The following is a 138,148-nucleotide window of genomic DNA, read 5'->3' as shown; positions in this document are numbered from 1 at the left end:
ACATACCTGCAAACATGTTTCTTTTATGGAAAATGAATTCACCCACCTTGCCTTCTCCAAACTCTTCTCTCTCACAAAACTGTCTGATCATCCTTTTCAAGTCCTAAAGTTGAGCAACTTTGCACATTCATTTATTCAGCTGATGAGATAATGGCATAATGTATTTGCAATCATCAGCTCATGGGCACAGAAATTTGCCAGGCTACGAGGTTTATTTAAAAGTATAAATGTATTTCATGTTATCCAAATGAGCCAAAGAAATAGCTTGCTTCCCAGCCAGCAGCAATGCTCCTGGGTGTACACAAGGCCAGCCAGCTTCAGCAAGACAGTGACACCTAAAACCTTTTTTATAACAAAACCTGTGAGTGTATCAGCCCCTTTGCACATGCTGCACCTTGGGGCCTGTGTTTGTTTTTGACCAAGGTCATCAAATGAATTATATCCTCATTGGAGGGTTTTGTAGAAAGGTCTTTGAAAGCAGATGGGATTGTGAAACACCCTTTTACTACACCTAATGCATTGCAAATAACAGTGGAAAAAAAACTGAAAGCAGGCTGGAATGCCAAGAAATTTGCTTTGATAAACTAAAGTGTTTATTTTAAACTTCAGTGTTATTGATTTTAACCCATGTCGGGAAGCTGAAGCAAGAAGCATTCTTTCTAGAGTAAATGAGTTCTGCTTCAAGTCTCTGTAAAATTGAAAAAACAACACAGGGAGCAAGAATTAACCAGTGAAAAATTATAGATGTGCGAGCCATCTCAGAAGAAAATAAACATAGGCTGGGAATCCCTTAAAACTTGCTCTGGTTTTATTATTTCCTTTCACTGAGGAATATGAGCACCCTAGCCAGCACCATGTGCCCCTGCTTGGGAAGGAGTTGGATGGACGATGCAGACAGTGCAAGTCCAGGGCAGCACTGTCCTTTGGGCAGGGGACAACTCATGTAACGCCTGTGCCAGGCAGCACCGAAGGGTCATCACCTGTGCTGGGGCCACGCTGGGACCATTTCAGGCAATGTGTTTTAGAAGACATCTCCTTTAATTTCCATTACAAATCTACCTGTGTGTCTTTGGTTCCATGGTTCAGTCTCTGGAACTGAGCTGACACAAGCAGGCAAAGGCAGTGGAGAAGTGGGGGAATCTGTGATCACATCAAATTAAAGTTGTGAAACAAGAAATCAGCACTTGCTGGAGCAATCCCCACAGAGAGCTGCTAAGACTCTGACGCCCATCTCATCCCAAGCTTGGGGACATGAGGGTTGTTTTTGCACCACTACAGATGGGGAGGAACAACTGTGACTATCTCCTACGGACAAATGTCCCCAGAGCCATCAAAATACAGAGAATCACAGAATATCTTGAGTTGGAAGGGAACCATAAGGATCATCAATTCCAACTCTGAGGTTGGGAGGGCTACTTAACACTAAACCGTATGGATAAGAGCATCACCCAGATGCTCCTTGAGCTTTGACAGCCTTGATACTGTGTCAATTTACCTGGGGAGCCTGTTTCAGAGATCAGTAGTAGAACCCAAGGGAATAGCAGGAAGATGTGCCAGGGGAGGTTTAGGTTGGATATTAGGAAAAAGTTCTTCACCCAGAGGGTGCTGGACACTGAACAGGCTCCCCAGGGAGGTGTCACAGCCCCAAGCCTGACAGTGTTCAAGAATAGACTGGACAACACCCTCAGACACATGGTGTGAACTGTGGGGTTATCCCATGCAGGGACAGGAGTTGGACTCGATGATCCTTGTGGGTCCCTTCCAACTCAGAACATTCTATGATTTTATGATTCTTGAGTGAAGAACCTTTTCCTCTTGTCCAGTCTGAACTTCCCCTGACGCAGCTTCATCCCAGTCCCTTGTGTCCCATCTCTTGCATGTCTCCTGTCCATGGAGACAAGGGAGTGTTTGCAGCCCAGGGAACCAGGCACTGCTGTCCCACACCTCCTCCAGCAGAGATGTCTGCTCCAGAGAAGATGCAGCACACAGGGCAGCTGCTCCATGGATACACAACCGATGGATGTGCAGTGCTGGCATGCACCAGGATGGCTGGAGGCTCAGGCCCATTGCAGACCAGTCCTGCCAAGAAGGCTGGAGGGGCAGCCAGCCCCATCCCTGGGCACTGGAACATCTCCTGTGCCAGCTGCCTGTGTCCTTTGGGTCATCGCTCCTGCCCCAGAGGCTGGCACTGATGGAAGCTGCCAGGGCTTCTCCAGATGTTGCTGTTTCTTATCGAAGCAGCTGGTCACTTGCCTTCAGAGGTGAGAGCCGAACATATTACTCTCTCCCAGGAGCTTTTCTGCTTCTCCCCCTTCCTCTGATCCCAAACCTCCTTTCTGGCTGTGCAGGTCTCATTTCTGCTCAGGGATTGTGTTGGGTCCACCCATCTCTATTTGATGCTAGTCCAAGCAGAAGACAAACCTTTAAACAGCCAAAGAAACTGTTGCCAGCCCAGAAGAGCTGGGAAGTGCTACCTCCTGCTCAGGCCATGTCACAGACCCAGACTGGGACTGGGGTCTCTGAACTGACCCTAGATTTGACGCTTTAATGCCCCATCCTGCCTCATGTCCAAATCTTCTTGCACAGGACCTGTGCTGAGCGGAGGACCAGATTTGTAAAGGCAGATTTGTAAAGGCTGCTTGTTTGCTACTTTTCCTGGAAATCTCCCAGCCAGCTGCTGCCGTGGCCTCGTCTTGTTTGGCTCATGAGGTCTGATAGGATCATAGCCCAAGATAGTACAACCGCAGGCCAAAATGACTGTTGTCATCTGCTGCTCACTTGTAGGAATGAGCCCACAAGGACCCGACGGTGACAGTTTGATAGGGTCCCTCTTTGGGGTCTTCCTGTCTGCATCACCCTTCTCTGCAGAGAGGATGTTGCTGATGCATCTTGTAGGTCCCTCCCTTTAATAAAGCACAAAATTACTCTGCATTTATCTCCAAGCTTTGATAGATATTGTTATGTAAAGCAGCTGCTTAACCCCTGAGGGCTTTGTGCTCTTACTCTGGCTCAGAATCTCAGGACGTGTAAGTAAGATAAAAACAAAATCTCCTGATGAAACATCTCTGCTGGACTCATGGACTGGGCACCCATGACAGCAGTGCAGGTCCCCCAGCTCCAGCTTCACCTTGCCATGGGCAGCACGGTGCTGTCGTCCCTTTCTGTGGCTTGATCTGTCTCTGCCATAACCCACACCACTTTCCTACAGCAGCCAAGGCTTTGATGCTTTGGTTTTTGCACATACCCACACAACCCCTCAGGATATTAAGTCCTACCTCAGGTCCAAGTCTTTAAAAATATATCTCAATATGCACCATTTCTGAAAGTCTATTGGAACTGGCAAAGTCCCTGGTGTTGGATTACAGAGATATTTGAGGGGATGATAATAACGATGATGATGATGACGACGATGATAATTTCAAATGAACCTGTTTAGGGTGATGACTGTTCCTTGGGTGGTCACTGCAGGCAGGGCCCCACATGAAAACATTCCCCCATCCCTCTCCATCCCAGTGTGTACTGGTGGCTGTGGGACTACCTACATTTGGAACCAAGGAGCCAATTGTGGGCCAAAAATGGCAGAGCACAGCATAAAAAAGAGGGTGTGATTTCACCCTGCAGATGTATTTTTAGACTTTCTATTTCAGACTACTCATCTCTAGCATAACATCTGCTGGATCATTTTATAGCTGTGATTGTTTACTGGTGACCGGCTGACACTGACACTGCAGGGATTTGGTAATAGTATTTTTTTCTGTGTATCTGTAGATACATGTCACTGAAAGGCAGTGGGGACAGGTAAAAGAGCTGTATTTAAATGTCACAGCAAAGGGAATATATTTTAAAATCAATCATTTTCTTGCTACTTGTAGGATCATCTAGTCTGCAAAAGACAAAAGAAGCAAGCTCTAGGCTAATGTTTGTTATTCAGAGATTGCCTTGAATTTAAGTCTTCTGCTCAATTTACTCTGTAGAAGCTGCTGAAATGGCCATGTCCAAATGCCACACAGTCAATTAATCCAGGCTTTGCAGTTGCAACTCTGTCCAGGGACTCCATGGTTGCTGCACTGTCAGTTCCTCTGAGAGCCCCATTTGCAGGGCACATCAGACAAAGAAGAGAGAGGGGTTTTTAAATGATAAAATTGTGGTTTATTCCAAAAAAAAGCAGGCAGAGGGAGGGAGAGAGGCAGAGAGAATGGGAGGTTTCCATGAGAGGAGAATCAATCCGGGCAGAATTTCCAGCAAGGCACATTTAATTGCAGTGCGTAATGGAGATTACGTTGATTTTCCTCCATTTACTGTAAGGTAACTGCGAGTGAAACTGTAACAGGAAACTTAGAAATGCTCTTCACAGAAGCTATATTTAGGCAGACACACTGACATGATACCACTGAATAAAATAAACATGCAGCAGACAACCAGTCCTGAGAGACTTCCAGCTCCATCCGCATGACATGCAGCAAGGGGAGCATGTTATTCCCAAGCCATCTATGTGACCTTTGCATTGGAAACATATAGAAATCCAGCAGGCTGCTGGGCAACAGCCTGGGTAAACAGGGGGCATCTCACTTAAATGCAAGGGTTTTGCCCTTCCCTGCTAAAACCAAATGCTTGCTAGCTGGCCAGAGCACAGCTTCTTTGGCTGCTGTTCCCTTTTATATAACAGGGTAATTTATGGCTTGTTGTCAACAGAAAGAGCAACAATTTGTTTGCTGCACAGACTGGAAGAGATGAGTTCTCTCAGAAGTTCGGGTGTTTTCTGGAATTAGGGGGCAGCTGCTTCTTTAAAGCCTCTGGTATCATCTCCCGTGTGAAATTAAGCTGTGTAACAGGTCCAGCCACCCAGTCTTGGTGATGCCACCTCAGTGTACACAAGGGCCTGATCTTCCACGGGACACCCAAAGGTTTATCCAGTTGCCTGTGCTGAATTCCCTCTTCCTCCTTTCACACTGGTAAGGGACACTTTTCCCCAAAAGGATGGCTTCCAGTGTCCCAGTGAAAGAGAGCAACCCCATGCCCTGAGGCTCTGCTGGGTTTTAGGTCCTGCTAGGGTCTTTCCAGAGCAGCCACGGACAAGTCACTTAACTCCCCTGTAAGTGGGAGCGATGATGCTTTCCCTCCTCACAGCCTGCACGTGACACAGGCTATGTAAATATTTAGTATTTGAGCCAACTAATGCTTGCTGGAGCAGCACAAGTGAATATCAGATCTGCAAACATTACGTCCAGGAATGCAGCAGAGAACACTGTTTATTTTTATGAGCTAAGTGCACACCTTCTCCCCTTGGCTGCTAAGGCTGCTCTGTGATGGGAGGGGAAAGTGTAAATGTCTGAACACTGTCCCAAAACTCAGCATATTTCTCCTTGCACAGCATCCACATTGAAGTTAATCTTGCAGGCATTGAGGAGGAGATGTGAAATGACCTTCTTACTAAGCTGAAAGACCTCAGAGTGCCACCACCATTCCCTGATAGCTGTGGAAGACAGGGAGTTTGGGCAGGTAGCAGAGAAACCATATGCCCAGGCAGAAATGGGCAATGAGGCCAAATAAATACCCTCTGAGATGAGAAATCAAAATCAGAGGATGGTGTGGGGCTGGCAGGGTCTGCAAAGGAGGAATGGGGAGCTATGCCAGCTGGTCTTTGCCATGATCCATGCTTGAGGATCCCTCCTGAGCAGCTGGGAAATAAAGATAATCCACACAGGCAAAGGGTATATTTCAGCCCAAGAAGGTGACCATGTAATCTACTCTTTGTTATCAAGCAAACCCATTGTTTCCAATCTCCTAGTTTATACCAAGTGCCAAAATGATGGATTCATTTGTGAGAATCAGCCTCGTGAAATCAAGCCCTTGTTTTTGCATACCTGAGTTTAAGTCACTTCTCTGTGCACTAAAGCGGGTTTTATCTATCTGCGTAGCAGAAAATAAATTCACGACTCTTGACCCAGACCGATTGCCAGACTGAGGGGGTTGCACCAGCAATGACTTGTTCCATTTCATGCACACGCTTAACGTTTGGTTACATTAATCACACAAACCCCATCACTAGGCCATTTCTTCTGCCAGGCAGAGGCAAAACCCCCTTGCTCCATGGTTACAGACTGCAGAACACACTCAGTGCTGAAACCATAAGCTAAGATAAATGTGTTGAGTGTATATTTCAAACACTTGTAATGGCTCAAAATCCAACTGGTTCCAGGACAAGTTACTGTACAAACTTCGCTTGTTAGAGACAAGTGTCTGTAAGGTGTCATTAAAGCTTTTAGCCTGTGCACACTCCAACTTTTAGACGACTATTGTGGTAAATCGGCACGAGACATCTACTGCAAAAATCTGCCGCATGACAATGAGATGTGTTTGTCGGTGCCACTCATTCTTGTTATATTTAGCAACACAAGCGCCAGGTGGGCCAGCGAGCACTGACCCACTGCAAGGAGAGTGCAGATGATCTCACTCCCCTACATCCCAATGGTGCGGGAGGGGATGAGGAGGCATCAGCAGAGGCCAAGGTGAGCAAAGAATATATGTAATTTTTCAGTTAGTTGGCCGTCTTTTTTATGGTTTGGTGCAGGTCACAGGAAGGCCACTGGCCAAGGCAGAGACATCTCTGTCACTTCCCCGGGGAACGTTTCTGTGCAGCATCAGTAGCTTGATCCAAGTGGTACCTGTTCATTAGGAACCCACATCCACTGGCAGCAGCTGGATATCTTTAAACAGGAGAAAGAGCATCTTCCAGTAGTTGCACCCCAAAGAGACGATATGATGGGGCACAGTGTTGGGGGGAGGGAATGGAAGTCCAGAGAGGGTGAAACGTACGCAAGGAGTTGTGGACACAACACAAGCCGTCGAGTGCCATCTGCTGCTATCTGGAGATCATGTTAGCTCTGCGAAGGGCACGACACTTAGGGGTCTGCCTAATATGGAAGGAAAAGCAGGAATGAGCTCAGTGGTGCTGCATCTGCTCTCCCAGGATAAGGACGAGCAAGGAAGGGGTCTGGAAATTGTATAGATCCACCAGCTGGCTCAGCACAGTCCCGATGCAGAGCACAGCCGTGCCCCCGCGCTGGGGAGCAAAATCTTTCCCGGTGATGTTTTTCTTGCCACCAAATGTTAATAACATGGTGTGAGGTCCTCGCAGATAGGTAAGCGCCACCCTTTCACCTCCTGCTGCAGAGCTCTCCGAGGTGTTTTTTTTGCTGCTGCAGGGACGGCTGGTTTGCATGGCCCGTGCTGATGTTGTGCAGGGGCCTCTGGCAGTGGATGGGGCACAGCAAGGCTGGCAAACTGCTCACAGGAGCTCAGGAGCAGCTGTAGCTCCCAAAATAGTTGGGTTGTGCTGTTTTGGTCTCAGTGGGCCAAAACCAGCATCCATGTAGAGCAATTGGGAAGCTGTTTGGGCAGCATTCGATGCTTGCGCAACCCTTCCTTGTATTCTCTGGATGGGTGGAGTTGCTGCACCAGGATGCGACCTGTGGGCCACCAAGGGAGCTTCACTGCAAAGAGGGTGTGTGACACTCGGTCGCCTGCCCTCCTCTCCCACAGCACCCCAAATCATGCCTTAATCATGGCAGGGCTTTGCCAGAAGACAGTGGATACACCCTGCAGCAACACCGCAGCCTAAATCCTCTTGCCCATGCCTGACTCGAGGAAATGCAACCCCTTCCCTTGACATCCCCCATGACCTCTCCCTATATGTAAAGTGAGGTCCAGTTCTGGTGTCCATGCCTTGTCTCAGGGCACAGTGAGCTGTACACGCAGCCCTGGGCTGCCCAACGACTTCAGTCTCAAGCAATGCAAGAGCTGCAATTTTCAAACAAGTGCTCTGGTGATTATTTCATTTCAGCATGGTGTGAGCTTGGGCCCTCCTGTCATTCCCTTAAGCCTGACTTGGTTAGGAGGGCAGGTTCATTTGTCAGTGGTGTAACAGCTGCAGTTAAATCCAGTTCTCATTCCCACCAGGCAGCTGACCAACTTGTTCACAGGCCTACCCTGATCGCCTGGCCACAATACCATAACCTGCTCCATGCACTACTCAGCACTGTAAACAGTGATTTCTTTAGAAATATAGATGTATCACAGAAATTATGAGATGGTTTCACAGTTGAAAACGCTTTGTTTTCTGATGCCAGCCTTCCCTTGTGCACTGCAAAACCCTTTGTTCCTCACCAAGAGGCAAAGCAAACAGTAACATTCCCTTTTTTTTTCTTTTCACCTAACTGGGTCTTTGGATGTTGTGAGCTACTTCATGGCATCATTTCTGTGACCCTACTAGCAGCAGGACAGGTCTGGGCAGGTGTCCGTGATGTGGGGGACAGGGTATTCGGGGGGCAGCGCAGGGGCTCAGCACCGGGGCAGGGGTGGAGGAACCGGCACGCGCTGTCTGTGCCAGCTGCACCTGCTCGCGTGTGAGTCAACTGCGGAGCGGCAGGCTCTCGAGAGAACGCAAGGAGGAAAGCAGATATTTAAGAAATTAGTCACAAACATAATGGCTTAATCAAGAGCCTGTTGAAGGCAGTTGGTTTCACCAGAGGCTGCTCCGGCCACCTGGGCTGAGACGTGGGGGTGAGGGGTCTCCTTAAAGAGCATGGTTGGCTCTCGCCATCCCTGCAGCTCCCCCCACCTTGTCCCTCACCAGTGCTAGAGAAAACTTCTCACCACATACCCACCCATGCGGCATCTCCATGAGCCAGCCCAGGACACTGATCTAGCTGGAAAATAACATAGGGAAAGAGAAAAAAAAGGAGATCATGTTTTCCCTACAGCCAAACCTGATCTCTGCCGCTGTCCTCACCAGACCCTGGTATCCTCCCACAGGCATGGCTGAGAGGATGAAGCAGGCAGGAGCAAGTGGCTGGGAGAAAGGGGTGTGAAGGGTTGGTTTGGCTGAAACTCAGCAGAGCTGGAGTTAATGAGCCTGGAGATGGGTCACTGGCCTGGACTGGTGTATCTGGATGGGGTGCCACACCACCCCGTACAGCGTTGATACCTGGACTGCCATGCTGGCATCACCTTCAGGCCTTCAAAGTCTCTGAAACAGACAACTCAGTGACGGCCTCCCCTCCCTCACACTGCCTGATTGTCCTTTATCTGTTGCTGTTTATTAAAACAGCGGGTCATATATGTATTTATAATGACAGCCTGGGTATTACAGTGCAAACCCAGAGAACAGAGGGGTGAGATGCTGCAGTGTTTGCATGTTTATGTTCCTGACACTTGGCAACCGATGATGAGATCTTCAAATGGACATTGAAGGTAAACCAACTGCAACTCCCAAATGGGAAAATAAGGATTAGTGCATGCACAAAGGAAATTCAGGCTGAATCATCTGAACCTAAGAATTCAGAGGCTGAAAATACTTTGTATTAATAACTGTTTATTTGATTTCAAGTACTGACTAGCATATATCCTACTAGTAGATAGAAACAGAGGCCACACTGCTATTAGTTAATGTAGTTGAAACATTTCTGATTAAATACTTTTGTGAGCAGAAACTAATTTTCACATACAAAAGCCTTTATCTATTCCATAAAAGAAATCCAAGTTTTCCTTAGGAAAGCCAAAATGCTTCATTGCAACTAAAACTCCATTTTGTCAAAAGATATCTCAGTTGGAAATGGGGAAGAAGAGATAAGGAGAGGATTTTCCTTGTCCATCCTAGCTGTTAGCCACTTTGTTGCTTGATATCCTGGTTTCATGACCTCTAATAAAAAGTTAAGCTACAATACAGGGAAGAGTCCCTGCTCGATGAAGTTATTTTCACTATCGCTACAAAAATGCTTCAATAAATGTTTGGCACAATGCAAGAAGCTCTGATAAGAGATATTGCCAATAAATTCCCAGCTGCATGAGGATGTAAACATAAAAGAGAAGCATTATCCCCCCCTCAAAAAAATGTAACAATTTCTGTTAAGTGCATTCAGAATGGAAAAGGCAGTTGGTATAAACAAAGCAAGAGGTTTGAATTAGATCTTTCTTTTGGTTAGCCCACCTACTTCAATCTGGCTCAGGAACTGAAAGCAGAATCTGGCTTTTTCAGTGTATATCTCTCATTTGCATATCAAGTCTATGAAAATGTGCTATCAAACTTAGACTTTTACTTCTCATATGTTCCCTAAAGGCGAATCCTTTGCACAAAGAATTAAGACTATGTGGCCACATTTTCCTTACAGTAAAACAAATGAGAGCAAGGAGGGAATAAAAGCCACCAGCAAAACCCACTCCTTCTGTTTAAAATTATAGATGTAAGCAAAGAGCCCAGGGAGCAGCCCATATTAGGCAAAGTGCACTCTTTTCTTGTAAAAAGTTTGAAGAATTGAAGGTCTGCTGTCCCCACTTACAATCATCAGCGCGCTTGTGTACTGCAAATGAAAACACGAGAAGATGCGAGGCGACCAGAGCAAAAGGAGGGACTTGAAACTCCTTGCTGTAGGGACTAAGGGGTGGAGGGGGTGACAAGTTGTGCATCATGGGGTCACCCCCATTTCGGCTTGATCCCTTCAGCCAAGCCAGGGTTGTCATCTTGGCTGCTGTACCCACTCTGCAACCCAGAGGGGACTTTTTGGCCGGGGACCCCAGGAGAAGAGGTATCCCCAGGGAGAGCCACATCCCAGGGATTTGTTTGGGGTGCCCACCTCCATGCTGCAGGTAGCAGTGATGGGCCACATTTCAATTTTCAGCCCAGCAAACAGTGCCCCATGCTCCCGAAGTGCCATCAGACAGACCGTGCGCACCCGAGACACAATGCTCTGCCTGTAATGACAATATCAAAATCCATTTTAGCTCCGACAACCTCACCATACGTGACAGCACTGGGTAACCTAGCGAGGACATCGCGAGTAATCAAACCTGTTCGAGGCATGATGTAACGCTATACCTGGGTCGGGATGCCAGGTATGATTTCTGCCAGCTCTGCAGCTGAAAATGTGCTTTCTGGTATCTGGTCTCTCTCAAGCTTCAGGGATCAGACTGGTTTATGAACCTGCTTATATTAAGAGCAAACAATTTATCACTGCAGATTTTCCGTGGAGTCGCCTCGCTGTTGTTCCTCTGGTTTTACAGCTACCTGCCCCTGAGAGCTCAAATCTCGATCCATGGCTTTTGGGAGCAGCGCAGCCTGTGGTAACGCCATGGGCACCTCTCCCTCCAAGGCAGACCCCAAATCTGGCATTTTTAACCTTTATTTTTGCTTTTCCTGTAATTATTCCTGCGAGGTGGCTTCGATCACAGACATTGCATAAAGGGCGCTGGTGCATAACCTGAGCAGTGATGGTACACTCTCTATCCTTTACACACAGATTTCTTCTTTACGTGCCATGGTTTTTGGGTTGGTTACACTACGATCAATACATGTGTTTTTTTCCAGATATTCTCCACATACCGTACAGTATGTTTAAAATTGCTGCATCAACAAATCAAAGTAAACAACCTTCTCTCCTCTGTGAGATGATGAAAAACATAAATTATGTAGTCTTTAAACAAATGGTAAAGAGTTTCCTTATTAGGCTTCAGGGTCCTGTATGTGTATATGCCCCTTGTAAAATCTTTGTCATTCCTGGGTCTGTAGGTCTGTATAATGTTCTTTGCAGATTCAATTGAGTGGTCAGCATACCATGCCTGGGCTGGGGGATTTGACACACACACACACGCATATATGCAGATATATGTATCTATAAACCGCAGTGAAAATGTTAAAATCTCTCCTGATTCTTTTGCAGAAATTGTCTTGAGAGTGAAAACGTACCTTGCTTTGGGAAGATTTCCTCTTCCATTTCCCTTCTGTAGTGTTTTCACCATTTCTTGGTTTACATAGAAATGTCTCCTATGTTTAGCATCTGGCTTTACTAGGTAAAAATGATGTGGGCTGGGGTCATGACCTTGTCCTTCCCAGCCATGTATGCTCTACTCCACCTCCATATATCCCAAATGATTGACCCAGTCACATCCTCACCCACTGCCCTTCCCTGCCCATCACCTTCTCCTGGGCCACAGCCACTAAGGCACCTGAAAACCAGGAAAGACCTTGGATGAAAACTGAAAAAAAGACACCAAAAACATTGACAAAAAATGTATCAGCAGCTTTGCTCCATGGCAAGTTGGGCTATTGAAGACATCTGGGTGAACTTCATGGGAGCAGTGGGTGGGAAAAGCAGTGAGGAGCTATGCTTACTGTTCCACAGGCAGGGGACCAGGACAGCTCATCACAGTCCTACAGACACTGGCTCCTTAAAAACAGGACATCATTGTGACCATCAGCTACCTGAGAGCACCTGCAGGTATGGAGTCATAGTGCCAGCCTTCCCAACACAAATAATTTTGCTTAAACAAATAGCTTCTAGTTCATTGTACCCATTATGAGAAATATCTTGAATAAGGCAAATACTGAGGTTATCAGAGAGATACGTCTTATCTAAGGCAAATGGCAATTTTTAGAAGGGTCATCACTGTTGACTGATTAAACACGATCCTAATGGGATGTCTGGCATGTACTTATCCATAGAAATGCCTCACTTCTTCTGGGTAGCCTTTGAGAGAAAAACCTTGTTCTGGTCTCTTGCCCACTTTCTATTTCCCATGCAATTACCTGTTATCTCAAATCAAATGTGCAATGAAGGAGGAGAACCAACACGAACTTTGCAAAATGGGGTGCTGAATCACAGCTAGGCCTCCAAGGATTACAGCAACACAAATAAGAAGTGCACTAAACCAGACAAACTCAATATCTCACCATCCCAGGAGTGCTCCATCTCCTTTCTATGCCAGCTTTTCAGCCCACCGTGTTGCTGTGTCTAATTTGAGGTGTAACTCACATTGAAGCTACCAAATCCTTCAAGTTACTTTAACTGAGTAATTGAACATCCATCCTATGATCAAGCCATGAAACTGCAATCTCTGAGAGTGATCTTTTTGTTTTCTTTTATTTACTATGGACAGGTAAGGAACTGCTCATCTTTGGGAGTATAAATAGGTCTGGAAAACCAGCTACTGTACAGATAAAAGAGCAGGCTTAAGGATGTATTTAACTACATCATCACCTCAATTTTCTTGCCCCATTGCTAACAACTGCTCTTTGCAGTAGCTGAGATTTTGCTGGCATTGAGGAGTCCACCAGCATGACCTTCTGAGAGGCCTAGCGGCATTACCTCCTTTTGAAAGCTGGAAAAAGGAAAAACTAGGAGATTAAGGTTAAGATTGCCAACTTCCCAATTACTAGGAGAGCTCATCTTGAGATTTTTCTGAATGTTCCATGTTTTAGAGCATCAAGCAGACTTTGTCATTTGAACATAAAGACTCTGCACCAGCTGTGAACACTGAGACATCCGGAAATCTGAAGTCAATTATTAATCCAGTCCTTGTGCCCTTACATCTCTCCTGAAGCACAGCCAAATCAATAGATATCTTCCACCTGTCCCCTCTCCTCCCTCTTCCAGTGCATGTGTACAGACACCCTCAACAGACCCATGGAGGGACAGGAGTGTCACGAGCAGAGAACAAATAACACAAAGATCGTTGATATCCTGGGACACCTTGGCTCTCCACTTCACGTGGTAGACACTCAGGTGCTATACAGAGTGGTGGCAATGTAACTTGGTAAAATACATGAGTGTCCCATGCTGGGCACCTAGAAAATGAGGAATACACTAAAAAAACCAATGCATGCAAGTAATTTGCCATGGGAAAATCACATCTGCCATTGCCACCAGGCAGGGTTTGCCCCTCATGCCCTGCCCAGTTGTCCAGCCCCAGGCTGTGGGGGAAATCAGGGAGCACAAGGGACATGGACATCAGGTTGTCCACCATGGCATAGGGATACTGGTTGTGTGGGAGATATTCCAGCTGCATAACAAATAAAGCCTTTGGTCAGATGGCACAAGATCTTGAATGAGACCAGTCTCTGAGTTTAGTTAAGGAGGGTGTTTTCAATTAAATGGACATTTTCTAAGGCGATGAGTAATTTGAAGGTGATTTTTGGCTTTGATATCTTAGCATGTACTGCAGCTGGCTTTTTTAAATCACTGCTTTTTAAAACCTCCAAGGTAAGACCATCCACAGTTTCTTTTCCACTTTCAGTACTATCAGTCGTTCATAGTGACACATTATTTTTATCTGATTACTCCTAATTTTACTTGTCCTGCCTGGTGAGAATCCCTTGCAGTAACAGCCCTTGCATCCTCACCCATGGCTTTGAGGCAGAAAGGTTCAAGATCTGGAAAAGCAGGTAAAGATTTACTGGGACAGAAAAAAAAAAAAAAAACACAACAAAAACAGCACAGGGAAAGAAAGCTAGAGATACGCATTTAAAAATCTTAAATACCTATCATTTTACCTTAATTGAGATTTTCTGCCATGGGCAGTTCAACACAGCTTAACATAACATTAGGGACCTGACTCCCATTTCATTTACCTCACTGAAAAAACAGAATAAATCCATTCTATTCAGAGGAACTATAATAAAGCATTTTAAAAGGGATTGGAGGTCACCAGTAGGCGTATGAAATCTAGGCAAATTTACATGATGTAGGAGTCCCCAGCTTTTCAGCCACAGTGTAGCTATTAAGTGAACGATCAGCGGTTCATTATATTAGTGTTGGCACGCAGCACAAGGTAGCAGATGACTGAGTAACACATTTCAAACAATTTCTGTGAATCAGATTTAGCTCAAGCTCTCACTGAGGCCTGCTCACCACTTATCTCCTGTGAAGATCTTTCCAGGCATCAGCTTTGGCTGAGCGTGCACCAAAATGCTCTCTCCCTATAGACTGATAGATGTAGAGAGAGATGGAGAAGGAGATCGATGATCTGCACACCTACGTGGACCAGCAGAGCTTCAAAGCCCCATCACAGCATCTCCTACCTGGGGTGGAAACCACTGCCCATCCCTGCACTTCCAAGACAGTTCATACTGGAGCAGGACCAATAAATCAATGCTGTTTACATCTACACTTCCTCACTCTAAACATCAGGAGGGTTATGAGGTATATTTTGCTTCTGTGCACAGTGTTCGTGAGGTGCAATCCACGTTTCCTGCTCTCGGTTTTGCCCATGCACGCACTGATTGTGTGGATGCTGCCTTATCTTTATCCCAGCTAAGCTTTTTTATCTGGACTCTGCTGTTGAGTGCTTAATACATCCCCATATAGTCATTTGGCAGCTGAACACATGCCTTGTGAAGAGAAGGAAAGAGGTGGAAGGGCACTTGCAGTAGATTTAGAGACTTATTACAGTAACCAGCAGTTTGTGCCAGACACTATAAATCCAAAGCATAGAACAGGATTTCAAAACCTACAAAAATCCAGAGATTTTAGGCTGATTTTTCTGTTATATTTCTATCATCCTTTACTGGCTCAAAATAGCACTTTTCAGTGTACAGACCCATACCAGTACTACTTTTCCACATGGGTAAAAGGAAGACCAGAGCACGAGCACACAGGTCTCCAGCAGGGATAATAATTTGCAGCTCTGTGCCTCCAAACATCTCCCCAGCGGTGCCGGTGGTTGGACAAAGCTCCCTCCTGAGCGCCCAGGGAGGAGGAGCAGCGCCCATGACCCAGCAGTCTGCCACGGAGAAGAACCACTAATGGCATTTCATATCTCTTGGCAAAAGCTGCTGGTGATCACATTTTCCATTTCCACCTCCCATTAGACCAATTTGGCTCCTGTAGCAAAGTAGAAGAAGAAAATACTTGTGGTACTGGGACATGCGCTCATCTCAGTGGCCAGCAAAGTCAGCCATGAAATGCAACTTATTTAGAAAGTCATTGCCATGATTTGGAGACTTTCTGGTGTTTTCTTTGCCCTTCCCCCATTCCTCCTTCTTCATGCTTCTGTTTTTTGCCACCAGGATTGCTGTCTTCATATCTGGCTCCCACCACAGGCAGAGATACCCACAGTGACCTGCTCTGCCTGGTGTGTTGCTCAGCCCAAGCCAAAGTCCATGCAGCTCCTGGAGCAACAATGTGCCTCATCTGGGACTGATGGTCAGGTCACAGTGCTTCCTTCACATCCATGGGAGTACTTGGAAACAGCATAAATGTTGCTGCATCCAATATCCAAGTCCACGAATGGGGCTTACCTCCCCAAAGCAGGCACCTGACATCTCCAAACTGCTTTCTGACCCATCCCAGTTTGCAGACCCTTCCTTCCCAGGAAGTGCCGTGGAGGGAAACGGAGGCCTACTGCAACAGGGTTGCATTGCTTATGCTACAGACCCACATCTGTGGTGTTTGGAGGTGCAGCCAGTTGTTCTTAATGGATGGACAGGATGGTGAGAGTGTGGGAGCATCAGGGAAGCCTCTGGGGTCATGAGGACCCTTTATGGTGACACTATTGTCACCTCCACTGCACTGGACAAGCCCCAGCTGTGGATGCAGCCACACACAGTGTTTTCTTTACTCCTCACAATCTGAGCACAAGAGGTGTCTCTCCTCAGGCCACCGCACTGCTCCTTGCTTTCCTTCTCCCAGAGGGAGAGCAGGCAGCCAAGGATCAGGCCCCTGAGGTGAGCCAGGCTGGAGCTTGGAGCCCCTCAAAGAGCAGTGGTGTTTGGATGTAGGAGCTTCATTCAGTCTCCAGCAAAGACAGAACCTGTTCGCAAATCTGGATTTCAGCAGGGATCAAAAATCCCAAAGTAAAGACACCTTGTGATTTAAATAGGGCATGTCTCAGTTAAATGTTCATGCAAGAAAGAGTTTAGCTCTTAAACCTTCCTTCTAGAGCCAGAAGGGAAGGATCAGTCCCCTCAGTTTTCCTCCTATTGTATAGCACCCTCTGAAAGATTATTAGACCCTTCCTGAAGTTTAGATATAATGGTGATGGGCACATTTGCTTTGACTGTTGTAAGTTAATTGGGGATTTATTTTCTTTAAAGCCCAAAGCCCATCTCTTCAGTGTCTGGGCCAGTTTGAATAGGACTCAGAGGTCTAACATTCAACCTGGGCTTTGAATAGGATCCCACAAAGCATTTGCTTCGTTCAGACCCTGAATGAGATGGCGAGTGCCCAATAAGTGAGTCAGTGAGGTTCTGTGAATCTGTTTATCAGACAGCAACAATCATTCGTGGAAATGTCTTTTGTAGCAACAGAAGAGCCTATTTGGTGGTAGCACTGACTAATGTAAATGAGGATTAATTAATGTTTTCCTGCAGTGATGTTGGCACTGATAGCGCCTTATTCATGTAATTTAATTTCTATTGACAGGCTGCTAATAGAAATGGATAGCAATGGGCGTCTCTTCCATCAGGCATGCTCTACCACAAAAATAATTCTCTGAACTGGCAGTTGGACTCATTCGTTGCTGGAAACGTGAGGCAGCAAAAGAGGACAAGTCAGAAATGGGAAACAAAAGGATTTATTGTCTGATTCATAGCAGCCATCTCCCAGGTATTTGAACCAGGGTAAATTTGGGGGTTCAGGTTCAACTTCCCCTGAAGCCCAGTTTTGAATCAGCCCCAAATCCTGGATGTGCAGCTTCACAGTGGGAAGGAGCGTATTTAAAATGAGCAGAAGGATGTGCAGGCAGTCCCATGGCTCAGGACTTGAGACCCCCACATCACCCGCAGCCCAGTTCTGTGGCTGGGGAGAAGGGCATAGCAGGGTTCATGTGCACCGAGTCAGGTCCTGCCATCCCCACAGGCAAATCCTGCATGTACAGATGCACAGAAGTCCCTACTTTGAATAGGTCTCCAGGAAAGCCACCGGTGTCACCAGAAAAAAACTGCTGGTGTTCAGTGATGGTTTGAGCTCAGCAAAAGACATTGGGACCTCCTTATTAACTGAGAAAAATGGGCCGGTTTTCTTCTTGTGTTCAGCTCCACACTGTCCACAACTGCTCTCCTTAAAGTTTTGGAGTGCAGTTGAGGAACTACAACTTACCAGAAATCATGGAAGTAGGAAAGCAGAAAGAAATAATCTGGTAAAAAAAAAAAAATCCCTCTTACCCAGCTAATTCATGTACAAAATCCACACACAAATATTTTTTTTTTTCTTTTTATGTAATTAATTCTTTATATTGCTTACTTCTTGAGCAAAGATAACACTTTCTAAGTGTCCATGGGAACTCATGGTGAATTTCAAAGGGACCATGATTTTATCCTGTAGTGAGGAAGTCCCACATAAGGCTGATAGAAAGGTCCTTGGGGTGAGGGGGCAATTTACAATTTACCAGCCCATCAGAGCCTGACACATGCCACTGCCTCTCTCCTTGCAGAACTGAATGGCAGGAAACCATCTTTCAACACCTCTGTATCTTCAAGCACCACCAAATGTCTGACTCTGAAGAAATTTTAGCTGTTTAAGGTGTTTCATATGGTCACCCTGAAATAGTCAAGGTGACATTTTAGGTCATACTGTCACTCATATGACAGCCAGTAGAAAAATACTTGGAAATGTGAAATGTGCCTAGTCATAGCAAGTGGTAAGGCTGGAACAAGAGCAACACAACCAACAAGGCACGGCAGGACCTCTCTGAGAGGCAGGAGCAGCCCAAGCAAGAGCCCTGCGACCAGTAGCTGCCCCACAACTCTGCTTGTCCCCACACGTACCAGCCTGCAGCTCTCCCTCTAATCTGACCACCCATTTACGAGCTCCCCATTAGCATTTGCTTAATCCTCATACCTTCACTGAACTCCATCCTTGTCCTTTCAAAGGAAAAGCAATAAACTCTCCCCTCCGGGTGTGCTGCTGTCTCCATTCTCTAACCAAACTGGAGGCTCTAATTCCACACTTCTGCTGTGCTCTGCCCTGAGTGCAGCAACAAGGAGAGTCCAGCACCTTGGAAAATGAAATATTTGCCATCTAAATACAGCCAAGCACCCAGAACTGGAAGATACTGAAGTCATGAGAGGCTGTGATGTCCAAGTGAAGCACAATGCTACCCCCACATCAAGGTGTGGGTCTAGGTGACATCAGCCATGCTCAGAGCTGTGCCTTGGGTGGTGGCAGCCAAGCCGTGGTGACCCAGCCTGCATAAGCCCTCCCCAGATCCCACCAGCTGAAACCACTGCTGCTGCAGTGATTTATTCCCTATTGCCTTCTGGGTATCTCCTTGCTGCTGTGAGCAGGGAGGACCCCAGCTGTGGGGACCAGACCCTCTGGTTCCCACCACGGGCCCATTCAGATGAGGAGCCAAACCTACTGGATGTCCCCCAGGAGGGCACCCACACCTGGCTGGGATACAGAGACATTCTCCATCCCTCCTCCTACTGACACTGAATCAAAAATAACCAAGGCTTTCATTAATCAGGAGATGAGGAGCAGAAACAGCTCCCCAGCCTCATGCTCAGGGCACTCCTAAGGAAAGCACTCTGCATTTAAAATTAAATAGATGCTGAAAGAGTTGGGAGAAGAGGGACAAGAGCACAGGACTTTCCTCTCCCTGCTTTTATGCAAGACCAGGGTTGTATGGAGATATAATATCCCTCATCAGACAAGCTCACATGGTTGGAGAAAGTAATAGGCAGATTTTCAGGTCTAAAAGACCTTCTTTGGGTTTGAAAGAGAAGCAGCAGTTCCAGTCTAGAGATATTTGAGCATAATTTCTTGAGTTTCATTTTGTTAATTCCTTAAGGTAAGTGAAAAGGGTTAGCACCTGCATAGAAGACTCTTAGCAAAGTGATAAGGTTAGAAAAAAAGAAGCAAAGAGCAAGAATTACTGCCTCAGGGAGGGAGAGAGGTTAATTCAAGGTAAGATCTGAGGTTAAGTGTTAATAAAAGCCTGTGGAGTCCTTGGGGATTTTTTGAGTCAGCAGAGCTATGGAGTCTGGTTTCCAGGCTCACTTTTGCCCCAGAGTTATTTCCCTCCTTCGCCCTCTTTTCCTACAAGTACCTGTCTGCAGGAAGTCCTAAGCATCTCATCTGTGACCAGACAGCTATAGTGCTCCCCTAAAAGGTGAAGGGAGTGGGGCTGAACCTGTCCCCTTTTACAGAAGTGCTCTGATTAGGTGATGGTAGGAAAAGTGACCCCAGCCCACCTCCCTTCCCCTCCCTGTCCAGGGTAGGGAGCTAAGCACCAGCCCTGTCGCCTTTCAACAGGGATGCCAGATGTGGGTTATGCAGAACGGCTTCTCTTTCCTTTTTCAGTCTCTTACAGCCAAGTGTTGTTTCTGCTGCCTGGATTGTGCCTCTCATTGCCTACAATATCCAAAACCTCAGTGGGGCTCAGGCAGCAGGTAGGCAGAGGAGAGCAGGAATTCCCACCCAGATTGCACACTTGTAGGTGATGTGTGGGAGTGGGCAACACATTTGGGCGCTGAACAGAAAGTGCAGTTGTGTGCCATGAAGTGCTTGATGCTCAATGCTTGATGAGTGTCCAGAGGATGGCCACGGAATTGGTGAAGAGTTTGGAGGGGAAGCCATATGAGGAGCAGCTAAAGTCACTTGGTTTGTTCTACTTGGAGAAGAGGAGACTAAGAGGAGACCTCGTTGTGGTTACAGCTTCCTCACAAGGAGAGGAGGAAGGGCAGGCATGAAATTCTTCTCTTTAGTGACCAACAATAGAACCTGAGGGAATGGCCAGAAGATGCATCAGAGGAGGTTTAGGTTGGACATGAGGAAAAGGTTCTTCACCCAGAGGGTGCTGGTGTACTGGAACAGGCTCCTCAGGGAGGTGTCACAGCCCCAAGCCAGGCAGTGTTCAAGACACGATTGGACAACACCCTCAGACACATGGTGTGAATTTAGGAGTTGTCCCATGCCAGGACAGAAGTTTGACTCAATGATCTTTGTGGTCCCTTCAAATTCAGGACATTCTATGATTCTACGGTTTTCCCAGTTCGTGCTCTGGCCATACCTGCACATGGTCCTTCTCCAGGGACTTGGCTGCTCTGGGGAACTCAATAGTTGATTTTACAGGGCTGCCCCAGGGCTTTGCTGCCAGGGTGCATGCATGGGCAGTTTGCACCCAGTACACAGCACCCACTGGACACCACAGCTCAAAGTTCTTGTGCCAAGGCTTGGCACTGACTCACTCCCACCCAGGCAGTTGTGGGTGTCCAGCAGCACCCCTGTGCTGGCCTTGAAAGCCATCACCCAATGGAGGTACCACTAAGGAGGTTGGGCAGCTCTGGAGTGGGCAGAAGAGATTTCTGCATCACAAATTCAGCCTTGAGTGCTTCCTCATACATCCTATGTTTCTCACCTCTATCCTTTGCTGAATGTATCTTACAGCAGCTCTGCCCCAGGTGATGGCCCATTGGAAGCATGGGGTTGCATGGAGGCTGGCAGATGCCACATTGCTGGAACTGAAACAGCTGCACAGATGCTGGTAGGTGTTTTGTGAAAAATCGCTTTTGCAGTGTTATGCTATCTTATATTTTGGGCGTTTACAAACATCTTAAAAATTACTTCCTTACATTTGATCCCTGAGAAGCTGAGTGGTGAGCTTCTATCTGCAAACTTGCTTATTTTCTGCTAGGGTACCAATAATTTTTCTTCTTTTTTTTTTCTTTTCTTTTTTTTTTTTTTTTTCTCTCAGGCATTTGCTGCTTGCTAAGCCCGTGAACTGATCTCCATGAACACGGTCACTTAAATCATCTGTCGAGGAGATGTGACCAGCAGGATTCACTTTCTGCTGGATCCATCAAGTCTACCAAGCAGCATCTGACAAGCATGTTTGCTGATCTTGTGATAATAATAGCGTGTCACCCTACATCTTCAACACTCCTACCCCACGCAGGCTTTCTGTATCTGTTTCCTTTACAGAACACAGTAATTATCTGTTTTACACATGAAGCTACTAGCGGCAGCCCAGCATTGTTCGGCTGACGGTGTTTCACCGCAGGTTGTAGTTTACTCTCACAGCCCGAGAGGTAAACAAACAGCCTATTTAATAAGTACCAAATCCTGTCAATGCTGGTAGTTGCCATGGTGAGAATTCCCAGTGCGGCACTGCAGCTCCTGGTCACTCCGGGCAGACAAACGTGGGCGTTTCGGATCACAACACCCTGTTTACCGAGGTAGGTCTGAAACGCATCAGAGGGCAGGGGCAGAGGTTGCTCAAATGGGAGCCTGCTAAGGAAACCATCAGTAACAAACACTCACAGATGGGAAGATTTAGGAATAATCAGAAAAGCAGCTCAGGTCGGCAGCACCAAATTCGGCACTGGCTGAGAGCTGTTCAGTTTCTGTTCCATTGGTATTCTTCAGAGCAACCCGGAGCACAAAGTGATCCAGAGCACAAAATCCCCTGGCACAGCAGCCAGCAAAGGCACCAACGAGCAGCTGCAGATGGAGAAATATCTGCTCTTTCAGCCCTCAGGAAAGGCTGTGCAGGAGAGATGAGAAGGCTGATAGCACATTTCTTGATCTGCCTGCTGCGTCCCCGCTGCGCAAGGAAGATTGCAGGCTCCAGGGCTGTCAAACCGTCAAGTTTCACTTGGTTTGACAACAAACTCACTTCACATATACCGTTACATTTAAAGAAAATAAGAGGAAGAAAAAAAGAAAGCTGTTGGAGCAAGTTATGTCCACAGATGCTTCCTAGAAGTAGAATGTTATTTTGCGATCTGGCACCAACATTTTAGCAGCCTATAAAAGGTAAAGTTGGTACTACAGCCAGCCATTTGTACTGTACAAATAAGAGCTGTGAATATATTCTGGAAGTAATGTCAAAGAGGACCAGATGGGAAATGAGCAGCATTCATTCTAATTTAACAAAGACAGCTAACTCAGAATATGCATTAACATGTAGCATTTTTCATCTGCCTCCATTCAGAACAGATTCTCGGTATCATTTCCAAGCAAAGGAAATTGAAGGAATACTTACTCCTTGGTGAATTACTGTTCTCTCATAATTGGAAAAGTTTGGCATCCGAAGCTAGGTGTAATATGTTTTGCCTGGAAATGTATGCAAGGACACAATACACCCACAAAACCCTGCGCTCGGGCGTGCAGCCAGCTCCGTGTGTTTTGGTCCATGCTGGATGGATCCGGGGTTTCAGAGGCCCTGGGCAAGTTACTGGGCTGTGGAAGGAGGTTTCACAGGGCACGGTATTGAGGGGAGGCTGTGCCAGACATACAGTGGTTCTGACACAGGAGCTGGGGAGTCCATCTCCAGACTGGGGTCAGTTTGCACATTAAAGCAACAGCAGGTCTGATTCCCTGTTTCCTTGCATACATACATCACGGCTTGCGTGCGATATACGCTTTGGACACACACTTTGAAGGCTAAAACCAAATTCAGAGGCTACCAGATCCCAGATGTACATTGTCAAAATGCAAACTCATGTTTGGCTCTTCCAGGACTGCACCACGCAGGGTGAGCCTGTTCGAGGTGAGTGATCCCAGCGTCCAACAAACTGTGGGGTTTCTTCATGTGTTTAGTAGAACCTCTGATGCTATTTTTAAACAAAGCAACATCTCCATTCCTTCTCTTCTTCTTTTTTTTCCCTTGAGTATTTAGAAGGGATTAACTATAAAAAACAAGACATATCCTGAACATTTTCTTTTGCATCACGAATTCAATGTTTTAATTCAAAATTGTTCATTACTGTTCATTACTCTCTCAACTTCCAAGCTCCTTTGTGTAACATTTATTTTTTTGGAGTCCTGAGCTGCTGCAGTTCCCCCAGAGCCCGTATCCCACCACACTACAAAGCTGAAGATTCATAACATTCTGCTTAGTGGAGCTCTGCATTTAAAGTGTACCATTAATTTACAATAGCAGTGCAACTTCTACACACAGTTAAGGAACAGGTATCAGCTCCACTCCAGAGCAGTATTTCTTTGGGATAAATGCACAGACACAACCTGTGGCATGTCTCAGAGCTTTTTCTCTGCTGCTCACAGGTGTTTTCTCAGTTTGTTACACAGCCCCTGGGGCCAAATCCTGCCCAGCGAGTGGCCCTTCCTGAACCGAACGTGGGGAGCTCTGCTGCAGAACCTCTCCGTTAATAACAGCAAATGGAGCAAAAGTCTGAAAGCCAGTTGAGGTCAGACCAGGTCACCACGAAGTTTCTGTCTGACCTTGAAAGGCCTGATCAAAATGCACAGCTCTGACTGTGAGTTGACACTGTACACAAAATGCTTTTTGTACAACTGAAGCATCTGGTTTAATGGATCCCTTTGGTCCCTCAGCTTTTTCCATGCAGAATCACATTTGGACTGGCGACATGTAACTCCTGGCCAGCGATCTGTGTCTGCAGGGCATAAATCCTCTTTCTATCTCTCTCAATAATTCCTACAATTCACCCAGCTGGTATGTGAAGGAGCTACTTTCGGAAGCAGAATGGGATCTCCAGGTTTCCAGGCGAGGGCTCTGCCCTCGATCCAAAGGGACGGCTGTGCTGGCCCGGAAGAACCAGGGGTTGACCAAATCCGGCAGCAGACGCTGGCTAAGGTCTATAGCCAGCACCAGGTCAACCCAGCAGACTCACCCAAATCCCCACTCCTCCCAGCTCTGGGATTCTGCCCCATATGTCCCTGAGCTCCTTCCTACGGGGTCACTGCACTAACATCTATTTGCTGTGTAATTCGCCGTGAACAAGATACGGTGGAGCCTGTTGAAAGCGGTGGCAGCCTGTTTCACTACCTGCTTCATCGCTGCTGAGCGCTTAGGTACAAAACTGGTTGTTGGTGAGTGAAACGAGGCACAGGTTTGAGTCTTGCTTATTCATGGCTTTGGGGGTTTATAATGCAATACTGAACAACGCGAAGCTGCTGCTGTGTGAATACGCTGGGGATCATCATCATCATCAGGAACGTAAACACAGGCTGGAAAAAGTCTTAACCTGCAATTATGTGCAGTATAGTGCACAAAATCCTCTACGCCCCACAATCTTTTTAAATTTTCTTTTCCATGTTTTCAGCCTCCGCAAAGCTACAGTGCAGGTTGTGTCCTATTCATTAGGGCTAGAGGAATGACTTACAATGGCTCCTGAAGTTGCTACCCTTGCTGGCTAGGGCAAAGAAAACAGCATGAATCTTTATAGGCAAGAAAGACTAATAATGTGTCTCCCTTCTCCCTTCCTCTAAAATCCTCCCTCACCCCTCCTCTCCTGGAACAAACACACTTTTAAAAAGGCTTTTAAATAATCTCATGTTCCTTAACAAAATTACAGCAGCAGTTTCCTCCTTTAATAGCACTCTTCTTCTTAGTAATCTTGTTTTAGCTACAGTTTTTGATGGAGAATGCTGGCAGATTAATCATCTGTTGCCCCTCTTGGTTATTTTGCCTGGCTCCAGGAAGAAGGAATTCTGTTTTGGAGCAAGTTCTCTTGTTCAGAAGAGGAAGCTCTCACTCATGCCTGCTTTTAACTAGGAGTGATAAAAATTTTATTTGAATGGTTAATCAGGGCATAAACAGATGAATTGTGAATGTGACTCTGCTCCTGCACAATGGATGGCTTGGTCCTGGCCCTGACTCGCTTATCTCAAATGAATTGAGCTGTCTTCTGCAAGCTAGAGCTCTGCTCCTGCACGTCACCTTCTTACGGAAAGTGCTGGAAGGCACCAGTTGAAAGAAAAGTCAAACACTGACCGAGATCCGAGTGTTAATGGAGACAGGGGCACAAGTATTACAGTTCAAGAGCTCTGATGTGAATGATCACTTTTCTGATAACTTCAGCTACACAGAAGCTCAAAGAGAGAATTTTTTAGAAAGAGATTTGATTTTATTTATCAAAATGCAAGGGGCTGGAGGTGCCAGTGATGGAGAAGGAAGATTGCATGAACATGCACATCAGATCAAATTATGCAGCAAGTAGCAATTCAAATAAATGCATTAGTAACTGGAAAAAATATATAGGAATGTCGTAATTATTGGCCATCTTAAAAAACAAAACCAGATGTCACTGTACAAACGCACTATTGGACCTTTTTGCTGGAAGACCTTCTCTTGTGCATCTCTGGTGCTGAGGCTGGGCTGGCACGAAGCTCACACTGGGACATCACCAGTGTTCAGTAGTGCCATTTCCTTAGGCCTGACCGCTTTACATCCAAGCACCTTGTGTAACAGTGGTCCCTACATTACAGAGGGCTCTAATAAAAAGCAATCCCCCCTCCTTCAGCATTGGGTAGGTTTTCCAGGTGATCAGAAATACTGGACAGTATCAACTGAGGATACTTCTGTGCAAGAGCCTGATATCAGTGAGGAATGCATGAACCCTACTCCACTGATGGTGAGTAGGATGCTTTCAGACAAAAAAAGATGGAATAATAGCTTTAAATATCTCATATTTTTTCATTGTCATCTACCATACTCTCCACCATACTCACATTTAAATTCAACAAGCTGTGAGCTGGTCAAGGCCAATCACATGGCTAATGTAAAAAGAATTTCTTTGTATGAAGAGAAACGTGCCATTATATCTATATACATATATCTGATATCTCAATATGTTGCACCTTAACAATTCATAGCATAGATAGATGTCTGCTTTCCTCCCTACCCATTGAATATGTCCTTTTTACAGACATGAATATTTTATTGCATTTTCCTGAGTTCTGCTGCCTCCTCTTAGCAGGACAACAGCACCTCCTGGTCAACAATAGCTCCTGCTCTGCCGAGTGGTCCAGACACAGGAGCAGGACATCGGCCTCCCTCTTCTGACAGCAGATTATCCAAGATGTCAATGGCTTAGTCTGAATCTAGACTGGGTTTCAATTAGATAAACTTCCAACTGCATTTTGGATAATTTCTCTATGAATGCTAGAATCAACATATCCAGAGCAGGTTTCCTTAGCATTGACCAGAACAGTTCATACATGAAAGGAGGAAGGGAAAATTCCTTCCAGGAATAAAGCACTAGCTATTTTGGTCATGAGTGGCATCAGCTGCTTATAACTCTTTTCCTGGAAATGAATGCATGGCTGTGCAGGTGGCATCACCAGGAAGGTTTTGACTTGCTTGAGCCTGGATGGATGTTCCAAGAAAAAGAACTGGTGATCAAAATTAGCATTCAACTCACAAGGCAGAAAGAGCATCTCTGTGCCCTGATCTGCTGAATTAATGCAACTGGGATCTGCAAGGATTAGTTTCAAAAGTGAACAGGTAAATAAAAGCATCAAGTACTGGGGCAGAGGTGTTATAAACTAGGGGAAATACCGTTACTCATAAGAAAATAATTGAAGGGGTGCTGAAGAGGATAATGGATCACCCAATTAAATAATGCAAACAGCATAGGGAATAAATAAGAGATTAAAACCTTGATACACAATCAAAATGAGAACCAAATTTGACTCTAACCAAAGAGAAGGAATCGCTTATAACATGCAAGAGGAATGCAGCTTGGGTGAGAATGACCATGAACAACACAGTTCACGAGTCATAGGAAAGGAAGGAAGGAGAACAGCAAAATAAATACAATGGACTTCCAGAAACCGTATTTCAAAAACCTCATAGAACTGATAATCATGAGAAACAAGTCTCAGAGAAAAAAGAATTCAGGAAAAGTTTACAGCACCTTAAAAAAACAATGGTAGGGGCATCAGTTCAAATAATGCCAGCGGAGAAGGGAAAGCAACTATTGTAAAAGACAGATGATCTGCTTAAATCATGAGCAGTTCATTGACCTCTAATGCAAGAAATGATGCATTCAGAAAACAGAAGTTAGATTCACTTGCATGTGAATGTAAATGCATAAGCTGAAAATGTAGAGACCAAACCAGAAAAGTCAAGATGCAAAAACAAATGCAACCAATAGGACCAACAGCACATCAAGAAAACATAAATACATCATACATGATAGCCATGAAAGAACTACCAGACATGCAAGGAAAGCCAGCAATGCATGATGTGAAGACAGTGGAAGTATTTAGCTTTTTCACTTCAGCTTTCAGTAAAAAGACCACTCACACCAAAAGTTAACATGATTAGTGCCATAGGTGACAGAGAAAGGCCTCAGTTTAGAAAGAAAAAAGAATAAGAGAAGAATACTTACCTAGATTAAATATTATATGCTTAGACTGCTTGTTGAGCAATCTTACAGCTGTTAACAGCTTTCTAGGACCCCACAGAAAACCAGCAAGTTGTCCAAAGACTGGAGAAGGGACATAACAGCGTTTTGGAAAAGGGAGGAGCTGAAGAATAAAGCAAAAGGCAACCTTATTTGGATTCCCAGAGAGAATTGGAACAATTATAGAAACACCTGGAAAACAACAAGGAAGCAAGTAATGGCTAACACGGATTTGTTAAATCACCCAGATGTTTTTCCTATCACTGGGGCAGCAGGGTATGCAAGAACTAGTAGATTCAATAAACCCTATCCTTTATTAGGGATTTGGACACTTGCATGGCATTTTCATAACTAGAAAACATGTTCTAAAGCTCCAAGGCTAAAAAGCTGTTCAGTGGACGGCAAACCAACAACATCATACTGTTGCAAGAACAAAACAGAAGGGAATAGGGAGGGGGAATAATATTAAAGCAAGCATCAGGCTTGTACACATAACCAGAAGTGACTTCCGCCTGGTCTGTGATGCATTCCTCTCGCATCATCCAGTGCTGCTAAGATCTCACTGGAATTCTGTGTGCAATTTGGGGCATTGGATTTTAAGAAAATTAAGGACCAAGGGCAGAGAGACTATAGTAGGATCCCAGGAATGATCAAGGGTCTATGAAATATGGGCTATGACCATACAATACCTGATTTTCCAGCCCCCCCTCCCCTGTAAGAGGAGACATCAGAAGGAGGCACAACAGTATTCTTCAAATACATAAAGGGTAGGAGCAGAGAGGAAGGGAATGTGCTGTGCTCCACATCCATTACAAACAGGTCAAAAAGCAGGATCAGAGTGCAGCAATGCAGTAGCATACATCCTCTGAAGGTTAACCACTAGAATAGGTTATCACAGCTAAGAAATTTCTATTTGGGGATGCTTTTAAGAAGAGGTTGGATACCCATCTGTTATGCAAGAAGCATGCACTGTCCTTCCTCGTGGAATGCAATAAACTAGATCATCTATGGATATCCTTTCTGATCTTATTTTCTGTGATTCATGTACAAGGAAAGTAATAGGTAGAGGTGTCTTTGAGGATGACTGCAACAAACCTGAAGAGGAAAAGCCAGTTGTGGATAACAAATACAGGATGGTTCAGTCTGTTTTGAGATGGGTTGTCTTCTGAAAATCCAGCAAGAAGATAAGCCACTAGGAGAGCATGAACTTCACTCTTTAGGGTCTCAGATCCAGTCTCGGAAATCAGATCAGCTGAGCTGGTTTTCTAATTTTTTTCCCCCACAAGTGACCAGTTAACACCTCCACCCTCATCCCAGGTGCCAACATTTTAGGCAGGGCTTTGATACATAGGAGGTAATAGCTGGGAAGAACTCTCAAAGTCTGTCTTCAGTAGGTCTCCTTCATCTTGTTCATGTTGCTGGCCTTTAGTACCAAGCTGAGACCAACTGACTTCTCAGGCCAGACTCAGCACATGCTTCTGCTGGCAGAAGACCAGACCCCAAAAGCAGAAAGCAGTAAAGTTGAAACAATAGGAAACCACCATCTTTCTGCTCTAAAGCCCGCAGAGGCCAGCACCAACTCAGAGCTGGGCAACCACTGAAATAGCAAAGGGTGGTGCCAAGATCTCATCTCCTTTCCTGGCACGACTTCCATCAAGTGCAACTTCACTTTCACCATAGTAGTCAGGAAGGAAGACGGATATAAGCACTACCTTATGCCTTCTCCACCTGGTCTTCTCTTGGGCTGTATTAGCAGCTCAATCCTGAACTAAGAGAAACCACTCCCAGGCCTTTTACTGGAAGATATTTTAAAACAACATCCTTGCAGTTCAAGTCTGCTTTGCTTCCATGAAGAGCATGTGTATGCATGTATACACTCGTTAAAGACATTACATGAGCCATACAAATCCAACAGGGCTCTTCAGTCAAAGTCAAGGGAGAAGACATGTCTTTACCCTGCCAAGCCCACAGCAAAGCTCAAAATACCTTACTCCAGCCAAGTTCCACAAAAAAAAGAAAGAGAAAAAAATTCCTTCTCCTCTGGTTACCCTCTAGCTCTCTTCCTGAGCAGTCTTCTCCATTCACACTGTTAGCCCTGGCCCACAAGGTTTCTCATGGAGGAGGAAGGAGAGAAATTAATTCTTCACAGCTGGTTCTGTCCTGCAATGCCTTGCTCTCAGGACAGGCAGCTGTAGCCTTTCTGGCCAGAAAGGGAGGGTTAACTCCTATCCTGCCAAGTTTCAGATGGACAACATCCAAAATGATCTTCTTGCCTTTAACTTTCCCAAGCGGACGCATTCTGGCCTGGGTAAATGAGATATATGTCCATATCCACACACATACTGATAAATGATACCCCTATACCTCTGCTGTCTCTAAGGCAGGGGATAAACCGTGCCCCTTCCTAGCTGCTATGATCCTCCAGGGATACTTTAGGCAAATTATTTAATGAGCATACTTGCAAAGGATTTGCATATAGGCATAAACTTAGCTCAAGCGTGCAGCCAGAGCACAAGAGCAAAAACTCCTGGCCCAGAGGGCTGGGAACAAGGAGGTGTGGGATGCCGGCACTCCACCCTGCCCGACAGGCGGTGAGCATGTCCCTCCCCTGCCAGAGGGACCGATGTTCTCCAGTCGCGTCCCTTGTGCGGGATGAGTAGCTGCTGACTGCAAGCTCAAACCCCGGCTGAAGTCAGGCACGAGTTTCCTCAGCCCCATTTCCACCCCCTTCTCATGCACGGCCCCCATTCCCACTCGCTACCCTCAGCAGGGGTTGCTGGAGAAAGGAGAAGGAGCAACAGGAGGAAGTGAAGGAGCAGCAACGGGAGGATATTTATGGGGTTTTTTTAATCCGGATCTTGACAGCCCTTGTTTTGTCGTGGATGGAACGAAAGAAGAGCAGCTCAAAGCTCGTGCTGGGCATAGAGGAATTCATACTGACTTCCTCTGAGCAGCAGGCAGGTGTCTGCCTGCACGGGCCTGCATGGAGAGCCCCACAACTGAAGGCAAAAGCACAGGGACCCTTTCTCTGGGGAAGGCAAGGGGACGATGACCCTACAGCGGGGAAGGAAAGGTCCCGGCCTCACACACCAGGGAAGATGCAGCCAGATGCAGGACGGCCAGGAAGGGCGGTGGGTTGGGTGACAGCAGGCTGGGTGACAGCAGGTGTGCCTGTAAGAGGAGACACGTTACACTTGGCAGCCAGGGCACTGAGCAGGCCTTGGAGAGTGCAGCTGATTGGGAATGAGTTACGGAGCCCGCCACCTCCAGCGTGCTTGCTCAGAGCAGGGGAAGCCTGGTCCCGTGAGCTGCCCTGGGTGGGAGAACACTAGAGCAAGAAAGGAGCAAATCCTGCCACCGCACCCCAGGATGCAGCAGAGTTTGGTGGCCTGTTGGAAGTATCCAAGGCACCCCAAGGGTTGCAGATGACCTTTTGCTTTTCATCTTACCTAACCTCATCTCCTCCAAAATGCCAGCGGGAGGCAGCCCCCATGGGAAGGCAGGGGCTACACGGGAGGCTGGACTGTCCCCCTTCATGGGCAGTCCCACAGGGACAGTGCAATGCAGGCTGTCCAACCTGCAAGGAACAGCTTCTCTTACCCTCACTCAGCATTCATCTCCAGATCTGACCACCAGGTTTGTTTAAAATCTCAGAGTTAATCTGTTAAGAAATGCTTCTGCTGCATTTCCTGAAAACCATCAATACCTGTGCATAGCTATAATGAAACAACTTTACATACCTCAAGAATAGAATCAAAGTCCACGGCACTTGAGAAATAAGAACCACAGCAAGAGAACTAAGGAGTTCAGGCTGAAAACGGGGCTGCAGTACCAAGAAGAATAAAATGAAAATTTCCCTGAGCAGAGAGAATGCCTGGAAATAGCTGCACCTCCCCTCTCTGCTCCTGTGAAGTCAGGTTGCAGCAAGAAAAGGCATTTTAAAATGGCACCAGACTTTTTGAGTACTGTAGAATATTTACAAAGGCAAAACCAAAGCATGAAAAGAGCATGCAGCGTGCTCCAGGTAACAAAGAAATTCTGTGATACAGCAGGTAACCGAGCTTGGCTCTGTAGAGACTGAGCATATGCTGTAACTACTGGATCATCTTTCTTCTGTATTACATTTGCTTAGCTTGGTGATAAAAATACATGTCTTCCTCCACAGGCATACTGACCACATAATGCTGAAGGTAGATTATGAGGTTTTATGTTTGTTTATGATGATATATGCAAACAAAATACCTGTCTTGCAAAATATTTTGGCTGCCATCCACCACAAAGTAATCATTAGGCAGAAAGCAAGTCTACGAAACTCCTTCCCTTCAGCCATCAGAAAAAGTAATTAAAAACTAAAGAGCATTTGCCTGTCCATTTGGAAGCAAAATTAGCAAAACTTTAAAATAACACATTAAACTGAGGTAGTGGCCATCCCTCGCTTTCCCCTGCTTTCCCTTTGTCGCCTTCTAAAAGTGGTTATACCAGAGGTTACCTTACCAAAAAAAAAATGCTTGAATGCATTTATGTTGGAAGGCACAGTTTAAAAGAGAGGACACGTAAAATAATTGAAATCAATATTCACTGCTCCACTTCAGAGAGCTCCTGTTTGAGCTCAGGAGGGATGAGAGGGAAAGTAGGGGATGCTTCCTGGAGAGCAAGCGAGGTGAATCAGGACAGCAGAGGGGTAGGCTCAGGACAAGGGGGAGGTAGGAAAACAGAGCAGATTGTGGTGAGTGGGATATGTGGGTGGGGAAGGAGAAGCAGGTCTGTAGGTGGGGAAGCAGGAAAGCAAGGGGAGTGGGGCGGACAAGAGGATTTTGGAGAGCAGCTAGCCAGCTGGCACACATATAGCAGCTGCTGCTGTGTCAGCCTAGGAGAGTAGCTGCAGCTGCACGCTGGCCATGAATAGCAGAGGAGCAGCGTGCCGGCTGGCTGCTGGAGGGATGGGAGGCAGCCGGGGCGCTGAAAAGGCAGGGGGAGGCTCTGTGAAGGGTTTTCCACACAGGGGAACATGACAGCCCTTTGATTCCTGAGCTGTTTGTTCTTCAGTTGTCCAGTCCAGTGGATGATCAGTACTAAAGAGTTAAAATGGGGAGTGGAGGGGGAGGGAGAGAAACAGAAGGAAAACTTAAGTCCTAAATGCAGATCTGGGCTTTGATAGCGTATCCATAGCATGCAGTTGTCTGGATGTATAGCTTTCATAGTTGTCAGCAGGGATCAAAATCACAGGGTGCTTAAACTAAAGGACAAATCTCTGCTCAGTGACTCTCAGAGTTGCTTGATCCACCACTGGAGGAGGACATGATCCCACCACTTGGCCATCTGGTTCGTGTACTGCACGTCACTGAGAGAACTCAGTGAGCCATCCTGTGAACTTCTACATGGCTGTGGGTGCATGCACCCTTTGTGCTTTTACATGACTGTGGGTGCATGCATCCCATGTACTCCTCCACAGCTGTTGGCACATGCACCCCACACACTCCTCTGGGGCTGTGGGTGCTCCTACTTTGTGTTTCTCTACAGCCACAGGTGAACTGACCCCATACACTCCCACACAGCTGCAGGTACCTGCACCATGCATGCTCTTCCGCAGATGTGGATGATTTCACCCTATGCTCATCTCCACAGAGATATTTGCGTGCACCATGTGTGCTCCTGCATGGCTGTGGGCACTCCCAACCAGTTCAATTCTCCATGACTGAGTGCATACATCACATGTGCTCCTCCACAGCTGTGGGCAATTCCACCCTACGTGCTCATCTACAGCTGGAGATGCTCCCACCCTGTGCACCCATCCACAGCTGTGGGTGCGTGCTCCTCCGTTGCTGGTGTGGTCCCACCCCAAACACTTTTCCCTGACTGTGTGTGTGCTTGCAACACGTGCTCTTCCACACCTGCATGGGCACACACCCTGTGTAGCTCTACATTAGCATGGATGCAAATACCCCATATGCTCCTCTATGGCCAGGGATGCATCCACCCTGCACACTCCTCCACAGCCGTGGGTGCATATATCCCACGCGTGTTTCTCCAGCACTGTGTGTGCATGCACCCTGTGCAGTTCTCCGTGGCAGCACATACACACCCGCCCTCATTCACTTACACGCGAGGGTGGGCGCACACATCTCAAGTGCTCCTCCGCGGTTGCGGGCGCTCCCACCCCGCGTGAGTGGACGTAGCCCACTCGTGCTCCTCCAGCCTCGCTCCCTCATCCCGCACCACCTGAGGCTGGCAAGACCCCCGCTACCGGCGCGGCAAGGCAGGATAGGGATCGCCGCCCGCCGCCCTTTAAGAGCCGCGGCGGGAGCGGCGCTGGCCCCACCCGCCGGCCGCGGGGCCGGGCCGTCCCCCTCATTAATATGAAGGCGGCGGCAGCAGCGGCGAATGGGTAATGAAGCTGTCACTCCGGCACCTACTTGTTGGGTGTCCGCGGAGCCGAGGCGCACAGAGGGCGAGCGGAGCCCGCGGGAGGGGAGCGGCGGCGGAGCGCTCCAGGCGGCCCCGCCGGCAGCTCATGCCCTGCGCCCCCCGGCGCGCTGCGGGCGGCTCCCCCGCCGCCCATGCCGCGAGCGGCCGCCGGTCCGTGGCCGGTGGGCTCGGCGGGCTCCTCTGAGGCGGCCGCGCGGAGCAGCAGGCATGCGGGGCGCCGGCCGGCGGAGCCGGGCCCCCCGCGCCGCCGCGCTCGGCCTGGCGCTGCTCCTCGCCTCCTGCGTGCAGGTAGGGGGGCGCGGGGGTTCCGCTCCCGGCTGCGGGGCGCTGCTGCTGGCGGCGCGGCTCCCTCCTCCCGCTGCGCTTCCACCTTGCGCATATCTTATATACATTTTATATATATATGCCGGCGCGGTGGGGTTAAACCCGCAGCCCGCGAAAGTTGGAGCGGGGAGAACCGCGGAGCGCCTCGCCGTAGCCCCGCGCTCCCGGCGCTGCCCCTGGCCGCGGTAGTAACGAGGCTGTCTCCCCCTTGATTTTTATTTTTAGGTGTCCCGGTCCACGGGCTATTTCGAGCTGCAGCTTAACTCGGTGCGGAATGTAAACGGCGAGTTGTTCAATGGGGAATGCTGTGATGGCATGAAAAGCCCCCAGAACCAGGACTGTACCCGGGACGAGTGCGACACTTACGTGAAAGTCTGCCTCAAGGAATATCAGGCCAAGATCACTCCGGTCGGACCCTGCAACTACGGATTCGGATCTACCCCCGTTCTCGGTGGAAATATTTTCTATTTGAACAACAACAGATACTCCCATCAAGGCAGAACCCCCGAGACGGGCAGGATTGTTATTCCCTTTCAGTTTGCATGGCCGGTAGGTTGATGATCGCGTTTTTGTTATCGCCCCTATTTTTTTTTTTGTTGCCCCCCGCTCGCCGCCCCGGTCGGTTCTGCAGCAGCTGCCCGTTCCTCCGTTAGAAAGCCGGGCGAGCTGCCGGTGCGCGGCCCGGGCGGGGCCGGTCGCCTCTCGGAGCTGCGGGGCATGGGTGGTGGAGGGGGATGCGGGGGCTGTGCCCAGCCCTCGCCCCACCGAGGGGCGTGGGGGCCGCGACAGCCTCGCAGGGGTTTGCTGGTGAGGAGCGCCCGGGGGTGCCGGCGCCGGGGAGCGGCTGCGGGCGGACCGCGTGAGGGGCTCCCGTAGAGGCTGCAGGTGCGGCTCTCTGCGGCTTGTGCGCGAAAACGTAAGAAATTAACGATAAGGCTGTAAAGACCCACCCGACACCCGCAGCCCGACGGCAGCAGCGCACCCCGGGGCCGCGGAGCGCCCCCTCCCCGGCTCCGCGCATCGCGGGGCTGTCCCCGGCAGGGGGCGCCGCCGGGCGGGCGCGCGGCGCAGGTGGGGGCGCGGCGCGGGGCGCGTGCCGCGGCTCGCGAAGGGCGCGAGCTACCGCCCCTCCTGGGGCGCGGGCGGGGCCGCTCGGCGGCGCGCGGGGGCTGCGGGGCGGGAGGCGCCGCCGGTGGGCGGGAGGGGCCTCCCGAGCGCAGCGGGGCCCCGCACCTGCGCGGGGGTGGGCGCGGGTTCGCGTCCCCCGAGGGGCCAAGGGCGGCTGGGGCTGCTCCCCTCCAGGCGCAGTAATCGGGGGGAACGCCCGAAGCGGAGCGTTGCTCTGATCCTGTCCGAAAAAGAACCCCTACCTCTGTGCCGGCGGGAGCCGTGGGCGTGCGAGCCCCTCTACCCGTCCCTCCCCGCGGGATCTCGGGGGTGTCTGACCCGCTCCCTAATCCAGCCCCCACCTCCCTGTGCGCCGCCTGCCCGCGGGGCGCACCCGCAGGGGCTGCGCTCGTCCTCGGAGGATGGGGCGCTCCGTGTGCCCCTCGGGTGCGCCGGGTGCGGAGCGGGGCCGGTCCGGGAGCGGTGGGCGGGAGGGCCGGCCGGGCTGGCTGCCCGGCAGCGGGCAGGTAGGATCCTGCCGGGAGTTTCGCAGCTGTTGCTCCGGGCTCTTCCAAGTGGGGCACGGGGTGGAAGCGGCAAGTCATGAGGCGCTGAGGAATGGGGATGGTGCAATGCCCGAGATGGGGATCGGGAGCCCCGGTACCTGTGGGTCGTATTTGGCACCTGGTGACTAACTGACCTCTTGGGAGATGTAGCTTTGTTGCTGGAAAACTGCTCCTAGGAATGGTCACGAACAAAATTGCTCGTTTGTGTTTCTAGACCGTGTAAATCTCTTTAACTTTCTGAGCTCCAACCTGATGCACCCGTACCTCAAATTAAGAACTGAATGCTATTTGGAGGTGGGGGTTTTGCTGGAGTTAGATGGCTAAAATAAAAAAATAGTACAATGGTAAATTTCTCTGCACAGAGGCACTTAGGTTCTGTTTGCCAACTTGGGGTATTTTGATTGCTTTTGTTGATCCTATGACCTGTTGGACACAGGAAGGTTCCTATTAAGAGGTACATCCAATACTATAAAAACAGGATATTTAGAACTCTGCTCTTAAGTTAAAAGATCAAAGGGAAAATTAAGCTTCTTTCTCCTTTTCATTGACCGTTTAATACAGGCTTTATGAAATAATAAGCTCTTCAGTAAGAGATTTCAGTAACATTAGCACCTCAAACTTCATATGTTATCTGCATGAGGAAGTAAAGGTTAATTTGACTCACATTTGTATTTTGCCAGTTTCTGGTATTGCTACTTGAAACAAGAGGAGAGTTTGATAATCCTTGCAATGCAGGTCCCTAAGCCCAGCCTTCTTTGGTTTTTCTCTGTTGGAATAAGCACATTCCTACCTTGCAGCTGCCGGATATTGTTGTTCTATGCTCATCAAGTCCTAAAAAAAGGCCTGTTTGACCTACCTCTTGTAGGTAAATTACCACAGCGTCTCTAGCATACAATGCCCCGTCTGCTCTTGTTTCTTGTATCATTGCCTCCAGCATTTTAAAGGGTTGGAAGTCTTTGGTCTGTCTTTGCAGTGATTTTTTGCAGCTGTTGCAAAGCAGCCTGTAATTTATTTAAATGGTACCACTGCAGTTCAGTGGGTGGCTGGCTGATTTTCGGAAGGTTTACTGAATACTCTCCCTGCCCACCTTTGATTCTAAAAATAAGCTGTGGGGTAGTTGTACTTTTAAAAACAGTCCCTGTATTGCAGTCCGTGGATGCGCTCATGGAAAGGAGTCTCTCCTGTATGTTATAATAGCATTTTGAACTCTGGATGTTCAGTCTGTTCGTGGGGAACACGGCATCTTTGTCACAACTGTACATAAGCTGTACAGATTCTGGAAGGAGAGGCTTAATTGTAATGCTAGTTTTGTGCAAGGGTTTTTTGAAGGAGACTCAGTTCCTGGGTTAAGTTTCAACTCCCTGCAGTAATTTCAAAATTATTTTCAAGTAATATTCTCTCCCTACTCAAGTTTGCAAACAAGAAACAATAGTCATAGTCTTTTTCTTTTGCTATGTAAAAGTAATGAAATCAACATTCCTTTATTTAATATGCTGGGATGGGACTAAAGAGAATCAGAAAGTATGTCCTTCGCTTATTAAACACATTTGCCCTGGTGCTGGTAGTGAGCAAAGGAGTTACTTCAGTAGTTCTGGATTGGATTTTTAAGGCTGAGAAATCCATCCCTAATGAAAGCCAGCATTGATATATGTGGGCTTCTTACTGAACCTCATCTGAATAACGCCCTCACTTAAGGAGACTAATGCATTAATGTTTAAATTGCTCGAGGGAGGTTTTCTTGATGTCTGTTTGATATTGCAGTGTCTTAAGTTAACAGTAGCTGTAAGGCAAGTAGTATCTTGAAAGGTGGGGTTTTTTGGCCTTGGCTTTGCTATACTGATTTTTTTTTTTCTTTTTTTTTTAATTTTACATGGTAAAATTTTACTCTAAAATTTGGACAAGTGTGTCTTCTGTAAAACTGCAGTACTAGAGTTCAGTGGCTTCCACTGTTTGATACAGTGTCAGTTATCCAGTTTATTCGTATTTCCTGTCTGTTTTTTCATGTCATTAGTCTGATCTCTGATTTGGAAGAGGAGCTTGGGGCATTGCCAAAAAGTTCTTAAAATTGCTACCTTGGGATATATCATCCACAGAAATCTGGCAGTGGGAGAGACCGAGGAACAGCTAGAACAATACAGCTGTCTTCTTCACCCACCTACTTCACATTTCTTTTCTTTGCCTCCTGCTGTAAAACTTGAAGTTTAATGCCCATTTGAGATTGTTAACAAATGATGCAATTAAAATGTGTGCGACTTTGAAACAAAAAAAAAAAGAATTCAAGTAGCTTTGAAGAGTTAATTCTCATCACTTATACAGTTCAGGTTCATTAGAGTTGAACGTGTTTGGTTTGTTGTTGGGTTTTTTCTTCCTAGCAGAAAGCTGTTAATTCAGACACTGAAGCTTTGGAAGTACCTTGCACAGCAATATTTATCAATAACAGGTTATTGGCAGAATTTTAGATTTGGGCCCAATAAAAGAGGGATTACTTTGAAAGCTGCTTCTGAAGAAGAGGTTTTAAAGTTGCAGGAGTTCTGCTGGATGTGTTGTGTGGAAATGTTTTTCGTACTCCTTTGCAAGGTGGCATGAAATGGAGTTGTGCGTGTGTGGTTTTCCCTCCACCCTGTTCCTTCCCTCAGGGAATTCGCAGCTTCTTCCTGCACCATAAATACAAGTATGGCATCCATTACTTCAGTTAATTAGTCATATAGAGGAATTGTTCTGACTAGTCGTGGATGTTGAAATCCTGTGTTATAGCATGCATCATTATCTCCCCTCAGCCCCTCTGTTCTTATGATTCTAGTGCGACTGAGGGTTCAGTGCACTTATGAGGACAATATAGGTGAACTTCAGAGTTCAAGGCCTTGGAGATAAGTAGCAGAAACCAGAAATTTCACTTTTTCCTTGGTGCTGACCTGGGCTCTGTGTGCCTTTCTGAAGAAGGGGTAGGAGAGGTTCAGGCAGCCCTCACAGCTTGATTGGGTAAAGGGCGCCTTCCGCACTAGAATGCGGGCATCTGATTTTATTCATTTTCAAGCACTGATCTTACATTTTTCCTATTTAGAGTGCGATTGTGGTACCCCTTTCTAAACTTCCGAAGTACTGTTACCTTGCAGGTAGATAAAAATATGTGGAAGTATATAAACTTAGTATCCAGGCTCTGTGTGAGTTTCATCCACGTGCAGTCCATATGTGAGTTTCATCCAAATGCCTGGAAGGGTTCAGTCTTGATCTAAAACATACACAGGAGCGCAAACCATAAAATATGTAAAGCTGTTGAGAGGATGACTTGGCTGCAGCAATAGATGTTGAATTTCTTAGAAAGCAGCCCCTCCCCTGCCAAAACCTGAGCTGGAATACTTGACCTTATAGCTTTTATTACTTAATGGGTACATTGTTCTCTTTGGCTCTTTCAGATGTTGTCTACTTCAGTTTAGGACTATGCATTAAGCTCTTTCAATCCTTTTAATTTGAAAAAACCTGTATATTATGAAGGTGATCAGGCCCTGGAAGGCATTTGACCTTGAAGCACATCATCTGAGATCCTTGGTGCCTATAGGGAACTAGGTAGCCTCACTGTAGGATATGTTCTTGTCTATTTTTGTGTGGCTGGTAGGTCTACAGTTGGTCTGCTGTTAGCCATTGCTACTCTGATCAGGATCTTGAGGCACTGTAATGAAAACATCCTGGATTAGATTACTTTGTGCTCCCCAAAAGAGAAAATATGCATCCTGTCAGCTTGAATGAAAATCCACTGTGACAGATATGCTTAAAGTTAAGCCATTTAGCACTGAAAAAGGTATTTGTACACAGTTGTACCTGAGGAACAGTATGTATACTTTTCTAATGAAAAAAATCAGAATTTCACAAATGAAGCATCCTCAAGTGGTACGGAGGAAGCTTCACCTCTAAATGATTGTTCTTTGCTCCACTGAAACTCCCTTTAAAATAAATCAGTGCATACAACAGAATCGACTGGGTTGGAAAACACCTCAGAGATCATCAAGTCCAACCCTTGGTTCAATTCCAGTCCATTGACCAGATCGTGGCACTAAGGGCCATGTCCAGTGTCAGTTTAAAAACCTCCAGGGATGGTGAGTCCAGCACCTCCCTGGGCAGCCATTCCAATGCCTGACCACTCTCTCCGTAAAGAATTTCTTTCTAATATCCAGCCTAAATTTCCCCTGGCAGAGTTGAAGCCCATGCCCCCTTGTCCTATTGCTGACTGCCTGGGAGAAGAGACCAATCCCCACCTGGCCATAACTTCCCTTCAGGTAGTTCTAGAGGGTGATGAGCTCACCTCTAAGCCTCTCTTCTCCAGACTAAACAAGCCCAGCTCCCTCAGCCTCTCCCCATAGGTCCTGTGCTTGTCCACATGTCCCAAGCAAGAGCCAAGGACAGGGAATAATAACTGAGAGCAAGACCTTATACCAAAATGTAAGATTCACCTGGTGTAGTGATGGGTTATAATGCACACAGATCACACTTCCTTAGCAGAGGAAGTCAGCATGGAAAAAACAACCACCCCGAACATGTAGTTGATAGCCATAGATTAACTATGTAGATGTTTAATGTCTTATTTGCCTGCAGCTTAACTTCTTCTTCCCCAGGTGGAAGGCTCTGCTGGTAGCACGAAGCTTACTTTTTGATACCTGACCGCTCTCCCTGACACACCCCAGGCCCCAAACTTGGTGCTTGCTCACGGACTCTGCCCCACTGCCTTGTCAGCAGACCCCAGGACTGCTGTGGTGGCTGGCATGCCAAACTGTTGCTTTATTTTGAGAAACCACCTCTAGCCCTTGTGCTCATAAAACCTTTCCCTGCCTGTTGCAGTTCCAGACAGGTATATTGTGGATCTGTGTTTCCCAGTAGATCAGGGAATTGTCTTTCAGCTGCTCAGTGCTGTCTTTGCCTTCAGACTTTTTTTATCAGAAATGAAAGGCTGAGGTTGGGAGAATGGCTTGTTATATAAATAATATCCCTTATTTTCAAGTCACGCAAATGCAAAGAGTAGCTTGCAGGTTTTGTTATGCTCTTTCTTAAAAGAAGATGATTGGGTGATGTTATAGAGACTGACTTTAGCAATGCTGCGTAGTGACAACTCCAGTTGATTTCAATAGCAGCTGCAGGTGTCACCTCTAAAAAAGAATCAAGGCCTTCATGGTGAGCACTTCAGAACCACCCTTTGAAAAAGGGATTTATTATTGGCATGCTCTGTGTGCCAGCAACTATTTGCAGCTTGCCTAGAATAGAAAGCCTAAAGACTTAAGTTTCATGTAACTATAGAAAATCTGTCTTCTAATTTTAAGCAGAAATGTTCTTTGCACTCCTAATCTTTCATACATTGATGTCACTACATCTAGAATTTCTTATGTCTTTGAAATAAATAGGCCTCAGAGGACAGTATTTTGCTAACTATTTAAGCTTTTATACCTTAAAGCTCTGAGAGGTTTTTGAATGTCACAGGGATGGTAAAGAAGATTTCTATTTATACTCCTTCAAAGCTTCCTTAAATAAATACTTGCTTATTTATTAGAAACACTGAGGCTGAACTCAAAAGTTGCAAACAAATAACCTTACCTCCCAGACACTGAGAGTGGTATGCTTATATCCCTTTTACCAACTTTCTAATCTTTATTCGTGAAGGTACTCCTGCCACTCAATAAGTGCTGTCCTCCTAGCCACACAGCTGGTGTGGGCATTAAATATATGACTGAAAATGGAATAGGTGCTAAAGCTGTGAGGATTACACTGGAGATGTGAGCTGGAGAACAGGGTGAGGTAGGAACAGAGCATGTTCCCTTCACCACAACATGATGAAGGCTCTGTAGCACTCTCTGTTTGAAGATATTTCAAACACGGTTTCCTCAAAAAAAAAAAAAAAAAAAAAAAAAACAAAACGGTCTGCTGAAAACATGACTACTTGTAGCTTTAATCTTAAAACAATCAGGTTTATCTTTAACATAGTTGCTTGGGGTAAAACCATAATTGGTTGTGTTTATATCAGACTTGTGATGTTTGGCCTAATTGGGCCGTGTTCCCACCGCACTGTAGACTTTCTGAGCAGTCCTGTCAAGTTCAAGGAAATCTGGTGGGGTAGATGTTGAGAAGCTCTGTGTTGTAAAAGCTGCCTTGTGTGTTTGATGGTGCTGCTTGTGTTCCTCGTTCAACTCCAGCTCGCTCTGAGTTACTGAGTTCACTGTCAGCACAAAAGCTGCAAGAAAAAAAGTGATTGTTGAAAAATAAATGATGTAACCCAACTGTTTCCTGGGTATAAAAAAATGCCAGAAATAGTGTAGTGCATTTTTAATCTGTTTGTCATTAATCAGTTGTAACAAAGTTTTTATTGTATGAGAAGGATTGTATTTGAGGCAGATGTGCAAGGTAAATGATGATGATTTTGTCTTTAACTTTTACAATGGCTTTCGTTTGTGTTGTCTCTGTGGGCCAGTAGCTGCCTGGCCCCTCTTGAGCAACACCTGTAGGTGAGAGGAGTGGGATCCATCCTTCCTGTGCAGTCTGACTCCTTCACTTGTTGTCCCTGTAGGTGTAGCTTTCTGCGAGTGTTGGCTCTGAAATACATGCTATGAACGTACTTTAAAACTCTTTTATTAAGTTCATAAAGCAGCTATGATCACATAGTATCCTTACTCATCTGCAGAAGCTTTAAATTGCTGTGTGCCTGAAAGCTTCCCTCCCTCCTCTTCTGAAAACAGAGCTGATGTTTTGTCAACTCTGTGTGGGTCCTGTTTTCATTGCTTGCTCTAGTTCACAGCTTCTCTGCCTACTGAAGAGACTAAAAAGGGAGGGCGCTTTCCTGCTAGCACATCATGTACTTTCCTTGGTCCTTTCCAATTCTAGCTGCTAGTAATCCTCTGATCTAGAAGCAGCTTGGGAGCAGCAATTTGGGAGGAGAGAAGCTACTTCAAGAAGCAAGGAGTAAGGGTATACAGGCATTGCTTCTGGCTGCTACCCAAAGGATAGTTGCTACTGTTTCTTGACAGTGACTCTGCTGTTCTTTACCTCTCTATCACATGGATATGCCTTTGGGCTTCTCGCTAGAAAGCTGCTGTGGCTTCTGGTTAGTGTCTAATATTGATCCATCTTTGGCTGGAGGTGACAGCTGGCCAGGCTATCTGCCATGTCCAGTTGGTGGCTTTGGAGCTGCCTGTTGAGCTGCTGTGTGAGCAGGAGGTGGGCATGGACCCTGTCCACTGCCCCCAGGGTTGCAGAATGAAGCAGTATGGATGGCTAAGACCGTCTGTGCTAGGTCATGTTGAGCATCTGCTCAACTTCTGTCTCCTTATGGGGTGGTGGGACCCTCTTAGAGCTGCTGCCTTCCCTTGCTGTGCAACCTTGGAGACCTGTTGGGAGGGTGAGAGCTGGAAGAGCTGTGCGATAGCTCTCAGGTAGATGATCTCGTGTCGGGGAGGAGCGACTGTCCTGGTTTAACTGTAGACTTTTGGTGCCTTTGCTTACTGTATAACGAAAAATACTCTCTATAAAACTTAATCTTCAAGACTGCTGTCTTAATTGGAGGCTACCATATGTCCATTGATACTATAGGTGAGCAATGACACTGTACATATGGGTTTATTTTTCATTTACTCAGATGCCTCTGGCTTTTTTTTTCCTGGTCTGATGGCCAGAGTTTTGCTTAAAGATATTTGGTTTGGGGAATCCAATGCTCTGGGATAAATGCTTGCTATTTCCCTAATATGTCTCTACTGCTGCTTTTGATATTAAGCTTTTTTCTTGTAACTAATAATTATATTTGGAGAATGTTTTATTGCTAAAATGTTGTTGTGTAATGGTTGAGCTATACCTTCTACTCACATATTAAACTTTATTCCCAAGGTGATTTTTTTTTTGAGTTGTAGTTAGCCTTTATTTTGTATAAAAAGGAAGAAAATTAAAAGTTTATTTTATGAATTGGTGTTTCGGACCCTAAATTAAGTGTAAAAAGCATATTTGACATGAAGATCCCCTGATAGCAAATGGTAAGAGGTACTCTCAGCTGAAACGCACAGTAATCACGGATTTTATCTGTGGTTGAAATTACTGTTTGCTCCTCAGTAGCAGTTAGAATGCTGTATTAGATGGAAAGGGCCAGGCATTTCAAGGCTAAATGACAATCTTAGTCTTACTTGATTAGAGCTTGCAGAGGTTGCTAAGAAACAGCCTAATAGTCCTTGAGTAACCAATTATATGCCCCTTGGACAGATGCACAGGTGCTCATTCTCTGAAGTTGTTTTTTTTTTTAAATCTGAGATAAGACTGGAGTATTAGTACATAAACTGCAATCTGTTTTCATCCTGCTTTGGGCTTGAAAGTCCTGATTACATGTATCTTGTTCCTAGCAGCATGTGTTCCTGGTGTTTTCTGTTTGGTACATTACTATTTGATTGCTATTCCACTTAAATTGTTTTTGCAATGCCTCGTCTACTTCCACCTTAGTCCACTAGGCCTCTAGTTTCTCCTGTGCATTCTAGTACTTCGAACAAACCAGCTTAAATAACTTTAGTCATCTAATGTTCAAATTGGAATTAGTGTTAGTATTGATGCAGTATCTTACAGTTGGTAGAAAATGCTTGTTTTAGGTAGAGCTAGCTTTCCTTGCTCCTTCCAAAACACTTCTGTACATGCAAATTATAGTGAAATGTTGTATGAGATGATAGTTAACCTAACGCATCAAATAGGATTATTTCAGTCTCTTTTTTCCTTGAATATGTATAATTCTGTTTATAGTGTTTGTAAAATTGAAATATCTGCCTTAAAACACAATCTGCACTTTGAATGTTGAAGGTCCAGGATTCCAGCTGGAGAACTGAAGTTCTAATTAGGGAGCGTGTTCATACTTGAAGTCTTGACTGACACGTACTCAAAGCAGTAAGTTAAGAAAAATGTAAATAGCTTAATTATTGATCTACTCCAAGACTGAAGCAGAAGTATTTTAGGGTGTGCCTTTTTTGGTACCATTTACTGGTATTCCTATTGGTTGAGGACAATTTTAATAGCATTGCACCTCTGCTGCTGTCTAATATGTTTTAGTGGCAGTTCCTTTCTCTTAATGTACAAAAAATTTTTGTAGGTACTTTGATATTTCTAATTACCTTTTACTTTACAATAGCATGATTTTCTTTGTATCACAACGTGGAGTTTTTACACTTCCTGTGTTGGTTAAACTGTTGTTTAAACCATATGTTTATAAATAGGCCCAAAATTTTTTAGTGTTGTAGTTGGCTATTGTAGACCTTTGTAGAACAGAGTATTGTTTCCATGATTCATCCACACAGACCAGTGCTTTCTTCTATCAGAAGGTGAGGAAGGGAAGGAAGTAGAGAAACTGAAATGTTTAGACTTGCATACATACTTAAGATGTTGGCTGTCAAATAGTTTGTGCTCCTGCAGTACCTTTTGGTGTTTGCTGTTAAGCTGTGATAACTCCAGGGTTGTATGGTTTATAGCTTGTAGTCCCTGCACATCTCCTCTTGCTCTGTGAGAGGTGAAGGGTGAAGTGGTTGCTCAAACCCAGCTGGTGGCAATTCTTTGGAAGTTGATTCCCAGAACTCAAATCTCTTTTTTTCCTAACACTGCATGTCCTGGACTTAAAGTGTGGACTGTCAGAACCTAATTGTCACATGCCTTAGAAAAACAAACTGTTGCATATCAACAGGTCTTTGCAAGCTGTTCATATCTACTCCCAGATCACCACAGATGTAAGGTACATAAAATAAGCTTTAGCTGCAGGAAAAGATAGTCTGACTTGTGGCAGCTTGCTGTTCAGTGATAATTTGTTTGTTCCTAAACCCTTAGGATGGATTTTGAAGATTTGGTAATCCGTGAAGTTTCAGCTTGCCAAAGAATCTGGAGAAGACAGAACAGTGAAAGAGTCAGTGGCATATGAAATACCAAAGAAATTGAATATTATTCATTAGTACGCATTCTTGAATTATGAGTCCAGCTTTGGACTAGCAAAATTAGTCTCCAGGTTTTTTAATGTTAGTTTTCTTTATGTTTTCATTCTGTTTCTCCATTGATACTCATCCTTATGAGGAAAGCTGTAACACTGGTGCCCACCGGAGAAGTAAGTAGGGGTCAGATCCCCTCCAGTTTACATTAATCTGAAAGATATAATTTGATATTAAAGTTCTGATGCTGCTTAGTTATGGTGGGATTGATCAAGTCTTTGTTGACATATATTCCAATAGGTACCTTGGAATTGTAGGCTACATACATTATCGTATGCTGTGTTTATTTGTGGCTGCAAGCAGTTCATTTTTAATGGTAATTAAATACAGTGTAGTGCTTGGTGCTGCAAGCATGTGATAAAGATTTACTGTAGCCACAAAGTACTGTTCAGAAGATTCAGTTCTGCTGCTGGAATATGATATAAGCATTTGTTTCAGGAACATGACTATGAACTTTTTTCTCAACTGAATTCTGGTACTTCCACATATTTAACTAAGTACGCATGTCTGTGCAGAATCCCTGTGTAATCCTTTATTCAAGCTCCTTGTATGTCTTGATAAAAGAACCTGCACCATCTCTTATAGTGGTGACTTATTTCTCAGCTTATTCCTGTAGATTTATGGAGAACAGGAAGATACGGATGTAGCTTTGGTTGTGTCTGCCGTGTCCTGGTTCAGAGAGCGGAGGAGGTTGTACAGGAAGGTGAGCAGCTGTCCATGAAGTTGAAATAAGGCATTTTCCTTCTGTTTGTTTCTCTGCCAGCCTCTTTAGTGTGTATGGAAATTCAAAACTGAGCTGGTGTTCAGTTTGGGGCTAAAATGAAGGACAACTTAAGGGCATTATCCACTTTTTCTGGATTAATGACATGTTATTAGTTGTGAGGAAATGTACAATCTATTTGGTAAATCTCTTGTGAAAATGCAAAATTCAAATTGACTGAAATGGTTGTGCAACTCATGTAGCAATAAAACTTAGACATTTGTGGTCCTTTATAGTGAGAAGGCGTATGACGATACCTGTGCTCAGAGCCAACGCCACTGGAGAAAAGTGATGCATCTTGTTTGGAGCTACACAAATGTTTGATCAGTCAGCTGTTGCCATCACTGTGGGCCAGTGAAGCCTTTGCCTTGTGTGTCGTGTTTCAAATGTGATGGATGCTGCCCAACTAGCTCTAGAGTTGACTCATTTGGGTAGGATTGATGAGAGAGTTGAAGAGGATTTAGAAAAACAGTGCTCCCTTAGGAACAGAGGTTGAGTATGGGCCTCTCCTCTTCCTAGGGCAAGACATCCAGGCTCATTAGCTTGACTTGGTTTTGTGGGCATTTTCTTTTTCAAAAACAAAGAGAGAGCTGCAGTGCTGTCAACAGCTAACATAATTTAAAAGGGTGAAGATTAAAACACTACTTTCTCTTCCTGGGAAATTTGCATACATAGAACTTCGAGGCATATCTTTTCTTCTTTTTCCATATTTGCCTAACTTCTTAGTATGCATATTTCCAATACAAAAGAGAGTGCATGCAGGTGTTCTGTGTTTAGAACAATAATTAACGTCTGTTATTACATAGCTAGTTTAATTCCCTCTAGACTTCAAGTTGAAATTATAATGATGCATGGCTCTAAGTGCCCAGAGGACACTAATATCCATGCCACATGGAGCGTGGAGGGGAGGGGAAGAGCAGTATTAATTACCAGTTCATCTTTGAATTCTAAATATTAGCATAAAACAAGTCTTGCACTAACCATTAATGGGTCTTCATGGTTGTTACATACACTTCAAAAGAGGCAATCTAGCTACATTTTCATTAATGCAAAAAGAAAGAGTACATATAATGGGCTTAATTTATCTTGGACTTCTTCCAAAACTTTAGGAGAGGAGGAGGGCATGGATACTTGGTTAATATCAAGTTTGTCTGAAACAGTTCAAAGGTGGTAGCAAGGCTGAAAGCTCCTGCTTAAATCTAATACAGTGATGTTAAAATGGTACCCAACTGTCTGCATGGTGTTGTACATCTCTTCCTAAAAGTTTTTTTCCTCTGTCCTCTAATTTCATCAATACTTTCTTCTGTTCTTTGCTGTCAGATTAACTTAGTGGACTTCTGGAAACTGGTAGTACTGGCCACTGTGGTGGTAGAGAGGACTGTCTTAATAGCTGTGATCTCATGACAGTATCCATGATGTAAATAGCTTGTCTATTTCCTTTTATGAAATGATCAGGCAAAATGGCTGTTGAAATTTAATCCTGTGACTCTGTTTAAAACAGTGTTTTCTAATAGGTTTCTCACTTTTTTGTCCACTAGAATTGGATACTCACAGAGAAATATCTACTGGAATTGCTACTCTTTTCTCTTGTAGATAACTTCTGATTTAATCTCAATCAAAAATCAACACCCTGTGTTCTACTTGAATAGGATGGAAGGGAAGGATAGAACCTGAGGTTCTAGCGTGTTTGCATTCTTGATGCACATGGGGTTTAATTTCATGTTCCTTCGTGCTGTTTCTGCTCTAGAACTGTCAGAATGAGAAACAAAACCTGTGGAGGTTACACTGGGTTCTCCCATTTGAGAGACAGGTACAATACAAACTGTGGCACTTGTTTGACTACCTTTGGGTAAACTACTGGATGTTGTCTCTTATTTTTGTATGGTTGTAGTATAGTACACCAAATTCTATTGCTTTGGTAGCTGTTTTGTTTAAATTAGTTTTGTTTTGGTAATTGACTGGCTTTTCTATAATACAGAATTCTTCTAAGGTATGGAAGGAAAGCTTGCTCATGATATTTTATATCCCAGTCTGCTTCCCAGAAAACCTTGTTGGAGCAAGGCATATTAACACCTATATCAAAGGATATTTAAAGATTGGTTAACTTTTAATCAGATTGTCTAAAGGTTTACTGTATATAGTTGTGTTAGGTAAATGAACTCACAGAGGGGAGCTGTGGCAGTAGGAAGGGTCACTAATGCTGCTTCTGAGTGCTGGTATTTGCTGGTTGTGTTAACTCTTTTGTGTTTTGTGCTCATCATTACCTCTGATCAGCTACTGAAACAAAGCTAAGTGACAAGAAAGATGATTTGTTAAGACTCTTTTCTGTCGGATTTTAGTTTGCGTGCATATCATCCTTCTTTATAGTGCAGTTTGTTCTTCCACACTGGGTTGTGTATGAGCAAACAGAGCTTTGCAGTGCTCTAGCATCTGGAAGAGCTGGCCAGAGTTGGAACAAGCTGTCCTTTTTGAGGCCTGTTTTACATGTGCCTAAAGCTTTTTTGGGGTGTTTTAGGTGGGCCTGTGTCCAGCAGATCTAACAATCCGTCTCCAAGGTGCAGGCAAAATCTGCCATGCTCTTTGCAGACTGGAATGTGCGTGGTGGAATGGGCTTCCTTTTTGTACAAGAAAAGCAGTTTTACTGAGTTTCTGGAAGTCTTTTGCCATGACTGGTTAGAGACCTGAAGGAGGTTGTGTTCTGTGAGTACTGACCAAGATGTTTAAGGCATGTTTTCCCTCCCAGACAGTGTGCAAAAGTTCAAATCAAAAACTATACCTGAAACAGGTTTAACTCCATAGGTGTGGCCCCAAAAGGCCTGTGATAGAACCCCTATTCTTTTTAGTCTAAAACATGTTTCCTGAGGTCACTAAAGATTCTGATCTTGGCTCAAATTCTATATCCGTGTTGTCGGAGCCCTGGACTGAGCCTATAGTGACTGTCAAGTCCATAGCCCTTTGGATCTGCTGCAGCAGCTAAGCAGATATACTATTTCCCTTCATCAGGAGTACTTTGGGTAGCCGTTCAGAGTGTCAAGGAGCATCTTCTAGAAACTGAAGCAATCAGTGTGGCTCTGAAGGCTGTGTCTTGAGTGCTGATAATACCTTCTTACAATATTTGAAGATAAGTTTTACAGACAGCAGTGTTGCTTTTGAGGTGGTTCAGTCAAGTTAGGGAAACTTCTGCACTAAGTCTGATTTTTTTTAATTTTTTTTTAATTTAATTTTTTCCCCGATTCTGGCTTTAAAGCTCTAACACTTCTTCGTAGTTGGTATTTCCAGCCTGTCACAGGTGCTCTTGCCTTCACAGCATTTGCATGGGTTATGCTAACCCAGTATTCACCATGCCTGTTTGCTTCTTCCCCTTATTTCCCCTGGAGAGTGAGAGTATAGGTGATGTTTTGAAAGCTGTTTTGGTTCTTCTTAGTGAGACTGGTTTCTGAGTGACTGAGAGGTCTGGCTTTTAATGGGAGAGGTATTCTTCAGATAGTGTAGAAGAACATGTCTGTCTAGACCTGTGATATTTGGCTCAGTGACGTGTATAGACAGTGCAGCATCACCTCTAGTGGAGTAAGAGTAACTCTGAATAGCACCGGCCTTCATCTATGTTATGTAGAAGCCAGTAGGAACCGATTTTGACTATATATTTGTATAACAACTAAAGTTTGAAGATTAATTGCCTAATTATTTTGGTTACCTTTCTGTGTAAACCTCAGTTTAGTTTTCCCCAAGACAAATACTGTTTTTAATAGTTAAACCAGGATCTGTATCACAAATGTGCTGATAAATTTTTATGTTGAAAAAATGCTATTAAATCAGTAAGCTTAGTATTTCACTTGACAATCTTGTTGTATTTGTGCATTTCTCTTATCTTGCCTTGGATGACAGTATGTTCTGCTTTGTGCCACCTGAATTAATCCAGACCGTCTTTTAAGAGTGATTAGCTGTTCCTTAGGGGAAGTTTCGGAAAAGCTTATAGTCACCTAAATCTTTATTCCAAATAGTAAGATCTCCCAGTTAAATGCTTTATCTCAGCTTGTCTTTTCTCTGAATAGCATTTGTTGCATCTACTGCAGCAGGTACATGGTTTGGTGATTTGTTTTCAATTATTTCATGTGACATTTCAGTATGGCAGAAAGAAGAATCTTGATCAGGTTTTTCAGTTATGACTTCTGACATGGCTTTCAAAGAGGTGTTCTGAGAAAATTATAAACCTAATTCAGAACTGTGTTTTCTTTCTCCTGGCTTACATTTTTTTTTTCTCCAAACATTCCTTGGTAGTTATTTTGATTACCCCGGGATACATACTCAGGCAGGCATGCAAGATTCTGCAGTGTAACTGCGTTTTAAGTACTGTCTTGTTTTAATGTCAGCCATCAGAAGAACTGGAATATTTGCTTCAGAAAAGCACCTGTACTGAAACCAGAGTCCAGGCAACATAAGCAAATGCTCATGGAAGGTTAAGAGCAAGAATATAGAAAATTTATTTTAATTCTCCCAGCTTTTGTTTTGAACCAGAGAACTTCTGAACTAGTTGCTTGGTCTCTGCTCAGTATCTGTGCCAGTCTGCCCTTGGACCCGTAAGGTCTTAAAACCACTTTGCCCCTGGGGAGCCTGTGTAACATTTTGCCAAACATTTCATGACGTGCCATCTAATTTCTTCCAACAGTGGTTCCTGTTATCTTGATTTGATGCCCTAAAAAACTAAAGTTTTTGTTGAGAACAAGAAAATGGTTGATCTATTCCTAACCCTCTCCAGGGTCTTTTGTAGGGTTGTAAACTTCTATTGCATACTCCAGGTGTCTGTATTCCATGTGGAGTTTTGATCAAGTCTTTAATTCCTCTCATGGAAATAATTTGATTCTTTCTTCCTTCTTGTTGCTTTTCTCTGGACCTTTGATTTCTAAGATCCCCTTTCTGGGGATGCTGTCCCTCCCACACTGCTTCCTTCCACCTGCATTTACAGAATCCCTGTTTTCCACCGCATTCTTCAGCATCCCATCTTGCCAGGGTGCGCTTTCCCAACTGACTTGTGAATATTAAGTAGTCAAGACATGGATGAGAGTGGGATGGGAGTGTTACTGTGGTCTGATGAAAGAACTTGGGTGAAGCTTGTGAAGGCATCTTGCTTGGTGAGAAACAAGCTGTCTTTGGTGGGTTGAAGGACCAGCTTTCTATGAAGTTGACAAGTCACAAGACATATTTTGTGATACCTTGCTTTATCAATGAAAGCTTGCAAAGAAGAACGAAGTCACAGGTGTCATTAACTCAGGGTTATATGAGGCTCCCTGAAAATAAGTGTATATTCATCAAGGTTGGATGTTTAAATAACAGGATTTGAAATCCTGTACTCCCATTATGACAGTTGGTACAAAGAATTCTTAAAAATACCATGGAAAGAGAAAGAAATAAGATTAAGATTAAACTGCGTATATATTAGTTAAAGAACTGGTTTAAAGACCTCCTAGAATGCTACTATTCTAGTCCCTACAGTAAAGTTCTAGTTACTAATAATTCACCTAAGATTAAAAAGATTATTTTTTATGAGCATTATGCTTGCTCATCTGGTAGGCAAAACAAAAATATTTATCTATGTCATCCTTGATGTATTGATATGTTTTTGATATACTTTTGTTGAAACTTGTGGTACTCAGGAGGTGTCTAGAGGTGGCATAAGCAGAAGGTATTTGCAGTAAAATAAGTGTTTCAATAAAACTGGTAAATGGGGTAGCTGATAGCTTGCATTGGTATTACCCATTGATATTATTCTCATTTATTACTGGAAAATTGCAGGAAAGGACAAGTAGCTATGTTTTCACTGGCATGGAGGTATTTTGTTTTGTTTGTGTAGTTCTGGAAGTATGAGGGAAATAAATGATTTGGAAGCCAATCCTGTGGTGTTTGTTTAAATTGAAGTGGCCCCAGCTGACAGATTGGACTTCAGAGTAGGAACTTGATCTCCCCACGCACGGAGATGTGTATGTGCTGGAGTCGGGAGGGGGTGGGTATGGACAGCAGACTGCTATAAAAAGCAGAGGCAGGAATTACTTCTGTTCCTCAGGACTGGCATTTCTGCTGTGCTTGTAATGGTGAAAGGCACTGCTTTAAAATAGGGTTGAGCTCTTCTCTAATAGAACCTTTTTGTGCTTTGGAAGCTGGGAGTAGTTGGCAGATCAGCTTTTCTTCTGACATAACTACTGCCTGGTCAGGTCTCCCACAGCTTTTCTGAGTTAAGCAGGTAGTGATTTGCTCCTGGCACTTTGAAAACTGTGAGGTGGATGCTTCCTATTTACTGAAGGAGGATGCTGCTCTGTCTGCAGCAGCTGTCTGACAGAGGCTGGGACCAAAGGTCAGGGCCAGTACCCAAGGTATTGAGAGCAAATATGCAGGTCTCTAAGGGTTGAATCGGCTGAGATTTGCTTTGAGTTTACCCAGGGTGCCAAGTTACAAGAAGCTTTGGGAATCTGTGTTCTGATAGTTTAGCTTCTCATATGTAAGTGGATCTCCAGAGAGCTTTCTCCTTGCTCTGTATGTGGTCCGAGGTGGCTGCATTAATGTTCTCCCTTGAGGAGCTCTAGTCAGAGGCATGGCATTTTTGCCTCTTGAGAGCTACCTGAAAATGAGTCATTGTTTCTACAGGCATAAGCTAAAGCTAATATGTGACTTCAGATGTTTTTTAGAAGCCCACAGCTAAAATGTTTGCTGTCCCAAGACACCCTCATATCAAGAAACTCCTGTTGCATTCTGCCATAGCAGCAGGATCAGAGTCTCTTCAAACTTTCACTTGAAGATCTTCCTAAAATTATATCATGTGGTAAAGTATGTTATGATCTAGTAGTTTGATCCTCTTGGAGAGAATCACTCTCTGCTCCTGTTTCACAAAGCACTAGGCACTGCCAGATAGATGTTGTAATACCTCTTTGAGTTCCTCCTTGAAGTTGTTTCATCTTTTAGATGCATGCAGCTGGTTGTTGGTAGGATTTTTCCACCCAGTTCCTGGGTAATTTTATTTAATGGGAGGTTAGTCTCTACCTGGGTGTTAAATTTGATATATTAACTCTGAGACGGACTGCATTATTCACCTGTTGTTTTGATTTGTGCTCCTTTTGCAATGAAATGAGTCTTAATAGTCTAGACATCTAGATATTCCCCTTTGCCACCCCCATATGTGTACACACATACACACTCCTCCAGTTTTGACTTTGCTTAGTTTGGGGGAGGAGTGGAATGAAGTGTTCAAATTCATGTAGGTGGGGAGATATCAGCCTGCTGGCTGTTAACCATGGCAAAAAATACCCCCCTTCTCCTGGTTTTGCAGACTTCCTAAAGACTGTCAGGTGGGGCTAGTTCATGAAGAGATCCCCTCAAACAACAGGAGGGCTCCAAAGCTTGTAAACACCATCCTGCTTTTGTGCCTGGGCCAAGAGGAGTATAACTGCAGTAATTGCTCTCAAACAGAAAGCTGCAGGTTGCTCAACTGTTTCTGCTCTCTGCTGTTTGCAGTATTTTAACCTGGCCTTCCACAGCACTCATAACACTTGTTTTTTTCTTTGTTCGTTTTTTTGGCCCTGGTTTCCAAAGGGGAGGCTTTTGTTTAGGACTTGTTATGCCAATGGTGCTTACTTCTCAAATGAAAAATGAGGGTTTAGAGGATGGGTGCCTTTATTTTGTGTGATGGAATGGCCTTTGCGTTCAGCAGATAAGTTCTTGCATGGCTGAAACATCTTTCCCCCCACAAATGGGGAACATTTATTCCTTTGGTAAAGGTCTCAGTTGTGTCTTTATAATGTGTACTTCTAAAAGACCAACCTGCAGGCTTTTTCCATCTGTCTGCCTTTAAAGTTGCGTTGACGGTGAGTCCTGGACCTGCTCAGAATGTTTCTTCATTTCTCCCTTATTCTCTTTGCACTTCTGGCTTATTCATGAGGGAGCTGTAAGAACTTGCCTAGCTGCAGGGCGCCTGGGGAAGGAAACAGAATATGCCTGCCTTCAGGTCAGCTTTTTCCATGGCAAACATGCTGCTTGGGGGAGGGAGAGAGGTGCTGGGGGGGAAGCCCTCAAACCTGTGTTTGCCTGACTTGTCTAGAAGTTTCTTACGAAAGCAAATCTGAGAGTTGACTGTGCCGATCAAGACTTAATGTGCTTGGTTGCAAGAAATACTGGTGATGACTTACTACTGGTATAATTTTTGTAACCTCTGCAGTAAGAGTAAAGATATGCTGCTGGTTTTTTAATCTTTTTAATCTTTTTAACTCTTTTTTTTTTTTTACTGTTGAAATGTTCAAGTAGAAATGTTGCATATCCTTGATTGAGGTTTGAAAGGAAATGGTACGGACTGGTGATGAGGCCTTGTGTTTACTGTGTGACTGGAACAGGAAGATAATCTGGGCTCTGGATTTACTTAGGAGCCACGCTTATTTCTAATTCATAGCCGGTTCCTCATTTTTTTTTTTTTCCTGAGGTTTTTCCATGTAGAAATTCCAGTCAAAGTCCTTTTATTCACACGAAAGTGGTAATTCTTTGTCTGTTTAGAGTAGAAGTATTTTAATACACAATAGCTTGTTATTGATGCAGAAAATATAAACTATTGATTTAACCTCAACCTTAACTTTTTGCAGTTTTCAGGCTTTGAGTTGCAGCACATAAGTTCTATACCTGATGGAAAACGCTGTCAGCAGATTGATCGTTGTTCTTGGGCTAAGTCTGACATGTCTGTTTTGCCAAAAACAACCAAAACCAAAACAAAAACCAAAAAACACCACTTTTGAATGTTGATTTGTAAATATCAAGGTAGTAGTAATAGTTCACATAAAGAAAATGCCAAACCGATATTGCAGGTCTTGTTTCCCCCCTCCCCAGAAAGGAGGTACTGGGATAGTATGGGGAGTGTTTTGTTTAATGTAAACAGTGGAATAATGCTTTGAAGTTGCTGTTGTCAACACCAATCCTGAGAAGAACACAACTGAAACAGAATAACCAGGATAAACAGGCTTAATTTCTATCTTTCCAAACTGCCTGGTGTATCTATTTAATTAACTCCCACAAAATGGTTCCCTCACAAAGCTGAGCTTTTCTGCAGAAGTGTGCTGGTGTTCCTCTTCTGACTCGTACCCTTTAACATCTTCTGGGGTTTGATTTGATGAGCACAAGTGCTGTCTTGTGTTTAGTTTTCTATGGAGGATAAAATAGCCACCAAAGTCTGTAGAATCAAGTATGTTTTCAGTGCTCTGTATTCACCCACTTCTGTGTATTATGCATAATACTCATGGATTTGAGACATTCTTGGGGTGCTTGCTGGAAAAATAGTTGTCTGTTAAATTTATGCCAGCACTTAAACACACATCTATATTAATGAACGACCCCTGTGGATAACTTTTTACCTTAAATAGCATAAGCTAGCCACTTCTTATTCATGATATGTCAAAAACTGGTACACTGCTGGTGATGTGAGGGGTTTAAAGATTCACAGTATGGGTAGACTTTAGATTCTGGACAAGAGCTAAGTTAATGCAAGTTCTGTAATTGTTTTCTGGGATAACAATTTAAGAAAGATGTTGTCTGGTATAAGCATCTGTGCTGTAGAAGAGTTACTTGCAGGTCGTGCTGGGTTGCCTATGTTAGACTTTCTGTTGGAGAGCACAGACGTGACTAATGCAAGCCAATGGTAGAGCTTTTATAAAATGAGTATGTCCATTACGTAAGCTAAGTGTTCTTCAGAACTCATGCATTATTCAGCTTACAGCTCTTACTCTGGTTATTGGGCAGGGTTACAGTATGGGTGAGTATATGGATAATAAAATTTTCACTAATAAATGTTTCTGGTAGTCAAACAAATGTTTCTGATTGTTGAGCAATAACTGGAGAGCTCTCAGTGCCGCATACCATGGACATATTTGGTAACAGTGGTGCTTCGTTCTAAGTTTTCAGCTGTTCTTTTGAATTTTGCATTTCTTTTTATAAGAACTTGAGCAGATATTTTGCAAGGCTTGGTACTTTGGGGCAGACAGAAGAGGTGTGTGTTTGGTGTGCGTTTGTTTTTTAACCAGTAGATTAAGCATCTGTTTCTGGTTTTGAGGTGTAGAAACTATAATGTGATTATCCCTCACACTACCGTGGAGAGGAATTCCTCTTTGTAGTTATTGACTAACTGGAGGTGTGAAGAGGTGCCAGGTTGGGTTGGTAACAGAATTGTCTTCTCTAGAGGTAGGATAGCCACAAAATCAGTTTTTCTGGTTATGTTCCTGCTGTGTCTGTTGGGGGTTTTTAAGGGTGACTGTAACTGTCAGTAGAGAGCAGGAAGTTGCACAACTGAGAACTGTCCCAGCTGAAACTGATTTTCCAGTAAATGGGCCTTTGTCTATCAATACCATTTACTGCCATTTGAATAACATCTCTCATTTCTTGAAGTGTGACTGAGTTCTTCCTAAAATGTTACTCTGCATTGTTGCTTATGTGTAAATGGCCAAGTGCTTGACTGTTAGACCAGAAGTAGACATGGGGAAAGTGAGGCTATGGGATGCCAGTAAGTGAAAGGATTTAATAGTGTGGGTCTTCCCTTTGTTGCGGATGTTCTTTAAGCTTTTTATAGATGGGCTCATAGTTCTTGATGGTCATCAGTGGGAGGAGGGTAGAAGCAAATGCTTGACACCAGGCCTGTGTAAGTTGGGGCTTGCAGATCCAGGTCCTTGCCCTGTCTGCCACTGGGAGGCAGCACGAGCTGCGTGGGCTGCAGGGTTGGTTTTTTGGCCAGAAATTCGGTTGTTCCACATCTTGGAAGAAGACCTGTGCGCCAGAGTCATGGTTACTTGTAATGTACTGTTAAGTTGCTATGAGGTAGTAGAGGAATCTATTCAACTCCAGAGCCTGTGCGAGCTTAGATGGTCAGATTTGCCACCGGAGCTATGGAACTCTTAACTTTAAGCATGTAAAAATTGGTAGAATGCCTCTTTATCCCTATTCACACGTGTGTGCTGGAGCAGTGCATTGCATGGAGCTCCTTTACCCGCAGAACTTCTCTAGCATCCTAAGCAAAGATACAAATCTGCTTCGAGGCGGCATGACGGGAAAGCATAGTTGACCAGTATGTTTCTGAAGGCAGCAAGTCCAGCTTTTTTTTTTTTTTTATTTTTTTTTCTTCCCCTGTATTAGCCTGTGTGGGCAGTCAGATGCAGCAGCCAATTTGCAGTAGGAAAGACCAACACTTACATAAGATGAGTAAGTGGACATCTGTAAGCACTTGAGCGCTATTTTGTACTTCTAAGATAAATCAGTGGAAGACAGGAAAACCGATGTTAGAAGATTGGTTGTTAAAAGCAGGGGAAGTGGATAACTGAGCTTTGGATCCTGCACTGATTTGCAGAATCCTGCCTAGGTTAGCACTCTTAATTTTGACCCAAAATAAGGAGACTTGCGATTGCCAGAATCAAACTTTAGGGCTTATTTTCTGATACTGTTCACACTTGTTTTTCAGATACTATTTTAGGACATGCGTACCAGGTAGTGTTTTCAGGATACAGGAGGATGCTATCCTGCTTCCCTCAAGGCTGAGGTTGGGGGACAGGGGAGAGCAGGCAGTTGAAGGGTGAAGCTACTGTGATGTTCCACTAACTTTTGTTTTCAAAATATTTGTGGAGTTGTGAGTTCTGTGATGTTGTTCTACCTCAGAAGCAGAGGCTTTTATCTCAGCTGGTCTCTCAGTTGTCCTTTTCCAAAGGAATTCAAATATGCCTCTGTCCAGTGTTGTCACTGCTGAGCTTCTTTCTTCCCTCCTTCCTTGAGTGTAATCTGTTTACCACTAAACCTTTATCCTTTTCAGTGATTTGCCACTAAACCTTTATCTGTTTCAACGATAGAAAATTATCTTCCTTGGTATATGTCTGAAGCTGCAAGTACAGAAAAGTAGTTCAAAAGCATAGTTTGTGGTTTATATGGTAATGTAACTAAACAATAGAAAAATATGCACTCAGTTAAATTCATTTGAGTAGACTGGTCCCTTGCTGTAGTCATAAAGGACCTCAGGCGAAGAGCCCTTCTGCTTAGGGTGCTGCACTTATCTTTTTGTTGTTGTTGCTGCTGTTGTTCTAAAATTGGGTTATTTCAGCATTACGATCAACCCTCCTTGGTGGGGATGGTCTGTATGTAACAGCAAAATGGTCCTAAGCACCCTGTGAAAGGCAGCTGAATTCTTCAGTAATCAGCTTCTTAAGACAGTGCTCTCAATTTATTGGCTGAATGTCCCCAAGTCCACGTGAATCATAGGTCATTAGCCTATGATTTCTGTACACATCAAGGCTTGGCTCTGCTGTGTTTAATGAGCTTCAGTTTTTGGCGTGGCTTGCCTCAAAGCATAAAGATGTATACATGAGGGTTTTTTGATGGTGGTGCAAGAAGTTTCTGTTCTTAGAGGTTTTTTTCCTTGGTTTTAAATGTGTGTGAGCATCTCAACATTAGCTTGGTCAAGCTGGAAACTGTTGAAGCTGAAGGGTTTGACACCTGCTTTTGTTAAACTCAACAGGTAAACATTACATGTATGCATAAAGTAACTTTTTCCTAAAAAAATTTGCTATATCAGTATCTATCCTACATATTTGGTCATTAAACCAAGAGAAAGACATGAAGACTTGCTTTAGTGAAGTAAAGCCTTCATGTTTTTTCCAAATCATTTTAAAACTTCTTTCCTCAGGGGAAAGTATACTACCAGCTGTGCTTCCTTTAACAATTACGTTTCTGCTGTGTTTTTTCCAGGTCTGTGTTTCACCCTACCCCTTTCATGAGAAAGAAGTCTAAAATCTTGATAGATGCAAGGTCGATGTGGTGGTTCTTTAGAGATTTTTTTTTTTTTTTTCCTAGAAAACAGCAAAATGATCTGTTATAGACCGGGTTTTTTTGTGCAGTTTTTGTGCAGGGATGACTCTGATTTTATTCCTTTTTTAATGGTCTTCAGTTGCTTAAGTCTTAAATATCCCAGCTGTTTCCCAATCTTCAGAACCCCTCACTTCATTTAAACCTTTTAGAGCTACTTCTGAAAAGGATTTCTGTGGCTAAGCAAAGCTGAAAATTAGATACAGTGGGAAGGGAATAATAATTCAGTCCTTGCTGTGTGGGGAGGGATGTTTTTGTTTTGCTGGTAGCACGCTTCACCCCACAATTTTTAATGCTGTTATATTTCATGCTTTTGAGAAGATGCCTTCAAGGGCTTTCACATGACAGCAGAGAAGTAAAATTTAAACTGCTTTCAGTTGGCTTTCTTGTAGCAGCAATGTTTGCTATTACGTTGGTGCAAAAGGAATGGCAGTTTTTGCGTTGTTATAATTTAGCGCTGGATATTGGAATACATTCTGAAATAAATGTGGTTATGTTATACGTCATTTTAATGTGCTTTTCTCACTTTGTGGCTTGTTTTTTATGCTGCTGACTTACTACTTGCTATTTATCTTACATTTATTTTAGCCTATGGAAATTATGATAGACAAAAAGCAAATTCAAGCAGTTGTCTTATTCAAGTTCAAGTGGGTCGTAAAGCAGCAGAGACAAGTCACAACAATAACACATTTGGCCCAGGAACTGCCAATGAACAGACAGCAGTGGTGGTTCAAGAAGCTTCACAAAGGAGATGAGAGCCTTGAAGATGAGTGTAGTGGCCGGCCGTTGGAAGTTGGCAATGACTAGTTGAGGGCAGTCATTGAAGCTGATCCTCTTACAACTACACGAGAAGTTGCCAAAGAACTCAACATCGACCATTCCATGGTTGTTTGACAGTTGAAGCAAATTGGAAAGGTGAAAAAACTCAATAAGTGCATGCCTCATGAGCTGACCAAAAATCAAATAAATTGTTGTTTTGAAGTGTCATCTTTTATTCCACCCAACAACAGTGAACCATTTCTTGATCTGATTGTGACGTGCCATGAACAGTGGATTTTTATGTGATAATAACCAGCTCAGTGGCTGGACTGAGAAGAACCTCCAATGCACTTCCCACAGCCAAACTTGCACCAAAACAAAAAGGTCATGGTCACTGTTTGGTGCTCTACTGTCAGTCTGATCCACTACAGCTTTCTGAATCCCGGTGAAACCATTCTGTCTGAGAAGTCTGCTCAGCAAGTCAATGAGATGCATTGGAAACTACAATGCCTGCAGCTGGCATTGGTCAACAGAAAGGACTCGATTCTTCCCCACGACAACACCTGACCGCATGTCACACAACCAACGCTTCAAAAGTTGAACAAGTTGGGCTACAGAGTTTTGCCTTATCCGCCATGTTCACTTGACCTCTCGCCAACTGACTACTGCTTCAAGTATCTTGACAACTTTTTGCAGGGAAAACGTTTCCACAGCCAGCAGGATGCAGAAAATGCTTCCAACAGTTTGTTATATCCTGAAGCACGGATTTTTATGCTGCAGGAATAAACAAACTTATTTCTTGTTGGCAAAAATGTGTTGATTGTAATGGTTCCTATTTTGATTAATAAAGATGTGTCTGAGCCTACTTATAATTATTTAAAATTCAAGGTAAAAAAACTGCAGTTATTTTTGCACCAACCTAATAATTGCCAATCACTGCTTGTGTCTGGTGTGTAGCAGTAGTTTATGACTATCTAACTGGTGTTTTGTTTCTTTTCAGAGATCGTTCACGTTAATACTAGAAGCATGGGATTGGGATAATGACACAAAATCTGGTGAGTATGTATGTAGAACTTGCAGTTTTCATCTACTCTGTGCTGTTTGTACACAGGTCGGGAAGACTGAGGGGGATTGGTATGCTCCTGCAATTAGCCATTCCTCTATATCAGTCTGAATGTAAGCCTGTTATTTAAGGGCATGTACTAATCCAGGCAATTAATATTGGGTTAGGAAATCTGAAAAATTATTGCTGATAGTAAAAAGGATGAACAGTAGTAAGTGGAGGTTGTGAGACATGACTCCTAATCATTAGTGTTTAAAAATGATTAAAAATCATGGTATGCCCTTTTTTTTTTTTTTTGGAAAGGAAAATAGTCTATGCTGTAGAGTTGCATTTTAAATTCTCCTCAGTTTATCCATAACCACATTGTGCAACACTTTCCATGATCAGGTAAACAAATAAGCATTCTTGTTCTCCATAAAGAGACCATGCTTGATGTTTCTGATGGAAGTGTTCTAAATCATGGTATGATTCCTTCTTTCTTTGTTTCTTCTCAAGTACTGAAAGTTACCTTGCATTTCTGGTCTGTGAATGCTAATGCTCACTAGCAGAGCAGGGCTATTCATCTGAAGGAAAAGCAAGATTATTGCATAAATACTTCAAAGTCATATGAAGGTGCCGGTTGCCATACTGTTGCTCAAGTAGGACTCCAGCTTTTGAATCTACTCTCCAATAATGATTTACAAACCTGTCTAAAATGGTATTTTGGCTATAAGCGTTAAGTGAATTTCAAGCTTTCATTGTGGTTAATGATGGACCATTCAATCTTGCCTGGGATCAATATAGAAGAATATAAGGGTTTCAATATTGAGATAACAGATGTTTGTCCCAAATAATTATCAGTTTTTAATTATAGGTTCAATTCTATGCCGCTTCTCTGACCATCCTTAACAAACATCAACCATAAAAAATTGGCAAAGCTCAATTGATATTAAGGCTACGTTAGAGTTTCAGGGTACTTTTCTTTGAAGTATTTGGATCAGTCCCGCTTGCATTTCCTGACAGAGTTTCCTAACTTAGAGGTGTTCCTGACACACACTATCTCCAATGATAGACAAAGTAATGATGAGTTTGTACTTTGTTCCTGAGCCCACCCTCTCTTAGAGTTAAGCTTCTTATTTCATGCTTAAACAGCTCCTTCAACCTTTTGTAATAGGTATGTTTTCTTTAGATCTCTGGTAATTCATGTTGCTGCAACCCTTCAGTTGGTTCACAGCCTTCTTGAATGGCACTTCCAAAAACTGGACATGGTATTCAAAATGAGATCTTGTGTGCTGAGTGGAGTAAGCCTGAATCTTGAATAAGTTTACATATCCTACATAGCAACAAGTCAGAGGCATCGTCTTGAATGCTTCAACCAAAAAGTACTACATGAAGTTAATTCCTTTAAAGAGTTTCCAGCTTGGGAATAATTTACGTAGGGGCAGCTCATAGAGCAAATATTGAAATATTCATGCCCTAGTTCTAGATGGCAGAACATGAGATGATGTAGAAGGGGATGAATATGAGGAACCTATCTTTCAAAACAGATCTGTATGCATTTAAGTGCTGAATTTTGTTTTTTAATAAGCTACTTAACAAATAATGGTCTTGTAACTTGCTATGTTTATGTCTTAGAATCTGCAGAATCCTCTTGCAAACCTGTAGCTTTAAAACCCAGGTTTCATTTTAAATATGCTTGATAAGGGAACAGTCACATTAGGCTTGCATTAAGTCTTTCTTATGCTTTTTAGTTTAACAAGCCCTAACAAATCTGTTTGCTTGCGTTGATGTCATTTTTTTTTCCCCTGAACTTCAGGCCAAGAGGTTATATAGTGTGTTCTGGAGGCCCAGTGGGCCATCTCCTTAATTTAACGGTTTCCATGGACTAGGGGAGTCAAGTTACAGTTTAGTGCTCATGAGAAACTACTAGTGGAATGATAGCTTCCCTTTAATATAGGCTGGCAGATATTGCATCTGAAACCTCAAAGGCTTCTCACATGACTTTAGAAAGGCTCTCTTGGCCTATAATTCAGCAGAAGACTAGCTTGTCTTGGTAAAATATTTCTGTAGTCTGTTTACCGATTTCATGATTGAGACCTGCTCCAATTTAGAGATGCATAGGATTCCTAGGAAGAATTGCTTAATGCTGAAGGTATCATGTGTTCATGTGTGGTATGTGGGTGTGTTGTTGTGGGGTTTGTTTGTTTGTTTGGGATTTCTTTGTGTTTTGTTATTGTTTTTTTTTTTTGGTGTGTGTGTGGTGGGTTTTTTGTGTGTGTTTGTGTTTTTTTTTCCTCTTTTGAGTGGTCTTGGTCCAATAAGTTTTGCCTTGTGAATCTGTCAAAATGCAAAGATGCTTCCCTTTTGTTTCTGCAAGGACTACTGAACTGCCAAACAGGAACAGATCAGTAAAAACTCGTATGTGAGAGAATAGGAAAGGGAATATGGCAACTCCTCCAGAGAAAAGACAAACAAATACCTGCATCCTGGAGGGGTAAAGAGACTATCTGTGGAAAGCTGAACTCCCTCTCATATCCTGAACACCGAGTTCATCTCTGGATCAGGTTACATGTCTTCTTTTGCTACTGTAAGAAAGATTAATCAAAGTAATTGCTAGAGTATGTCCATAAGCTGATTAATTTGTTCCAGAGTCAGGTTTTGCTTTCCTTTAATGGGGACAAGTAAAGCTAAAAGTTTAATGCAGGTCGTCTGTTCCCACTTGGACTTTGAAGTGGATATTTAAAACAAACAAAACCCCAAACAAACCAACAAACCACCACTGTGCCCTGGTGAGACCGCATCTGAAATATTGTGTCCAGTTCTGGGCCCCTCAGTTCCAGAAGGACAGGGAACTGCTGGAGAGAGTCCAGTGCAGGGCAACACAGATGATGAAGGGAGTGGAGCATCTCCCGTGTGAGGAAAGGCTGAGGGAGCTGGGGCTCCTTAGCTTGGAGGAGACTGAGGGGTGACCTCATTCATGTTAATAAATATGTGAAGGGTGAGTGTCATGAGGATGGAGCCAGGCTCTTCTTGGTGACAGCCAATGATAGGACAAGGAGCAATGGATACAAACTGGAACACAGGAGGTTTCACTTAAATATGAGAAGAAACTTCTTCATGGTGAGGGTAACAGAACACTGGAACGGGCTGCCCAGGGGGCTTGTGGAGTCTCCTTCTCTGGAGACATTCAAAACCAGCCTGGACGAATCCCCCTGTAACCTCATCTGGGTGTTCCTGCTCTGGCAGGGGGATTGCACTAGATGATGTTTTAAGGTTCCTTCCAATCCCTGACATTCTGTGATTCTGTGAAATAAAACCCCCTGAAACCTGTAGAGAAGTTTTCATTGAACAATTTGAAGGCTTTAGAACAGTTGTCGTTCTTCCCTCCCTCTGTGTCCTAGCACCCTCTTTTCTCCCTTGCACCCATGGAAAGGAAGGCAAAGGTGCTCAGAGCAGATCTGTGACGGACCCATTGCAAGAACAGTTCTGCAGGGCAAACGCTTCCCCAGCGCTCACCTCAAACTGCAAACTTTAAGAGGAGCTGGTCAGACCTCAATTCCCAGAATGGCTCCTGCATTTTTTCCTTTTCCCGTGTGCAGCAGGGTTGGCTCAGAGGGAAGGTTGTGGCAGTTTGTGTTACCACTTGTTTGCTTTGTGAGGGTGGAGGAGGAGGAGAGGAAACAGCCTCAGATACAGAGTCACTGTGAGGGTCCTGTGCTCTGTCATCTGTCACAGCAGTTAGTGCTGCTTTCCAGGTAAGTCGTTTGACTTGGCAAACTTTGAGTTGTGTAGCAGGGGTCTTGGCAATACCTAACCCAGCGCTGCCATCATGAAGCAAGACTGTTTAAATCTTCACGTGTGAAGTAACTTTTCATTTGACTACATGTGTACTGCAGAGATGCAGTGTTTGTCTTCCTCCTTCATGTCAGTCTGTAGGAGACTAATCTGTCCGTACTTGAAAAAGGCTGAAGAGAATGTGCTTCCTGAGGTGGTCACCTCCTGTTCCTTTGGGCATGAAGTCCATGTGCTGCTGTGTGTGTTTCCTTGTGAACAGTGACCAGCGTCACCTTTTGTATTGCCCTGTGAGTGGCTTGTTGGCCATGTCTGAGCTCTGCTAAAAGTTAGGGGGTTGATAAGCAGTGTTCTTATTTAAGTGTAGTCATGGCTCAAATCAGATGCTTTTGAAACATTGATTTAAGAAACACCTTTTAGCCCTCAGCTCCTTTTATGAAAATGTCTGTGCCACTATGTCCTTTTCTAGAAAGGCTTATAGAAAACTTATTAGTAACCAAGAAGCTTTATTGCCTCTGAGGTGTGTGTGAGGGGAGGTTTGAGTAGCGTATACTGCTTTTTTGACCAATAATCAGAGAAATTCAGTTATGCAGCTTAGTGTCTTTACTGAGGACTAGAAGTAATGTGTATGAGTTCCTAAGTGGAATTTTAATGGTAAACCAAATGCAGGAAGCAGGCTCCTTTCATCAAAACAGTTAAATGTGAGAGACTGAATATATTCAGAAACCCTTTGGTATTGTGGGGGAGGAAGGAGGAACCTTGACAAACATGTTCCTGCCCATGATTACAGATATCTTTGGAAGATACACCTTCTATTTGGGATCAGTTTTAAATTTGAAGTAAAGCAAGGTTCTCATACTTCCACTGGTACTTAAGAACTTAGTATTAGAAACTAAATGTCTTGCAGCTGGTTTCGTGGTGCCTTTTGTGATTCACGTTAAATTATTTGGCTTGCTTATTTAGGCTGTTAAACCCTACTTTCACTGATACAAGCTAGAGAAAAAGCTCTTCAGACTCAGAATATGATTTCTTTATTTCAGGAGTTTGTGAGATAAAGTTTAAGTGTTTAAACGAAGAAAGGTGCTATTGGGTTATTTCCCCTATTCTTGACCTGAGATATGAGGAGGATTGCTCTGCATAGGCGTATTTGCAATAACTGTAATGCTTGTTCCAGTTGTTTAACTGTGTATGATGAATCTGCATGAACCTGAAGATGCTTGATAAGATTTGTATTATATAAGCCACTCCTCTAATCTCAAGACCTGTTCTTCAGTCCATCTGATGTACTTTGAGGAAATGCTTTTATAGCAGTGTCTACTGCAGCCATTATTAATGAGCTTGTGTTGCTTATAGCTGGAAAGTAACTCTGTAATGCATATTTGCTGTTTGTTTCAATTCCTTGACCATCCAATGATGCAGCATTTTTCCTTTTAGAGTTTTTTGTCAAGGTTGTCAGATCAATAGCCATTAGAGAAGAATGAGATTATGAAAAGATGTTGAATCTAATCATGAAGCTTTTAATGGTGACTGGTGGTATTATATATCCTGTTCAGTCAAAACTAAAATGCAAGCAGTCTTTTCTAGCTTGCAGGTTTCTTGTCCACTCTGCTGCTGACCACGTGCTGCTGGATGACAGAGGGGTTCATGTATAGGAATTTGAGAGTTGAAGAACAGAGACTTTAATGTGTCTTGTCTAACTATATAGTATGTTTTATGCAGACTAGTCCAGACAAGCATGAATTGTAGCCTGTACCTGGCAATGCCACTTTTAGTATTGAAGCGCAGAGATCCTTTGAGTTATTAATAATTGGAGAACCTTTCAATGTTTAATTAAAACAGCTTTTTTTTTTTTTAGTTCAATATACCTTAATTTTAAGAGGAAATATTTGTATGATAGAAGCAAGCTTGAAAGAAAGACATTAAGATGACAAAATGCATTGCAGAGTGCACTGCTTCTGTAGATTAACTTTTCATTAAATATTGGAGTGACTGAAAATTGCTGCTGAAGTCCTCTTATGTGCTGAGAGGGAAGTGCAGCTTTGGTGACAGATGCACAAGATGCCTCTGTGCTGTCAGTAACTTCCTAGGTGAGAAACAGTCACTTCTGGTTTCATTTTCTAAACATATTAGGTTAATGAATTCTAGAAAGTAAGTAGGTGAAACACATTTGCTGAAAATGATAGTGTTGGTTGCTACCACCTTAGTGTGTTTTCTCTGGTTAAGAATCTGAAGTTTAGACTTTATTTCTAGCATTACAGCCTCTTGCGGTGTGCAAGATTTTGGTTCTTCTTTTAACATGTGTTTTAAAGAATCTTTATTATTTAAAGAAAATGGACATTGAAGCTCTGAGCTGGCAGTATTCTAGCTATTTCATAAATGGGTATGAAATTTATGCCTACAAATGGAGCGCTTTTTTGTCCTTAAATAGTGCTTGGAGTTCCATCTGCACCTTGCAGAGTCACCTAGAAAGTCTTGCAGTGGGATTTTACCAGACTGGAATAGTGAAAACATTTGAAAACTTACCACTGGGGTTACTCACTGTCTACCCCTTATCCTTACTGTGCTGCGCTTATTCTTAACATTTACTGAAGCAATTATATAATTTCATTGTGCTGACTACAATTGTGCCTCATGTCCTAGTACTGAAGCTTCTATACCAAGAATAAAACAGATAAAAATTCAAAATGGATATTCATAAAAATGAAAATACTTTGTGTTGCCAATTCCATAATCTCATGTACTAGAATCCTCTACTCCCATGTGGCTGCTAATACTTTGTGTACATTTGGTCTCAGTTAATGGAGCCTGGCAGTAGCAGGGTAAGGCAGGATGCTTGTAGAGTGTATTGCAACAGCGATCATAACTATCAGTAGTTCCACTGAGGATGAGGATAATCCAGATACAGTGTTCAAATGGCCCCTTGATGATCCCAGGTTCGCTTGTATATTTCTTCTCAAAATGTCGAAGAAGAACTGCACAAATATTCTATGAAATGCTTGCAAAAGATGCTTTGCCTTTTCTGCAAGGAGAATGGTGAAATGGGCTAGTTTATGTACATAATGCAGGCCTACCAGAGCATTTACTATTGCTTAGTAATTTTGCAGCAAATTGATTGTGTTTTGCTTTATTTTTGAAGTTAAACTTGCACGAGAGAACTTTAGTATCTCATCTACTAGGTTATGCAGATTTTGCAATTTTATAAGAACAAAAAGGAAGCAAAAAGAGCCTCAGATCAAGATAAAGCTGCTGGTTGTCAGCGTGTGGGTGTGGTATGTTGGCTGCCTTGAAAAATTAGCTATTTCCTATGGATTATGTTCCAGGGTTTTTTAATATTTCCTTTGGGACACTTTTTAAAATTGGCCTTCCTGTAATGAACTTTGCAAGGCAAAGGAAAACTCAGTTATACAGTAGATCTTTATCATCTTAACATTTTCTTTACTAGATTTTCTCTTAACCAGTTGAATACTTTTGATCTGATTTTATATGCTCTTGTGTGCTATGAGACTTATCACCTGCTGAATTTACCTTTGTATTTTTTTTTTTAAAGGTGAAGACTTATTAATAGAACGAGTGGCACACGCTGGCATGATCAACCCAGAAGATCGATGGAAGACACTACAATTTAATGGTCCTGTTGCCCATTTTGAAGTACAAATAAGAGTGAAGTGTGATGAAAATTACTACAGTGCTCTGTGCAATAAATTTTGTGGCCCTCGAGATGATTTTGTTGGTCATTACACATGTGATCAAAATGGAAACAAAGCCTGCATGGAAGGTTGGATGGGAGAAGAATGTAAACAAGGTAGTGTTGTTTGCTGCTTTTTAGATTAGCTCTAATGTATATATAATAGGTATGAACTGCAGTAGGTATTGCTGTAGTGTCAATGCTGTAGCATATTAATTTTAACAAATACAGACTTTATCCTCTTCAATGTCTTTGTCAAAGCGTAATTATAACTTCATCTTGTTACTTCATTTTGAAATGAATTTGGAAACTGGTGGCAGTTACACACCGCAGAAGAAACATCCTCTGTGAGGAGTGGAGCACAGGTTAGGATATGGTGTTGCTCGAGGTGTGTGCTGTGGAGGCTCCACAACAAATTTAGGGTCTTTTTACTAATGGACTTAATTCAATGGTAGAGTTACTTCACAGCAAAATGATATTTTATTTATGTTAATGTAAAATTTTATTGAACGTTGATGATATCAGTGATACTGTAGACTGTAAAAATGCCCTCGTAACACTATTTGAACAAATTAGAAAGTTTTACTTGTATGCAAAGCTAAAAGCTTTTTGATAGCTTTTAATGTGAGCAGAAATTCAAGTGTAGTCATTCTTTTTAATGTGCCACTCAATCAAATCTCTTTGCATTTTGCCTTTAGTCTCGGGAAGTAATTAGTGCTAAAATTGCTTGACATACTCTTATTTCTGTTGAGGGCTGCTTGGTTTCGATTTCTGTTCCTTTTCAGTAAGGGGAGATTTTTTTTAGGGCTTACACGAAGTCGTGTCTCTTTTGAAGCTTGGGATTTCCAGCATAATAGCAGTGTAATGACAGGTTTAAAAAATAACTGTATTCGATAAATGTTTCAGTGCTGACAATCTTGCTGCAAACCTATTTGACAGCAACTTTTACAATGAGTTACCTTAAGTTACTTTTCCTGAAGCTTTGTGGTGGGGTTCTGTTTTGTGAAATCGCAAGCTGCAAGCAACAACTATTGGAAGGTGGTAAGACAGTCAGCTTTGCACAACCAACAAATAGACTAAATGACAGAAGCCCTACCTGAACAGTTCCAGTTGCTGCTGTACTAGTGGATATGTAGCTGCCCAGACTGATGTCTAAACCTTTTTCTATTTACAGCTGTATGTAAACAAGGATGTAATTTGCTCCATGGAGGCTGCAGTGTGCCTGGGGAATGCAAGTAAGTCTGCAAGCTTGAGTGTCTCTTTTTTAAGATAACTGATCTTTCCAGTGTTTTCCATGTATGTTGCTACTTTTAAAAAGTCTACTTTAAAATGGAAAAAAAATGTATACAGAAAAAAGGATGGAAATAGATCTGAAGTAGATTGCACATGTGTAAAAACTGCATATACTTCATACTGCTTTGCAATCCTGTTGTATTTTTTTGCATATCCAGGATGGAACAGATTTGCTTCATGTAATACAAAAATATGCCTTTATCAAATGAGAATAATGTTGGGGTTTTTTGTTTGGTTGGTTTTGGTTTTTTTTTCTTTTAAAAATCTGTAGGAGCTTTGATCTCTACATATTATTCCCCTCAAATAAAAAGGGGAACTTGCTTTTTTGGAGTATTACCACTAAGAAATACTCACAGTCCTAGAACACTCTCTCTCTCTCTATATATATATATATGTATTTGATCATCAAAGTATAGTAACCTTAGCTGTTCCAAGAAAAAAGGGTTTTTTTTGGTAGCAATGGAGATAGCAGTAGCAACCCAAACCTAAACTTTCTACCCCAAGGAAATGTTTTTTGGCCCCTAAACATGAGAGAACAGAGCCTGAAAATGTTCCCTTAGCTTTGTGATTGCACTGAAATAGACTCCATGATAGCAAGGGGAGTTCATTGTTTTCTTGTGAAAGTTCAGGAACTCAACATAGTAGGTCAAGGGGAAATGTGTGTTATTTTTACACTGTCTGTTGAAGAAATGGGACAGATCTACCTGCAGGTTTGGGATCCTGTGTAAGTTACTGAGTTTATTTGTGGTCAGAGTTATATGCATCAATGTGAGACTGGATTTGAGCTGCTTTTGTAAGCTGTATGGAACCTGCTTGTTTGGAATGATGTGAAACTGAACTGGCTGCCAGAACCCCTGAGAGCTGACAAATACCATTTGTGGGATGCTGTGATAGTTCAAGACAGTTCTGCTTCGTCCTGCTATTGGTAACTACTACAACTGCCATAGAAGTGGTCACTCAGCTTTGCTGGACTTGGAGCTAAGCTGGGACTGAATTGCCAGTCTGAGCTGTGACAGCTACATCCTGCTGGACAGCCTGAAGTTGTGACAGTGGGGTATAGCAGGCGACGAAGTTAGTCTGAAGTCATTGCACCACGGAGTAGTTTCTTACCATCCTGAAACTTCGGACTTTTAGAAGATTTGGTGTGTTGTAGCTCTCAAATCTGACTGAAAACTGTAAATTCCAGTATATGAAGTGCAATGCTTCAATGCATGTGGCAGTTTCACTTCTGGAGAGCTATGAAACATCCCTTAAAAGCTTTTTCAAGGCAGATGTTTAAACCATGGCTTCCTTTTTCTAAGAAAGAATACTTCTATTTAATGTTCTTTGGGAACTTTTCATATTGATTAAGTATTTTGCTTGTGATTTCAATGTAATGTATCCCTGCTGTTGTTGGTGATATTTTAGGTTACAAGCAGAGGTCGTGGTTCAGAGCTAGGCAAGTATCATTTCTGCTTGAGTAAGAAGCCCTCCTTCCCTTGAGCCTCCTGAGAATGTTTTTCCCCTTGAGAACCTATTCTAATGAATTTTGATTCATGTAAGGGTTTTGGAGCTCTGTAGGTATCAAAGGAGTGCCCTAGGAACCTAGGAATGTTTGAATTTGAATGCAAAGAGGCTTTGAATAAAGGTGAAAAAAAAGGAGATTCAGACAAATGTGAAACAGTACCCTTTTTGGGGGAAGAGGGAGTAGTGTTGTTTCCATTTTAGGTTTCGTTTCTCTGTTATCGCACTTCTGTCTGAGAAGACAGAAGTTGGGGAGGAGAAGGAAAGTTTAAAGAAGGGAATACAAACCTTTTTGAAGTTGTGGGGGGGATGGGTAGCTACGGTACCTTTTCTTACAGTGTCTGTCAATAGGTAGTGTCACAGTAGCCACGCTTCTCCTTACAGCATGTCACTGATGTGACAAAGCATCTAATGTAAGCTGAGGTGTCCCCTTCAAACCTGCCCAGCTAAATAAAGCCCACGAAAATAACAGAGTCTGTTGAAGGACTCTGACCAGAAACCTTGTTATTTTGTTTGGTGGATTCTCTCATTTGAGAGAAAATACTGGGTAAAGGAATAAGGGACTTAATGTTTCAGGTGGATCGTGTGCTGTTTACCTTAACACCTACTGAACTGATAGATCTGTGATCAGCAGGTTAAAGGAAAACAGAGGCCTTTCTATGTATGGCTACTTTGTTTCCAGTAATGCAGAAGGTTCTCTGCTCCCTCTTTAAATGACATTTGGTAGCTCGAACTTGTTCTTTAGCTTGTATTCTGCAATAGTTATTAGGCTACATTAGAAATGTTGCTTTTAACCCAAATGGATAATACTTTCTGTAGAAAAACGATGCTGAACTATAAATAAGCAAGGCTTGCAGACGTGACCTTTGTCTTCAGCAGTACAAAGGAAGCTGTTATTTAAAAGAAACTGCTATGTTTGGTGCTATTGAATTATAATCTAGATTCCTTCATCCTTGCTTTTGGACAGTTGCCACTGTCATTTAACAGGTGAAAACAATGTCCCTTTTTTAATTCAGAAAGAAAATGAAAATGTGAGAAAAACATGATTGTGAGTGGTGCCAATAGGTAGTTTGGTGCCCAAATCTGCAGTGGCATTTATAAATAGAAAAGTTGGAAAGCAGTTTCTGTCTTCAACTTGTATGAATGTGCAGGTAACTTAAGCAGTGGCTCTGAGGCCAAACTCTCATAGCAAGGTTCTATCCTCTGTGTTTTGATGTTCCAAAGTAATTTAGAGCTGTTCTTTATATGAAAAACCTCTTAAAAGTAGCTAAATGACTGAAGACTGCCATTGACAGTAACTGTGCATCATCTGTTGGGCAAGTTCATGTACCCCTTGTTTTGAGGAAGCTGAAGTGTTGCAAAGTTTGGCATTTCTTTTGTCGAGCTCTTGTCAAATAGATGGAAAATAAGTAGGGAATGACCTGATGTTTCAAAATGACCTGTTGGAAGCAATTTTGTGGTATGGCTTGACCCAGGTGATACATTTTTTGCCATTGTGGAGACAGTTCAGAAAAAGTAATAATTTACTGAATAATGAGCAAAATTACATCCTTGAGGAAAGCAAAAGCAGCTTAACTGGATCTTGAAAAGATGGGAAATTGGAAACTGCTTAAAATAAAAGCAAACCCAACCTTGATTGACTTCACCAGCCCAAAGTAGTAGAAAGGGTTGTCAAAGTAGCAATGCTGCCAAGGCATGGTGATCAGTGTTCTTTGTATATTTTTGCATCATTTGAAGTACTTTGTTAAATTCCATTAAACTGTCTAGAGAAGACTGAAGTTTGATCTGATAGCTTAAAAATGGCTTAGGATCAATCACATTATGAAGTTATCAAAGTGAACATAAAGCAACCACAAGTGACAGTCTCCTTCCTTGGTTAAAACTGCTGACTTGAGTATGTTTAGTACCAGCCATGTACTGTCAGTGGGCTTAATGGCTTAATCTTTTACTTCCTTTTGATCCAGTGTGGTATGGGTTTGGCAGAAGTTCAGATATGCCTCATATTTGGGCTACATTGTCAAATTCCTGCTAGGATAATGGTATTTTTCAGAAGTTTTTCTACTTTTCCTGTTGTCTTTGAATGTTTGAATTCGTCTTGCAAAACAAAACAAAAGGGGTCAAATCCCCAACACTGCTCAGCTTGTGTTCAGCAGTAGGACCCAGGTTATGTCTTGGGAAATGCACGTCTTGCTTCCAACAACTGTGATAAAACGATTTATATAGAGTGTCTAGACTAACTGAAATGAATTAGAAAAGGGATTGTTAATAGTACTCTAATGTGAATTCTTGAAAGGTGAACAAAGCAAACATATAGCTCTTAAAAATTTTAAACTAAATTAATTGTTTAATCTGTGTGCTTTAAACTGTCTTACTCTAGAATTACTTTTGAACTATATGTATCAAAATTTTGGTCTTACAGTGGTGGTGATTTTGTTTATGGGTTTTGTTGGGGTTATTTTTTTTTTATTTTAATCACATATCTTATGTTTGTGCTGTTGAAACAGATTTCTCAAGCTTCCTGTCCAGTGCCATGCCTTTGGTAGTCCTTGTATTCCACTTAAGCCTGGCTTATGAGGCTTATTTCTTGTGTCCAACAATGCCTGCAGATGCTTTAGGCCTCTCCCAAGTGATTTTGCTCCGTTAATCTGTTACTATGAGGGTCAGAACCTGCTCAACTATTATTCAGTACTTTCTTTATAGAGATGAAGGAACAAAAACTTGGGTTGCAAAATGAGCTACAGCCTGGAGTGTTGGGGATGTAATAGTGTTCTGGAGATCCTTTGTTAAATGTTCAAGGCTTGCATAGGCTTCCTATGTTGTTTAGTAGGAGGCTGACCAGCATCACTGATGTCTCACTTGTGTTTTCATGACAGTTGGGTAGATAATATGGTTAACAGCAGCATTGGGTGACTCTGCTTGAACTTTAGAAAAAAAGCTGGTGTATTCTTGTAAACTCCTTCTTGGGTACAAGGGAATCTGGTGAGGCATCCCAAAACAGGTTGTTATTGGAAGACTGTAGGGGACTAACAAAAAATCTTAGAGTCTTGTTTGTTTTGAGCAGTGTGCTCGCTGCTATGGATCGTACCATTTCAACTCCTGCCATCTTGGACTAGCTATAGTCCCTAAGGAGTGTGGGGCTGTTGTTTGGCCCTGCAGGAATGCACTTGGAACTGGTACCTGGACATCTTCTCCTGTCTTGTCTTCGCAAGATATTGTATCACAGCTTTGAGTTTCAAAGAACTTACAGAATTATTACAATTGCTTGGTGTCTCATAAGTTCTCTTGCCTGTTTTCATAACCAGTATGCTTTTATTATGTTTTTTTTGTGTCCTAGTGGTAAGCATCTTGGGATCATTGACAAGTATTTCACAAGTAAATATATTAATTTAGGCAGAAGAGTCCCATGTTTTGTTTCTGTATTGGTCAAGGAACTGAGGCGCACTCTGCACTCATTTCTTTGGATAGTTAGTGGGTAGGAAGGCACAGAATATATTAAAAAGGTGGATGCTGCTTCCAGGAGAATATGTTCAGGAAGTAAACACATGTAGTACTTCTCAACTGTGTCTACAATAGCAGGTAGTGTAGACAAATTAAAACAGTAGATCAAAGCAGCATTGAGAACACAATATCCATACTAAAAACGCTTCATTTTTTTAAATTGTAGACTAGCTCTAGTGTGTTCTTGTGGGCCGAATGCATGTTTGCAGCTGGGGCGTGTTAGGTGTGCTCCTGGCATATGTTGTCTTACATTACCTTAGTTTAACCTAAAAGGAATCCAATTGCTTTGTTCCAAAACAGCTCCGTGATATGAACCAACACACCGTCAACAGGAATGCTCAGGCAGTTCACTGGCAAAGCGTGCTCCTGGTGTGAACTAATGCAAATATAGACACACCCTGAGAGCCACTTACTGCAAGTTAACTGGGCAACCTTTCCACGTATGTTCTGGGTAAACAATTTTGAACCACCCCCTCCATCAGCTCCTTCACAAAACTCTAAATAAAGTACTGGAGTGAGAACATTAGCTTTCAATAACTTCCTTTATTAGAGGAGAAAAAAGCTTGTAGGGGAAGGTTTGTATCTTTAGTAAGAATGCTGGGGGTGAGAAGAAAAAGATGACAAGCTTTCAGGTATTTAAATTAATTGAGTTCATTAATGAGCATTTTTTTCCTTCCCTTTTCACAAAACTATCATGCCTATTTCAAAGATAGGAACGTGAAGAAAACACTTCTGTGACAAATCTTAGTGAGTGAGTAGTGTACTAGCTATAGCATCAAATCTGGATGCTCAGCATTGTAGGATCTAACAGCTGGACCATATTGCTGCCTGCTATGCAACAATTAATCTCTTGAAAGATTAAACAGACTTTCTTATGGTTATTTTAAGTAAATAACTAATATAAAGCTATTGTTCTGGCCTATGCAACACCATCCTGTTCACGTCATTAGAAAATTTAGTGGTTTTCCATTTAAGAGGGTTATTTCTCCCCCGCCCCTGAATGATGCATTTTGCTTCTGCTCTTAATGTCACTGTTTGCTTCGTTTTCCTGTGTTGAGTGTTTTGACCACAGCTTCCAATTGAAATATGAGTGGGAGAAGCTCTCTCCAAAAAGCCTGCTTAAAAAATGATGTGTAAATATATCACAATGATCTTTACTTTGGCCTTTGTAGGATGTGCAAGATATCAGTAAGGTGTAACCTTTGGTAGTTAAAGGTTTGTACCACATTGCCTACATCCTCCCTAAGATTTTTTTAATTTATTTTTAGGCCTTGTGTTTTGACCTAGATTTTGGGAGTAGATTAGTTTTGATTTCCTTCACATTGGTGGTTTAGGTGTACTTACACATTAAAGGCTGTGACAAAACCCTGTACCAAGGGGTAGAATATAATTTATTTAGGTATCCTCTCATTCTCTTGTATTGCAAACCTTTTTGTAAGGTTAACCAGAGTAAATTAGTGATTGGTTGAGAGCTCGATACGAAGTTTCTTAGGTGAGCTTACTGCATAGAAAAGTTCAGGACTCCCAAATAAACAGAAGTGATTTGAACCAGGAGAGTAAACCATCTATGAAGATAGTACAAAGCAGCTAAATTGACCATTGGGAGCACTCTGACTTTTTGGTATGTTACATGCACCTTCCTTTTGGAGAAGGAGTTAATTACACAAGGTGCTGATTTATTTACATGGTTACAGACCATCAGGATCTGGGTACATCTCCTCACCTTTCCACATCACTTCCATCACTGCCGTTGTAGGATTTGTCATAAAATCATGGAGTTTGGACCAGGAGTACTGGAGTGAGAACGTTAGCTTTCAATGACTTCCTTTATTAGAGGAGAAAAAAGCTTGTAGGGGAAGGTTTGTATCTTTTAGTCTAGCAAGAATGCTGGGGGTGAGAAGAAAAAGATGACAAGCTTTCAGGTATTTAAATTAATTGAGTTCATTAATGAGCATTTTTTTCCTTCCCTTTTCACAAAACTATCGTGCCTATTTCAAAGATAGGAAAGTGAAGAAAACACTTCTGTGACAAAGGACCTCCAGGGTCATCTAATCCCACCTCCTGCCCAAAGGACCAGGTTGCTCAGGGCCTTATCCTCACAAGTAACATATCTGTGTACCCATGGCAAAATGTGATCTTTTGAACACCTGGTGCCATCTGAATTGGAAATGCTCAATTTAAACCTAGTTTCACTGAATAATTCCTCATAGGGAAGCAGACAGCAGTATTGGCTTTTTCCTTAATTATAACTGTTTCAGAAGAACACAGGGTAAGTATAGATCTGTAGGAAAAAAAAAAAAAAAAATTCTATTTTATTGAACTTGACCAGTTTAGATTTTTTAATAGTTCCAGGAAAAGCAACAAAAATAAATAAGTCTTTCTTCTTTCCCCTCTTCCCCGACTCCTGTCTCACAGTACATATGTATCTTTGGATTGTGCATAGTGATGGGTGCTTTCGTAGGATTCCTTGATACTAAATTTACGTACTTAAACAAATGAGACTTACTTCAGAAGGTGTTTCTTCCTTGCCATGGAGTTTAGCTGTTTGAAGCCCCACTTGCTTATTGTAACCAAATATACACCATGAGTTGAATTATTGTGGCTTTATCTGCTTGTCAATGACAGCAGTATTTTTCCTGCACAGTTGCAGTTTCTCTAATCTCAAGACTGAAATGTTATCCAGAAGCTTTGCTAATGTTAACTCCTGCCACCTCCCCTTCCTCCAGCTTTGTATTTAAATTCTTATTTTCTATTGTCACCAGACTCGCATCTGAGGAAAATGGAAGCTGTGAAGCATGTCTGTGGAATTATCAGGATCTTTTCTTTAAGTTATTGGTTTCAACATAACTAGCAATTGTTCTTCTGTTCCAATTGAACTCTCCTGGTGTTAATCCCCACCTGAAAGGACGCTTGGCTCTGGGAACAGATGCCTGTACTTCAGCCTTCCATCAGGAAGTTACTAAACTGTAACAATCTATTTATGGTAGCCCCTTCTGTACTGCTAATAACCCAGCACGGGCTAAGATTAAGCCATCTCTGATTTTTGTCTTGCATGTGTTTGGCTGTAAAGCTGTGCTAGAGCCGATGAAGTCAGCAGAGGGGAAGGACAAAGGAAGTAGAATCTTGATTCCAATAAGGATTTTCTTTGTCTGTTGAACAATGGGAATCCTTATGAATTCTCTAAATTTGGCTTTCTCATCTAGTCAGATGTGTGAAATCTAGGATTGCAGAAACTTCCAGTGAATTATTCTCAATTGAGGGGAGGCAGGGAAGAAGTAACTTTATCCCACCGTTAACTGTACTAGCAGTTTCCTCTTGGCTGTTACACAAGTGGTTGTTACTTGAAAGGGTATTTTAGTTTGGTTCTTTTTATAGAAGGTGTTGCTTTGTATCTGTATCATTTGGGCTTCTCATGGTGGATCATTAACCTTACTTCATCCTTGTGTTTGGCTTGATACTGTTCTCGTAAATGACAACATGACTTTGAGTTGAGTTCACTTTATTGATCGCATCTTGCTCTAGGGGTGATCTAAGATCCATGCAAACATTATCTCTTTAGAAGGAAGTGGGATTAAAGCTGCTCTAGCACCTGCTAGTGTAGGATGCGACCAGACTTCCTGTTCAAGAGGAAATCCTAATTTACTCTTCCTTGTAAACTAAAGGCTGATCAGCTTACCACATAGTAACCTTTTGACTTGTAAACATTGTGTTCCTTTGGACTGCTTTTGGCTTCTAGAAATTATTTCCCTCGGGCTTGGTGGTAACTCTAGCAGTAAATTTGACTGTGGTGAATATCATGAAAAAGCACCAATCCTTTTTTTGCCAAACTAACTTTAATGCAGCCAAGCATACAAACTCGCGTAGGTACTTAAGATGCCTTCAAGTTCTAAGAAGGTGGCTGCATTTTTCCTTACACTCTTTTTCACCGGTGCAGTGTTAAACAAGAACTTGTTATCCATTGGGTATAGGAAACAAATTGAGTTATTGTGATTGTTTGCTGTGTGATGCAGACTTTCAGCCCTTGAAAATACTTGTTAGGTGTGGGTGGGGAGTTGGCTTTGGCTGGGATAGCCATGGTGAATCACTGGCAGTAGTGCCAGCTTTGGCAAGGATGGAGATTTGGGTTGGGGCCAGTAAATGAGTTGCAGTACCTTTTTTTTTATTGTTTATTACCAGCCCCTGAAAAGATTTTTCTGTCCTTGAGGAGGAAGGAAGAGATCAAATTTAGCAGGAGCAGTATTTATTTCCTCTTACTGCTAATACGGCAAGAGAAAGCTGCTTCTGACATGCGTGTTCCCCAGGCTTCTGATCCTTAGGGATCCCCCAGCTGAGAAGGGCAGATACTGAGACTAACAACTCACAGGTCTAAAACTTTATATTATAAAAAACTTTTGTGAAGATCTGCACCTGGATTTCTTTTCCCATAATATGCTGCCACATAACCTGTTCTGTGCCTCTGGGGATGGACAGAACTCACTGTGAAACGGTGGAAGTGGATCGATTCGCAAGGAACCCGGACTCCTTGTTTGTACTGCTTTTCCTTGTCTTCCCTCACCACACCCCAAAGACTTAAGAAATTATTTTCTGTTCTTTTATGGTATTCAAAGCATGGTGATAATAAAATGGTGGTGTTGAATATATAAAAAGTACAATTTCCTTTCTAATGCTTTTTCTCCCCCAGGCATTACCTCTCTACCAGCACACATGTGCCAAACTCCCATTCAGCATGTTTTTATGCATCTCTTTGTCACAATGGCTCTTAGACTATTTGTAAGAAATACTCTTAAAATAACAGGCAGAATGTGTTTGGTTTTTTGTTTGTTTGGGTTTTTTTGTTGGCCCAAAACAGCAAGCTTACTGTTCTTTTTTATTAAAATGTGTGGGGAATAAATGGGTTTTTTTTTTTTTAAAAAAAGGACAAAAAACCAAACAAACAAACAAAAAAAAACACACCACAAAAAACCAAACAAACAAAAAAAAAAACCCACCACAAACAAAAACAAATGATGCGAGATGATTTCATGAAGATGGGACTTTTTGTGAAAGAACAACTACTTTATGTACGGTTGTCATAACTCAGTGCTTGGTGTAGTTTGTTGCCGTGGTGTATGATATGGTTGAGCAAGATGAATTCCAGTAAGGATGTTCAGCAGGACTAGTATGTCCCTTCTAAACAGGATAAATAAAGTTTTGTTACCTGTTGCACATTGAACAGTTGATCTTGTTGAGAATGGTAAGTGTAGTGTTCTAAATACCTGTAATGCTGATAATTAAAGCATCATGTTGCTAACTTTTAACATGTGAACTTACATCTTAGGTGTCATTATGGTTGGCAAGGACAGTTCTGTGATGAGTGTGTCCGCTACCCAGGCTGTGCTCATGGGAGCTGTAATGAACCATGGCAGTGTAATTGTGAAACCAACTGGGGTGGCCTGCTCTGTAACAAAGGTACTTAACATTAATGTACAGGAAAAATAAGTAAAGTTGCATGATTAACTGATAACTTATTAACATTTTATTTTCTGCTGGTGTGCAGCTACTTGGGTATTTCTGTACCTAATTCTTTTATGGCAGGTGGTGCCTAAGTACCACAAGTATAGGAAGTTTAAGACAAAGGACTTGGAATGGTCCTGATTCTTCTAACTCATACATCTTTCTCTTGCTCATCCTTCTCTGTTCTGTGGATAGTTACCAGGTGACACGCTAGCTAATGGAATATGGGGATGATGTGGGTGAATGATGTTCAAACCAGAAAGGCATCTGTATGTCTGACTAGGGTTTAAAATGGTGACATCTGTGTTCCATGTTAATTGACACTTTTCTTTGTCCAGATCTAAATTACTGTGGAAATCACCATCCCTGCCTGAACGGTGGAACCTGTATGAATACTGAACCAGATGAGTATCGCTGTGCTTGCCCAGATGGCTACTCTGGAAAGAACTGCGAAATTGGTAAACCTCTGGATATTGCATGTATTTCAGAATTTGGAAACTTTAGGCATGGCTACATTCTAGTTAGCCAGGTGGCATCTTTATATGCTCATTGTTGCATATTTTTTGTAGAGTAAAGGAGCTGTGTTTTCCTTTCCAAAAGCTAGCGTGGTTTCTGAAACTTGATTTTTAAAATCATCCTATCATATAGGACTGTTAATAAATAATAATGCTGATGTTAACTGCTATGGAAATGTGCTGAAGCCCTCTTACAGGATCACCTTGAACAGTCTAAAGAAAAAGTTTCTTCCCTGTTCCCATTGGCAAAACAGAGAAAAGCTTTTAAATCATGTTTCTGATGAAGTATGCGTTCTTGACTAGAGTCTAACAGGTCTGTGTCTGTCCAAGATGAAAAAGTGCTTCTTATATTTATATGTGTATGTGTTACACAAAGACCAAAATTTTCACATGCTGGAGACAATTTTGGTATTTGGAGACTTTTCCTAATTATTCTGTCTCTGGAGATAAAGGGGCAAGTGCACAGTTTCTGTTTCTTTCCTATTTTGCTTTAAAGATTTGATGTTTATAGAAAAAAAAAGCTTTCAGTTCAACCTTTTCACGTGTAGTATTCAGTTGGATGTTCTGCAGTGACTTTCTTTGTCACGATGGATTGTTAAATCCTTTTTTTTAATGTGATATTCTCAATCTTCTCTGAATTTTGCTGTTCCTTGGTAGTTATAAGTGCAGATGGAAAGAACCCTTTTTTTCACTCAACTGTTTGGCTTTAAGTTCACTAAACTATTATTGGCAGGTTTTCACATTTATCAGGATGTAGACCTTTTAACTTCTACAAAGTGCTATATGATATTAATGATACTATGAAAACTTCAATTTTACTTCAGCTATTAGAATGTGATGTGAAGTTTTGGCCAAAATGGATGAAATCTTGTTTTAGATTGCCCTAAAAGTTGTGGGGAAGCACCTTGGCTCTTCAGACAAGGAAACGGGGTAAAGTGAGCCATACATATGATGAGTTCTGTACTGATTATTGTCAGTAGATTGGTATATGAGCTGCTTTAGGTAGTAGTACCTAACATCATAGGCAATGTACATATGGTTTGCAAACTGGGTAACGTCACTGAAAGCAAGATTCCAAAATATAAATGCTAGCAGTCAATAGGAAGTCTTACCTAGTAATGGGATTGCTCTATTCTTTCCAAAAGCTTCCTTGGTTTGTGAGAGGGAAAGTATCAGAAGTGATGGCATACACCTTGCTCCTCCTCAACTTGATTGTTACTTAGTGCAGCTTCTGCAAGTTACAGCCCTACATGGAGCGACAACAAGCAGCACTGCCTACAATTACAAGTAGCTCTATTCTTTGCTGTTTCCAAGGAACAGTATTAGAATGAAGCTAAACAGACCTTTGATACTTCAGCTACTACTACTGTTCAGACCTCTGCATACAGCGTATCTGTTTTGTGTCAGTGAAGGGGGAGGAAAAAAAGTGCTGGAGCACTCCAGAGGTGGGAGTGCATGGCTGGAAGCAGTAGGTTAATGGGAAACCTCTCTGGCTCCTGGGATATTGAGATAGTGACCTGTCTGCCTTTAGGCTTTCTAGCCAGTAGATATGAAGGATGATGCACATTCAGTAAAATCCTGCTTCAGTCTACTACTGGAAATTTTCCTCTCTACAGCTGGGAGAGGGAGGCTTCAAGCTTCTCTACAGGTACCTTTCCACTGCTCATGCTCTTAGTCACTTTAAATCAGAACGCAATTTCTGACTGTATAAGTTCCCTTAATTGATACTGGAAGAGTATTGAGCAAGAATTTCTTTCCCCCTTTCTTTCCAGCGGAGCATGCTTGCGTATCTAACCCCTGTGCTAATGGTGGAATTTGTCATGAAATTTCATCAGGCTTCAAGTGTCATTGCCCATCAGGGTGGAGTGGACCAACATGTGCTATTGGTGCGTATGCATTTGCTGATGACTGACCCATTAGGTTGGAAGGGTTGATACAGCTTACTTGATAATATCATGTTCTGTGGGTATGAAATTTAATGGTATTCTTACCTATCTTTTAACACCTGTATGTCGGGTACTGTGCAGCTAGCGGTGTCTGTTTGCTGCAGCTGAGATCTGCAGGTTATCAAAAGCACAGTTGGACTGCATCCAGAGAAACGCCCTTTTGCCAAAGGTTGTAGGACAATTTCTAACTCTTTAGCTGGTCTAAAGCAAAATGGATTCGTTTTAAGAAATACAAAATGAATGTGAAAGGTTTTCTTCCTCTTAGAGGAATGGAAGAGTAGATTACTCAAATGCTGCTTAAATGTCTGGTTTGAAAGACAGGGAAGTAGTTGAAATGTATTGTGGAGTCATGTAATTGATTTGCATGTTGCCTGTGATTTGTATAATGGGCTTTTGTATCTGTTTTTTGACAGCAATTATATTAAAAATATATATATTTATATATACTGGCTAAACTTGCTTCCTGATCTAGGAACATGACTTCCAATTAATGTGTTCATTGTTGGGCAGATTAACTGAATCTTCCTGCTGTTTGCAGATAGAAAATTTGAGTTCCTCACTGCCATATCTCAAAGGTGTGAGAAAAGCCCAAGTAAAAATTAGGTTAGAAATGTTAGTCTGTTCCTAAGCTTATTTGTACGTTCTCCCCTTTCATCTTGAAATAACTTTATAAAAAGACAAATACACAATAACCACAGAAAACAAACAATCAAAAAGACACACTCCCACAGTACAGGTTAAACCAAGTTTTAACTCATGTAATGGAAGGCACACTTTGACTTTCCAGATATTGATGAATGTGCATCTAACCCTTGCGCTCAAGGAGGGACCTGTATTGATGGTGTTAATGCATTTGAGTGTATATGTCCACAACAGTGGATTGGAGCAACGTGTCAGCTTGGTAAGTAATTACCTTCTAAAGTTTTGAAGACCACTGGAGATTATTTGTAAACAATGAGTTACTCTGTGTAAGTGTGTTTCTGACATTTATTGAAGAATGTTGAAGATGTGTGTTGCTATTGGTATCTTAGCTCTTCTTTAGTAGATCCTAAAGCCAGGAGTTTCAAGTGAACTTGTGACTATGTAAGCCCCAACTTAAGCTTACTTACAATAGTTCCTCTAGAATGCCCGATAACATTTCTGTTTCAAAATACAGCATTGGTGATGGTAGCTCCTTCTTCATGGTGGCAGAACAGTGACTATAAGCTTATGGAAGCAAGGAAGGAATTTGCCATGACTAACATATTACCTTTTTGAGTTTTGGCAAACAGAGAAGTAAGATAACATGCATGTGCTACTATAGAGTGTGCATTAAAACCTGCAGTATGTTAAATTGTTTTAGCACCCTACCAATGTGTAATATGAGCTTCTGATGCTTGGATTGCATGGAAACTTTGCTTGGTGCGGTGGTAATCTGTTTCTTGGTTTGTTCTTTATTCTCTTCTTTCTTTTATCTTCTTTCACAGATGCTAATGAGTGTGAGGGGAAACCCTGTGTTAATGCTTACTCTTGCAAAAATCTCATTGGTGGATATTACTGTGACTGCATTCCAGGATGGACAGGAGTAAATTGTCATATCAGTTAGTATTTCTTTAGTATGTATGTTGACCATAGGATGCTTTATTCTTTAAAAAAAGTTTTATGATGAATGATAGTACACATGTACAAGAAAAAAATACCTGTTGTCAGGGTTTTTCTCACTTCAGCAATGTAAATTGAAAATACTGTTTGAAAATTTAGAGATTTAATTGGTATTAAAATGAGCTTAGAATATACAGTTATGTAACTCCAGTAAATCTCACTTATCCCTGATTCTGAATTATGTCATGTACTCAATTTGTAATAAGTTTTAGCTAAAATGTTAGATATGAAATTAGCAATTAAATTAAATGTTATCAGCTATTATTACACTATAATATTAATAGAAGTATAGAATGTGATTTTTCTATTATATAATTTTAAAAATAAGAATCTCTTTAGACATCAAGCATCGGTGTTTTCCATTGAAACACCTAGTAAATTCCTTTTTGAAAATAATTTATCTCCATTTTTGTGCTAGACCTGTATTTTACAGCTTAGTCTTCTAGTAGAAATTCTGATGCCTTGCATATTCTATCCGTAGATATTAATGACTGTCATGGACAATGTCAACATGGAGGGACTTGTAAGGTAACTCTTATTTATTACATGCTATGTTGAAATTTAATCTTGTTATAGTTACGAATTCTATAGTTTGGAATTACAAGTTGATTGAATGAGGTTAAATGTTAAAAGCGTAGTGTCACACTTGCAGATTCGTGCACTGTTTCACAAAAAAAAATTATGGAGTACTACTGCTGTTTGCAAATCCAGAATACAGAAATAACCCGAATTCTTCTGTGCAACATAGAAACAAATCTTTCTAATTTTGCTTTTTGTTTTTTCCTCTTTTCCACCTCTGTGAAGGATGAAGTGAATGGTTACCACTGCTTATGCCCTCGCGGTTTCACAGGAAAAAACTGTGAGATAGAAACAAATGACTGTGAAAGCAATCCGTGCCAAAACGGGGGCCGTTGCAAGGACCTGGTAAATGGATTCAGTTGCCTGTGTTCACAGGGCTTCTCGGGAGTCTTCTGTGAGGTGAGGGTGGTGGTGACATTACTGCAATACTTGGATTGAATTCTTGAAAGAAACATGTCTCTGTTTTTAAATGGGAGTAACCCAAGGCCCTAGAGCATTACTGACTAACATAGCTGTTACTTGATACTCTGAATTAAGCCAATTTGTTGTACAGTGCTGTCATAGTAGCTGTAACACTTGAATTTGCAGCCTGATAAACTGCAAATTGTTGCACGTAGGTGTTGGCTCTCCTAAATGTGTTAAGGCTGCGAGTATTCTTTAAGCTTGAAACATTTTCCTTTGCCATTCTTAAGACTTGTGTCCTTTTGTTACACTAGAATGTTTTAGATCTTTATCCTAATAACTCTGAAGTACGTAACTGAATTACTTTTCAAGTAGTCCTACTGTTGTTGGTAGGAGTGTCCACATAATTAAAGGCAGGCAGATCTGCAAGTCGTCTTTCTCTCTGAGATCATTTTAGGAGCATGTAGTTCTAGTACTTAAATAAGGATTCAGATTTGAAATACTGAAGTGCTAGTGATAATTCATAAAGTACTCAATGATAAAGATCTCCCTCTTTCTAGGGAGGACATTATACTTTTCAGTGTAAAATTATCTTGCCCGAAGTGTGTACTTTCTGGCTTTCACTAATAGCCAAATTCATGTAAGTATTATGGTTAGCAAGACAGCATCAGCTGGAAGTGTTGGCTTAGCATTTTGTTGGATTTGCTCCAGAATTTTTCATGGAGGGCATTGGGATGATCTCTTTTAAATGCTGAAGTAGTTTTATTTTATATTATTTGTGGTGTTCATGAAACAATGCTCTCCTTTTCCTGAAAATTAAAAAGGGTTGCAGATACTGACCAGTTTAATAAAGCCACTGTAGTACCTGATAGCTGATGTACTATTTCTACATAAAGATCATAGCTCGAGTGCTCTACTCTTAGCTGATTCATAGCATACTGTGTAATTAAAGTTTTAGCAAATCTGTTTGAATAATAGGGGGGACTTGGCTGCTTGCCTTGTGTGTTGCAGGAAATATGTACCATTGATTCCAGATGCTAAAGTACCAGCTACTGAACTTGCATTGGGAAGGGGAAATTTACACTAATGGAAGGAAACAAATGGAGACATCTGATAGAGGAGATCTGAGAATCTTTCTCAGACATTACTTATGTTTTGTAGTTTGCTTTGAATGTTCCATATGAGAGCACAAAATAGCTTGCTGAAAAATATCTCTTGCAACTGGAGTTCAACGTGCTTCTCTGAATTTAAATACTTAACACTATCTGCACTCCTGTTTTGGTTAGCTTTGAATTTTTTTTCCTATTTAGCTACAACATTACTAAAAATATTGACCACGTCCACTATTGGACTGAATTATGCCTGTAAGGTTGAGAAAGCTGCCTTTCTCACGAGATGTGAGGGGGAAAAAACTCACTTGAATGGGAGGAAAGCAAGACTTAAGAATAACAATTTGAAGGAAAAATGCTGTGATATATCAATATCCCTTTTGAGGCTACTTTGTGGATTTTGAGGACAATTTAGGGCTTCACCAGTTTTTATGCACCAGTCTGAGATGCAGAAGAAGCAGAGTTACCTTTCTACAGCAGTTTGGCTGTGTTAAGGGTTTTATTATGAAAGCTAGGTTTAAATTTTGCTTTTGAATCAGATGATAAGTGTTCAAAATATACCTAGTATTTCTGTGTTTAAATTGCCATGGTGATAGTATTTGTAAGAATAAGGCCGTGAGCAGCCTAGTGTAACTAGTCCTGCTTTGAGCGGGAGTCTGGGGAGTAGCTGACCTCTAGAGGTCCCTTCCAAGCTATGTTGGTTCTATAATAAATTCTATGTCTTGATTGAGATGGGAAAAGAAGTTGCTCTAGAGAATCAGATTTTTTAAAAGTTCTGTGTATTTCAAGTGTCTTTCAGACACAATGGTAACAAGTGCACCGGTATTTAACTTGCATTGTAACACTTAGTACATGGGTGTGAAGGACAGAGAAGTGACTTAAAATGATCGAGAATAGTTGCAGCAAGAATCTCTTAATGGCTTGTTCTTTGCTAATTATTGCAAATGCGCTTATTTAGGCTCCTGCAAAGGAATAGCTTTTAGCAGTATCAGAAATGCTTTGTATTAGGAGTGGCTGAAGAAACCTGAAGTTTCTTTCTGTGTTGCAGTATGGAATGCAATATGTATGATTCATAAACCTTTTTAAAGTTGAGGTTCCTTGTACATTAGCTTCATCTGTTTCTTTGGCAACAGAGATAATGCTGCTTACTCCAGGGAAATGAAGCAGCTGCTGCTAACTATGGTCTTCCTTACAGATGGATATTGATTTCTGTGAACCTAACCCTTGCCAGAATGGGGCTAAATGCTATGATCTGGGAGGAGATTATTACTGTGCCTGCCCTGATGACTATGATGGAAAGAATTGTTCTCATCTCAAGGACCACTGCAAGAACAATTCTTGTAAAGGTACCTGCTGTTGTCCAGGAACTGGTCTTAACCTGCTGGTGTTACATTAAAAATGAAAAGTAGTATTTCTGAGAATAGCATAGTGCAGAGACACTTTTATTATACTCATTTGGACTTTATGAAATAGTGAGACAGTGAGATGAAATGCTCGTAACAATTCTTATTTATAAAGAGGTGGAGGGTAACTTACACCATTTCCCCAAAAATAAACCCTATGTGATTTTTCAGGTTTTTTTTGAGGATGCTTGAAATATAAGCCCTACTCCAAAAATAAACCTTAGTTATAGTCCATTAAAAAAATCAATTTAAATAGTGTTCAGGCAGTTATACATGTGAAAAAGTAACAAGTTTTGGAGCAAACATACAAGATCCTGTCTTATTTGGGGGGAAACAGGGTAGTCAATGTAACTCAAATTGTGATTAACCTTAATTTCTGGATAACAATTTAAAAACAAAAAACTGGTGATACAGATTATTAATCTGATGATATACTTCTCATTCTTAGTAATAGACAGCTGTACAATAGAAGTCTTCACTAATGCTACCCAAGAAGGAATCCGTTTCATTTCATCTAATGTTTGTGGTCCTCATGGACGGTGTATCAGTCAGCCAGGAGGGAATTTTACTTGTGCCTGTGAAAGAGGTTTTACTGGAATATACTGTCATGAAAGTAAGTAGGAGTTTCTTCTAAATTATTTTCTTAAAGTTTTTGTTTCGAATCTTTACAACATTATTAAAGTTTAAGTTGCATAGAGCATTGTTGCAGGTGAACTGCTTGAAATCCAGTTTCTTCTGGTAACAATTGTCTTTGTAGTGGTTCGCACTTCCAGCTTCAGTGTGAATGTCTGTACCTGCTACTTCTAGGTACAGTCTTACAAGAAGCCATGGGTTACTCCAACATGGGAATGATAAAGAAGGGACAGACACATTGACAGCACGGTTTAGAAGCATGTGTATTGCTGTTCTGGGTGTTTGGTTTGTTTTTTTAAACACGTGACTATTTTTGCCAGGTAAACTTAATGCTCTAGTTTGACTTGGTATATATGAGAGAATGCATCTAGAAACCTTACCAGGCTTGAACACTGATGTTTGAGCTGTTCTGACATATGTACAAATGGAATATAACTTCGTGATGCTTTTCTAGAGACAAGTGTAGATCACTCCTCTAGGTAGATGAGGACAGTTTGAGCAATAATTGTTGACTTTTTGTTATAGATATAAATGATTGTCTTGGGAAACCTTGCAAGAATGGTGGGACGTGCATCGATGAAGTTGATTCATTTAGATGTTTCTGCTCAAGTGGCTGGGAAGGAGAATTGTGTGACACAAGTGAGTACTACTAAGTGTTGCAGGGTGAAATATTGCAGCTTTGTTGTAACAGTTAGTGATGGTTGGTGTGTGGTTAAAAATAACGGGGTAGTTTCTCTGTTTTATCATCACACTCTACCTGGTGGTGCTTGCAGAATTATTTTCAATAAGAGTTTTGGGTAGCAGCTCTAGAGACTTAGTTGCTTTAATAGGACGGTAGTCAAATTCTTTGACGTAGTATAGCGCATATCTCGGGAGGAGAGAACTTGTTTTTCTGCTGAGGAGAAGCAAAAGTGAATATACCTTGTTTGGGAATCTACTCATTGTGTAGCTTTTATTGCTATATATATTTCTTAGTGTAGTTACTGTACATAAATTTTGTCCCTTAACAAATCTACTCATACATAGTAGTTGTCGAACTTGAAAAGCTTTTAGCTTTAAGCAAGTGCAAGCTATAATGTTCTCCTGCCTTATTGAAGGAATTTGTAAATTTAATATCTGTTTGTTTAGTAAGAAGAGAACTGCTGAAGCCTGATATTATACGCATTGGTGTTTGGCAATCTGGATTCAGTGGGAGCAGCTCTTTACTCTTGCTGCCTTGGCTTGAGACATGTTGGGCCTTAGCTGACAAAGAAGTGTACTAGGCTAGTTCATGGTTAAGTTATCTTAGAGGAAACTGCAGCTGGTTCTTTTTCTACTCTGAATGAAGCTCGTTCTAAAATGTGATGACAAGGACTTTCTCAGACTTAGTACAGGACATGCACCAATTAAGATGTGAAATAAAGACTGAGAAACCTTTGGCAGCTGTCACTATCAAAAGTGGTTTTTTTGTGTCACCTAGATGAAGTTCAGTCTGGAATATTGTTATACCTGTTAAAATGCTTGTCTCCAGTAGAAAGAATTTTGTCTGAAATTCATGTATGTTTAGGTATATGTTTACTGGGTGTATACACACATATAGATAGAATCATAGAATCATTTTGGTTGGAAGGGAGCCTCAGGGTCATCAAGTCTCAACCATAATGCACTAAATGTATGTGTATATATATGGTTAAGCCATCTAAAGGGTTTAACTTTCTGTGTTTTGAGACATAAAGCAGGAGAGGGAGCCTTGATTGTCTCATGTGGATGTCCTGGGTTGGGGATTCTTCTCAGAACATTGTGGGTCCCTACTAGAAAGTTTTTTCTTACATAACAGTTAAGAACAGTCTTCCTAAGTAGTTATTTATGAAGGAAATGTATACTATTTTATACTTTCTCATGGGCTTGGCTAGGCTAGATCATCTAATTTGAATAACTCTTTCTCTAGATTTCAATGACTGTTCTCCTAACCCATGTCACAATGGTGGCCGATGCATTGATTTGGTAAATGACTTCTATTGTGAGTGTAAGAATGACTGGAAAGGCAAAACTTGCCATTCACGTAAGTGTTCTTTACTTTGATCTTTAGTTTACCCAAAGATTTGTTTTCTTTCTTCTCAGGAGGCTGGAGTTCCTGAAATTTAAAATAAAACAATTGCAGTGAAATAATAAGCATATTTTCATTACCTCTCCCAGTTTCCCAGCAACAAAATGGAACATTTAAAAAAATTATTCCTTCATGTAGTGCAATAGTGTTGTAAGAGATGCCCTTAGATTCTTTTACTTTTGTTGTTTACTGTAATACAGCAAGTGGAACTATGTGTTTCTAGTACTGTTGTGTTTAAATAGTAATTTTGTGATTAAAAAGTACCTGGTCTTAAAATTTAGCAAGGCAAATTGAAATTGAAACTGTTTTATTTTGATGTATAGGTGAATACCAATGTGATGCAAATACTTGTAGCAATGGTGGAACATGCTATGATGATGGAGATACATTCCGCTGTTCGTGTCCTCCAGAATGGATAGGAAGTACTTGCAACACTGGTAAGTTTAAGTTGTCTACAGATACAGCCAGAAGAAGTAGAGAAGTGTTTAAGTAATACTTAGCTCTTTGTAAACAGGCACACTGTTCTTCCAGCTGGCTAGTTCAAAGTTGTTCCAGTTGGCCAGTGACTAAAGTTTAGAGTAATTTCTTCCACTTACCTGAAATGATACTGAGTTTTTTGGAAGATTTTTCTCTGCAGGCTGCTTACATGCTCTTGGGTAGCTTCTCCTAAGCAAATTTGGAACACTTGGTCTTGTGTCTTCTTGTTAGTCTTTGCAGAGTTTTCTTGGGAACTTATCCGCCTGCCATGTTGCTTGAAGGTTCATAATGTGATTGACTTTGTGATTGAGAGGTGTATGAGCAGACATACTCAGGAAAAATGAAGTGGTTCTTCCTAGGGGAGATTTGCAGGGTTACTGCCTACCGTAGGGAGCTACTCTGATCTGTTTGGGAATTTGGTACATTTTTCTAAATATGAAGCTTCCATTTATAACCAAGAAGTTGGATGAAGGTAATTTAGTCTAGTTTTTCTACTTCTTAGATAAAATTGCAGCATTTAATCAAAACCTGAACTTGAAATAACTAGTGGTTCATTATGAAGTACACCTCATGACCTGGGTAACTCCCTGCCAAAGTAGGAATTTAGCAGTATTTGAAGAATGCTTGCAAAGATAGGAAAAATGTAGATTTTTATTTTAACAAAACTTCGTGATTCAAACAATTGAATTGGGGTGATGGGGAAGGTAGGTGAGAGGCTATATCATGTCATGTGACTATTTTTGGAGTCTTTTGGCCTTCTTGGAAGTCTTGCACTGTTGACTTAAGTGCTATTCGGGATTGTGATATTGACATATTCAGATGATAAAATAGCTTCTATTTTCTGTGCTAAATAGAGACCTTTTCTGTTTTTAAAGCTAAAAACAGCAGCTGTATTCCAAACCCTTGCATGAATGGTGGAACATGTGTTGGCAGTGGAGATTCCTTTTCTTGTATCTGCAAAGAAGGATGGGAAGGACGTACATGCACACAGAGTAAGGTTTTTCTCCCTCCTTCCACTGCATTACCCTGGGATATTAGGAGCGTCTGTCACAGAAGTATTAACTGAAACAAAACAAGTTTATGGAGTTCCTATGCCAAAATATCGGAATCATTCAGGGTGGGAGGTAGATGCTTGAGCAATGAATGAGGAGCTTGTCATGTTTGGGTTTGTTTTTGTACCTAGTCTCTACCGATATAAGATTTTCAACCTTGTATAGAAATATATTATTTATGAACATGTGCAGAGCAAAAAAAAACCCTCAGAAATATTTAATAATGAAAAGTATGTGGAAAGGCAGGCAGTAGTGTATATTCCATTATTTTATCTGAGGATAGCAGTTAACTAATTTGACATAGCAATACAATGGATTGGTTAGGTGGAGGAAAGCCTGGAGCTTTGATATATTTTTTTTTTTTTATTTTTTTTAATACCCAAGGTGTAACGCAGAGGAAAAAAAGGAAATCTAAATTTGAGCGCTGTTTTTAACTCTAAATCTACTGTGAAATTACTGTGGTATTGATGTATGACTTAATTAGCTGTTCTAAAACTGACAGTGCTAGTATAAATGCTAACAAATAATTCAGCGTCATTTAAAATGGGAAAGATTCATGAAATCTGGCTAGTTTCATGTATACATATGAAGTGCCAAAGTAGTAGTAATCCTTGAGAAAGCTTTTAAGAGCCTGGTTGAATCCACCACCAATGCAGGCAATACACTATTGTCTTTGTTATGTTCCCATCATGCTGCATCTCAGTCTGTGCTGTTGATGTATTAAAATACACTGAATTTATAAAATTTAGTATTTGTTCATATATTCGTAAAATGTAAGGTATTTCTTTGGTGTATTAGGTGTAATTGAACTTTCTTTGCAAGTGTGGAAGAAAATGTTCAGTTCTGTATTTTTCTTTGGTTTTCTTTCCTTATCAAATATAACGTCTCTTGAACTATAATATTACACATTAGACAAAAAATATGCCACTAGTTAAGCTAATCTCTATTTCTTTTTCTATAGATACCAATGACTGCAACCCTCACCCATGGTAAGTATGGAAATTCCAGTTCTGTACCTATCGTGAAAATGAAAGTGAGCACACAAATATGGATTTCCATTCCAATTAGAACTAATTATACCATAAAGTAATTAAAGCCAGCCTCCTTAAAAATCTTAAAACAACTTTTTTATATGCCTTACCTATTTCTTGATAACAACAAAGACCATAAAACAATCCTGAATTGATTCATATATGAACAGATAAAAGTATGTTAGTGTAATCTTTGTGCCAGAACTGACTAGTGAATTATAGTGATACGAATTGGCATCTACGATTGAATTTTGGGATAAAAGATGAGAAATTAAAATCTGTTAGTTTACAGTAAATAATTTTAGGTAATATAAAAATGCCCTGTTGAATCAAATACTATGTATAAATGTGTTTTAAAAACAATAACAATTTTTTGGATGATACATGGGAGTATTTTAAATAGAGGCTGATATTTATGGTTGAAGGGGAAAAATACTGATATGCGTATGAAGCAAACCATCTACCTTATCTTTCTCTGTTGTCCATTTTGATGCAATAACCTGTACTTCATATTTTAAAAACACACCTTGCAAAAGATGGGGCTTTCTCCATATTCACTTTACAGTGCTGCTTTATTTTCTTGAGTTCTGTTGATACAGTTCCCCACACATGCACACACTTGTGTAGGATGTTGCTGTTTTAACAGGTGACTTACTAACAACGTTGTTTATCTAACAGTACAGTTTCTCTGTTGGTGGGAGTAGATCGTCCCCCTAAAAAGCAGCAAAGGATTTAATTAACAAAGCTTTAATTAGAGACCAATGAAACAGTGTAGATGTGTTATTATGTAGACTCATATTAGAATTACCAAGCACTTTTTAATTCTGCATTGTTGAATAGTGAGAAAGTACCATGAGCAGAGACAACAGAAATTTGCATGAGAACACACTGTGTGAGACCTGTGGTTTTTACTCATCTTTAAACTAGTGAATCTATCCTGAGAACTCTCGTTATAATGATGGATTTGTTATTTTTGCAGTTACAATGGAGGCATCTGCGTTGATGGTGTGAACTGGTTTCGATGTGAATGTGCACCTGGCTTTGCTGGTCCTGACTGCAGAATTAGTAAGTACCTGTGCGGGTAAAGACCTGAAAGGTCCTACCATTCTGACGCACAAGTCAGAAAGAACACACTGACCATTTTTGCGTTTGGTTAGCTGAATTACAAATAATAAAACGGAAACCACCTGTCAGTCAGCTGGGTAGTGATACCTTTTAAATAATGGCAATTCATGTTCTTCTCTTTGTTTCATTATGTGGAGCTGAAATGAGTTGGCTTAAATTATAGTCAAAGACTTGATTGTTGGATTTTTGTCAGACATTTCTGAAGGTTCTGGGCTGCTGGCTTCATAGAATTTTAAGTTGTTTATCAAGAAAAATATTTAAAACTTGAAGATTACTTTTATAACTGAGTTGTTAGCATTAGAAAGCTACTGAGACATTGCAAATGAGAACAAAAACATCAGAGGTGTAGTGCCAGCATGTGAATAGCATGAAGAACTATGATAAATGTCTTTCAAAGCTATGGAACAAACCTATTACACTGCAATTATCCTGAAGGATAGAAACTGAAAAGACCCTAAAAGTGCATTGAAGTGTTGTAGAAGAGTCATATTGTTTTTGTGTGTTTGGTTTGTTTTGTGGTGTTTTCTTGTTTTTAATGGAATCTTACCATTTTGACTTGAATGTGGTACCTTATTTTTTCCTGATTTTATTTCTCCCTCTTTGGAAGATCAGACTTTGAGTCTTTTCCAGCCTCAAAGCCATTGCACTTTGTCTTTTTACTCCATCAGTATGGTGATTTGCTTTCAAGTGGAGATTTCTTCCTCAGCCTGGCAACAGTAAATGAGCCAACACCTCTAGTCAGTGACTGTAGCACTTGTGATAGCATCAGCTTTGTGATCTCTGGATATAGAACCAGGGATGGCAGATAATCCTGTATCTAGATCCAGACATGCAGAGAGGGATATTGAATTATCCTTTTCTGGACAAGAAATGCAGAGAGGACTGTTTGTAGACAAAGGCAAATACTGTGCATTTGTGATAGGACTGCAGACTTTTTTTTTTCTTGTTTAGACTGATATAGACAATGGGAGTAGCTCAGACGAAAACTCAGCTCTGCTGATAACAGAAACGGAGTTAAGTCACTTTTCTCAGCATACAGAGGATGGAAAATCTTACACCAATGTAGCTTGGAGAGAGGAGGAAATAGTAGTTCAACCCTGTAGTATTTTAGATACTTCTGTATTTGCATAAAACTTTATCTGAGAGCACTTTCGAAGGAAGCTAGAGTAAAACCAAAAGCCCTTTGGCATGGTTTTGGCATTTTCTATTGCCTACATGGGTGACAGTCTCACAACTACTATTTATCACATTCACTTTCTAAGTTTTGTCATTTAAGCACGGAAGATGAGCCGATACTGTGCATCAGTCAGGGATTGGTGTTTAAACCGTTCTTCTGAGGGACTGGAGTGGGCACTGATATTCAATGGCAGGAGAGCTTTTGAAAGACGCTTCACAAGAGGATAGTTATGGCTGAAAATGAAGCAGTTGGTGCCCATGGCTCACAACTTGGCAGGTTGGCTTCTGTTGCCTTTGGTCACTTCCCCAGGATAACAAATAACATGTTGTTGTGCATCTGAATGGAGTATGCTCTCTTACCTTTTTCAATAGACTTCTATGGTTAAGTCTTTGAATCCTTCAAGGTTGTTCTTTTGAGAGGTTTTGTGCTGTGTATGTACTAGATTCATCTACTCACTGTTCTGAGGTTAAGTGACATCAAACGTTTGTGACAAACTGAGCTGTTACTCTTCTTTCGTATGGCAAATCGTATCACAGTAAGTCACTTTTCTCTAGCACTGTTGAGCAACTTCATTGTTCAATTCTTGCACTGTGATAACTTCCTGAAAGCATGTGCTTTTCTAGGAAGCCTAAACGTCTTAAATTAGCACCAGAACAGGATGTGGGACTTGAGTTCCATAGCTGAATTACTACTTTCAGCTGTCCAACACCTCTGCTCTGTGAGGTGAGTCAACATTTGACCACTTCTTTGATCACCAGTGCTTCAATTAGGGTACAATTATGAGAAATCTGTTAGAGGTTACTGCTGAAATGATAGAACTGTCCAATTAGGAAATTAATTCTAAAGCCAAACTGTCCATTTCTTACTAGAAAAGCAGATGTTGTCAGACTACATCTCAAATGTTTAATTACAGTGTTTTATGTTCCTACTACTGAGTTTTATCTGTTTTCTGTCTAGATATTGATGAATGCCAGTCGTCCCCGTGTGGGTATGGTGCCACTTGTATAGATGAAATAAACGGATACCGATGCACTTGTCCCCCTGGAAGAATTGGTCCTAGGTGCCAAGAAGGTATTTCTATATCTTCTGTCAACTTTTACCCAAAAATCACTAGTGTACAATGTAGCCAGTATAGTTTTGATGTGTAAGGTCACACATGATGTAGCTTGTAGTTTTGATGATGTAGGTAGTGGTTTTTTATTTAAATTTGTATAGCTTTGGTAACTTGAAAAGTTGAAGTGTCTGAATGTGCTTTTTTTTCTTAGTGATTGGAATTGGAAAGCCTTGCTGGCTTAAAGGAATTACATTTCCCCATGGCAGCAGGTGGGATCAAGAATGCAACCACTGCCACTGTTTGGATGGTCGTATTGACTGCACCAAGGTAGGCGTTTTGATCTATTTTCTTAAATCCTTCTGACTGAAACTTATTGTTCTTCATGCACAAGTTAATATTTGTTTTTTTTTCCATCTAGACTCTTGCATAGGTCTCCCTCAAACTGCCTTTTGTTTAGAAAAAAGAAGCCTAATCACTTCCTTTAAAAATACTTATAGGATTGTCTTTATAATCCTATTGTCCTGCTCTCTACCTGCTAGAACAAGCTCTCTAGAAGCAGGCAGGCACTTTCTGCAGAAAAGGAAACATGAACTGGAATGATATAATGATCCTTGGAAGGATAAATAAATCACTCTGCCAAAGTTTTGCAAACACAGTTTTAGAGCTCCTAGTTTTGTGAAACATCAGTTCCAAAGTAAAGGATATGTAGGAAGAAAAGATTCTTCAGGGGGTGATAATTACCACTTTGTGTTGCCTTTCAGTATGTTCACGAATTGTCAAACTACAACCTTTATATGGACTATATATTAGTCCAGGATATATTATGGACTATATCCTGGTGGTTGTGACTTACTAAAATAGGACTAGCCTAAATACAGGTTGAACATGTTAATATATATGTGCACCAAGCCTTTCAGCCCTTCCAAGATATAATTTCTCAGTGGATTTGTGTTACCTGTGCAGCTCTAGATCACAGCTGGCGAGGGACAAGATCGGTGCTCCTTACAAGCTGTAGGGCTAGGTGGGCAGCTTCAGATGGGCACTAATATTACTAAAAATATTGCCTCACACTGCAGTCTGTCTCCCACATTTCTCTGGGTTGTCTTAATCTGTGCAGCCTTAATCTTACTTTGTTTAGCTAGTTATGTACTGTAAGCAAAGAAATAACTTATTCTTGCACTTACTTAGAAGTGCGCTTTTTAGACTCTTAATGGTGTTACAGTTTCAAGTTTGAAATGTCTTAAAAAGATAACAGTGCATGATGGTAACTAGAATCTCAGAAATGGTGGTACAGTAAATGCAACTTAACTGTATATGGTGTTTGGTTCTTTTATGCATAAGGGAACAAAATGATTTCTTGCTGACAACTGTGATTTAAGAAATCCATAACTTCCTAAACCAATAGCTGTGTAGTATTATATAGAAACTTAAAGGGTCCATCATGAAATGGAGCTGTTCTTGGAAGCTCGTTGCACTTGAGGCATCAGTGTACGATTTTCTTTTGGGAGAGTGGTTGAAGTGAACAGTGCTTATCACAAACGTGCACCAGCTCTTAACACCTTCAGCATTCTGTGGCAAGGATCTCAGTGTAAATATGGAAGAGAAATTAATCATTGTGAAGGTGTTTCTAGGTTACAGAAGCATAAATGACTAGTTTAAAATAAATGCTAGAAGTTCTATGTAACTCAGTTCTGTGGCACAAATCTGTAAGCCTCTAAGGAGACATGCCCAGTCACTGATGTCTTGGATAGTCTTTTTACAGTTTTTACTCTTTTGTCTATACAAAATGTCCTTGTTTTGTGGAAGACCAACTCCATCTGCTACTGGGACAACAGCAGTATTGAAATACGGGGTTGGTTGGTTGGTTTGTTTTTTTGTAGCCAGGAGTAGATCATGACCATCTTAGGTGAATTGCTTATTTTGATTTGATGCATAAGAGCAATTAACTGTAACAGTACTTTGTTCTTTTTAATTTCTAGGTGTGGTGTGGGAAAAAGCCTTGTTTGTTACATAGACACTGGGATAATTCAAATAACCAGTGTCCCATGGGTCAAGAATGCCAGGAGAAGTATATGAAATGTTTCCAGCCACCGTGCACGGAATGGGGTGAATGCAGTGCTTCTGAACCTCTACCTGCCAATATCAAGTGTCTGCCTAATTCTGGATACTTGGACAATGACTGTGCTAGAATTACTTTAATTTTTAATGGAGACAAAGTCCCCCAGGTGAGAACAGAATTATTAATGAAGTATGGCAATATATACAGGGATATATTCCATGTCAGAGCATGGAAGATTAATATTTCTAATATGACTTCTTGCTACCATAAGCTTGCAAATTTTATTATTAGACTCTGTTGCTAGTGATTGTGCTTTGTCTAAAGGGCAGGGCAGAATTAGCGTTTGTACTGAATATTTTGTTTTTTAAATCTTAAAGAACTGAATCTTTTTAAATTTCAAGATTTGCTCAGACTGTCCTATGATAGTCATGCAAGCTCAGTTTCTCACCCTTCGTTCTAAAACCCTATTCTTCACTTTTCTGCCCTTTCTTGCTGCCCTCTTTGCTGCCTTTATCTGGTCTCAGTAACTGCAAAAACTTTTCGGAGTTTTATTTTTATGTACTATCTTTTACTTGAACTAAAGTCATACCATCTCCCTTGCTTCTAACAGGGCACTACAACTGAAAATATCTGTTCTGAAATTCGATATTTACCAGCTACTAAGACTGTTTCTAGGGACAGAACTCTGATAATTTTATGTGATCTGTCTTACTCCACAGAGAATGCAGTGGAAGTTGCTATTGTAAGTATGAGACTTGTATTATTTTATATGGGAGAATCTTTTCTTATTAGTTTGAGCTGGGGAAGAGGTTGTTTAAGCTTGTTTCACTTCAATGCAGATACTGCAATCTGTGGCTTAGCCTGACTTCAAAGCAATGTTTGTGATCTCACAATTTCTTACAGTGCTAGATAGCTGAAACTGCAGGTTTCATTAATGACAGAAGGCTACCACAATCTCTTGATAAATTACTCTGAAGACTAGACCAGCCCAAATTCGTGAACAAGTGCCTACCTGTTCTGTTGGAAATCCTGGGTGATTGACCTTCTCAGGAAGGAGATACAGTTGCAGGTGGCTGGGTTGGATCTTTTTGATGTAAAGAAGTTTCTGCTGTGCATTTAAAATATGGCTGCTTCAGCATGGTCATTAAATACACAAGCACTAAATGGGAAGTGGAAAAAGGTGCAGGTTGAGTAGGTGAAACTAACTGTTCTGCTGAGCTTAAAATCTTGCTTTAGAGGCATTTACAGCGGAGTCACTCCGTGCTTGTGTATTGCTTAGTTTCCAAGTAAAGAATTAATGTTTGTAGTGAAGTGTTTATCCAGGCAGAAGCTGGACTGTCTGTCTCTACCAGTACTGTAAAGAACATGCTGAGCCATGATGCAGGAAGCAAAGTGTAGGGTATAAATAGAGCAGACTGTTATTAGTCCAAGTTTCTATCTAGATAATCCACATGTCTTGAAGTGCTCCAAACTATGACTAAGTTTAGCTCGGCAGTGTAAGTAATGTGGAAGTCAGCTGCCTCTTATTTGAGATACGCTAGATTAACAAGTAGGTGTGTTACCCACCAAGTCTGGCATTGTATCTGCAGTTCAGACAGACCAAGCTGTAACTGTTGCTACTGTAAACTTTTGTTTGTAACTACTGTCAGGTAAATTCAACCCAGTGAACTCAATTAAGATGTGGCTGCCTTTAAAAAGTAGATTTCTATGATTAGGTCATTGTAGTAACTTTATTTTTCTCCTTCACTCCCTTTAGTCTTTTGTCCCACATCGAGATGAACAAGATAATAGTCTCATACAGAATGCTGCTAATACAATAGTAAATGCAATCACTAAGCGGCAAAACAGCACTGTTATGTTGGCAGTAACTGAAGTCCAAGTAGAGACCATAGTTGTTGGGAATTCATCATCAGGTAAAGTTCTCAATGCAAGTTCTCTCTGTGTGTGCAAGCATTTGCTGTTCCCCTACTGTCAGTCTTGTCTTATCATTACATGTTGGGGAAAACTATATGTATTGGGTTGTTTCTTTAATTGCTATCATTAACTAAAGAGAAAGTGGCTTTAAAATTAGGTTTCTGTACTTGTTGTACTAGTTTAAACTGAACCTTATCCCTAGTGTAATATCCCCCATCTACCCTTGCCACTGTTTTGGCTTTGACTTCCAACCCCGTTTTCCAGTCTAAGCACACCTTTCACAAGATCATGAGTTCTTCTTGTGTGCTCTTCAGTTCCTTGCTGATTCTCCTACATTAAATTTAACCCAACCTCAGCCCTTGATGCTGCTGCACTGTAGAAACTGAGGTTGCAAGGTAATGAAAGTATGAGGAGGGGAAGACACATGATGTTGATACTAAGTCTCTTCTGAAGTGCTTATGTATTAATTACTTTAACATGAGCTAAAGATGTTTAGCATCTTCCATGTATCTTGGCCATGATAATGTAGCACTTCGCTCTCTTCTGCAATATGTGTTTCTCACCAGTGCACAGCTGGCTTAAAATGTAACATTCCTCTTAATGAGGATGTGATGTGATTGGAGAGACCTTTATCTCTGAATATTGGCTCTCCAAGAGCTACACCACAATAACCAGTTGAAGATTTGCATGCCTATGTTCCTGCCTTGGAGAGGCAAGAGAAAGACTTGTGTAAGACCCCTGGTAGGCTCCAGTCCAACTAAGCCCCAAAGTGGAAGTCTCACAATGGTAGGAGGCTCTCACAACTTTTTCTTAGACCTCCTCAACATAATATTCTGAAAGATCTTCCACCTGAACTCCAGATGATTAGTAAATTGTGTGGTTCTACTTCCCTTGCATTTCCCTTCTTAGGGAATGGCTTTCATCTGTTAAAGCCTTGGCAAATGTGTTATTTTCTCAGCTCTCCTGAAGAAGTGTACCAGCTTTGTTCTTGTCTGGAACAGAAATTGCATAAATTATAAAGAACAGAGCTGAAGTTCTGACGTACCTCAACCTCTCTCTCTTCTGATTGTGTGTTAAATGCTAGGGCAAAAGGGATGGGGATTACTTTGCCTCTCGCCTCAATAAGATTCAAAGATTCTCTAAGAAAGTGGATAGGCTTTGACTTCTCTTGTAGCTAGTGCTAGAGAATAGTTTCCAGACTCCTTATTTTAATATGGATGCTCGGTATTGACCACTGTCCCATAGTCCTTTAACTGGAGTTGTTTTGAAGAAGTAGACTGGAACTTGGACTGTCATGGCCTTTGAATTGGTTTGTGTTACTGTTAGCCCTTAATTGAATGAGATAGGTGGAAACCTGTCACAAAATGTGGCGTGAAGCCCTGTCTGTGGTGAGAATCTCATTTCTGTGGGACACTCAAGTGTCTAGATGGAGATGATCATTAGACACTTCATTAATTTTCTCTAGCTTTAAAGAAAAACTATATTGGACATCTCTATATAGACAGTTCTCTCTATAATAACCTTTTATTAAGTTAACTTGGATCCACAGTCATAGGACTAAATAATAGATGTGACAGTCATGAGACTACAAGCTTTCTATTCTAATCTTGGAGAAGCTGGTATGAAGAGCTCCTCTTTCCTTGAAGTATTCCTCCTCCCCTGCCCCTTAATGTTTTAGTATTAGATTGTTTATGAAAAATGAGAGAGAATAGCAGTTCTTTCCAGAAGTGTATTCCTTCCCAAAACTGCTAAAATATGATACTTAGATACCTGTAGGCCAACCATGTTTGCTGTTTTGTTCATCCTCCTTTACTAGAAGGAAATGTTTGAGGATGTTACATCTTCTGCATAACAATATGTTCAGAAGGCACTTCAGTGTTAGAATGAATGACAGTGGTATGAAGCAGTCAGCTGTTTTTATACAGCCATGTGTAGGTTTCTCTCTAAGCAATTGTCTTAAAACTGCAGATGGAATTTACTTTTGGATCACAGGTTTGTTGTAGGTTTGACAGCATTTGTCTGCAGAGATTTTGAGCAGTCCTCCTGTCTCTACAAAATGCAAAGCACCTCAAATCTTACTGCCTCTTAACACGTGTGAATTCTTGTTTATCAAGAAGAGTATGAAAATGTTGTTTTTCTGTCCTAGCAATAAAACCCTTGAGGAGGGGAAAAAAGTCCAAATATACATAACATTTTCAGGAATTGTTTCCTAGAGAATCAATCTGGGGCTGATGTGGCTGGGAGAGCACGAGTGGGTTTTGTGATTGGGAATGTGGAGACAAGCAATTGTCTCAACTCCTTTTGTTTATTCATTGAGCACTGAAGACTCTTATCTCTAGTGACAATATTCTGGTGTTTTACTCTGAAGTGAAACTGGGACATCTGAAAGAATGCACGATGGATTTAGCTACATAGGTCTAACCTGAATGCTTTTGAGATAGTTGATACAGAAATGTCTATGGCCTTGATGGTAAAGGACTCGTATTTTTGATAGTAAATGCAGGACATATTTCTGATGCAAGTGCCAGTACTTCTTCTGGAGCAACTTGGAGGGGCTGCCTCCTACAAGGGTAGATTTTATTTATTGTCGTAAGAGTCATTGTAGGCTTTCTAGATCAGCTTAGCTTAGGTGCTTGAGAAAGAGATGCTGCTTGTATAACCAGTTCATCTGTTGGAGGGGAAAAGCATCTCGGATGTACCATTTCAGCCCCTATCTTTAAGCACAGAAAACTCTAATGTAGTTTAAACCAGCAAAGAGCATTTCTAGATGGACTAGTGTGTTCAGACAGCTATCACATTCTGTGATGACATCTGATTTCTTTTCTCCTGAAAAACTTTCTAGGTCTAACCTGTAGTTATCTATGAATACTTCTCTTGCAGCTGTCCAGTGCTTTACATCTAGTTTTGTTAACTCAAGACTTTATTTTGTTTTTTGTTTGCCCTCTAGATTACTTGGTTCCAATTCTTTGTGTGGTATTTAGCATTGTGTGGCTGACTTGTATAATCATCTGCGTGTGGTGGACTCGGAAGAGAAGAAAAGAGAGAGAGAGAAGTCGTCCTCCCAGAGAAGAGGGTGCCAATAACCAGTGGGCGCCTTTAAATCCCATTCGAAACCCTATAGACAGATCTTACAGTAACAAAGACATTCGTTATGAATGCAAGAACTTCATATCTCCTCAAAAAAGGACTTGTGATGCAGTAGAGGAGTATGTAGAGTATGAGGAAGAGGAGGATGAAGAGGAGGAAAGAGATGAGGAAATGGACAAATTCCTCTCTCACAAACTCACAAAGCCTTTGCCGACAAAGGCACCTGACACATCAGAGAGCAGTCCAGTAAAGAAATCCCATCAAATAGGCAAAATGGACAACAGATCTGTAAAAAATGTGAATGCGTCAAACTTTGAAGGCAGTAGAGACTAACCTGTATTTGGAATGTAGGCAGACTGCGCCTGTACTTACTGGGGAGGGGAAAAGTTGACATCTCCACTTTGCATCAAGGACTAAAAGTATCTGGAGTCAAATGTTCATAGTTTCTTTATTTTGCGTAAAAAAAATAAATAAAAATAATAATAAATAAAATTTATTTTGTTTCTTTAGCCTTGTATAAATTATTCAATTACTGTCAGATGAAAAAAAAGTGAGTAATCTTTGATAGTTGCTATTTTTGTAAAGTTTACTTATAATACACTCGCTGTGTGGCAGAGGAGAGGTTGTATTTTCAATATGTGTAAAGTTTATTACAAAAGACTGTACACTGTTTACAGAATGTATTTCTTTTTATTACTTGCTCTAATTTAATGGTGGCTTTAAAACCTCCTGGTTGAGGACATTGTGTGAACTTTAAACTGCTTTCTTGACTTTGAATCTCTATTAATGGCAGCTCACTGCACTTGTTACGTTGGTAGCTTCTGTAATGTGTTTTCCAAATTTGCCTTACACACTTTGTAATAGGAACAAAAAAAAATATAGAGATCTTTCAACTGTGGTTTAAAAGTGGCCTTTTAATTTCTGTTAAATTCCTTTAGAATTGCAGTATTGAAGCATGTGACAAGTGCCTTGAGATTAAACTTTTTCTATAGCAACTGTCAAAGACTGCCATATCAATATAGTAAAATTGTGAGAACTCTAGGTTCCCCAACTGACACAGTTTATTTTCTAATAGTGAAAGTGCTTTTTTTGTAAATATGTACATATTAAATGAATCACTCTGTATATTTGATTTAATAACTTAAATATTTTGGTCTTTTTTTTTTTTACGTGTCATTCCTTTTAATTTATGTTGCAGAAAAGGAGGTTTTATGGCAGTTTATAAGACTTTTTTTGGGTATTATGTCCAGATTAGAAAATGATGTTAATACAATCAATGTTAGCAATCTGTTGGTCATTTGTATTTACGGAACATAACCACTTACGTGTAAATAGATCCAGAAATGTTTGTTTATCCCCACGTTCAGCCCATCTCAAGAACACTAATGGGTGCATCTACTGTACAGTACCAACATAGCGAGGCATTGTTTTTTTTCTTTTGTGAATATGTTAATTACATGTGGTATTACTTTTTTTTTTTGCGTTTAAATACAGGCCTAATGAAGGGAACAATATTTTGCTCAATCTTGTTTCTGTTGTGCTTTATTCATCTTTTGCTCTAAAGAAAAAAAGGCTGGTGAGCTCAGAAAATGAGAGTACCTCATTAGAAATGGTTATTTGTAATGGAAGGCTTATGCGTGCTTGTTTTTTTTAAGGCTCTATTATTGCTATTAACTGGGCAAACTAAGTTTATTTTAATTACCGAAGAAGCATAACACTACATATACCTAACTACCCTACCAGTGAGAGGAGCGGATGTCTGAGAGTACAAACTCTGGCCCATGAACAATGTAAACATGAATGTTTTGAAACTAGTTATTTTATACAGGAACGCAGGATTTGCTTTGCAGGATCTTCTGTTTTAGTACATTTTTGTTTGACATGTTCTTAAAAAAAAATAAAAAAACCTTTCAGAAAAGAAACTATTTATTAAAGCATTTTATAATGATATTTGTTGTAACTTTTTTACTTGTGCTAAATATTCAAAACTTATTTTGATAACCTGGTTAGGAGTTAGTTTAGAAAAGGGTACTATCCTTCTCATGTTCCCCAGTATAATCCTGAGTATTTAAACCAAAAACACTTTTTTTCTGCTACTCTTGTAACTTTTTGTACTGTAATGCTGCTGTCTTCCATAATCTAATAAAATGATTCCCTCATTGTGTGTAAGATACTTCAGGTTGTGTTTGCTTTCTGAGTGCTGGGAGTTCGGACATGATGAGGAGTGAAAGCCCAGATTCTGTGCACAGTGCTCCCCACATCCCGATGCCCCCAGCATCCCAATGCCAATACCTCCTGCATCCTGGTGCTGATGCCCCCCACACCAGCTCATGATCGATGTCCCCTGCCCACTGCTACACCACAAGCAGTTCCCAGAGGAGCTGGTGTCCCACAGCTCGTCCAGCGGCATGGACACCTTCCATACCCGAACTGGGACTCTCCCTACACTGCCTCTTTGCAGAGCACCATGGCTGGTTTTAGCTGACCATGTGTAGGATGTGCCTTGTTTGCGGTGGCTCCCTCCCAGGTGCTGAGCAGAGGCTTGTCAAGCAGCATCGTTTTACTTCCTCAGGTGATAAAAGGCTGTTCGAGCATGCAGGGACGTGACATTTTCTTGCTGAATTGAGTTGGATTTTTGAGTAATAACTTTCTCCTCTGTTCTATGGCCATTCAGACTTTGTCATGCTCCAGTTTCAGTTTAGTAGGTCTATGCCTGTTTGTTACGGTGATTTGAATGGCTTTTGTACAGAGTATTTTCTGTACTAGAAGGTGAACTCTTACATAAGGTAATATGGAATATAAAGTTGCATTTTTCCTGTAGCTATCGACCTTCAAAGCAGAATTCTAGATCCTAGCAGAGTGTTTTATTCTGGTCATCATACAGTTACTGTGGTATTGTTTCCCTTGGACTTTTGTCTTTTCTTTATCTTGATAAGTAAGAGCTGTTTCTAACTTCTCAAAAAATGAAATTCAACTGTTATCTTTGATTTCTGCTTTTCAACTATCTCCTGCCCTTGATGAAAAGACTGATGGAAGAGGGGAAATTCAATGCTCAGATGAGGGAGCCAACACTTTTTCAGCGATGTCTTTCTAAAATCAGCTCTGTGGTGCCTTGGGGAAACTTAGTGGTTGCCTGTAGCTGCTCAGAAATTGGGGGAGCAATGCTATAACCATTCAGGAGAGTGCCAGGATAGAAAAAGGTCTTTAAAAAAGATGCAGTGCTCCCAGAGACCACAGTATTTGTTGAGTACCTGCTGCAGAGAGTGGTTTCTGATAGTCACAATGTGTTTCTTGAAATAGCTGAGAGAATGCTCCTTGTTGGAGGCTTTGCGTGAATACAAATAAATGCAGTGGGTGTTGCTGCTGTAGGCAAAAAGAGAAATTGATTTTTATGTACATATCAAGTAATGCTGTTGCTGTTCTGTTGTGCAGTATTGAGCTGGCTCACTGCTCCTGAGGGTGCCATTTCTATTTTATTTTACTTGAAATAATATATAAAGTAACACAGGGTCTGAACAGTGGTCATCACCCGCTGTTCTAAGCAAAGGCTGAGAGTGTTCCCTGATGGCTGATATCACATCTGATACTTGTTCCCCTGAAGATTCACAAAACTAACACCAGCATGTTGTTCAACTTGGTAGTGTTCTTTGTCTGCCAAAACCAGGAATTATTTTATGCCACCTTCATGTGATGACCGCGGGCGAGTTATGTAGACTGAGGTATGTGAAACAAGATGAGCAAAAGAGGAGTATGAACAGAAAGTCAACATTTTGACCTCAATAGTTTAACCTTTATCTGTTTCATACAGATTTTATTTCTATGCTGCTCTAAAATTGTGTGCCTTCTCCACTTGCTCCACATCATTTTATTCAGTAGTTGTGTTTCTTTTTGTCTTATTTTTACATGACATGTTGAACTTGTACATTGCAACTTCTTGCCCATGCACATGTGCTAAGTACTGTGTTACTTGCAGAACCAAATCTGTTACAACTACTGTATAATGAGAAAAATCAGTAAATGGGCTTTTCCTTGGGATTTTTCTGGGCAATGAGTAATTCCAGATTTTTTTTTTCATATCTGTTCTTTTCAGGATCTGATGTTAACCTGTTACGTGTTTTGTTCTCCATCAGGCCATGCAATTAATCCTCTCAACATCAAACTGTGTTTGGATGAAAAGTTAGTTCATATAGCAAAAAAATCGCTGCTGCCCCATGCTCTTTTCCAGGAACAACCTAAAAGTTGAAAGACGTTTTAGTCACTGCCCTGAAAGCCTCAGGGAACACAAGTTGCAACACTAGTTCTGAGGCAGCTTGGACAATAAGGGATTGGGTAGCATGGAATTAGCTCACACAGGAGCTTGTGTTGATGCAGTTCAGTCACACATGTGGTCTCTCCTGGTCTTCTTGTTGAGTGCTGAGGGGCTACCACAGTCCTTTGGATGCACCAGAGAAAGGATGAGCCTGAAGGAGAGTTCAGGACCCTCTGAGCCTTCCTGGGCAGTAGCATCCCTTCTGTTAGCCAGTCCAGCTGTGACCTGTGTGAGGGAGGATGGTGAGGTTGGCTTTGCTTTTCTCCTTTCTCAACAGTAGGGGTTTGAGTCATTCTTTGTAGTAATCTTGCTCTTGCCTTGGAGAAATTGTGTGAATCTCAGACTTACTCTGTTCAAGGCTGCAAAGCAGTCCCTGACGAGCTGCTTCTTGTTATTCATCACAGATGGCGGAGTAAAGAATAGGTTTATAAAACAGTGAAGGAACAAAAGGTCCCCTCGGGAATGAGGTATGACTAAGTCCTTTCCATTTTCAGCCATTTTAAAGCACCCATTCTCATGCACAAGATGTTTCTATATGGATATGTGGAACTTTTTGCTTTTACAAGTGGTTTCAGCATGGTAGGGATTTAGTCGAAGTGCAAAAATGTCTTCTCTTCACACGTTTGGTTGTAAATGTCTGTTTCATTTCCATACATCTGATTGCAATGTCATAGGTAATATTCTTAAGTAGGATCTCTTTTTTTCCTGCAAGCATCACTGAAGTTTTATACTCCATTGGGTCACCTTTTGCCATGCAAAAGCCAGTAAAATCTGGGTGGTTTGTATGAATCTCCTTTTCACACCATATATACCCCTTCTGGAGCAAGAAGAAAGAGACCTGGAACTGGGCAGTGTCCATTCATGGCACCAAGCCAGTCTTACAGATGAGCTGGACACAGACCCAACTGTCCTGCCTCAAAGTGAACAAATCCAGGTTATTTGCAGATAATTGACGTGATTTGCACAAGGCACGTAATTTCCCGCAGATTGAGCGATGCCATCTTGATGGTTCTTGCGGCCAATAACAAGTCCCACAGTTTGTACCTATAACCTGTTCCTACAACTATGCAGATGGAGCACGTCCTTCTCGAAGGGCACTTTCTAATACCTTTATGTGAGGAATATGAAAATCAATGAGCTTGAGTGAAGAATGACTGGCTCTTTAGAAACTCAAAGGAGGAACTTCAATTTCTTTCTGTGGCAATAAAGCTGCTTCAAAAATTTCTAGGTGGGAAAACAAAAACAAACAAAAGAAAAAATACAAAACCAAAACAAAAAGTGGGAACCTTAAACAGGTAATGTTTAGGATGCATTATGCTTTTGTTCATATTGATGATATTCCATCCATATTACTCTTTATAACCACAAAGAGACAAAGAATGTGTGCTTTTCTGAAAACCAAACTAAGGGTTTTTTCCTGTGATGGATAAGACAGAAGGATCACTTTGCAGGTCTAAATCTGACAACTGTGTAAGGATGCAAGACTGACTAGGGAGTTGCCCCACTTTATGGCCCATGGGTTCCCGAGAGATGCTATTGCTTTCAAGTGTTATGGCAAAAAAAAAAAAAAGCAAAACCACCCACCACACCAAGTTCAAATCTTTCATCCTCGTTAACTTGTAGATCTTTCTTAGTGGCCATCCTATCTTTTCTCCCACCCATCCGAAGGAGGCTTGGGTTGGAGCGGACGTCTTCCTGCAGCAGATTGGCCCTGCTGATATGAAAGAAGGTTGAGCAGGGAGCTGTGGAGCAGGTTTGGAAACTGCTGTGGCAGCGGCACACGTAAGGTCCTTTGAAGGCTCAGCCATCTGCCTGGAGGTGTAACCCTGGGTATAACCCCATCTATTAATTAACAAAGTCCTACCTGTGGGTGGAAGTTGATTCAGCCAGCCGCCATCCTGGTGCAGATCAAAGGTCTAACTATTCTAGTATCCTGTGTCCTGCAGTGGCCCGTGGAATATACTTAGACAAAGCGTAAGGAAGCAGCAAATTGCTGCGAGAGCCCTTCTCATACCCACCCAGCTTCTGTCCATCAGTGGTTTAGCAGCTTCCTGAGCAAGGCATGTTTGATAGACACTTCTTCTCCATGGCATCATCTCATCTGTTTTGTGTTTTAGGCCTCCACAGCATCCTTTGTATTGAGTAACACAACTGCACCGTGAATTGGGTGGAAAAGTGCTTCCTTCTGTTTGTTGTGAACTTGATCCTTGATAAGGTGATGTGAAGGTGATGCCGTCTCCACCATATCTGGCATTTACAGTGCAGACACCCCTCTTTCCCTAAGTCTCAAGATTCAGACTCCCAGTCTGTTCTCCCTCTACTTGCAGAGACATTGCTCTATGTCTCCAGCTGTTTCTCCTTTATGAGCTCTGTGCCTTTCCAAATTATTCTCTGCTCCTTTTGCGTGAGGATGACCAAACCGAACTGCATCAGATGCATGGGCACCCCACACAGGCCAGCACTCTGCTCCACTTTATTCAAATCCTCTCTTGACCACCCCTGGTGGGCTGGTTACTTTTTGACCCCTGCTGGCTTCAAGACTGATGAGGAAATGGAGGTGGTTCTTTCATGCCTTGGCTTCACATGTGTGAATTCTTGTCAGACCAAAGCTGTCCAAATCCCACCGCTTTGAGTGCTGAGGTCTCTGGAGAAACTCACTCTCCCCATGATCATCTGCAAGGAGCAGCACTGGGAAGTGGGGTGAGGGGGTCCAGGCCAAGCCTGGGCATTCTGATCCCATTTGTTTGGTGGGAGAATGTGCCAGTGCCCAGGACTTGTGCATACAAGGCTAGTGGAACTAATCCTTCAGCCTTTCCAGCAGGGAGGAGGCTGAAAAGGATGTGGGCGTCAGTGAGTGTGGAAGAGGACTATGTTTTGGGGAACGCTACATCAGTAACATCCAGACATGAGGCGTAGGTAGGTTCCATATCACACTGGTTGATCCCTCTTCTATTTATCTGCTGCTGAAGAGACCTGTGCAACGAGTCATGGCTGACAGTCTTTCTCAAAAGTGCAGTGTCCACAGCCCCACGGTCTCCAAGGTGAGGCCAAGGTGTCCATGTTCATGCTCTACCACCAACACTCATGGTTTGCTATTGGAGAGGCAAAAGAGGGAAGGAAGAAGAGTTTGGGTGGCTGGTGGCCTTTGCCCTGTGCCCAGCCCTGGGCAGACACGGGGTTGCTCAAGCCAGGAGAGCAGCATCCACACTGATATCCAGCAGAGTGGCAGCTCCTGTTTGTCACTGGGCTGCCCGTATTAAAAGCTTGCCCGTGTGCAAGAACTGCTGCAGGCAGCTCGTTGTTTTAGGAGCAGAGGAAAAGGGCTTTTCTAGGTCCTGGTACCCACCAGTGCTGGAAAAAGCAGAAACACAGATACAAACTCCATTCAGAAATAGCTCAGAATTACAGCTTTGTATATTTAGGAGCTATAGTCATAAGTGTTGCATCATTTATAAATAGTATATGATAGCTGTTGGGAGAGGGGGAATTGTCCTTCCTTTTGTACCCTTATTAGATGTAGGACCTGACCTTGCTATGGATTAAAAATTCAGGAACATTTTGTACCCGTTTCTCCTTTTGCCACATGGCTTATCTACTTCTTCCCTCTGTGGTGGTCCCTTCACGTATGTATGTCTTCGTGACTGGGCTGCACTCCAAAATCCTCCCTGCATTACGTACAAGGAGGCGTAAAGGGGTAGGAAAAAGGGCTGTTTGGTGCTGAAACCCCAGGTCAGGCTGCGCAGGAGATGTGCAAGCCAGGCCTTGCTCTGGCCAAGGTAACATCGCTGGCCTGACCTGCATTCCATGGGGCTGAAACTCCCCAAGCTCCCCCAGACAGGACGACAAAGGTCCAACTGCAGCTGCATTTTATAATCTCCACTTCTCAAAAGCAAATGGAAATATGGAGATAGTGAGTGCAGCGGCTTCTCAACAGGAGGTAAAATAAGGCATTGCTTGAGTCGAATTTTCGGGTGAGTTAAAAGGTGAGTGTGGATCAGCAGGCTCTCCTCTCTGTTTGCTTCCTCTCCATTTTGCTGTTGTTGTTGTTGATAAAATGATAGCCAAAATAAAAAGAAAACACAGAGTAAAAAAAAATGGTAGCAAAGAGCTCTGCCCTTTTGCGACAGCCTTGAGTGTGCCCTGTGAGGATGCTGCTTTGGCTCCCTGGACCCCAGCTGGGGTTGCCTGGATGCAAACCTCAGCCTGGTGAGGGTCCCCGGCGTGGTGGCACAGGGACAACACTCACACATGTCCCGAGGCGCCACGAACGTGAGTGGTCGGGAGGTGTTCTGACAGCCCGCTGACATCGCTTTCAGTACAGATAAACTGTTGGGGTTATCTCAAGTGCAGCAATATCCTCTAAAAAAGTGAGGAGGAGAACCTACTTTGCACTGTGTCACTGTGGATAAAAACCTGTTAATGAGCAGCAGTGCTGGGAGCGAAGACCCAGCACCTTCTAGGGGCACGGTGCAGCAGCAGCCTAGGTGCACGGGACCCACAGCAAAATGCAGTGGAGAGACTACATGGCCAACATTTTCCAGCCTGGGTGTTTAAATTTTGCTCTATATTTAGTCCCCTAAATGAGCGCTTTGATTTGCAGTGTTTCCAAGCACCTGCTGCTTCCCTTGACTCTGGTGGTCTATATGGGTCCCAGCAATCCTCAGGGTTAAGCTGCTCTATCTACATGCCTAAATTTGGGTACTTGGGTTGGGAGGTGCGGGTGCTATATTCTGCTTGGGTTTGTGTTTCTCCTGCTGTGGGTTATGGTGCTAAACTAGGGTTTGTGGGTAACGTGTTTTCAAAACAAGAGCAACTTTGATTTGCCAGTTTCTGGTTCAGCTCATCTGAGTGATTAATCATTTATTGGAGCAGACAGCGATTAAAACATCTGGAAATAAAAGCTGAATGAAGGCAGACTACTCTCTCCTAGCAGCAGACGCCTGACGCATGCACAGCTCAGCCGCTGTGGTTCATCTCTCTTGCAACGGGAGCGTTTTTCATGGCCTGTCCCTTGCAGACGCAGTGGGGACACTGATTTCTAAGGCTGAATGCCACCATCAAGCCATCAAACCCTCCAGCTGGCTGCGACAGCCCGGCCCGGCATCACTGCCAGCAGAGCCAGCACTTGCCTTTTAAGGAGCCCTGGTCTGGAACCGGGCATAAACACTTCTCCCTCTCATGCTTCTTTCCAAGGCAGGTAATTTATGTATCTAGGTAAGCACTGGCAACCATGTCCATGTTTCCGTCCCTTTGTAATATCCTGTTGTTGCTTTCCAGAATAAAACACCAGCGGACATTCAAGGTTACTTTCTTGGCATTCTCTGTGTGTTTTTAGCCTGATTGTATCTGCGCCGCTTGGATGTTTCCTGACATGCTGCATCTCCCCTGCTCTTGCATCACAATCTGAGCATTAACTTCTCGTGCTTTGCTGCAACAGACAGACCTTTCTTGACCACAGCCCTGACTTATCTTTTTGAGGCTTGCTTCCAGCCACATCCCCTCCTTTCTACTGCTCCCACTCTCCCAGATTGCCCCTCAGATACTTCTTCACACTGCTTGATAGATGTTGGATGTTGACGCAAGACTTTGCGCACAGCACGAGATGAAGAGTGAACATGGCAAGGACAACATGCCCACACACACACATGGGTGCTGGGAAGAGTCCTCAACTTTCTCACCTCCAAGTAAACAACATCTCTCGAAGGTGGTCTTTAAATATGACTTTCACAATGGGCTGACTGCTCCAAGGCTGTCTTCAGATATTGCTCTGGTTCCCTGCAGCACCTGGATGAGACAGAGCAGCCACGGGATCCTCACATGTGCCTGATGCTGCTCCCCTTGCTCATCCAGACCCTGAGTAGTGTGAGTCCGGATTTGCTGTTCCTCATTGCTCCAGGACACTTCTGCCTTGAAGTTCATTAAGGACATTAGAGCCCGTAGCCATCTTCTCCGCCAGGCCTGGCCTTCAGCAGCACAGGCCAGCCCCCAATGCAAAGCCTGCATCGCGTGTGATGCTGCAGATGAAAGCTGTTGTTTGTTTACAAGCTTTCATCAATTAGAACTCGTTCGCTGCTCACACACTATATTTAAAAGCTCATGTTTAAATCAGCACTGGTGATTTAGGAGTGCCTGTTTTGTTTTCTTTCTTAGATACATACGATAATTGCTCCACCTGTTAAAAATCTGTTGCTAATATTTGCTGTCAGTTTTTTTTTTTCTTTCTTTTTTTCTTTTTTTTTTTCCCTTTCTACCAGGATAACCAGAGCCCTCCAAGTGTTTATTTAACTGTAGCTGTTTATTTCTCATAAATTTCCCTGCCTGTAAACCCATTTGAGATCAGGCAGGAAAATGCTTTGCGATCAAGCTGGGTTTGATCCAAATAGGCAGCAAGTTTCAGTTTGGGCGTTTTGACAGCCTGGGATCTCTTCAGAACCCCTCTCTCAGTGACACTTTCCAACACATGGCCCCAGACCTACAGAGGGGAGAAGCTCATGTCCCAGTGCCATCTCGCAGACCGTTGTCCTGGTCGGTGCTGGGGGTCCCGGGCGCTGGGGCAGCAGCAGGAACTCTGCTCCATGGGGTGACTCCCTGGGGGACCCCTCCAAGCAGAGCCATGGTGTCTGTCCTCTGGGGCTTAGCTGACCTTTTAGCCTTCATTGTTGCAGGTCAGCTAAGTGGGGAAAAATCTAATTGTTTGTTTTTTTTTTTTAGTTTCTCAAGGTTATTTTTTTTACAACTTTCCTGTCATTTTCTTTCTATTCTGTTTATTCTTCATTATGTCTTTTTGCTAATTCATTACAAACTGATGTCTCTGTGCGCATTTTTTCAGAAAATCAAATCAATCAGATCAGATTTACCCATGGGAGGATAACTTTAGCCTTTCAAGGAAAGTTTTGTTGAGATTGTAAAACCCCTACTATACAAATTGTTCTGTGTTTGTGTGCACTTGTTTTGCTTCATCTTCACGTGAATGAAACTTGTGAGAGCTGCTTAGCAAATTTCCAGTGTAAACTTAGGAAACTCGGGCTAAACCCAGGATGACAAGACAATCTTCCTCGCCGTACAGGTGAGCTGATCCAGCAGACTTCCAGGGAGGTGGAGCACACCCAAGATTCGTCACCCGTGACTTTGGGTTTCACCAGGCAGTTCTCCCAACTAAACCTGTCCTACTAAAGTAGGACATGGAGAATTTTCTATTTTAATATTTTTTTTGTCCACCTACTCAGTTTTTTATGACATTGAATGTTTGCAGAGGCCAAGATCGGTTTTCCAATGGGTTACAAGCTGGGATGATGACAGAAATACTCCCATGTAGGTGCCTGATTGGGACAAAGCATTTCTTCCTTCAGTGCCCCTGCTTCTTTCCTGTATTTCATGTTTTAGACAAGTGCCAACCCCCATTTTCCACTTCCACACCATGAAAGTCAGCAGAATAATTTTGGATTTTCTGCAATGTGCATGAAAAAAACTTTGTGTTCCTTTTATAGTTTTTAGAACAACTTGAATGACTTTGGGAGTGCAGTCAGGAAACATAATCTTGAGTAAGAGAGAAACAAGAAAGTCAAGTCCTTGTTGTATCTTCCATGCTATTTCCATCTCCAATGTATTTCCTCTCCCAAATTGCTTCTCTCCAGAGTCACACTCTGCCATAGATAACTAGGTGGCAGTGAGTGAAGAAAGGAACGGTATTGTCTACAGCTTTGAACCATGAATAGCCCTTGGAAAAACAGCAGCAGAGGGAGATACAAGTTCACGCTGATAAAGGGGGTTGCCAAGTGACAGAAGACTTGATCTTGTTTCACTAAAGTCGGCGGTGAACTCCCACGGACGTTACTTTTATCGCTGCTCACAGCCATCTTGGGTATCATCCACTGCCAGCCTGGGCAGAGCGTGGCTGCGGGCATCTCGACAGGGACGGGCCTGGCTTTGCTGACCAAGCATCCTTCTGCTGCAGCTGCTGTGACCAGGGCCATGTGCATCTGTGAAAAGCAAGGTGGGTGAGCTTAGGTTCAGCACCCTGCGGACGCTGTGTGGTGTCCTTTGGTCTGTGTTGTTGAAGGAATGAGCCCACATGCATATACATATGTATAATTAATCTTATTTATGTATATCAAGACCTCATTAGCCACCAATTTGTAAGCAATAGCCCCAGCAGACAACATCTGGTGCCATTGTCTGCTCCTTGCTGAAGAAGACTGAGGCCCTCCTCTCTCTGTTGATATCACAACTCATCCTCAGTTCTGGCTCCATCAGCAAAAGCCTCCCCTGTTTATGTTGGTCCATACCACGGTATACTTCTTGAACGGCACAGTGGGCCAACCCCAGGTGAAGGACTTGCTTCCCAGACCCTTGACCAGACTCACCACTGTGCCTTTGCCAGGTGAGGGAAGGGAATGAAGGGATTTAAGGCCATTTAATAGCTGCCTGCTTCTCTACTGCCCTTTTTTGCCCACTTGGTGTACCTGACATGAGATATCAGCCAGCCCTGCGGCACAGTCACCTACCACTGTCACTGAGACCATTTGCCAAAGCCCTGCGTAATATCAGCTGACAAAGGGAAACCGTTTCAATTCGGTGCCTCTGAGGGGGCCAGATGAATACCTGAACTGTAGCGGACTAATGGATTTTGGAGGTGGGGGAGAAGTGGGCCGGCACACAGCAACAATTCGCTGGGAGGCGTGTGGGGAAATGTTGTTGCAGCGATGAGGAGAGGGAGATGGAGTAACAATAGCTCCGGTTTACATTGTGCTGCGCCGGCGCTGTGATCTGCTGCCAAGATCAACCCGGGAGAGAGGAACTTGAAAATAACACGAATAGTGTGGCAAGAGAGATACCCTACAGCATATCCTGCTCCCTCAGACTTCGCCTTTGAGTCAGGAGTGAAATATTGGAGCTATTGTGGTGAAGTGAGACTTAAAAATAGAAAGGAAAATTGTTAGCTTTTTTTTTTTTTTTCTCCAAGGGGACATTAATTGTTTTTAAGTTGTGCTACTTCTAGTTTGAGTCAAGAAGAAAAACACTTCAAGGCATTGAAAGGGCTAGAAAACATGTCACTCATCAGCCGCGGTGTGCGGCTGTCCCTTATCTCCATTGCCATAGCGATGCCGCTTGCTCTGGTTACTCTCCCCCATGGGTTTCACACTGCTGCCTGCATTTCCCTCTTTGCTCAATATCCTTTCATAGGAGGCCTTGTTAATACCACAAGCCTTGCAAAAATCTAGTGCGCAAGCTCAACTTTGGGCTTGGGGTAGCGGTTCTGGTCACCAATGTGCATGCCCTGTGGGGGAATGCAGGGCTGGTGCCAGGGGTTTCTGCGCAAGAAATGAAGTTGCCTTCCAGGAAAAAAAATACAAATTGTCCTTAGGCTTGCAAGAGTAACACCTTGTAATCGAACTGAGTTTGCAGAGTTACAAAGCTTATATTTCTTTTACTGTTTTGACCCATTTGATTTTTTGTTATTGCAGGGATGGGTGGGCTGGGGCTATGGTGGTTGGCTGGTAAAGCTGAGGTTTCTCTGGGTGTTCAGAGAATTGCTTTTACATGGATGTGGGATGAAGCAGACCATCACCAGACCTAGTCACAGCAATACAGATGCTGTTATCTGACATCTTCAGGAGCAGCACCCCTGTCTGTGTTAGGCTCCTGTCTGGGTGCTGCAGGCTGCCACCAGTGTTGGACCCCTCAGAGGTGCCTTCTGGGCACGCAAAATACTCCCCCTCTGCCTTTGCATTTCCCTGGGAGCAGAGAAGCCAGTCTGTGATGCCAACACCACCACTGCCCTGGGATGGCCATGGGCAGCTTCCAGCTGCCCTCCTGGGGGGTGGTCTCCACCCCAGACCTGCTGCCGCCCTTCAGTGAGTGACTGCTGCCATGCAGGGATGGGGCTGTTCTCCTACAAGAAGAACACAGCACTGGTTTGTACAAATATAGCACACAACATTTATGTCTGAGTCTACCAAATTCAGCCCTTTCCCACTGATAAACTGTGAGAACCAGCAGGATTGTAACTTTTATGACCAGAAGTAGTTGCTAAATCTGGATTTACCCAGATCACTGAGCTCAGTTGTTTGAGCTCAGTAACTTGTTTCTCTGAAGTCTACATTGCCCTGAAGATATCAGGAGATGGAGTGTCTCTTTGTCCCAATAACTGGTCACCATCATTGCTCAGTTGTGCGCTTTCCTTCTGGTATAATATGCTTCTCATTAGCTCTCAAACCACCTATGCCTTTGGTAATGTGAAAGATCTCAGCAGTACTGAATATGTTCACCTCTTCAAAGCATGTACATTAAGCTGTCTCTCAGTCCTTTGGTAAAAATAAGGAAAGACTCAGCTGCTTAAGAGACTGCCTCTAAGGTCTGCCCTCCTCCCTTATTCTCGTATTGCTGCCATGCCTGTTATGTCCATGACAGATAATTAACTTTCCCCCCATTCTGCATCAGAAAACTAGTATCACACCAACAGTTTCCAAAACTGAGGATGTTTCATTTTTCCTCAAGCTCTGGAAAGGCCTCGTGACCGAACCAAGCACTTTGGGATGAGTTTAACTGAAGACCCCTCTGTGGCTGAGATCCTCCCAGCAGCAGGTCCTGGGAAGGCACCTCCATGGGGTCAGCTGATGCTGAATAAGGAGTTGATGGTTTCTGCAGGATGGTGTGGGGCATGGTTGCACATTGCCTAAGTGTATGGCTCTTCCAGAAGTTCAGAGGAGCCACCATGCAACGGCTCATTTCTGCAGCAGATTGAATCAGCAGAATGAATAGAGAACAAACAACAGATTTTAAAAGATGGAAAAATAACCTCTTATTGAGGCGAATCCTAACAAAATACCCAATTGCTGTTCAGAAATAGCATGACTTGATAAAGCTGATGGGGGTGGTACTGCACTGGACATGAGGGTTGGCATCCCAGAGGAATCCTTGGCCAGCTGGGACAGGTCTGATGGTAGTGCTGTGATAAGTGATCAGTAGTGTTTTGAGTTCATCACATGCTCAAGGAAAGGTGTTGACTCAAACACTGAAAGAGTAGCAGTATCAAGTTGCTAGCATAGGGGCTTTTCAAATGGCCTTGAAAAGGAGAAAAACACCAACAGCACCCAAACATCGTAGGAAAAATGATTCAGTCTGAAAACTGGACTATTTATGCCAGGTTATGACAATGCTTCTAGGTCCCAAAGTTCTGAGAGAAGGCTGGGTCAAGGAGGTTCAGGATGTAAGACCTTGACTGCCAGAGCTGCTCACTGAAGAAAGAAATTTCCTTTTTATGATGTATTTTTTTAGCTCAGCACCCAAAGAGAGCCCCTCATAGAATCATAGAATGGTTTGGCTTGGAAGGGACCTTCAAAGCTCATCCAGTCCAACCCCTGCCATGAGCAGGGGCATCTTCACCCAGATCAGGTTGCTCAGAGCCCTGTCCAGCCTGGCCTGGGGTGCCTCCAGGGATGGGACATGCACCACCTCTCTGGGCAATCTGGGACAGAGTTTCACCACCCTCATTTTAAAAAATGTCTTCCTCATGTCTAGCCTGAGTCTCCCCTCTTTTAGTTTAAAACCATCACCCCTTGTCCTATTGTAACGGGCCCTGCTAAAAAAATCTCTCCCCATCTTTCTTATAGGCTTATAAGTACTGAAAAGCCTCAATGAGTTATCTTTGGAGCCTTCTTTTCTCCAGTTTGAACAGTCCTAACTCTCTCAGACTGTCCTCACTGGAGAGGTGGTAATTTTTGTGGCCCTCACTGAACCCGCTCCAACAGGTCCATGTCTTTCCTCTGCTGAAGGTTCTCATGCAGCTTTCCCTCTGCCTTCAAGCTGTAAGGTCCGGAGGGGACATCCACCTTCCTCCTTTCTCTCCATGCCAGGGCCAAGCCCAAGAGCTGTGCTCATCCTGCTATGTCCTTGGCTTTGCCTCAGATGGAGAAGAGCCAGGAGTAGCAGGGACTGCAGCAGGGACAGGGAGAAAACCCACTCACCCTCCAGCTAGCAAGTGCCTGACCTGGTACCCATTAGGACAGAAAAATCGGAGGTCAAAGAGCTCCTGGGTTCCCATTCTGGGCCCAGGTGTTGGCCACACAGGGTCTCACCTCCAGTTTTAGAGGTAAGAAATCAGACCAAGAGTACATTGGATCTGTACTGGCCACACTTCTGGAATTGTCCTTCTGTCCACAGGAATCACTGTCCAGCTGCAACTCCTTCCCCAAGCTGGGTTTAGTTCATCACAGGACAGAAACATACCCCAGAGCCTGTGTACCCCATTAATGCTCACTTGAAATCAGCCTGTTGGGCTTTTCTCACTTCATGATGTTCAGACAATAACCTGTTATGCTTTTTAGGTATGCTTTTTCCTTTACCTCCAAGGAAGCAAATGGCACAGCTCCTTGTTCCCTTGGCCTCCAGAGTGGTTGTGAGCGGTAGCAGTGACATCTGAACATCCTGAAGCAATGATATGCTAACCTCCTGGAGCAAGTACATGTCAATGTCCTAGATCAATGACGTGCTAACAATCTGAAGAAATGACATGATAGAGTCCTGTCGAAATGACCTTTCAACATCCTGGAACCAGAGGTAAGAACCAAGTCCTCACTTGAGCTACAGCAATATTAATATTTATTTTACCAGAGGACCATGAGGCAGATCAAATGCATGGCTTGTCAGTTTTGACACAGAGTGACTTCATACAAAAAAGCAAGACTGCCTGAGAAACTATGCTGATTGCATTATTATTATTATTTTATTATTTGTCTCTTTTTATTCTTCCACCAGGTCCCCAAGCAGCTCAGTTCGTCCCTCATTTCTGTCCCCTGGGTACAATTATTGATCCCCCCTGAACTGTCTTTCCTGCTGCAGAAAGTCCTCTCTTAAAGCAGATCCTTTGCAGTTTTATTCAGTTCAATGGAGGATAGAAAAATATACCACAGCTGACATTTCCCGTCAGAATGCACCTGAAATTCCAACAATGAGCAAAAAAACCCCAACAAAACTCCCTGGCCACAACCCACCAAGAAAAACCCAATCCTGTAGTCAAATAGTTCCAAGAAATTCAGAGGGACATCACTCATGTTCACCAAACAGATTCCTTGCTGGGAATTATTAGCTCAGTTGGAAGTAAGCGTTTTCTTCCCCTCTGTGCAGTGTTGCATCTCAGATGACAATTTAAGAATCATTTGCCCACAGCTGGCTGACTCTAGAGATGGGCAATTTACTATTTCATCCACTGATCCACACAATAATGTCACTAAAAGGGGTCAGAACACAGAGTCTATTTGGTTATCAAATAATTTCCCCTTTAAAAAGTAAAGTCTTTTTGCACCCTAGGAATACTCACACCTTTCTAATACCCTGGTATAAATCATTCAGCCCTCAGAAGAAAAAACATTTAGTATTTGTTGCTTTTGATCTGGACAGGAGACCAAGAAGCCTTCTCCTGCAAAGCCAACTGAATGCTGTAGAGCAGTCCATGGCTTGCAAAGACAAGAAACCTGTCTTCCTGGTGACTAATAAACGATAAAAAAGACCCATCTCAGGGAGAGGAGTGCAATGATTCAGCAAAAGCTCTGGCAATGGCCTAGATGGCGTTAATCAGCTCTTGTGTCAGAGATGATGTGTGCGGTCATCTCAGAAACGAAGTTCATGGCAGCAGCTTCAACACCGCCTCTGAGTCAGCTACAGTTTTGAAACCTCGAGGTACCAAATTTCCCAAGTGAACTCGAAGTGGTTTCCCAAATGGCGAGTCAAGTGTGGAGAATTTGGAGCCCATACATCTGCAATGGGACTGGGACACCATCCAGTTGTAAATCTCCTGTCGAGTAAGCCAACCGAAGGGCTTTTTGTGCAGAATCTCACCCAAAATGGAAAATGTCATAGGAGACGAAAATGTGCAAAAAACTTACTGTATGAGGCCAGTCTTTAGTGCAGCTTCTTTCTTCTGCCTTTTTCCCATGTATCCAGAAGCTGAGCTACTTGATGGAGGGTCAACGAAACCTTCTGAGAGCACCTGCTTGGGTTTCTGCACATGCACAAAGACGCTCCCAGGCTTGCTCCTTGGGTCTGGGCTTGTGTTTGTGTCTGGAGACAGCCATGGGGGAGGGATCCCCAGCCTGTCTTTGACTGCAGAGCATGCCCAGCAACCCAGCTCAGTGCTGCTGGTGTGGGACCAGCCTCTGGCATGGGCTGCAGCTGTGCATCATCACTTTCCACAAACATTGTGGTGTGCAGCCACTGTGTCCACAGAAACCCTCAAATTTTGGTGGTACAGGTGAGAGAACCTGTTTGGCAAGTGCTCCACAGCCCAGGAATTTGGGTCCCCTCTAATCTGATCTCCACTGCATGCCCACACTGGTCCTGTGGCTCTTAAACCTTCTGCGGAGAGTCTTCTTTCTTGAAACTGTGTCACCATGTGGTGGAGTCTTCAGAGGGGCTTCCTGATACCCCTGTGACATCTATGGGAGTGGAGTCATGCCAAGCGCAGCAGAAGAAAAGCATCTCTCAACATTCTGCTTTTCAGTCGTTTGTTTTTTTTCTCCCCAAGAACCTGGATATCATCTGAGGTCCATCTCCAGCCATCCCATTTCCATTTCTGCCTGTATCCAGCCAGGGACTGCAGCCAGGTTGTCTTCTTTCAAAGGTCAGTAGCAAATAAGGTTCACAAATCTGGAGCACAGCCCTCCAGGTCCAGAACCCAGGCCACAGACATCATTGGGCACTATTTAGACTGAAATCAAAGAAGGTCCTTGTTGTGCTGCCTGCAGCAGCCCCCTGGCCAGGGGATGCCACAGGGTCACCACACCCCACTGTCCTCCATGCTCCTCACAGATGTTCTCCAATAAATTTTATCTGCAATCGTTTTGATGCTGAGTCAAGTGGATATCGACATATTTGCACCAGAGGCAAGATCCCCTGTGCTCTGTGTTTGGATACCTGGAGCTTTTTGATTTAAGAACATCCACGTTTTGAGGTGGTTGATGGATTCTTTCTTCTTGTAGGCTTTTCTATTCCCCACAACCCGTAAGTGGCTTTATGCCAGCTCTGGTGATGACACATTTTGCAGGTCTGCGGGGGAAGTGAGTAAAGATACACAGGACGAGAATTTCCTTTCAGGGGGGGAATTTATGTGATTTTGAAACTTATCTGAGTTTGAAAAATTGGTTCCAAACCAAAACATAATAAAAAAATATGTTTGAACTGCTTCCAGAGGAACAAGTACGACTTCAAATGTCGGAAGAACATTCTCCATCAATACAATCAATGCTCCTCATTCCAGGATTAGTATTTTCTGAACTATGCTGCTGTTTGTAATAGAACATGCATTAAAAATTAATGAAACGTTGTTTCAAAACAGAAAAAAAAAAAAAAGACAGGAAAAAAAAGGCAGCAAAAAGGAAAGAGGCCCTTGGAAAAAGCTGAGAGAATGTCTTGACCTTGACTGGCAGGAAAGTGCCAGTGTAGGTTCTTGCAAAGTGACTTGTGGTTAAAAGTTCTACGTTCCCACAGGAAGTTTCAATATTTTAAATAAACTTTCCTTTCTTTAGTTTTTCCAGACAGAAAAGGACTCAACCTGAATATTTGCAAGCAGCTGTCTAAATAAGCTATTTCAAAAATGTCTTCTTGTGACACTGAAGGATGATCAAAAGTATTTTTGGTCACTGAAGTGGATATACTTAATATCACACATTTTCCCTCTACATTTTTCCCAGCATGTTTCCCGAAGCTGTAGGGCATCGCACGTCTCTGCTCCGGTATTTTGTCCTGGGGGTTTTGCTCCCTCTTTTGGGCTCATCTGCATCTCCTGCTGCCATCTCATCCCATTCCCTCTTGTCTGACCCAGTGTGAGCTGATTGCGCCTTCCCTCTTTTTTTGGCAGCCTGATAACCTACCAGGAACTGCAGCCATTTGATCACAAAGTGTGTATCAGTGCCCCCAGGCAAACTTGAAGTCCCTAAATCCCCTGTTAGATGCCTCAGTGGTGCATTGAATCTGGTTCAACAGTCTCTTAAGCACCAGACCCTCCATAAAGAGATGGGGATGGGCACGTCCCTTTCTTTCCACTGCAATTTGCCCCCCAGGATGAATAGCAGCATCTCAGCTTGAAGCTGATTATTTTTTTAACACTTGGAGACATCTGCCTGGGAAAGTAAGATTCGCAAGCATTTGTGCATAAGGTGTAAGTAAATGGAGGGCAATTTTCCAGAAAAGTTGCTGGGCTTGTGTGTGACAGCTCGAAATTGCAGGGAGGCCCTGACGGAATGGGGAGAGAGGCTGTGTCCCATAAATGGCTTTTCCTGTAGGAGGAGGAGGGGGAGGGCAGCGAGGAAGATGGGTGGGGGAAGCTGGTGCCACCACGGTGTTGTTTCTCCTTCTGCAGAGAGGAAAGGCAAACGCCATTCTCAAACGAAGCTGTGAGCGTGGGGAAATCGCATGTTGGTTTCCAAAGATACCGCAGATTCGGTGTCTGACTGCCCCGAGACCCTGTGACTTTCTCCCCGTTCCTGTACAAAGAGCTTGTCCCTTGCTCACCACCTCCTGGCGCAGCTCGGCCATGATCGCTGAGCTCCGCGCTTGCTGTCCCTGTGTACACAACACGCGCTTGCACACAATGCGACAAAGGAACCTTGTAAAACCGGGAGCAGGAGCAGTGTTTGGCCCTCCAACCCCTGACCCTCCAACAATTCAGTTAATGATTCTGGTTATCAGATATACTGGCTCAGCAGTGCATCCATCACTGGGCTGACAGGGATTCAATCCTATAAGGGGAGGGAATGTGCAAACACATTCAGTCATGGGCCCTCCAGCCCCTGGCGAGCCTCCCCCTGCTAAAGCCAAGAACAAACAGACATTTCCACTGGGGGGAAGATCTGTGATTTATTGTAAAACAATATACAAGAAAGGCCTGTAGATGCTGGCAATGCCTCACATGCAGGACAAACCCATGAGATGCTGCTTAGCTGCTAACGCTCCTTGTAGCGAATTGGGGGAAAAGCAAATAAGCAACTGTGCTTTACTTTCTGCAACAGTCTTTCCCCATTCCTCTGCAATATTTTAATTGCATTGGGTTCAATCATGCAGCCCAAAACTGAAGTCAGCAGCTTTCTTTGCTGAACCTAATGTTTTCACATTGCATCTGTACTGTTTCAGTGTCTCAGCTCTGCACTGAAGCCTCTTGTCCCATTTGTTTTCAGCTTCTGCCCAGGCCACCGTGACCCCCCAGTCCTGCTCAGTTCCTCTACCTGCTTTTGGTAGATTATTCTGTAATAAATCATGGCAGTCTTTGAATTATGGAAAAGCTCTCTCTGTTCTTGTATGGGGAAGGATGGTAAAGATGCAGTCAGCTACAGCAGCCCAAATGGCACCAAAGCGAGGAAGGGAGAATTGGTGCTGTGACAGCAACAGCCCAGGGTTAATTTGGCCACACTTGGACCTGACCCAAAGCCTCCTAAGGCTTGCGACTGCTGGATCACCCCTGTATTTTTGGATTTCACAGTACTTTCAGGGTGAGAAAGGTCTGAGACAAAACACTGAAATACAGCTGCTAAGCTCACCAGCTGTTTTTTTAACAGGCTTGGAAAATTCTGGAGACACTTCCTCTGAACAGGCAGCGCATAAACAAGCCTGAATCCAAAGTCTGTAAAGACCAGTGCCTCCTTCTGCTCAAATGCCATCAGAAATCCCCACTCCTGTTCCGTTTTCTTGCCTCATAATATCACACGTGTGTGGGGCAGGCAGCAGGGATACACAGGGCATTTCTCAGGGTGTGGATTTTCACTTTCTGTATGAAAGAAACCCTTCCACAGGAGAGGTCCAGAGAAATGATCATCAAACCCCGACCATCCAGGAGAACCAGGAGACAACCGACCGCAGGGTAGGGCATGCATTAACCAGCCCAGTGTGGATCTGTTTTGCATAGCAATTATTTCAAATAAGACCAGGGTTAATTGGCTGCTCCTGGTTGCTGCTGCCTGAAACAGGCCACCCCCTGCGCAAAGGGCTGCGGTGCAAAGCAGACCTGGCACTTGCCTTCACTCCTAATCAGACAGCACCAGTTGGGCTTTGGAGGGATGGCAAATACTGTGCTATCTTGTTTTGGACACCTCAAGTTGCCCAAAACCTGGGCTTAGCTTTCTCAAAGCTCACCCATAAGCAGGTAACAAGGGCACAGGAAAGCTGGCTGTAGCAGCAGTAAGGTACCTCCTGTCTGATGGGTGCTCTGTCGAGTGAAGTGCCCAATGCCAAGAAACTCTTCCTGGGGGCCCTGATGCCCCCTGTACAGGCTCATGGGTAGTAAAAACCCACTTCATTGGGGTTTAGAACCTGGCCAGGTGCAGCATCTGTACACAGCGCTGCTTGTAAGGAAGAGGCTGGCCCCATCCTCAGAGCAGTGGCCAGCTGCGGGGAAGCTGCGATGAACACACAGGTTACCCTGGCACTCTTTCTCCTCCCTCTGTGCTTTTATGGGATTCCTGAGGAACACGAATGTGGCCATCAGCACAGCAAGAATAACCTGAGTGATTTCTGAGTAGCTCTGCTATGCCCGAGTCTCTGGTCCCATGCTGTGGGACCCCTTGGCTCTGGCCAGGCCTCGGAGCGACCTCTGTGTTAGGGAAGCCGCACCGTAGCACTGCACGATAACAGCAGATAAGAGAGTTCCTGCTGTGATTATGGCATGACCAAACAAGTTTCCTGATCCCATACCTACGCCTGCTGCTCCTTGAGACAATACTGTTATCCCTGGCAGGAATGTGCAGGCAAGCAGGAGCAAACCAGAGCCGCAAGCCCTGCTACCCTGTAGCAAGTAAACATCAGTGTGTACCCTCGTCCTATGCAAGTGGCTGGCTCAGGGACCCGAGGCAGGGAGATTTCCTAAGAAAATGTCCTGGCAGGGCAGAGCATTGATTTCAAAGGTACAGTGAAAAGAGAACAGGATGTGAACCAATACTGAAAATATGACAAAAAGCAGCTGAGTACAGAGAATGTCTCTTTGCCAATGTGTGATTTGCACTCAGATGCTATAGGGCAGCTGAGACTCATGGCAATGGAAATCTTCTTCACTCCACCAGCTCTTCACAGCTCCACCACAGATGTCACAATTGCTCCAGTGTGGTGATTCAGCACACCCTGAGCTAACCCCCAAATCACCACTGCCTGACTGTCTTGTCCAGCAGAAATGTGTGCAGAGGAGCTCTCTGAAGCTTGGCATGTGTGGTCTGGGCTTTGTTAGCTTAGCTGCAGGACCAGAGTCTGGCTGGCAGGCTGGCTTGAGCCTTATCAGGGCAGTCCTTACTCGCTCAGGATGAGCAAGCCTGAGGAACATTCAGCAATATTTGTTTGGTGGGTTTTTTTATTTTTTTAATTTCCTTTTTTCTTTTTATTTTGTGGGACTGTTCATTCAGATGGGCACTGAGCTGAGCAAATCCTCGTGCTCAAAGCCATGCACATCGTTGCCAGGCTTGTATTGGGATTTTAAGGTAGAGCATGTGCTGACCTGCGGGGGAAGGCTTTTCTGAACTGGGACCTCACCCACAGGGCCTTGCCTGACTGATTTTCCTTGCCATTGAGGGATTATCACTTTCCTTTTAAGTGAGCTAAGAGCTTTCTGGTGATCTATAGTTGGCTTAGCTGCTGTTCCAGCAGCAGATGAGAACAGAGAGCTCCAGATCCACTCAGGACTGTGCCTCTCTGGTCTCTTCTATGCAGATACTTGAAGGAAACACACCTGATTTTGGAGACAGACATATTGCACCACTATTACATATGTAAGTCCTACTGTAAACATATAGACACTATGTGATTCTTACCCTCTTCATATGGCAGTGAAGTCATCAGTACTGTGCCAGTAGCAAACAAGGGCAAATGCAGCCCAAGCAAGTCCCATATCTGCGGCCTTTCAATACTTGAAAGGGGCTGATATGAAAGATGGGGACAGACATTTTAGCAGGGCCTGTTACAATAGGACAGGTGGTGATGGTTTTATACTAAAGGAGGGGAGATTCAGGCTAGACACGAGGAAGAAATTTTTTACAACGAAGGTGGTGAAACACTGTCCCAGGTTGTCCAGAGAGGTGGTGGATGCCCCATCCCTGGAGACATCCCAGGCCAGGCTGGACGTGGTTCTGAGCAACCCGGTCTAGTTGAAGATGCCCCTGATTAGGGCAGGGAGGTTGGACTAGATGAGCTTTGAAGCCCCGTTCCAACACAAACTATTCTATGATCTGTGTGATTTGGAGCACAACTGAAAATGTTTTCTGAATGCCTTGTTTTAGCAAGCTCAGTGCATCTGCACCTATTTAGTTTTGATGCCCAACCTGCAGTCCAGACAAACAGCATCACGTCATGCCAGGGTGTGCACCCAGCATGTACAGTCAGCACAAAGGAGCAAATAACGGCCTGTTTGACCACAGTATTTAGCACAGCCCACAAGAAAGAGCTTTCCAGCTATCTCAGAGGGCTCATTTACATTGACAGAGCCAGTTTGCTTCTGCGAATGTTTCTTGGCCTGCCCAAACAGTGCCACCCCAACGGCTCTTAAGGAACATTTTAAGAGGTGCATGAAACACTGTAGCTGCAGATCAGAAAGGTCACCAGAAAAATTACTCCGAAGTTCAACTATTTTGTTTTTTTCCCACTAAGAGTTAATTTGCATTAATACAGAGGGATCACCAGAAGTTTTTGCTGTTCTTCGAGCTAGTTTCTGCAAAGGACTCATGATGCAGAGATGATCTCTCCCCCTTGACAGTGGAGAACGTGCTCTGATGAATACCTCTGGAGCTGTCCAGAGGCGCAATGGTTGGACATAGGCTTTTCAATAAATCTCCATAGTGCGCTCAGTAACATAAAGACCCGCTGGGTGGTCTACCTCCTTTCATCCTGATAGCTGGGTCAGAGGTTGTGGTCGTCCATCTCCTGGTGTTTTGCCTCTTAGGAACTACATCTTGGCAATGGGCTGGGAGCTCAGAAGAAAAGTAAATCATGTGTGTCATGTGGCTATCTCAGACCCAGGAGATGAGCAGGTATGTGGAAATAAAATACATTAACGACATACTCAGATGGTGGTGGTGATTTCTACTTTACTAAGGAACCAGCTACCAAGTCTCCTGATCTCTACCACTGCTCAGCAGATAGGTAACTCTAGTGTCAGAAGAATAACAATGATAATTTATCTTGGTTAAAAGTACAATGGGTCTCTCTAGATGTAATTAAGTGCACTCTAAAAGGAAGAGACTGTAGCTAAGCCCTGCAGGCACGTTTGCTTGACCACAGAAGGCCCTCATCAGAATATCCAGTACTAATATCACTAATGATGACAGCCAACGTTTTTTTCTCCACATGAATTACAATTACACATTTTCACTTGGCTGAAGAGTCCAGTTTTCACAAGGAAAAAATTTTACTCATACAGGACAAGAAATATTAGCAATACCTACAGATTGTTCTTTCCTAGTATTTTTTTACACTCCGTTTTCCAACACTAATTTTCCAACGTTATTAGATTGGTATGAATGATCACGCACCACTTTTCTCTTTCAGTAGCCCCCATGTGTCTTTAGATGCTCCACAGTTTTACAGTTAGCCTGAAGGCACTAATCAATCTCTTAAACCAGCTACCACAAGAGGGATTGCCAATCTTTAGTCCACCACCAAACCACTGAAAAAGTCAGGCATTTGACATCTAAGCTATGTGTTCCTCTTACCTCAAATTCACCTTTGCAAATGTTCCTTCTCCAACACGCATATTTTGAGGACCGCTACCCTTGATGTCCTGTGCTATGTCCTACACTTAACATAACAAATTGCTCTGTAAAGATCATAGGCTCAAGCAACTTTGGAGGTGTCTATTACCCATGTGAAGTGATACCACAACAGAGCCTCCAAAAGCAGCACACCTTAAGAAGCTCTGTAGAGCAAAGGTAACGGCATCAGCTCTTCTCACAGCTGGAGATGCAATGTGTTAAGAGGCACGCAGAAGTATTTCAGCTAGACCCCAAAACACATGAAATGACTGAAGAAGAAGGTACTAGGAAAGCCTGAGACTGTCTGAAGGGGGAAGTCATGACAACCTCAGCTGCCTCTGACAGGGGACGTGTCGCTCAGACATCCTGAGGTGCTGTGACGGATGGGGAGGTGTTGCGTTATCTGGGCTGAAACCGCTTCCTCAGCTCTGGGGAAGCCCAGTGCCTCTGTGAATCATATCCTGAGTGCACAGACTGTGTCTGCTGTCACCTCCCTCTGTCTGTCTGTCTGGACTGCTCCTCCAGGGGGACAGAGGGCTGGTACTGCCCAGGGAAAGCTCAGCAATACCCAACCTGGCAGCCAGCACTTCATCCTATATCAATGTCCCTGCTAGGGAAATTCCTTCTGAAGCATATTTGACTCCCTGTATCTGTAAGACAGTCTCCAGGGATAGCAGGTTTGGTTTATGACACTGCTCCACCACTCATCTGTCTGCCAAGGGACGAAGACACAAGTCTCGCTCAAGACAGCTGAGAACACACTTGAGTTTTGAACCCCACATATCCCCAGCCACAGCTCCAGTCCTAGAGCCAACTGCTGCACTCTGTTGTACCTCTCTACTCTGATGATTTTGCTGCATCCTGCTAAGTACCTGCCTTCCTAACACTTTCTTGATGAATAACCCCCTGCAGACACTTCCTACCGTCATTTGCAGTCACTTTACTCCACTGAAACCTGCAAGCAGCTTGTCACCAATTTCAACCGGGCAGCTGGATCTGACCCTCAGAAATCAGGACACTGCAATCAGTAGGTTTCATTGCCTATAAAATGGAGCTGAACGCCCTGCACATTTTTCTTGGAGTCACTGTTTGGCTTGAAGATCCTCCTCCAGCCCACCACAGAGCCTGTCCTGCAGAGCAGTCCCCTCCTTCCCGCCTGGATGGGACGCAGGGTGCTGGAATCTCATTCATGCATCTGCTGTTGCACCACTGCTGCCAATCCAGCCTAGGCTTTAGGAGAGGAGAACATGATCGCTTCACAGGGCACTGGTGGAGTCACTGCACAAGCGGAGAAGACCAACTAATCCTCGCATTCCTGCAGGAAAGAAAGCTCTCAGTGAGCTAAACATAAATGGCCAACGGTGTGTGTTATTTTTAAGTCGGAAAGCCTGAAGGCAAGGTTTAAAGGCGAGTCTAATAGCATTTTTTTCATGAGCAGTCTTAAGTCCCCTTGTCTCCTGCCTGGATTGCGTCAGCTAGCAGTGACATATTTTGGTGTGGGAGCTGTCTTTGTCCCTGTTCTCATGGCACTTTAAACCTCCATGCACGGCTGGACCACGCAAACTGAGACGGAGCAAATGCTGGCTTCCATCTACATATCTTGTCATCTGGCACTGACAGAGACCACAGAGTGGCCTCGCAAAGGGATAAAGTCAAACGATATGCCTGCCTGATGTTTCGCGTTTCACCATGCCTCTCCTCCCCGGAGCCAAGGGGATGCTCGCCATGCCCACGGTGATTCCCCTGCCCACCAGCTGTCCGGCACCCACCGCCGGCGAGAGGCCACATCACCTCCTCCCTGCTGCCCTGACCAGGCACTGAGGATGGGAAAACCTGACACATATCCTCCTTCCCCCCTCCTACTCTCCTGGCCTCAGTGACTGGGGCTGCACCAGCACTCCCAAGTACCCAGGAACATCATAACTCCCGCTTGCTTTGCTCCCACATCCATCAGAGCACCAACCAAGACACAAATCAATGTCTTTGCACTATGAATATGTCTAAATCCCGCATTTAGATGTGTTGTCACTGTGTGGAGCAGTGCTAGGAGATGAAATGAGGATAGCAAATGCAGGAGGAGCACAGCATGTGCCCTCCGTGAAGCCTGGGAGCTGCAGCTTCTGGAGCATCCCAGGTACATACTGATAGTACATGGCATTAGGTAATGTGTTCCTATTTAACACTTTCTGCATTGGAAGCAACTGTAGAGGCAGTTGAATGGTCCCCCAGACTTCACAATATCTGCCACACCTATATTTTCATATTCCAGCAATCATTTCTGACAACAGTACCATTTCTGTGAGACTGCTCCAGCCAGCTCTGCCTTGACTGCAGAATATAACCATCTTTGACTTCTGCAAAGTTTTATGCTCTAAAAGTAAGGTGAATACTTTTGTTACAGTGCGGACGGCTCTTGCTGAAACAAGAAGCCATTTGATCTGGGACGAAATCCGGAAGGTAGGTGGGTTTTTTTTTGGAAGGAAAGATGACTCCTGGGGACAAAGAAGCCCAGGTCTTTCCCTGTATAGAAATGATTGAGGACAAACTTGGACATCATTGTGCCACAATGCCGATGAATGTGAGAGGTGATGGGCGGCAGCCGAACAAGCCCCAGGGCTGAAGGCTGAGTGCAGATTTCAGCCCTTTTCTCAGGATGGTCTCACCTGTGTGCACATCAGCAGGGCTGACACTCAATCGTCAAACCCCCAAATCCCTGGTCTGTGCACCCTGCTGCTGCCATCCATATTTCTCAGTGTGAAGAAGATACAGAGACACATGACACAGAAAACAACCATTGGTGTTTTGTTTTCTGAACAAACCTGCCCAAACAAGCTGTCCTATTTTGTTCTTTTTTAGCTTTGGCTACGACACCTTTTCAGTTGCTCCTCTTTCAGTGACCTCATGTGCATTTTTGCTCTTCCTATTCCAGGTTTTTCTGTCCCATCTTCTGTCACCTGAAGACCCTTGTTCTCACAGGCAACAAAGATAAGGGAATTCATATATATATTCCTCTACCCGACAGACCAGTTTCCAAAATTCCTTTTCCTCTTCAGCTGTACCGTGCTGGCACCTATGGAACAAATGGGACCAATATGAAAGCAAAGTCCCAGACACAAACAGGAGAAGGGATTGATCATCTGGGCCAGTCCCTGTATCTCTAGAAGCAGGTATCTAGAAGCAGCAGTGGTTCGGGGGCAGCAACGTGATGTTTATGTAAAAGCACTGACGCTTGTATCCAGGGCCTCATCCCTGCTGGGTGATGTAGTCTGGGCAGACCCCAGTGTCTGGGCATCTTCTTCAGACTCCTTTGAAACAGAGAACTTCTGAATTGGTGCAGAGAAAACAAAGTAGAGGAAACACCAGCATCAATTTGGGGATGGAAGTGAGGGGATCTTGTTTCTGAATTTTTTAGTTAGCTGAGTCACGACAGTGAGAACAAATTCTGTTTAAAGCAGCCAAACTGATCTTATTAGCAATACAGATATGAATGTACTGACTTCCTGGACAGAGGAAAGACTCTCATCACAGAATCACAGAATCACAGAATGTCAGGGATTGGAAGGGACCTCAGAAGATCATCCAGTGCAATCCCCCTGCCAGAGCATCTTCAGCATTTTCATTAAAATAATTACTTCTACCACCTCTCCCTGCCCCCAGCCCTCACTATAGGTCCTCCCTTTCCCATGCTGGTGACTGTGCTGGGATATGCCCCTGATAATCTTCTGCTATCCTGGGGGCCTGGGAGGCAGGAGGGCCATGGAAAGAATCCCAGCGTTTCCATCTGTCGAATTCCCGAGTGGTAGAAACCTGACCCTGCACGAAGCGAGTATGGGCTGCATTATTGCTGCTATGGTAGAGCAAGCAGCCTGTGATCCTTGTCATGCATTATTAAGTGAGCTCAGAGAGAGGGAAAGACACCAACGGGAGGGCGAGTGAACCTGAAAAGTTGAAAAGTCAAATCTATTCCCATAATAAACAGAAATAATTTAAAATGCAACCCTGAGCAGCCTCAGCAGCCGATGCAGCAGCTGCTTTCGTGGGCAGAGCTGACCAGACATGAGACAGAGACATGACAGCCATGCTGATGGTTTGCTGCAGTAGCATGGGGTTTTTCCATGATTTTAGCAACTGCCAAGTAAGGGATAGAGCCGGTGCAAAAAATGAGGTAGTAAATGTTAAAGCCTGCAATGCACTTGTTTCTGTCCAAATTAGCTCAGGGCTGAGGGAGTGTGAATAATTTACCATTGCATGAGCTGCCTCAGAGCCAAACCCCACACAGGTGGTAAAATCCCATGCAGCAATGTACAGGCTGTGAGCCTGCTCAAGTGCTCCTGGGGTGGTTTTACTGGCTCCCAAGGCTGGGGGACACCACGGCTGGTGCAAATCAGCTCAGCTTTGGCTCCTCAGGCAGCACATCCCCTTGGTCCCAAAGCACATTTGGGCACAGTGGCAGGGCACCCTGCCCCATGCAGGGCCCTGCCATGGGCACAGCACTCCTAAGCCATCAGTCGATGCTACCCCAGGACCCACATTTAGCCATGCAGGTGTATCCCTGCAGCCATGCTCCCAGCCAAACTGCTGCACTGTGAAACTGTACAGCGTGAAATACAGGGGAAGAGCACAAGTACAGGGTTTGTCCTCTGAAACTCCATCACCCGTAGAGATGGCTGGGATTTAATGGGAAGGAATGCGGATCCCAGAAGTTACCTGCGCCCGCCCAGCTGATCACAGTCACTGTGACAGCGAGAGGATTTCAGTCAGCAAATGACATTGAGCTCACCTGTGGGGGAAGGCCACCCACCAGTGGAGGTCCTCAACCAGAGATGTGAACTTGACCAGGTATGTGATCCCTTCACAGTCTTTTTCCTGAGCTTGTTTACAGGTCCTCTTATAGATGCTTTTGCCAATTTTCCAGCCCAGTGGCAATAATTCCTTATATGGAAAAACAAGATCATAAAGGAACTTAATGTGTTTCTAGCTGCTTCTAATGAAATTTAGTGACTTTGGCAAGGAAACAGAATCAGCCCAACTAATTCTTCATGAACCCAGAACCTTAAACTTGAAAGCCTGGCTCAAGCAGAGAAAAAAATGGCCACTCCTGTTATTTGCAGAAGAGGTAAAATTGCAAAGGGCCAAGTATTGCAAAACCCCAAGCTCTGCAGAAGGTGATTTATAGTTACCTGCAAAGACCTGACTAAGGAGCTCAGGAATCCTGAGCCGAACAACAGTCTATTGATAAGGCCCAAGACACAGCAGGCCAAACTCTTGGCTACCCCCCAGATGACCCCTGGCAGTGTCCTGGGCTTGCCCAAAAGGCGAATATACACAGGTGAGAGGCACCTGGGAGCACAGGAGGGCACTGTTATGGGCCAGGGTCTCCACGCACCAGGGCTGGTTTGCTCTTGTGAGCAAGAGATGGACCAAATCTATTGCTGGAGGCAAACAGCTTCATCGCTGTCAAGGGACTGAGGGCCAGACCTCTGCTAATAGAGGTGGTGTTTTTTTCTCAGAGATGTTTTCTTTCCACTTGAGCTCCTGGAAATGCAGAGGCACACAAATAGAAAAGGACAAATCAATAAGCATTTATGAGCCTTGAAAAAGCTTTCTTCTTGCTCAGGTAAAATCTTAGCTGCAGTCTTTATGTGTCTGGGATGATTCATTATGCTGCCCTCTCCCACACAGGCAAGCAGAAATAAACAGGAATACTTTCCAAATTCAGGCAGGACACCTTCTCTCCCTTCCTCTTTTCCCCAGTATTAGTGTAATTTTCTCCAGACAGCTCAAATCGTTCTCTCTGAATACGTGCAAACTCCTGATCATGCTCGGTTTGCTGCAGCACATCCTGGCATGCAGGCGACTGGTCTTCCTGGCAATGGATACGTCCCCGATCGGCAGCTAATCTCCGTGTGTGCCAAAACACTCCTCTGCTCCACTGAGCTCCACTTTTGCTGTCACTGGAGTCAGAGGCAAAACTTCTCCTGGCTCCAGTAGGAGCTGGAGCACATTTTGCCCAGCAAATCCACCCGTATCACCATATGTTGCTTTCTCTCCCCGTTCTGTTTTCCTTTCGGCCCTATCTATCTGCTTCAACAAAGAAAGGGAGCTGATCACGGCAGCCACGCGGGGTGTTTGCACAAAGGCGGTAATTCAAGCCCCGGCGCGAGCTGTTTTGGCAGCGTAGCCTAGGCACCGCTTGTTGTTTCAGCTGACCTCTTCGGCACCGCCTGCCCTGGCCTCCTCGCTGGATGCAGGTGTCTCTCACACCAGCCTTTCCCCCAACTGGTGCATTTTTTTAAAACCATTTTCTTGTGACTTGCTTGCAGATGAAGCAGCTCCTGTCCTGGTTAGCAGGACAGTGGAAGATTCTGCCAACAGATGGCTTGTACCCTGCGTTATTTTGAAGACCCTGCCGGGCCAAGAGGTGCTGGGCAAGGGCAGCAGTCCAATAACAACACTAAAGGCCAGTTCTGCAAGGGCTTTGCCTGCTGTGGGTCTTTGCTTGGGTCGGAAAGCCACATGCTGCACATGAGCATGCACCCATCACTCTTACAGGACCTGGCTATCGGTGCCTCCACTATCTCACTCTGAGGACATGCATCGCAATTAAAAGGAAATTATGTCTTTCTTTCATGTAACTATCCCCTTTGCAGGTGAATCCTTGCAGGGAGGGAGGCACTCAAGCCCTTCTGCTCATCCTTTGCAATGGCCTGGGATGGTGCCCTCTGGCCCTTACTTTGGAGACACTTTATTCCAAACCTGTTGCCATAATCCAAGGTCTTTGTAGTGAGTTTTCTGGCCCCTGATGGGTTTGTAGAAAGTGGAGGGTGAATTTCCCTTTTGCTGCATGCCTCGGTTTGGTTTCTCCCCAGTGCAAGAAATTCCAGGATGGAGAACAGTCAGATCAAAGAGAGACAATCCCAGCTGAAACATGCACAATTTGCATATTCCATTAAAAAAAATCAAAGGGGAGGGCGTGTAAAATATTTGTGCCCTGGAGCATATACAATGTATGCCCCAACAAGATGCTCCGTGTAGGGCTTATACCTATTTATTCTGATACTTAATAACCAAAAAAAAAAAAAAAAAAGAAAGAAAATTAGACTGTTGTAATTTTCACATCCCAAATGATTCTGGCTCATCTGATACGCAGACCATCTCCTTGAAAGAACCACAGATATCCCTAAAAAGCTCAGGCTGAGTTTTGGCAAATCACTTACTTTTGAAGGTCAAACTAAATACATTCCTTGTGCAGTGGGAGGTCCCTCATTGATAGAAATCTTTATTGCCCTGGTTCTGCCATTTCATTTAGCACTTGATAGGCCCCAAACACAGGGGAGGTGAGTGGAGATTAAATGTACTTTTCTCTGCCAAATTTTAGAATGGCACTGAAAAGTCAAAATGCCAAAGCTGAGTTTGGGTTAGGCTGAGAAAAGCATGGGTTGTGAATTTAATTCTGCTGCTGGCTCTGCTGCCAGCCAGCTGGGTGACAGTGACAAGGTCACTGATCTGTGCCACTGTTTCTACATCTATAAAAAAAATGTTATCAATCCCTTTTCAGAGTATTTTGAGATTGACTGTTGGAAAAAGAGCTGCCTGAACTGCACACCATTACCATTAGCATTAATACTCTTATTGCCTTTAATTACAGCTGTGGTGGCTATTAATACTGCTATTCCATGCTGCACCATGTGGTGTTCGAGTACATGCACTCCGTTTTGCAAAAGCAGGGTGATCGTATTTGCATGGGGAGATGTGACCTGTGCTGCTTACCTGAGTCTAATGATTGTGTTCTTTCTCTTTCCAGCTTCACAGTCTGCACTGATCTTTGCTGCCTTCCAGCAGGAGACAAACAAATAAAAGACCAACTGCTCTGTGCTCC

At 43.0% G+C, this 138,148-nt stretch overlaps 1 protein-coding gene across 1 annotated transcript; it reads left to right on the top strand.

Annotated features, from left to right (window-relative positions):
- Positions 1–34,249: 34,249 nt before the first annotated feature.
- On the top strand, positions 34,250–106,420 carry JAG2 (jagged canonical Notch ligand 2). Its single transcript, XM_065838752.2, has 26 exons — positions 34,250–34,597; positions 34,859–35,182; positions 61,652–61,706; positions 69,033–69,287; positions 70,345–70,405; positions 80,782–80,912; positions 81,296–81,415; positions 83,245–83,358; positions 84,206–84,319; positions 84,885–84,998; positions 85,541–85,587; positions 85,864–86,037; positions 88,345–88,495; positions 89,001–89,165; positions 89,711–89,824; positions 91,113–91,226; positions 91,595–91,708; positions 92,624–92,740; positions 93,762–93,789; positions 94,811–94,896; positions 97,091–97,204; positions 97,399–97,514; positions 99,167–99,412; positions 99,857–99,988; positions 101,003–101,159; positions 104,108–106,420. The coding sequence occupies exons 1-26, from the start codon at positions 34,265–34,267 to the stop codon at positions 104,578–104,580; spliced, it is 3,969 nt and encodes a 1,322-aa protein (XP_065694824.1). The 5' UTR covers positions 34,250–34,264; the 3' UTR covers positions 104,581–106,420.
- Positions 106,421–138,148: the final 31,728 nt, after the last annotated feature.

This window comes from Patagioenas fasciata, chromosome 5 (assembly GCF_037038585.1).
Source record: "Patagioenas fasciata isolate bPatFas1 chromosome 5, bPatFas1.hap1, whole genome shotgun sequence".
In the NCBI taxonomy this organism is placed as follows: domain Eukaryota; kingdom Metazoa; phylum Chordata; class Aves; order Columbiformes; family Columbidae; genus Patagioenas; species Patagioenas fasciata.
The sequence above is the reverse complement of the archived record's forward strand: the minus strand, read 5'-3'. Positions and strand labels throughout refer to the sequence as shown.

Bases quoted from the DNA above. Each gene is read 5' to 3' on its own strand.
- JAG2 (XM_065838752.2), top strand. From the start codon at position 34,265: ATGGGTAATGAAGCTGTCACTCCGGCACCTACTTGTTGGGTGTCCGCG. The intron at 83,359-84,205 runs GTGCGTATGCAT...TTGACTTTCCAG, and splicing joins TGGACCAACATGTGCTATTG to ATATTGATGAATGTGCATCT. The intron at 97,205-97,398 runs GTATTTCTATAT...TTTTTTTCTTAG, and splicing joins TGGTCCTAGGTGCCAAGAAG to TGATTGGAATTGGAAAGCCT.